At 45.5% G+C, this 144,179-nt stretch overlaps 5 protein-coding genes, 3 long non-coding RNA genes, 1 other non-coding gene and 2 pseudogenes across 11 annotated transcripts in view; 6 read left to right on the forward strand and 5 right to left on the reverse strand.

The window, feature by feature from the left end:
- Window positions 1-1,540, forward strand: part of LOC133896464 (protein HOTHEAD-like) — a 4,743-nt gene extending 3,203 nt beyond the window's left edge. The window contains exons 4-6 of the mRNA XM_062337072.1: window positions 1-67; window positions 623-1,194; window positions 1,288-1,540. The exon at window positions 1-67 is cut by the window's left edge and continues 322 nt beyond it. Coding sequence (XP_062193056.1) covers window positions 1-67; window positions 623-1,194; window positions 1,288-1,342 — 694 coding nt within the window. The 3' untranslated portion in view covers window positions 1,343-1,540. The remainder of the gene's footprint in view (window positions 68-622; window positions 1,195-1,287) is intronic.
- An 11,109-nt stretch (window positions 1,541-12,649) lies between these two features.
- Window positions 12,650-13,620, reverse strand: LOC133895790 (uncharacterized). Its single transcript, XR_009905652.1, has 2 exons — window positions 13,157-13,620; window positions 12,650-12,859 (listed from the first exon to the last, which is right to left on the reverse strand). It is a non-coding gene; the product is annotated as an uncharacterized LOC133895790 (long non-coding RNA).
- Window positions 13,621-15,429: 1,809 nt separating this feature from the next.
- Window positions 15,430-17,056, forward strand: LOC133894875 (salt tolerance receptor-like cytoplasmic kinase 1; annotated as a pseudogene).
- A 3,639-nt stretch (window positions 17,057-20,695) lies between these two features.
- Window positions 20,696-23,154, reverse strand: LOC133895764 (uncharacterized). The gene is made up of 4 exons (XR_009905648.1): window positions 23,115-23,154; window positions 22,947-23,034; window positions 21,752-21,859; window positions 20,696-21,114 (listed from the first exon to the last, which is right to left on the reverse strand). It is a non-coding gene; the product is annotated as an uncharacterized LOC133895764 (long non-coding RNA).
- Window positions 23,155-27,254: 4,100 nt separating this feature from the next.
- On the forward strand, window positions 27,255-87,757 carry LOC133895110 (beta-fructofuranosidase, insoluble isoenzyme 2-like; annotated as a pseudogene).
- LOC133894746 (uncharacterized) lies at window positions 29,101-30,664 on the forward strand. Its single transcript, XR_009905513.1, has 2 exons — window positions 29,101-29,552; window positions 30,217-30,664. It is a non-coding gene; the product is annotated as an uncharacterized LOC133894746 (long non-coding RNA).
- LOC133896512 (receptor-like protein 36) lies at window positions 34,691-38,000 on the reverse strand. Its single transcript, XM_062337142.1, is given in 3 exon segments — window positions 34,691-35,753; window positions 35,756-37,715; window positions 37,718-38,000. Coding segments are annotated over 3 exon segments (3,048 nt in total). The 5' UTR covers window positions 37,871-38,000; the 3' UTR covers window positions 34,691-34,818.
- A 3,923-nt stretch (window positions 87,758-91,680) lies between the features above and the next one.
- LOC133894862 (uncharacterized) lies at window positions 91,681-92,816 on the reverse strand. The gene has a single exon (XM_062335044.1). The coding sequence runs from the start codon at window positions 92,645-92,647 to the stop codon at window positions 91,823-91,825; it is 825 nt and encodes a 274-aa protein (XP_062191028.1). The 5' UTR covers window positions 92,648-92,816; the 3' UTR covers window positions 91,681-91,822.
- A 9,857-nt stretch (window positions 92,817-102,673) lies between these two features.
- On the forward strand, window positions 102,674-108,396 carry LOC133895111 (uncharacterized). Its single transcript, XM_062335300.1, has 6 exons — window positions 102,674-102,826; window positions 102,917-103,160; window positions 103,383-103,642; window positions 104,731-104,887; window positions 105,294-105,389; window positions 108,344-108,396. The coding sequence occupies exons 1-6, from the start codon at window positions 102,674-102,676 to the stop codon at window positions 108,394-108,396; spliced, it is 963 nt and encodes a 320-aa protein (XP_062191284.1).
- Window positions 108,397-127,829: 19,433 nt separating this feature from the next.
- Window positions 127,830-132,423, forward strand: LOC133896048 (pentatricopeptide repeat-containing protein At5g12100, mitochondrial-like). 3 transcript variants are annotated; one of them, XM_062336565.1, is made up of 3 exons: window positions 127,830-129,720; window positions 131,630-131,848; window positions 131,932-132,423. In XM_062336565.1, exons 1-2 carry the CDS (start codon window positions 127,904-127,906, stop codon window positions 131,721-131,723), a joined length of 1,911 nt encoding a protein of 636 aa, XP_062192549.1. In that variant the 5' UTR covers window positions 127,830-127,903; the 3' UTR covers window positions 131,724-131,848; window positions 131,932-132,423. The 3 variants fall into 3 exon arrangements, with proteins under 3 accessions (XP_062192549.1, XP_062192548.1, XP_062192547.1); XM_062336564.1 differs by lacking the exon at window positions 131,932-132,423 and having other exon boundaries at window positions 127,830-129,968; window positions 131,630-131,766; XM_062336563.1 differs by lacking the exon at window positions 131,932-132,423 and having other exon boundaries at window positions 127,830-130,793; window positions 131,630-131,727.
- Window positions 132,424-132,730: 307 nt separating this feature from the next.
- Window positions 132,731-132,801, reverse strand: TRNAG-GCC (transfer RNA glycine (anticodon GCC)). The gene has a single exon. It is a non-coding gene; the product is annotated as a tRNA-Gly (tRNA).
- Between the last annotated feature and the right edge of the window lie 11,378 nt (window positions 132,802-144,179).

Consider the following 144,179-nt stretch of genomic DNA (forward strand, 5'->3'; position numbering starts at 1 on the left):
AGCCAGCAGTGGTTTTGGCCAGTCAGATGATAGCATCAATTGCCACCACGGGATCATGTCCGCTGAGGTTTGGCATATTTTTTAATTTTCTTTTACTACATATTGTTATGTAACTTTCTACTTCTTTACCAGCATCCTGATGCATCACACTAAATATTTTGGGCAGAAACAACACCCTACAGTATCAATCTTAAAAAAACATGCTCTCTATATTGTCTTGCTGAGAGCCAACTTCCCAACTTTTTGAAAGCTGTTGTTCCTTAAGCTTAAGTTTATGGGTGGTCATTGCTCAAGATAAATATATAAGAGGAACCAAGAATCTAGTTATGTACATGGAAAATATATTATTCAGCAAACAGAAAATAACTTACAATGATATACTTCCCAGTTGTTAGCATATTGAGTGTATCATTATATAGTTTCAGAAATTACCTGTTATCAATGTTCTAGAATAGAGTTTATCTTTTCTAATCATTTATAGGCAGTAAGATTGTAAGAAACAGAACGAAACTTTCTCAAATTAATAAAAAAAATAAACGCTTTAGCATATGTCCACTTCCCCCTTTTAAGAAGCATCATTGCTTTCATGCTTCCTAATGAAAATTTTGTAATTTCAATGCAGATTGGGCAGCTGTCGACAGTTCCACCAAAGCAAAGAAGCTTAGATGCAGTCCGAAAGTATGTACATAACAAACAAAACCTACCGAAAGAAGTATTCCACGGAGGTTTCATTCTCGAGAAGATTGATGGCCCACTGTCTACTGGCAATCTAGTACTTGCAGACACTGATATCAACAGCAACCCCAAGGTCACATTCAACTACTTCCAACATCCGCAAGATCTCAGGCGGTGTGTCTATGGGATCAAGACCATCGAGAGCATACTTAAGACAAACCTTTTCTCTAACCTTACTGCCAATGGTGTTGGATATTCAGTGGAAAAGCTACTCAATATGAGTGTAACAGCCAACATAAACTTGATACCGAAGCACACGAATGACACCACATCCTTGGAGCAGTTTTGCAGGGACACAGTAACCACCATCTGGCATTACCATGGTGGATGCCATGTGGGCAAAGTGGTCGATCAACAGTACCGGGTGATTGGCATCTCAGGCCTCCGTGTGGTTGACGGGTCAACCTTATTTAGGTCACCAGGAACAAACCCGCAAGCCACAGTCCTGATGATGGGCAGGTACAGAACAAAAAAATATATATAGTTCTCTTCTATAATCAAACAAATTATGACTTCATGGGCTGATATTCCTTTGTTGTATTTGATGCTCAGATACATGGGGGTGAAGATTCTAAGGGAAAGATTAGGACGAGCAGCTGGAGTATAACAGATTCATGGACCTTATCCACTTCATCGTGTAAGAATGTGACTTAGGAGAGAAGTACATAATGATATAGTGAATCTTATAAGCAATTCATCACGAATAACCAAAGAAAGAAAAGCTAGGAGTTCCATTTGCACTCTTATTGTTCGTGTCGAAGAATATGGTATATTGAAATTATGTGTTGGCTCCACGTTTATACCACTCTTCCTTCATTGGATCTTAAGAACGCTCCTATGACTATGTTCCATATTTCGGACAAGATAGTTTTTTTTTCTTTTCTCGAATACGCAGGAAGCTGCGTATCTGTGTATTAAGAAAGATTAAAGATATAGAGTCTTACACGGTGACCTTGGACAGGTCATGGAATAGCAACATTGTAGCCCTGCGGCTTTACATATGTGCTATTACGAAACGAGGGAACAACCTGAAAACAAGGAACTGCTAAGGTCACAGAACCGAGCCTCACTGACGCAACCTCTCTAAAAGAACAGACAGGTTCTTCGCCCCTGCGGCGCACCATCGTTCTGCATCCTCCCATGTGTAAGCAACTAAAGAGTCTGTAGAGATGTTGTGACGATTGAATATGATGTCATTGCGGGACAACCAAATGCGCCAACAAGTTAGCAATAAGAGGGAATCCAAGCCCTTACGGAGATCGCCCTCGAAGGTCAAGTCACCAATCGAGAAGAACGAATCCATCTACTGGAACTTGGACGCCAAGGATGCGCCACCAAACCTCGCATGCCAAAGTGCAATGCAGTAGGAGGTGATCAGTTGTCTCCGGGAGCTGTGAGCAGTGTGTGCATGAGTCGTTTGGTTGGAGGCCATGTCGCTTCCTTCTCGCCGCGGTCCAGAGGCGACCGTGGAGGTCGAGCCAAGTAAAGAACTTCACTTTCATTAGCGCCCAAGCTTTCCACAGCAATCGAGCACCACCAAACCAGACCAACCCTTAAAACATGACGTGGTAGGCAGATTTGGCTGAGTATTCCCCAGAAGAACTCAAACGCCAGATGACTCGATCAGGCGCATCAATCAGGTTAATGGATCCCAGCTGCGACCAAAGTTGTAAGTACTAGACGATCGCGGCAATGGAGAGCGGCCCAGTAATGTCCCGAACCCAAGTATGATTAAGAATGGCGTCCTTTACCTATCTAGTCTTGAGACGTGATTAAGCGACGCATCGGAAGAGATCCGGCGCCATCAAGCGAATATAACAGCCTTCCAGCCAAGCGTCAGTCCAGAAAAATGTTGATCCCCCATTGCCAATTTCGAACCTTGTGGAAGCTTCAAAGAGAGCCACGACGTCGCGCTCATGATTGAGTGGTAGGCCTGACCACGACTTGGAGGGGCCCGAGCGCTGCCACCATAGCCACCGGAGGCGCAGGGCGATGCCTGCGATCTGCAAGTCTGTTATGCCAAGACCTCCGAACGCCAACGGTCGGCACACCTTTTGCCAGGCAAGAGCACAACGGCCCCTGGACGACACCTTGTTTCCGGCCCAAAGAAAGGTCTTCAGAAGTTTGTCTATTTGTTTGATCACCCACGAAGGAACGACAATAGACATGAGAGTGTGCAAAGGAGTCGAGGACATCACTGCTTTGACCAATGTGGCACGGCCAGGTTTGGAGATGAGCTTGGCCTGCCAAATAGGTAGTTTAGCAGTGACCCTATCCACGAGAGGCTGAAGGTGGCTTCTGCGCAGACACTCGGTCGTGAGTGAAACTCTGAGATATTGGATGGGGATGGGGAAGGAAGACAACCCACAAGGAAGATTCTCACTGATAACGTAGAGGTCTTGTTCTGAACAACATATAGGAACTGCCGCGCACTTGCTTAAGTTCGTTCTCAGTCCCGATGCTTTGCTGAAGAAGTGAAGAATATCCAGGTGGGCTCCGATGTTGCGAGAAGATGGCGACATGAAGATCACAGCGTTGTCGGCGTACAATGAGCAGTGATGTACAATTGAACCATGGCATGTGGACTCGAGAGTGTCTGCTGCTCTGGCCTTAGTCAGCAACCGGTCGAGAATGTCCATCACCATCACGAAGAGTAACTTTATCTTTTCTAAGGGGATTGTTTGCAAAGTGGGGATGTTCTATTAGGGTTTTAGCCTTTTCTTTATATATATATATATATATATATATATAGGAAAACTAGTATGTACTCCTGGGTGTATGTACTCCCACCTCTCATATACCACTTTTACACGTGTGTTATACTTCTTTATCACTTTAAATATACTTCATTAGTAATTATAAGATACTACAATACAAATCCCACGAAAATTTTTATGAAATTCCATGATTTTTATCATAATTTGCGTATATACTTCTTTTATGTATAAAAAAGAGTATATAGCAAAAATGAAAGGCTAACATTGAATTTTTTTTCATACAACTCATATTGGAGTATCTTAGAATTAGTATTAGAGTATACTAAAAATGATAAAAGAGTATAAAGTGTTTGTTTAGGTGGTATATTGCATGTGGGAGTACATACTCCTAGGAGTATAGAATATGTGTCCTATATATATATATATATATATATATATATATATATATATATATATAATAAAGAAAAGGTGGTGAAGCTGCTTTCAAGGACAAATCCCAACCTAACCTGCAAAAGTAGACACAAGATTAACCCAAAGTACACATTGATGTACCTCTGAGAAGCACAAATTTTTCAGCAAGAGCCTAAAAGTTCAAAGCATTACTAAGTCATAAACACGTTCGACAAGAGTTTATTTATCCCAGGCTACCAGCTGAAACATTTTCTGTGCTATCCAGAGATAAGAGATAAAAAATTTGGCATGGTGTAAAATATTCCTGTAGCCAATATTGTTTCGTGAAACTGATGCAAAATTTCAAAAGAACCAATACTATTTTAATCCTATACTAAAATACTTGGACCTGATGCCAAAGCATATCTATTCAGCTTAATTCCCTCAAAATTAGTTGGTAATGGTGACCAATCTAGAACAATAACAATTTGCAGATTGTTGGCACGTAAATTTATTTCCTTCGACAAGATACTGTATGATTTTTACCTTCTTGAGTTCTGACCAGCTGGCTCGGCATTACTCTAATTTCAACCAACAGCATCGGCTATCCCCCACTCACTTCCACCAGCTATGACTCGACAACCTTGGTAAGAGAAGTATGGCAGGGCAACACAATACATAGCAAAAACAAATCAAGTCAAATAAACAACTCTTAGAAATTTAACCATTGGCCAGTACTCGAAGGAAATGAATAGGAGATATCTTTTTATGCAAAACTAAAATATTTTATGGCCACATGACCACATCACTTTGATCTTAAATTATACATTCACACAGAAATGACTCAAAGCAGTTATAAGACTTGAAAATCAGGCTGAAAAGCTACATTTCAACAATGCTACATTTCACAATAAGGATAGGAGAAGGTGGTGGAAACAAAAAAAAAAAAATGGGTATATTTCTGTTGATCTCTCCATCATAGAACCAACAGACATATGGAGAAGGCGACGCTCGGATGAGGCGTTTCTCTTGGCTTCTGGCGATCCGCATTGCGCGCCAGCATCGCTTGATTGTCAAGCGTGAAATTGCGTATGATGGAAAGAAGGAGGAGGATGAGAGTCATGGTTGTGCACGGGTTCATCTACAACGTGCGATACTGGCTAGGGTTTTTCGTTCATCGGTTCCGACGGATCAGGTTCAAGGGGGTCTCTATTGTGTTGGATCTACACCGGCGGAGATACCTTCACCGTCTGCATCTCATGCTACCTCTGATGCGGTGAGGGCAGGGTCTACTTTGGCTCTCATGACTGCGGCTGACCTCTTGATTCCGATGGATGGTCCGGCGCGTCATGTGGTGAAGGCATTGGACAATATCATCGCATCTGTGGTGCCGCGGCAATCAACGTGCATGCGGCTGAAACCTTGGATAGGACCTTCACCGAAGCCGAGGATCTCTCCTCGACGTTCTCTTGGAAATGTGATTCTGTCCCACCATTGGGTACGAGGAGATCATCTCATCAACAACTCTGGCGGTAGGTCGACGCCGGCAGATCAGCAATTCAGGCGATTTCAAATTTCAAATATCGATGATGGAGATGGGCCGCCTAGGGGGCCGCTGGGCTGAATGGACTACCCTCTGCTTGGGCCAGGCGCTACCCAGGTTTGTCCACATTACGGGCTAGACTTTGGCATCGTCCGAACCCTAGCTGGTCAGGTATGGTGACTGGTGATCACCGTTCGTTCATTCGTGCACTCTGTGACGGAGACATGGCCAGCGGTGGCCCAATTGGAGGCGAAGCTGGAGAAAGCAGGGGTTGCGCTGGCTTTGGCAGAGACAGTTGAGGAAGTGGCGACGCTCGAGGTGGACATGGCAATCGTGATGTAGTATGTGGAAACGGGGGCGGCAGATCAAGACCCCCTCGCTTCTTCTTCCCCTATGGGCGTGAGTGCAACGAGGGCCGGTGGGAGAACCGATAGGGTGGTGGCGATCGTGGCCATGGGGATCGTGCCAATGCACCGCCTCCGCCCCAGGCGCCGTCAAACAATAACGGTGCCACCAATGTCAAGGCGAAACAAGGACTGGACTGCAACCATGACAAAGCGGGCAGTGATGGCCACAACAATTCTGGTCATGGCCGCAAGCGGACTATGGAGAAGAGTGATGATTCTGGAGTCAAAAAAGATCAAAACAATAAGGGTAAGAAACAAATCGTCCTATGCTGTCAGATATGCGAGGAGGAACATTTCGCTCATCAATGCCCTCTTTTGCATGCTCCCAAGCCAACATCGACCTTTTGCGATTTTGCAAATGATGGTCTTGATTTTTTTTTTTCAAATCCCACATGATGGTACAGCAAAAAGTCAAAAGAATGAAGCTACGACAGCCCTGATCCGTATCAAGGAAGGTAATATTTTGGCTGGTTTGATTAAAACCGAATTGGCACGGCTGATCCTTGTCAAATGGACGTGGAACGTTGAAGAGCATGGTAATAGGGCATATATTGTTCCTTTCCCTTGCCATGTTGAGTTGCAGGGTATGGTGGCTATCAAGGAAATCAGGACTAACAATGAGGAGGGGGTGATGATAATTGAGGAATGGAATCAGACAATAGAACCATACCAATATTTACAACATGTTTGGGTCAATGTGTATGGATTTCAACATTATGCGGAAACCAGAGGACAAGAATAATGATAAGTATGATCCACGCTGGCCTTGTTTATTCAATGTTATAATTGAAACAATGGATCTACGAGAGATTGTAATGACAGGATGCAATATACATAGGCAAATGACCTTGATCCTCCAACCTATGAAAAACTCGATAGGATACTCATGAGTAATGAATGGGAAGCTAAATATCCAAATGTCGCAGTTGAGGCAATGGACAGGGCAAGATCAGACCATACTCCGCTATTGCTCAATATAGGTGCTCCCCTCCAGTCAGGAAAACAACCTCCCTTCAAATTTGAGATGGGCTGGCTAATTCGAGATGGTTTCTTTGAGTTGGTTGCTAATATTTGGCAAAGTGAACATCGGGGATTCAATGCGATTGAAAAATATCAAAATAAAATCAGATCCCTTAGACAATATTTGAGGGGTTGGACCAAACATACCGTTGGCATTCTGAAGAAAGAAAAGAAACAATTGACTAATAAATCGATGAGCTCGACAAAAATGCGGAAATAAATCCACTAACACCAAATGAGGTAGCCTTTAAGCATTACCTCAATGAGAGGCTTGCACATTTACCACGAGAAGAAGAGCTAAAATGGTCCCAGTGTGCCAAGGTGAAGGAGCTGCTAGAGGGTGATAATAATACTAAATATTTCCAATTAATAGCCAATGGTAAAAACCAAAAATAGCAGTTATACAAATTAGAGGATGAGAACGAAAACTATATTAGGGAAGCTAATCTCAAAAAGTATATCACTAAATATTACAGGGGGTTACTTGGCAAGTCGAAGCATAATAATTTTGCAATGGACGAGTCATACATAAATGATATACCTCAAGTAAGTGATGAAGAAAATGATATCCTTACAACACCTTTTAATGAAGAAGAGGTGAGGTATGCGATATTTCAGATGGAGCATAATAAGGCTCCTGACCCTAATGGTTTCCCGGCTAAATTTTATCAGGTATTTTGGGAAGGGATCAAGGGTGACCTCATGGCATTATTCTCTGATTTTCACCAGGGGCAATTAGCTATATATAGCCTTAATTTTGGGGTTATAACTCTTATAAAAAAAAAGGAGGCGTTGAGAATCCAAGAGTATCGTCTCATATGCCTGTTAAATGCCAACTTTAAGATTTTCACCAAAGTGGGCACTAATAGGATAGGTACCGTTGCGGATAAGGTAATAAAGCCTACACAAACTGCCTTTATGCCAGGACATAACATTATGGAGGATGTAATAATCTTACATGAAACCATCCATGAATTACATAAGAAGAAACAAAATGACGTGATCTTGAAAATTGATTTTGAGAAAGCCTATGATAAAGTAAAATGGTCATTCCTTCAACAAACTTTATGAATAAAAAGATTCTCCACACAATGCTGCAAATGGATTCAAAGCTTTGTGTCGGGAGGACATGTAGGAATTAAGGTCAATTGATGAGGTTGGCCCCTACTTTCAAACATACAAAGGACTAAGACAATGTGACCCTCTATCATCCATCCTTTTTAATATTATAGCAGATATGTTTACAATATTAATATCCAGAGAAAAAAGTGATGGACAAATAAAAGGAGTGGTTCCACATTTGGTAGATGATGGTCTGTCTATTCTGTAATATACGGATGACACCATTATTTTCATGGACCATAATTTAGAACAGGCTAAGAATATGAAACTTATCCTATATGTGTTTGAGTAATTCTCAGGGTTGAAAATAAACTTCCATAAAAGTGAGTTATTCTATTATGAAGAGGAAAAGGAATGCAAAGACCAATATACACATTTATTTGGGTGCAATACTAAACCATATCCTTTTAAATACCTTGACATTCCTATGCATCACCGAAAATTGAGAAATAGTGATTGGAAGGGTGTTGAAAAAAGATTTGAATGGAAGTTGAGCAGTTGGAAAGGGAAGATGATGTCAACTGGAGGCCGGTTAGTGCTTCTTAATTTGGTCCTCAGCAATCTACCCATTTTCATGATGGCTTTCTTCGTGATCCCATGTGGAGTCCTAAAAAGGCTGGATTATCTGCGATCTAGGTTCTTCTGGCAAGGGGATAACCACAACAAAAAATATAGGCTAGCACGTTGGGATACTCTTTGCCAAACCCAGAGACCAAGGGGGTTTGGGAATTACCAACCTTTCGGTAAAAAATATCTGTCTCCTAAGCAAATGGCTCTTTAAGCTGCTTAATGAGGATGGGGTTTGGCAACAATTGCTCATGAATAAATATCTTGGCTCCAAAGCTCACTCAAGTCGATAGACAACCAAGAGATTCATACTTCTGGTCTGGTCTTATAAAGGTTAAAAATGACTTCATCAAATGGGAGTCTTTTCAAGTACAAAAAGGGAGAGAAACTCGGTTTTGGAATGATATTTGGCTGGAAAAATGTCCATTGAGCCAAACTTTTCCCTTTATATAAGGTGGTGAGACATAAATAAGCCACAGTCGCAGAAGTTATGAGAAGCATACCTCTTAATTTATCTTTCCGTAGATCAATCATAGGGAACAAGCTAAATGAATGGTAACAATTGATGTTGCAACTTGTTCATTTTCAGCTCTGTTTATAGAGACATTTACAAATGGGATCTTGATAAGAAGGGACAGTTCCCAGTCCAGTCGATATACAAACAAATGCTAAACCACCCTACCACTAACCCAAACAAGTGACTTTGGAAACTAGAGCTCTCGTTAAAGATAAAAAAAATTCTTATGGTACATAGGATGTGAGGTTATTTTGACTAAAGATAACCTGACCAAAAGAAACTGGAAGAACAGCCTCAAGTGTTTATTTTGTAATCATAACGAAATATCCAGCATATTTTTTTTGAATGTTCCTTTGCTAAAACAATCTGGTATATAGTCAGAATAGCCTTAGGAATTGTGAAACCGAGGAAAATCTCACATATGTTAGGTTCTTGGTTACGGGTTTTAGGAGCCAAGAGAAAGAAAAGAATTTTAGTTGGGATAATAGCTATTTTTTGGATTATTTAGCTTTGTCGTAATGATATAGTGTTTCGTAAAAAAAAAACAAATATGTCTTTTATACATGTACTTTTTAGAGGTATTTACTGGCTAAGGTTCTGAAGACTACTACACAGGAAGGACCAAAGGGAAGACTTTTTGAAGGCATGTCATGCTTTGAAGGTGGTAGCAATGGAGCTCTTCACCAAACACGGGTGACTATGTAGTTATAGACTACAAGCGCCTTGATTTTTTAATTATGTTTATCATGTTTCCTCCCAATATGATGTTGGTTATATATGCCGAAATGTTGTAATAATTAACTGTAGGTTGTATACATCTTATGATGCAAAAAGCCAGATGCTTTTATCATTTTCTAAAAATCACAGAACCAACACAATATTGCAATCTAAGTAAGGCCCTGTTTGTTTACTGCTTCTGCTTCGCCAGAAGCCAGAAGTCAGAATAAACGGGATTCTGGAGAAGTGGTTTTTGGAAAAGTTAGAAGCCTGCTTCTGAGGAAAATAAACTAAAGCTGATAAGCTCGCTGAGATACGCTTTTCTGAGAAGTTATGTGCTGAGAAGCCAAAAATTTATTATAAAAACCAACAACCTATTTCAAAAAATAGCTTTTCAAACAAACCAAAAATACAGCTTTTCAGAAAAACTCAAAAACAAAAACACAAACAAACACAACCTAAGTCTGACAAAAGCCGTTGTCTGTGGGTCCCACCAAAACTTCCTGCGAAGATTATGTCTTAGCAACCACCCCTTCCTCGGAAAGAGACACAGATGGTCCCCAAGTCGTTCCGTCAGGACCATCCATGAGGGCGATTCAAACAGCAGCCAATTCTCCTCGGATCTCGTCAGTTTTTTTCGCACTGCTTCGCCTTCCTTGCCAATTCTCTTTGGATCTCGTCAGATTTTTCGTACTGCTTCACCTTGGTTGCTGAAGTCCTCTCTTCAATCTTCTGCAGTACACGCTCCTCGGTGATGTAAGCTCATCTCAGTGCTTTTTCCCGCAGCTGTTGCAGAGCCTGAAAACACAAGCTCGTTAGTGGCGTAAAGCGGACAATTCATATTAGTGAAAGGCACCTTGTGAAGAGAGCAGATTAACTACAGAAAAGTGTCGGAATTGGACTGAATTAGCTGGTCCACAATCTAAATTACTTCTAAAAAAGTTCTAAGCTGTGATTGCATTCCCTACTTAAAGCTTGTATTCCCGTAAATAGCCGCGGGGGCAACTTTGGCTCGGCGACCAGGTCACCGGCTGTGCTCTTCGTCGCAGCTGCCTAGGTGCTCCTCCTCTCGTCGTCGGCGCTGTCGGCACTTGCGTCCGACAGATCTACGGCATCTGCAGGGGCTCCGGCTTGTTTCTGCCTGCAGGTCTGGGTGTTCGGGGGCGTCTCGTTGTCGGTGGCCGTCGTGCTGTCCGTCTACTGGTCGGCTAGCTCGGCCGCATGCTTCGGCTCGATGGTGGCAGCAACTGTGGCCAGGGGGCTTCAGGGCGCCGCTGCTCTGTCGTCTGGCTGGCTGGTCTTTCGGCTGGCCTAGCCACAGTGGTGGCAGGCTCTATGGTCGGTTGTCTCGGCCGGTCTGACCGCCACTCTGTTGCCCCCTAACCCTCCTGAGTTGTCTCGCCCTGGCGACTAGGGGCCGCTAGTGGAGAGGCCGACTTCACCTCTCATCGCCGACCACTGCCCATTGCTCCTCCCCCGAGCTTCCTCCTTTTGGCCCGTGGTTTTCCTCGGTGCAATGTTTTGGTGGTCGTGTGGTGGGAGCTTGATGCCTTCTGTGCTCTCGCGTGGCCAGGGCCTCTTCGCCATCGCCTGCTTTGCGCCCTGGGGGGACCAACGTCACTGTCCATCGTGTGGGCCGGCTTTGCCGATGTCCTGGCGGTCGCTCTACCCACCCCCTCTGCCTAGGCTGCTCCCGGCTTCTCCCCTCCTTCACAGGGGCACCTGATGGGGCTGCGGGTTCTCCAGCTCTGGGATGATGTTAGGGTGGTGCGGCTTCATGGTCTGCTTCGGGCCGGGCATGGTCTTGATTGGTTTTTGCCTTGTGCTGTCCAGGGGTGGAGGAGTCGCGGGCGAAAGCCTTGCATGGTTGCGCGCCGGTGCCCATGATGTTGGCGTCCTGAAAGGCGTCATTGGAGCGACTCCTCCCATCCCTTGCGGCTTCTCCGGGTGAAAACCTTGACCGGTCTCCGAGCGAGTGATGGCGGCGTCTTCATCTCTCCCTTCCTTAAGGCGTCACTTCGGATGGCCACCGCGCTCTTCGGTGTCTGCCTGTTTCTTCTGTAGGTTGACCTCTACGTCCTCGTTCCACGACGACTCTTCATTCTATTTGGCGCTTCACGACAGAGACTTGGTCCAATGCATGCTCCTCTGAAGTGACGCGCTGCCGACTTGCATGACAGAGTGGTGCGGCATGGGAGCTGGACTCCGCCGACTGAGTTTGTGAAGGGGCAATGAAGTGCGGTGTGGGAGTAGGGCTCCGCCGACTGAGAGAGATGCGACGTGGGAGCAGGGCTCCGTCGATAGAGTTTGTGAGGATTCTATTGTCCGATCGGCTAGTGCGTGAGTTGAGTTGGATTGGTCCTGTCTGTTGTCTGTTTATGTTGTTTGATGTGAGCGTTGTCTGTCGTGATGAGGTCGTATTATTGTCTTGAGGTTCCTGTACCGGTTTTTCTCTCTGAAACTATGTATCTGTTTAGAGTTTTGAGCCGGTTTTCTTTAAAAACTGAGCTCGAGCTCCAGCTCGTCGGGTTCTTTAAAAAACAAAATAGGTAAGAAATATCTTCTCTATCTCTGTCTCTTCTCTATCTCTACTAATATAACGTGAGAGTTTAGTCTGCCACCCCGCGTTTCGCCCCTCCCCGGGGTCCGCGTTCCGCTCCAATCCATTCCGGCAAATCTCGTTCCGCTCCCCCGTCGGTTCCGCTTCGTTCTCATGCGGTTCTCTCCCGATCCAGCTCTCCCCTCCTGTTCCCTATCTATTGACCTCACCCTCTGTAACACCCCAGGGACCAAAACAAGCCCGGAAGGTCACTTAGACCAACCTACAAATCTGCCAAAAGCTAAGGAAAAATTTCGGCAGTACCTCCCCTGAAAGTGGAGATATAACAGGCAACAACAAACCAGACAGAACATATATAGAATATCACACTAGCAAAAAAATAAGATCCTAGCAAACGAGGTACAAGCCTCGACCAAACCACTGAACCACCATCAAACTCACTATATACATTACAGGGCAAAAGACAATATCTGACAGGGCATCAATTTTAGCCCCAAAAAAAAGGGAACGCACAGGCGACGTGTAGCTACCCATCCCGCAAGCGTTTGACACCTCAAAAGGAACCTGGAAAGAAAGCACGGGTGAGATTCAAAAATCTCAGCAAGTGAAAGGTACTTTAACAAAAAGCTATTTAGCCACAATTGAATGTGCTAACAATTCTAAATAGAAACTAGTAATGAAACAGACCGCCAACACTAGGAGAAACAATTATGACTAAGCAAGTCCAACGATAACATTAAACATTTTAACATTCGGTTGGTATATAAGCCTTCAGAGCCGCATATATATCTATATACAAGCTAACTAAAGGAAATAAGATTTGATGCGAATGATTCATTGAATTTCATAAGAAGACATAACCATGCACATGACATGCTCTCCTCACCCTTACCCCTCCTCGGGTAACGTAAGGGTGTGCACCGTACCCCTCCTCGGGTGACATACGGTACTGTACCGGTACGGTCGCGGCCAGAAGACGACGACAAACTTTCAATGCATGAGATGTATATGTATGACGTGCTTCAAGCATAACCAACATAACTCCCGAAAAATGCTTGAGACTTAAAAAAACATTGCATAAAACAATAATGAACAACTGCAGAATGGCATATCGTACTTACTGCACTTCATAAATCAATCATCGAGTAAACTTCTGGAAAAGTAAACAACATAGTAACCAGCTCATAATCAGTTATTCAGATCAGATGAATGCATTGTAATTAAAGAATGTAGGCAACCCAATAATAGGTTAAAGCGTAGTCATACAATACATTCACTTGCCTTTACCGATGATGAAGCCGGGCGCCAGTCGTGATGTGAGGTCACACCACCTGAACAAACACACCATTAGCACAACGACGCCGCAACGACGAAATAAAAGAGGATGCACGTTAATACGCCAAAACCCAGCGTTCAACAACCGAAGGCTTCAAAGATATTTACCAACTAGCTTGCTAGACACCGAGTAAGACCCCCCCCCTCTAGCTTAGACAAAGAGCGAAGAATAAGCCACAACGTATGGCTAAACCTCGGCGGACACCGACTCCAAATAGCCAAAAACACCTAAACCAATTACCGAAAAAGAATAACATCCACGCCATCGGTACACCTATATTTCGGAAAACTAAACAGAAAACTGTATCACATTAAATGATACACTATTTCCAATTCAGAGTCGAGCCAAAAATTCTCACTAATTAGACTTCGCTCCAATGAACGAAAATAATACTTCGACTCGGATGTCGTATCTTCGAACCAATAATGATTATCAAAATGAATCAGACTATTGATCACATAAAATGATACGACACGAATTGCTTGATTTGATTTAATTCAACCACAAATGTCCAGAAAATTACCGAGAATTCGCCTTCGAAAGATTGACGACGAATCCTACGAAATTCCAAAATTTCCACCTTTTTCCTCTTTTTTTTCTTTTTTTTTTCTTTTCTCCTTCCTTTTTTTTTCTTCTCTTTTCTTTTCTCTCTCTTCCTTTCTTCCTTTCTTCTTCCTGGCTCCTTTGCTCGGCGCTAGCTGCTGCTTGCTCGGTCGGCTGGTGCTGCTGGCCTGCTCTCCGGCTAGGCCACACAGAGAGAGGGAGAGCGACAGCCGGCTCGGCGCGATGGCGGGCGGTGGCGCTGCACAGCGGCGCGCGTGTAGCAGCAGCAGCACGGCGAGCACGGCGCGGCGGCGGTGCTGTGCGGCGCAGCAGGCGGCAGCAGGGGCGCGGCGGCCGGCGGCGACCAATGGCGCTGCGTCGGCAGGAGAGAGAGAGAGACGCGAGAGAGAGAAGCACGAGAGAATGCGAGCGCTGAAGAGTCTGGATGGATCGGGTTGAGGACCGATCCATCCAGTACTTATCTCTTTTTTTTTATTTTTTATTTAGAAAAACGAACGGTCTAAATTTATTGGACTCGCTACGGGTCTCAAAGTGCCCGGAACGGACATATGAATAGCAAAATGGGTTCGTCTCGATGAGATGAACGCAACCGCGGTCTCCGATCGACCATACGAGCAACGGATCAAAAAGTCAATATTTGGTCAACTCTCTCTCTTTTTTCCCTCAAAAAATTCAGTATTACATTCTCCCCCCCCCCCTAAAGGAATTCGTCCCTGAATTCTGCCGCTTCCATGGCAACTAAGGAATAGAGGTAAAATATTTCAAAACTTATGACTCGCCAATCTCAAAGAGCTCAGGGTACTCCTTACGCATTTGTTCTTCAAGTTCCCAAGTTGCTTCTTGTTCTGATTGATTTGTCCAAAGGACTCTCACAAACTTGATAGTTCTCCTTCTCATGACTCGCTCTGAGGAATCCAGAATACATACTAGGTGGCACTTTACGGTCAGATCTTTTTCTATCGTGATTGATTCAATATCAATTTTATGCTCAGGGTCTCTCAGATATTTTCTTAGCATAGAAACATGGAAGACATTATGTACTGCACTCATTGAGTCTGATAATTCAAGACGGTACGCCAAATTGCCTACTCGGGCTATGATTAGAAATGGATCAATGTATCTCGGGTTAAACTTCCCAGAGATACCAAAACGTACAACACTTTTGGTTGACGACACTCTGAGAAGAGCATATTCACCAACTGAAAATTCTAGGTCTCAAACACGGATACCTCCCCTCCCGTTCCCTATCCCTCCGACCCCGCGCAGTCGTCGTCTCTGCCCCCACCCCCTTCTCCTGAGCTGGCGACGACTCTCCCCTCCCCTACAAGTCCGACGTGCCCCTCCACCCTACTCGCCTGCGCCGCCGCACCCTCGCCTTGTGCCACCTCCGTTTGGAGAGGTGTCGGGAGGAGAGGGAAGCGGCGCCTCGAAGAGGAGGACAGTGGGTTGGTAGCATGTACTTTCATGAAGAAGGTGGGTCGTGGGAGTGCAGAGGTACATATTCTTCTGCTGCAGGTGCGGTGCCAATGCGGCGGCCGGCAACCGGGAGGGCGATGAGGAAACGGACTACTCCAGTGCCGGGGTGCTCGAGGAGAAGGTTGAGAAGAGGGGTGAAGCCGGGCCGCGGTGGCTATCGTTGGCGTAGGTGGAGGCGATGACAGCCGGGTTCACCTCGGCTGTGGTCGGCGAGGGCAGATTCAGCACCGTGTAGCTCGCGCGCCTCTTCGGCGCGCTCGCTGCAGTCAAGGTCCATCGCAACAGCGAGCGCCTCCACTGCGTCCGCCACCCGCACATCGTCCGCCTTCTCGCCTTCTGCAACCGGCAAGGTGGGTGCTCTGCTCTATTCTGCTTTGTTGCATTTGCGTCCGGCATTTGCGCAAGCAGATTGTACTGGTGCGTGTCATGCTGAAAGGTTGTGGTTTTGGTCGATGCAGAGGAAGGCGTGCTGGTGCTGGAGTTCGCGGCGAACGGGAACCAGCACGAGCGGCTCCACGGCGGGGGAAAGGCTGCGGGGACGATGCCGTGGACGCGGCGGGTGTCGGTGGCGCTGCAGGTGGCGTGGGCGCTCGAGTGCCTGCACGACCGGTGAGAGCCGTAGGTGGTGCACGGCGACGTGAAGGCCTCGAATGTGCTCCTGGACGTGTCAGTATCCACCAAGCTCTGCGACTTTGGGTCGGCGCGGATGGGGTTCTCCGCCGCCGTCCAGCTGAGGTCGTCCACGCACACCATGCTCGGGTCCCCGGGCTACGTCGACCCGCACTACATTCGCTCTGGCGTCGTCACCAAGAAAAGCGACGTGTACAGCTTCGGTGTCCTGCTCCTCGAGCTCCTCACCGGCATGGAGGCCTTCTGCGCCGAGGAGGGCTGCCTCCTGACCCCCGTCCTCAAGCCGCAGCTCAGGGCCAGCACCCCATGCGACGGGCGCGGGTTGGTCGACGAGAGGCTGGGCACCGCCTACGTCGTCGCGGTGGCCGCATCCTGCGTCGGTGAGAAGCCCAACCTCCAGCCGTCCATGGCCGATGTGGTGCGCACCCTCGAGCAGAGCGCGCACACCTCCATCTCTATACTCCATGCCGAGAAGTTGCCAAGTTGGTCTTCGTCAGAATCGGATACTGGAGCGTGATGGAACTCTCCTTCGCCGCTGGAGAGCCAGACATCTTGTCTCCTGCTGGTTCAGACTTGTCTGCTGCTGTTGGAAGTGGCATAGATGTTGATACATTTTGCATATATGTTTTGTCCTCTAGAAATCAAGCAAAGACTTGCAACTGGTATGAATTCCTCTACTTGATGCTGTTAACTGCAAGTGTAATTCGCAGTTTGCAGAAGCCACACTTGAATGCAGATTACACAGTTGTAGTTTCTGTTTGGCCTTCTTAATTTGACACTGCGCCACTTGAGTGGAAAACAACTGACCTATTATCTTGAGGCCCAGATACGCGAGAATCTGGTGCTGCTCCGGTCATCGCAAAGATTCATTAGTCAGGGACCCTCTACCAGTTCGTACAACATGAGATTCAGTTTAGTGGCTATTTTTTGGGCAAAGTTTAGTGTTATGATCCTTAGTTTATTTTGACTCAATTATATCATGTGCTGCAGTACACTTAACTAGATACATCTATAATGAAGGTTTAATGAGCCTTGCGACCATTGGGATGTGAATTTGACCCAACGCAAGAAGTTAAGTAAATGTAGGGATCCACTATGACATAGAGCTTCACTTATAACGTCGTCTGAAGAAGATAAATTTGGTTAACAAACATGATCATTGAGCTTACCCAGTACATTGACAGCTGAAAAAAAGAATGCAAGGTGATCAGACCTCTCAGTTTGTTTTAAAATGTCATATGATGCTGCTCATTGCTTGATGAATGATGGGGCTGGGTATAGACACCCTGCAGTTGTTTGGTTAAATGCCCAAACAAAATAGTGACAGTGAAGAAATGTATCTTTTATGCAGCACATTGTTTTCATAAGAAGGAGTCATCTGTCTTCATCATGTCACTTGCCTGTATATTAGTTTGTCACACTGACACTAAGATACATAGTGGATTCTGGGTGGTCAATCCTCATAATGTGAGTTGATATTTGCATCTTGGGGCAGAAGACGGGGTCAGGAGGTAGCAGCAGCGGATCCGCATCCTCAGAGTGCTACAGTAAATCGTGATTGTATGAACAGTAAACACAGTTTATTACTGTAGCGAAAATACTGTTGAAAAAGTGCATTATAGCAGTACTGTATCACTGAAATCCTGACCGTCCATTCGTGATCCGACGGACGAGAAAATACGAACTTGTGATTTACTTTAGAGGATGCGAATCCGGCAGCAGCAACCCTTCACCATCACAGTAAATAGGCTTTCCTTCCCAGTTTTTTTTTAGGAGTATATTAGGTTGCGAGGAGTTTAACGGTGTAGAATTCAATTCCCCAAATAGAGCCTGCCTTGGATAAGTTATCAAAACTAGCCTTTTTATGTGATACCCTTTGAACATTGTCAGATATGATCATGTATTTACCTCTGGCCAGTTTCAGTTTATTGAGGAATTGTTTTTAGTGTAATAGTATTTGTTACTTACACGCTCGATACAATTAGTGTACGAGCAATTGTTACTATTGAATTCAGGTTCTGAGAACACAACATGAACTGAGCTTCGGTTTACAATTTTATCGATCAATTCCTTGATTTGTAGGGTGAAGCTGTTTGAAATCCACTGTGGATTATGTATGTGTCATTTGAGATGATGACTTATGGTTCCTCTGGTATGGTTGCTAGCTGCTGCAGCAATTCTTAGTTTCTTGGCATTGAAAAATTGAATAGAATTTTTCTTCAGCTGAGTTGTTGCAGGTCATGTTCTGATTAGTGGTCTTACTGATATATGTTATGAAGCTTGCACTTTGTTTCATCTGTAATGAAGCTTTTAATAAATGATAAATTATAACATGTGTAACCAGACACTGGATGAACTGAAATATGGATATTGTGAGATATCCAGCCTTGAAATATGTGGTGTTAATGATGCTTCATTTTTTTTCAAGTTTCTATAGATAGTTGCAAATGTCACTTTTGTATGGATTCAGCTAAACGACTGTTCTGAGAATCAGTGGAGCTTCTCGTAGGCGACATGCGACGGCCCGACGAGCTGCAAGCCTGCAACAGCAGCAGCGGCGGCAACAGCTCCAGCCACGCACGCAAGCACACCTTCCAAGCGCTCCATTGCTCGGCTCGCACAGGGGTAGCAAGTGGCAACGCAAGAACAGGTAGACAGAGCTGAAGAAAGGATGCGAAGAAGCAGAGGAGACGGTAGAGGTGCCCAATGCCCAACCTCTGCGCGTGCGCGGCAGTTTGGATGTTTTCCGTTCATGGCTGAGCAGGGCTGGTGTTTGGCGCGGGTTCTCCCATACCATGGCTGCTAGCTGTGCATTTAGAGCCTGCTTGTTTGGGTGCATATGACTAACCAGGCTCGTAGGATGCAAAATCCTGGTGTTTGATGGTCTGTACCACCTCTAGAGTCTTGTTTGATTGATGTAAAATCACTGTGTGAGTCTGACTCTTAGGAAATGAATTTCAATTATATTTCTCCATAGTCAGGCTCACGAGATACAGATCTGACTCAGCTAATAATAGTATTAGTATATAATTAGTGGGTATTAATTTATATTAGTACATTTTAAATTGGATTAGGTTTTAATAGGATAAATTAGAGTGTATTTATGCAAAATAAATATCATGTTAATACTTAATTTTTTATTTTAAATTCATACAACATATACTTATATAAACAACAAAATATAATCTCTTCTTAGTCGGACTAAATAGGTACAGCAATCAAACACCATCTCTTCGAACATACGAGCAACCAAACACCCCCTTATTTTCTCTAGCTGCCAAAGTTCGTCACAGAGTTTGCCATCTTGCTAAACTCCCCCCCCCCCCCCGTGCATGCTAATCGCATAAAAAATATCAGTAGCCAAATCCCTAAACGTTCTGACCTAAATGGAGATAGAAACTTTAACAAAGGTGAATGGCAGCTTTTCATATTTTGAATACAATCGTTTATTCCTATATAATTCATCAGTTATAATTAATTTAAAAAATCTCCACCGTACAAAATTAGACCCGTTTTTATTTCTAAAATAATATCAATCACCCTTTAATTTATTACCATAAACGCCTCGTTCCATCCCGCACGTCTCCTTCCTCCTTCGGTCCTTCCATCCCGACTTGATTAAACGCCTCCTTCCATCCCGCACGCGCCCTGCTCCGCCTCCCTCGACGCACGTTGATGCCCTGGTCTGCCACCACCGCGCCCTGCTCAGCCTCCCTCGACGCACGCCGACCAGTGTCGTCAGCCGTCGGATCGAAGGACGAGTGAATATATAGCGTCCGATTGTTCTCCTCCTCTCTCGGTCGTCTTCTCTGCTCTCCCTGCGCCGCTCCTCTCCTCAGGTCGCCGCCGCCGTGCACCTGCAGGCTCGCATCCAGTCGCCGTGAGCGCCTGCTGCTGCCATGTAGTGCTTTACGTCCACCGCGCGCAGCAAGGATTCGAGGACGATGGCGCGGTGAACCGACCGGGCTACCCCTAATCCGGTGCCCGGTGTGCAAGGCGGACAAGGTGGTTGAGCTGACCGCTGAAACCCCGGCAAATTACGGGAAGAAATTCAAGTGCCCTCTTAACCAGCCTGCAATGAGTGTTGTCCCCAATGTTCTATTCGTGGTCAGGTTCTTTAATTTCTGAATTTTTTTCGTTTCAATTACATGTTGCAGGTGCAAACCCTAGCTCGCAGGCGAGTCGCAACGAGTCTAGGAACCGAGCCCCCTCCAGCGACTGCTCAGTTCTGGTTAGCGCTGGTTAGCCGGTGAAGGAGCAAGGGCAATTTGGTGTATTCTGAAAGGCATGCGGATTGAGCAAGTGAGGTAGAGCGAGTGGGGGCGGCTCAAGTCCGCCATCTTCGACAGGGAGGAGAAAAATGTGTGAATCCCTCTTTACATTTCTCTTTACCTCTGACCAGTAAGGTGTCAATGTGTTGCAACAGTATTCTTGTTTAAGCCCATTTGTACTGTTACAATAGCATGCTAAAAGATTTCTGCTTTGGAAAAGCTCAACATACAAGGTGAGCACATAGGCTGATGATCATTCACCCTACCCCATTGATCCCTTCTGAGATTCGTGCAGCTTTCATACAAGTATTTGTACCCCTTGTATTTCCCACACGACGGTGAATACATCGCCTGGACAGCGTCATCTTCATCAACCTCACAGATGCCTAGATGCCCGTGGGCGCTCTGGAAGAGCTGCCTATCATGGAGTCCACCACCATATCCTGAGTCTAGCGCCCGCAAGTGGAGTATTACCCCACCGCCGCCCGCAACTAGACACCCCGCCATCGCGTCATGGATGTGCAAAATCTCAATTTGATTTCCTAGACAGATGCAAGATCCAACAGACAAATTAAGTAAAAGATGGTCATAATATGCAAACATTAAAGTAAAAGATTCAAAATTGTGCTTACTGAATAAACATTGATTGCTCAGACATTAATTTAGACCACATTGTGCTTACTGAATAAACATTAATTTTAATAAATCCAACCAATTATGCTTGCTCCATCATATTACAGTTACACTTTGTAATTATATTCACTAATGGCATCATCTGAACATCGGAACAAATCCAAAATAGAGCTGATTTCAGTTGCCAACATGGCAATACCTATAGGTCAGAGGCTTTTCGTAGTTTAATCAATTTTGAACTATTTTGATGTCAAAAGAAGCAGTGCAATCATAGTCTCTCTGCTTTATTTTACTTGCTGTATTGGACCTTAACATGATCTACATTACACACCTTTAACTGCTAACTTTTCGACATATGCGTTAGCAGAACAAGTTAAAATATAATGATACGGAATTTATTATGATGAAAAGGTCTTAGTCGATTCATCGCATGTGATCAACGAAGATACTTTTAAGCATAACATCCTATAACAACACAAAAAAGGGAACAAAGGGTGTCTGATGTCAATGATAGGAATAAAATGAACAGAGGAACAGATTTCTCACTTGTCTCGTGGAGGTCTTCACAACAACACATTTTCCTTTCCTTTGTGAGTCTAAATCAATGTTAGCACCATCCTCTTCAGCTTCATCCTCTGGGTTCATTTCCAAAATCTAAAATAGTCGAGTGAAGTAGAAAGTAGAAACCACATGAGCCGATCATACACAAAATATACAAAATAGAAATCTACATGAACATTTTGTCAAATGCCAAAGCATAGAGAAATCGCAAATTCTGGAAATAACATAAATCACACTGTCGATGTAACACATAAGATTACCAAGTCCACAATAAGTCGATGCACATAAGATTACCAAGTCCACAATAAGTCGATGAAGAAAGCACGCCTAGGCACGATCAAATGCACTACCACTGAACAAGCATTTTTTAGCACTAGCAGCATGACAATAACACATACAAAACATGTATATGCTTCCTACACGAAAAAATGGTTCAACTCCTGTTGGACAGCAACAATTACAAACTGTCCCAACAACAAATAAGACCCTCGGGCTCAGAAGTGAGGAATGGACCAAAACAACCTGTATCACCATAAACTAAAACCAAAATTCCTAACTTCTCTTCCTTTGATGCCAGCCCAAAATCAAATTTAAGCCCCTGTCCTAAACCCCAAATGATGTTCTGACCAAAACAGAACATCAACCTTTTTAATTCCGTATCTATTTTTATACAGCTCCAAAAGCTAAAAACAAGACCAGTATGAACATCTGTACAAAAATTTCCCACAACGCATTAGTTATGAAGATATTTTAATTAGGCCATTATGAGACCCAAAAAAAATTCAGAATACCAAAACTGCTACCAAATTCAGACTGAACATTCTAGACATTATCCCTTTCTGATATCAGATCTCCCAAACCATTCAACCAAAAAGAAATCGAGTCCTAGTACTCAATAGAAAGATAGTTAAATTACCTACTAGTATTTAGTACATCATATCCCCCAAAAAAATTCGTACTTAAAGAACCCTAAAAACGATCGGATGTATCCTGCGCGAAGCCTGAAAACTGCATCCAGACCCCCAACGACCACCAGATTGACAATGCTCTGTTCTGAAAATACAGCAGCTTTTCCCCCAATGATTATCTCATGTTTTCCAACGGGATTTATCCCTAAACGCCAGCCTAAAGCAACCTTACACGACAGAACTCAAAGGGAAAAGAATATTTGGTTCCATACCTAACACAAACGATGAGATTGCAAGCCTATTCTTCCTCTCCTTTGCCGTGTGCACCTGCCTACTTGTCTCCTTGTCTGCAGCGGCGATCTGCAGCCAACAACACAATGCGTAGGGACCATCAACACCTCCTTTTCTTTTGCCATGATCTGGAAGGAGGCCAAACGCACCTACGCAATAGGCACAGCCGCACCGAGATCAACAGCCAGGCAGCAGCGTGAGGGCAAAATGGTTCAGGTGGAGTAGATCATAAGGTCTATTTGACAAAAGTTTTCAGAGTAGTTTCTGAACTGTATTCAGGGGAGCTCTGTCAAACAGCAGCTTTCAACTTTTAGCTTCCTGAGTAAAATCTGTAAGAGTGATTCTCTAAAATAAACTAGAAGCTGAGAAGCTGAAAAAAGCAGCTTCACCTGATTTACTTTCCGCACAGAATCATTTCCTCTATATATTTTATTTTAGATAATCACTTTCGGCCACAGAATTATTTTCTCCAAAAAATCACTCCCCGTAGAGAATTTGGATCAGAGAGAGCTCTAACAAACAGACCCTAAGACCATCTCAAGGGATTCTGTTCGCAGTTCTCGTTCCCTTCACGATGAGAACGAGACCGCGAAGGGAACAAAATCGGCGCTCCAACAGCTTCCTGTTGGGGGCTTACGCGAAGCGACAGAGGAGAGAGGTTCCCAGGGACGTGGGAATCTCTCTCCTTTCCCTTCGCGAGCTCCTGCGCGCACGGGTGCTGAGGGAGACGAGTTGCAGGAGCAAGGGGAGTGTGCCTTCATCGCGGAATGACAGGAGGAGGTCCGAGAACGCTGCGAGGTTCTGGAGCACGCCGTCCGCAGCTGCCTGGGTCGCTGGCGTGCCAGTACCGCACGAACTGAGGAGCAGCACCACGCATGTGTAGGGAGATACGACGAGCAGGATGAGGAGCACGAAGGCGCCGTGGTGGATGAGGTAGCGGCAGTTGAGGAAGATGAAGAGCGTGGTGAGGTGGTGCGCGATGAAGAGGTAGTCCCCGAGCAGGAAGGTGAGGTAGTGGAGCAGGTCCATGGCCGGACGCACTGCAATGACGAGCCACAGCGGGCCCGTCCTCGTCCCTCGTTGCGACATCAAAATTGAATATTTTGATATGTGTCACACCAAATCCTTTAGTTCGACAAAATTTGTGTCACACGAGCAGGGGGAGGGGAGCCACAGCTAAGAGTAGTCAAGGAGATGTATAGGAAGGAGAGGAAGCTAAGGAATCGCAGCGGGGTTCACCGTATTGCGTGAATTTTGTCGGTGGAGCTGTGGGTGCTGGTTGTGGGCCGCGAGGAAGATGAGCCTTGGCGAGGCTTTTCTGGTGGGGAAACGAGCGAAGAAGCTAGGGAATCGGCACATGTGGTCATGGCGGAGATTCCCCAAGCTCCAGTAGCTGGACGACGTCGGAGGAGGTCGGGCGGCCGTGGATTTGCTCATCTCCGCGAGGTGTGTGACGAGGTGAGAACGAAATAGTGAAAACACATTGTGTTGTTTTACGATTTTAAGTTGACAAAGCGTATTGTATGTGTCGTGACAGTTATACAGAAATGATAGAATATTGAAAGTTTGTTGGGAAAGGGAATGAGAAGAAAATGCTGTTAGAGTGTAGGAACCTAAAGGGATTGAGTCTGAGAAGGGAATCCCTCTGGGAAGGGATTTTGGGCTGGGAAGGGAACAAAATGAAGGGAAATAGTTAGGGATGGTCTAAGTCTGGGATGGAAGAGCATCACAGGATTGGGAAGGAGAGGAGATAGGCGCAACCCAGGGAGGAGAGGATAAGAGTCAGGTTTCATAATAGATAGATTTTTTTGTTAGGGAAGTTAGATAATTGAAGATCTCACCAATTTAGGTTAGATCTAATTTTTGCCAATCCGAATTTTTTTAGCTACAAGGAAAAATATATGGAACATTATACTTTTCATGGTAATACATTATAATTTCTGGTTGTTGTCATTCTTGTGTCCGCACCATTGATCAGGGTTTGGGTTCAGGATTACGGTTATCTAGGCCTTCCGTGTCATGCCCCCCGGTGGCGACGATGGCAGACACAAGCAAAGACACTAGCGTGGCGACAAGAGCTAAAGTTGGCATGAAGGAGTAGTTCTGAGTGGGTGGTGTGAGTTGGATTAACTGTGTGGGCCCAAGTGGTTAGGGAGTGTTTGCAGTGATGTTATAAACCGTGTGGTCCAGACACTATGATGATTACAAAAATAGAAAGCAAAAAGGTATTCTACCTAGCTTGCTCTCTTCTTCCTCTCCAAGTTGCTCCTCTCTCCCTTCCCGATTCTTTTGCTATTCCCGTGATTCCATTGCCAGATCCCTCCTCGCTGGCATTCTCTCGGTTCACACGGTAAATCCCATGGGGTAGGTGGAGATTGCGTAGGTGATCACCGTAAATCTGTTACCTAGGGTTCGTCTTGCTTGGAGTAGCGGTCACCATGGCACCACCGAAGCACTGTGTGTTGCTGCATCAGATTGTCGCAGAGATGGATGCATTTGAGCAGCATGTGCGAGGACCATTATATCATTCGAGTCCCGTTTGATGGAGAAATTGGCAGCGCTGGATGCCAAGGTGGATGGTGTCGATGAACTGAAGATGAGGATGGTTGACCTCAATGCTCTCCATCAGCAAGCTTCAGTAGGAGCAGGTGGACACAAATCGCACCACGCATGGCAAGGTGCCCCCGAACCTGACCATCCCACTGAAGGACAACATCATGGGTGACCAACCACTTCCTCCATTGCCACCACAACAACCACCTCGCCCGTCCTTCAATCCACGACCGCAGGTATTTCTTCCAGATACACCTCACCAGCTGGTTGATTATGTGGGTAGCAGTACTGGTAGTGGCGATGCACATTTTGCAGACAGTCCGAGAAAGAGGTGGATGCCCAAGATGGAATTTCCCAAATTTGATGGCACAAATGTTCATAGGGAAATCATGGTTGAACTTCTGATGTTGAGGCAAACTGGAACTGTAGAAGATTATAAGAAAAGATTTGAGCAGTTGGTGTACACTGTCAAATTGTATGATAGGACAATGAGTGAAACAATGCTGGTGACACAATTCATTTTAGGCCTGAAGGATGATTTGAGATCAGCTGTTGAGATTCAACTGCCTGCTACACTGACCAAAGCTCAGTTACTGGCTACTGTACAGGAAGCCATCTTGGATAGAACCATATAATTGGTGCACAAACCTCACGAGGGTCCTCGCTGGTGGTTAGTTTATGTTGGAACACGAATCCTGCAACAACGCGTCTGGCAATCTTGCCTGGACCCTCGCCTGCCTTCAGCGCGCCCGGCAATCTTGCATGGATGCTCACCTGCCTTCTTTGCGCCACCTCTTGCCTAAACAACCTGGCACTTGATTAGGCAATGTACAACTGTAGATTACATATTATTTTCATTGTAAATCTCCTGTAATCTCGTTGTATTTTTGTGTATAAATCACACCGCAGAATGAACACAAGGTTCATCATGTGTTTTCTCCAATCCGTGTTCACGCTTTCAGTTTAGTAAGAGTCACTTCTCAGTAGGCCTCTCTCTCTTACATATGCCAATGATTCTCGTCAACGATTCGGCTAAAGCCTAATCGCAGATCACAAAAATTGTACAAATGATGCGAGTACCAGTGGCACAAGACAATATGTATCTTAACATGAGGATTAGACAGGTTCGGGTCCCGAGAGACCGAGTAATAACACGAGGATTAGACAGGTAACAAGTGTGTGTGATGATATCCTTGATGCCAGCCCTTAGTTAAACTAAACAGGACGAAACAGCAAAGAACTATAAGCCTGCACTACTACAGAACAGGTTAAAAGTAGTACTCTATCACTGCCGGTTTAATAGTAACCGTGACAGAAAGTGTATCAGTGCCGGTTCTTAATCTCTCGCGTGCGAACAATGAGTGAGGCGTTAGGAACCGACACTAATAGTAACTATTAGTGCCGGTTCATGCTAAAACCAACACTGATACTTCAATACCGGTTTCAACCATAAACCGACACTGAAAGGACTATCAGTGCCGGTTCGTAATTGGTACCGGCACTAAGTCTGGGCCCAAAATTTTTGTGAACTGCAATTTTGGCTCATGTCTCGGTCCTCACGTCTGGCTCAGAGCTCAGCTTTATCTCTTCTCGATCTATCTCTCCCTTATCTCTTTCCTCTACCACAAACGTACCTCTCTCTCCCTTATCTCTTCTGATCCCGACGAACAGCAAGCGCAGCGTAGTCTGCTCCCGACGAACAGCAAGCGCAGTGTAGTCTGCTCCCGACGAACAGCATGGCGCTCTTGGAGGGCGCTTGCCAGCAGCAGCTCGCCAGTGGCAGCCATGAGTACCAGACCTCGTCACCAGACGTGCCCGTCGGGTCCACCTCCATCGGCGTCGAGGAGAGCACCTCCGTTGCAGTTCATCTCTAACAACGCCTGGTGCTCCGGCACAGCGGATGGCGCTGAGGAGAGCACCTCCTGCATTGCCCTGGCTAGCTGATGAGAAGCAGGGTCTCTCTCTGAGCGGCGACCGAGCGGGAGCGTCGATCGAGCGGGATTTTTTTTGATTTTGGGGTTTTGTTTTGATTTTTGGGCTGCAATGTCTCTTGCTTGTGTAAGTGGAGCTCGGTGTGGTGGGTTTGAGCTCGACAGGGAAGAAGGGGGCACAAAGAGGCACGGAGGAGGGCGGCGAGGAAGAAGGGGAGCTCGGTGGTGGCAGTAGTGCCGACGGCGGAGCGGCGGTGGCAGTGGCGGTGGGGGAGCGGCATTTGAGTCGGCTCAATTTCGAGCCGATTCGGATATATACCGCTCCTGCCACCAACCATTTTCTCTTTTTTCTATTTCTAAAAAGCCGCTCTAATGAGGTGTTTTGATATAGTGCCGTCTAAGTTGTCAACCATGGGCTAGCATAGCTCCATAGTAGTACCATATATCGATTCGTGTTATGATCATTAACTGGGAACAAATTGAAGTTAGACACTAAACAGCTGGGTCTTAGAAGAACTTTCGATTTTATAAAACTGTAGCTCCGTTGTACTGCAAGGGATGGTACCATCTCTTCTACCAGTAATCAAGGGCGCCGTATGGGGCAACATCGTGTGGGCGCACTCGTCTCCCGCGACCTCATCAACTGGGTGGCGCTGGAGCCGACGATCGAGCCCAGCATCCCCTCCGACAAGTACAGCTAGCTGCTGGTCGGGCTCGGCGACGACGATGCCCGACGGCAGCGCACGCCCGTGATCATGTACACGGGCATCGACCAGCGCCCGAACGTCAACTACCAGGTCCAGAACGTGGCCTTCCCCAAGAACAAGTCCGACCCGCTGCTCCGGGAGTGGGTCAAGCCCGCGCACAACCCGGTCATCGTGCCCGAGGGCGGCATTAACGCCACGCGGATCCGGGACCCGACCACCGAGTGGCGCGTGGACGGCCTCTGGCGACTGCTCATCGGCAGCGTGACCAGCGGCACCCGGGGCGTGGCGTACGTGTACCGGAGCCGCGCGCGACTTGCGGTGGACGCTGGTGTGGCGGCCACTGCACTCGGCGCTCACTGGCATGCATGTGGGAGTGCCCGGACTTCTACCCGGTCGCGGAGGACGGGTCGGTATCGACAGTCCGTGTCCGGCCCGTGTGTCAAGTACGTGCTCAAGAACAGCCTCGACCTGCGCCGGTACGACTACTGCACCGTCGGCGCGTACGAACGGAAGGCCGAGCGGTTCGTGGCCGACGACCCCGCCGGTGACGAGCACCACTTACGGCAACTTCTACGCGTCCAAGGCGTTCTACGACCCGGCGAAAGCGGCGCCGGATCCTCTGGGGGCTGGGCCAGGCCGCCGACGTCGCCAAGGGGTGGGGTACGTACCTACATGCATGCGTACGTGTTGTCGTCTTTAGATCGATTGTCCATATGCATGCACATGCTCGTGCTTGTTAGTCAAATCACAGGACTTTGACGACATATTTTTTTTTTTAGTGACGATCTTGATTAACTTTGTGTATGTGTCTTGTTATTTGTGAATGATATTAGGCTATTCCAAGGGCTGTTTGGCTCGACCCAGCGGGAAGCAGCTGTTGCAGTGGCAGATCGAGGAGGTCGAGGCGGTCAGGGGCAAGTCGGTCCATCAAGAACAGGCGGAGAACATGTTGAGGTGACGCTACAGACGGCACAGGTTGTCGTCCTGCATTGTGGCATTGAAGCAGCACCTCCTTGGTCAAAAGGTCTTACGTACCTTGATAATAACTAGGTAAGATTAATTTGTTGCACCTATCCCTCCAATTAAATAGGAAAAATGCAATCCTGGTGGCTCTTTTCAAGCTTCGGCCCCAACCAAAAATGCATAATGTCATGACTTTGATTGACCAAGTTATAAATTAGTTAAGCATTGGTTTAACTAAGCAGCCTAGGTAGGTAAAAGCCGCTTCCTGATAACAATTTTATTGCAGCATGCAGCAATGGGAGATCTAAGGGTTGTGGGTTTAAAGGGAAGAGGGTCTTGTCTTTTGAAACGGGAGAGCGTCTCGGCAATTTGACCTTTGAGTGAGCGGTTACGTTTGGGACCTAGTGGTGGCTGCTGGCACACATGTATTGAGGTCTAGCTAAAACTCCCTTTAAAAATAAAGATTTTCCTATGGTATATAGGCCGTGGGGTTATTTTGACCAAAGATAATTTGGCAAAAAGAAAGTGGGAGGGTAGTCTTAAGTGCTGCTTTTGTAATCACAATGAAAGCATACAACACCTCTTTTTGGAATGTCCCATAGCTAATACCATTTGGCGCATTGTCACAGCAGCCTTGGGAATAAAAAGACCAAGGAACATATCTCATATTGTGGGCAATTGGCTACAGGGGTTGGGATGAAAGTTAAAGAAAAGAATTTTGGTCGGGGTTGCCGCTATTTTTTGAGCTATTTGGCTTTGTCGCAATGATATCGTGTTTAATAAAAAAACAAATATGTCATTCATGCAGGCTATATTCAGGGGAACCTATTGGCTAAGGTTCTGGAGATTACTACAAATGGAGGACCAAAAGGAAGATGTTTTGAATGTGTGCTACACTCTGGAGGTGGTGGCAATAGACATCTTTGCAAAGCATAGGTGACGTTGTAGCTATAGAATACATGCATGACATAATTTATCATGCTTTGCTCTCGATTTGTTACGGGCTACTAGCCAAAACTTTGTAATAATGATGTAGGCTGTATGCATCCAAGATGCAAAAAGCCGGAACGAATTCCATTTTCTAAAAATATATTGAGGTCTAGCTGCAGCCGTTGATGCTCCCAGCAAGGGAATCTTGTCCATCAGTCCATCCATCTATGTGTTTGTCCGAAACGGTGTAGTTGGTACGGTGGCTAGAGCAAGTCGAACATGAATTGAACTGCCCGAACTCGTGCTACAAATGCACTGGTGAGCTAAGATACTTGTAGAATAAGGTACCTGAATGATTGCCACTTGGTAAAATTCTAATGGTTCTGTCATGGTGTCTCGTGGTAACCACAAGAACGAAGCTAAAGAAGAGTGAAAGAGCTCTCTTACTGTATCAAGTTGTATTAATTGTTTAGTCGTGTTGTTTAGTGAGGCTAAATGCCAGCTCTTATGTATTTTTTTAGTTTGGAGTTGTGTATATACGGAGGTCTTGTAATCAAGTAGCTCGCATTAGGTGTTAGCTAGCTTGGGACCGAGCTTAGTTATACTCTGGCTTGATACAGTTCCAACATGTGTATGTATAGCTCGCGATTCTACAGCTGCTTTGGTTTAATGGAATATCTTATTTACCTTAAAAAAATAGTGACCAAAATGTTGACTTCTTTTTAAAAAAATAATTAGTCACCCATGAGCCGTATACTTCTTAGTAGAGAGTGCTTGGATTGTAGTTTTGGCTTTGATGTATGCTCTTCAATTACTTTATTGTAAGCTATAAGTTAATCGTTGATATTGTAGTGACCTCAAGTGGGTTTTTTTCCCTACATATGCCCTAGACCCTTTTCCTACTCCCACACCAATGACCGGCGCCGTGGGACTAGTACACGCAGAACGGCAGTCAACAGGATTCAAGCTCCACCCTTTAAGGGTTACATGGGCTGTCATGCTTGAGCCTTGGCCCGATGTACCCTGGGATCAAAGCTCCATCCGGGAAACTTCATCAGTGACTTAATATGAGCAGGAAAGGCACAACAGAAGCCCAGTGCCTCCGGCTCTAGTGTAGGAATGAACAATGCTTGTGTGTCCATGGGTATGTTGTAGCCGGTTGCTCACATTCTAGGGGTGTTGTGGGTACGGTTCGTGTGGTCAGCCAAGTTTCGGCGTCAGCAGCATCAGCCTGCGCGTCTCAATCAACAGAGGTCGCCGGTGGAGTATCCTTGCTAGGTCCAAACAAGTCGGCAGCTGGAGCGTAGAGGTTCATCGAGCTAGTTGGCGGCGGCACATTCTCTAGGCCCACCGACACATGGGAGCGCCCCACCGCCTCTAGAGTGCCGAGGGCAGCTGTGACAACTTTGTGGATAGTTGGCACCCATACATCATAGCTTTCTTTCGTTGGTGATAGGGATGAAAACGGAAGCGGTAATTTTTGGAATTCCAGATGCTGTTTTCAATTTTTTCCGACCGTTTTAGCCGGTAACGGTAATTCCCGAAAACGAAAACGAAAATGATAAAATTATATGAAAACAATTTAGGCATCTTCTGATCATTTTTTAGTTCTTCCGTTTTTTGGGCGGTAATTATCGGCGAAAATTTCTGTTTTTGCCCCGACCCATGGCCCAATAGGCCTCCACCTCCCACTCCCAGGCCCCAGGCTCTACAGCCGCATTGCCTAAACCCTAGAGGCGCTGCCCGCCAACGCTGCCCGCTAGCTCCGCTCGCCGAACGCGACATGAGGAATCGGCGGATTGCCTCCCTCGAACCTCGGTGCCTCCAAGTAGGCGCCTCCACGCGTCCATTGCCAGCCTCAAGACCTCGATAAGGCGAGTCGGCGACACCCTTCTAGACTTCCTCCTCCACCCCACCCCAGCCAAACGACGCAATGAGCCGGAAAGGCAGCGATGCCCTTCCTCGGTTCCTCCTCGTGTGGCGGCGGCGGAGGGCTACGCCTTGCCCTCATGTCGCACTGTGCACAGGAGCCTTGGGCAGCAACGCACCCTGCCCTCACCTCGCATGAAATGACGAAGATCGCAATCAGAAACGTAGATAAGACATCAATAATAGTATCGTAGTAGTTTTGCAACTTCACCTCCTTCAGTTGCAAGTCCTGTCCTGCCCTGCTCTGTTCCGTGATCTTTCTGTTTTTCTTGTCTGATCACTGATCATCTCCGTAACTTCTGTTCAGCCTTTTGTGCACTTACAGGGATCGGCAGTGACATGATAACGCCAATAGAAGAGTGCGTGCATTCATGCATGGCGACGAGCCTGCTCTTCAGCAACACGTTTATTTTGACGTGCAGAGTAGTGACAACTACGGCGGCTTCGTCACCGGCCTCCGCCACAGGCTGGGCAATTCAAGGCCACTACATAAGAAACCAGAGACACGGCACTTCTCCCGCTCCCTACCCGCGACAGCGCGTGGTGGGAGCTCACCCGCGGCTTCATCCCGGGCGCCACGTATACCTATGGGACCTGCTTGGTGATACGAAGATGGACAGGCTGGTTGGCGTCGCCCTACACTAGCTAGGTCGCAGCAGATAACAGAAGCCGCAAGCGCCAGGCCCGAACACGTCTATATGGGTGTAAGCACAGTGGAGGAGGCTGCCGGCGACCGTGGAAATCTTGATGCTCGTGCGCCGAGGTGCCGGTGGGATGAGAGCTAGCTTGGCGACAATGTTTTGCTTCGCTAGCTTGGAGCACGTAGGTTGCTGGTTGAGCTAGCGAAAAAACTAGTAAATATCTGAGAACACAAGATGAGAAGTGCCCTTTATTGATAATGATGAGTAATTTATGGGAATGTTGATTTGAGGCTTTCGATTTGCATAACATATTTCAATTATACTTGATTATGTTCATGGCTAACCGGAGGGGGTGATGGAGTGGAAATTGAGGATAGCGGAGAAACATGTTTCTTGGCTCATGAAGTGTAGGTGTATGGATGCGACATGGCGATCAACGGCAAGACGGTGAAGGGCAAGTGGAAGCTTGGCGCTGACGGACCGTGCGAGACTGGGTGCAGCCATAGGCAATCCACATCACTCATATGGAGGGCGCAATAAGACATAGTGTGAAGAGAAGGTGATGAAGACCAAGTCAAGGCAGAAAGACGATGGCAAGTCAAGAAACAGCTCGGTGGCGGGAGCGCAAAGGCTTGAAGGTGTCAAAGGCCATGGCGGAGGTCGGACACGCATCGACATCGAAGAGCTTGCTTAGAGGCTACGCGAGTGGAGAGGAATCATACTTTGAGAAGCGTGCAAGATGGTTTCTCGGTTTCTCCTCAAAACCAGGGGTAGAGTCGGAGGACGTGTGGCACCATCGCAAAGCTTGCGTGGAAACAAAGCGAATTCGTGAAGGTGTCTGGTCCATCCGATGGATAACAAAAAACTTGGACCATTTTACCCCTCAGGGGTGTGTATCCTGTATTAGACTTAAGGGGCAGTTTGGTAAATGTCCATTCGCCTATAAATAAGGGAGTTGGCTGGTTGCAAACCACCTCTCCAAGACTATTTTCTATTTTGCTAATTGCTAGGCTTGGTTAGGGCTTCAAGAGAGAGATTAGAATTAATTGATCTAGACTTGATCTCATCATGAGTGGAAGGATGATGGGTGGCTTCCAAGTCTTTTATCCATGAATCTTGCTAGATCTTAGTTCAATTCCTCAGTTGTTTTGTAAATTTGTGCTGCTTTTGTGTCCCTTCTAGTCTCTTGTTCTTGAAGTTTTGGTGAATCTTTCGTTCTTCATTTTGGCAGCGATTTTGGGTGAATTTGTTGGGACAAAATGTTGCTAGGACATATGTGAGAACATCTAGGGTGATCCCATATCAATTCCCTCACACAAGCGCCTTGGATTTGATTTTCCCAAAAGTTTCCCCCTCTTCATGTTCTTGGTCAAATCTGTGAAATCGTGGGTGAAATCTTGATCTTTTTGAGGAGATCTTTTGGGCAATGATTCACCATGTACGTGCGAAGCTATGGCTAAAATTTCGTTGGATTTGGACCACGTTTGATTGGATTTCAAGTTTGGATTTTGGATTCTCGAGCTGCAGTTTTCTAGGAATTTGTACACATCGGAACTTCTGATCTCCTAAATCGGAACTTCCGGTGAACTCTTTCTCTTGTGCTGTTCTTTCGATTCTAGAAATTTGAATTCATCGGAGTTTCCGATTTGAAAATCGAAACTTCCGATTAATTCAGCATTTCCATCCTGAGGCTTCAAATTTTGAGATTTTTGGATATTCCGATTGATCGGAACTTCCGGTGTTAACATCGGAACTTTTGATAAACAGCGTCATCAGAACTTCTGATGAACAGTGTTTTCAGCACTGAATTTCTTCAACTCATCATAACTTTCGATGTTCATTGTGAGTGTAGTTTTGTGATGTTTCGGCTGTGTTTTGTGTTGCTCTTTGTTGTGATTCGTTCTTGAAGTGCGTATGGTGCAAATTGATATAGGCCTGGTTCTTCTTGAAGAATTTTAAGGGCTCCTATTCATCCCTTCTAGTCGCCGTTCCAGTTCTTCACTATTATGTAAATCTGCTGGTTTAGTGCACCACATTTCAAACAGACTTTTTTGCTAGCATTTATAAATGAATTAACACAGAACATTACAGCTGCATCAGCAACGACAGCTTATAAGACAGCTCTGATTACGGCGTGATCCGCAATCAGGAAATTTTTATTTCATTTTGATACATAATTATGAGTGCTTCCCAGCCTTTCTAAGACTGTTTCCTGATGGGGATTTCCCATCCCACAACAATTGCAATTGCAAACCCAATTCCAAATCCCAGTCCAGCAAAGAGGAACAGTACGATGTCTACAGATTTCTTCTTGGAATGATGTGACGACACTGTTGGTGTTGTTGTGTTGATGCACTCTTTTGACAATGGTGGGCCGCACAAACCATCATTTCCAAGAAATGAACTGTTTAAGAATGTCATGAAATGAAGTGATTCTGGTATGCTTCCCACCAGCTTGTTGTTGGACAGGTTCAATGTTGCGAGGGAGTCCAATGATGCTAGCTCGTGTGGGATCTCGCCAGAAAGCTCGTTAGAGGACAGGTCCAAAGCCTCTAGCTGTGTCAAATGACCGAGCTGAGATGGAATCGGCCCTATGAAGGAGTTATGTGACATGTTGAGCACGTCTATCAAAACAAGTTCCCCAATAGCTGCAGGGATGCTTCCCTGGAATGCATTATCTGACACATCAAAGGATGCTAGGATCCTTAATGTCTTTTCAAATGTGATCTCTGACCCTTTATATGTGAGTTTAGTGTCAGCTCGATATAGTGCTCCTTCATAACCATATTCCATCACCAATGTCTCATTACTATTAACTTTGACCATCATGTTCAACAATTTCGAAAACCATTCTTCTGTCAGTGTGCCTGAGAAGTTGTTGGAGGCTAGATCCAAAATCCGTACACTGGGGAATCCGCAAGTGGTTTTGTCTTTAGCACCAGAAGGTGTCACAGGTCCAAAGAACCTGTTGTGGTTTAGGATGAGAACTTGAAGTCTAGGAAGTGTACCCATCCAGCATGGAAAAGAGTCACTAATCTCATTGTTTGCTATATGAAGGACCTCCAAGCTTTTGCAAGCAGCTAGATATCTAGGCAACTGCCCTTCAATCCTATTGCCACTTATGTCTAGCAACTCGGGAGCTCTCCATGAAGTTGATTTTCTTTTAGATCTAAAATTTTCAATGTATTGGTATCCTTCATTAGGCAACAGGGGATTGAACCATTGAAGTTATTGTAAGAGAGGTCAAGAATTTGAAGATTCATACAGAAAGATGTCGGAATATTCCCCGAAAGGTTGTTTCTAGAGGCCTTGAAATGGTAAGTGTCATCAAGTTGAGTAGAAAAGTCAGGTGGCATGGATGAGAACATGTTGCTAGAATAATCAAGCAGTTCTCCAGAATATTGGGGTAGGAGTATTGGCCCCTCAAACATGTTAAAACTGAGATCCAGATTTACTGAAAAAATAGGAAGGAACGTGTCATAGCCAACACTAGTAAATTTATTGTGTGAAAGATTTAGAAAGAAAAGGCCACTGTATGAGTCTGACCATTTTTCCCATAACCACCGGGGTATGGCCCCATGCATTTGGTTATTTGAAAGGTCAAGCCCAATGTTGTCATTTAGATGCTTTAAAATGCTAGGGAATTTAGTGATGCTACATGACGCCAACTGTAAGTAGCTTATGCTGGGGAAGGATACCATTGAAGAGTTATCTAGTCCCTCTATTACAACTATCTTGTTATATGAGAGGTCTAAGTGGAATAGGTTTGGTAGTCTCCATAACGAGTTAAGTTCCACCGTCCCAGTGAAATTGTTTGAACCAAGGACTAGTTCTTGTAACTGTGTCATATTTAAGATATGTGGAGGTATCTCCCCTGAAGCTTTGCATTTCATGACTGCTAATGTTTTTAGTTTGATCAAATGACCTATGGAAGATGGTATTGGTCCGTATAAGCCACAATGAGAAAGTTGAAGGACCTCCAAGGAAGTTAAGTTTGAGATCCATGATGGTATAGGTCCTACTAGATCTAAACCAGATAACTTCAATGTGTTCAAGGATTTGAGCTCCCCAATTGACGAGGGCAGATTTCCAAAAAAACCGGGTGCATCAAGGCCTAGCTTCTTCAAAGATTTGACTTTACCGATGGAACTTGGTATTGTACCAGATAAGTTGGTCTCACCAACAAGCAAATTCTGTAGACAACTATCAGCTGAGATATTTGGGAGGCTACCGGAGATTTTAGGATTATGGCGAAGATCGATAGTCACTAATTTCTTGAGTTCAAAGATCATAGGAGAGACCCATCCTTCAAGGCGATTATAGCTAAGTTGGAGAACATTTAAGAAGGAATAGTTGGCAAAGAAATCTGGAACTGGACCAGTCAAAAAATTATATTGTAGATCAATCGCAGATAATGAGTGCAAAGCAGAGAGCGATCCACAGATTTGGCCAGATTGTAGGCAAAATGGCATGCTAAGGACACGGAGATTTGGAGTGTACATGGATAAAGCATCGCACCACTCTGCCGATTGGGACAGGTCGACAGAACCAAGATGGAGCTCCCTCAAACTACCTAGATTTGCAACGAAGGACGTAAAGTTTGGCATTGTTAGCCCCCCCTTGTCAATATCTATGTAACTCGTCTTTGCACCAAAAGTATAACCAACACCGGGTATCTCAGTAAGTTCAAGAGAAACGGAAAGGTCGAGAGAGAACAAATCCGTGAGACGACCTATGCCATGAGGAACTTGACCTACAAAGTTGGTGTTGGAGAGGTCGAGACTGGTGAGCTTGGTCAATTGCTCAAACCCGATGGACGGGAGTTCGGACATATTGAAATTGTTCCAGCTAAGGTTGAGATACCTGAGGGAGGTTAGATCGAAAAGCGCAGGGTCGAGACCTGTGCTCTCCAAGCCCCAATTCCCCAAGTCGAGGGAAGTCAAGAGACCGTTGGCGTCACCACAGTGCACACCCACCCAGCCACAGCAGTCCGTGCCGACCTTCCATGATCGGAACGCCGTGATGGACTTGTTGGTGGCGGCGAACGACCGTTTGAGCCGGAGCAACGCCATCTCCTGGTCGGGCTGGCATGGGACCCACGCACCCACGCCGTGGTAACAGTTTGGTTGCTGGTGAGCAGCGCATCAGCCGACGAAGGGAGGAGCGAGCACACCACAGCTGCGAGGTGGATTTGAATGAGTAGATGCAACACTAGCAGCCGTTGCCCGTGATGGGCCACGGTGGTGGCCATATCGGCAGCTAGCTTTGTCTGGCTAAGACTTGCCGCAAGCTAAAATGAGCTGCTTCTACTTTTGATGTGGGGAGATCCTTACCATGCCTTGGTTTATATACACAGTGGCAGTTGGGCAACTGATTCCCGTCCTCACGCACGTAATGACGTAAGAGACGCAATCCCCTTCAGCGCCGGACTAACAGTGTTGTGTAGTTAATTTGCTATCATTGTTTAAGGCCGCATTGCTTGGTTCGATCACTCAACCTCATTAATACAACACGAGTATTCAGCCAGTTTTCTTCCAGATTCTTTTAACGGAGATTCGAGACACGTATCTACACTGGTTTCGTAAAAAAAAATCTACACTGGATTCCGATTGCCGACACATGGGTAAAGTCTGATTTTTCATCCATTCCATCACCTAGCTAGTCAACTCTAAAGCTAGGACTTTGGCCAGGCCATTTTTCTAGGGCATAGCTCGTGTGCTAAAAGGAAATATAGCCATACATGTTAATCTAGATTCTACATTAGGTATTAGCGATATGAACAATTTTTAAATTAGAGTTGTATTTCCATAGTTTTGTTGTCTATATAAAATTAATCTGGACAGTTATAATTTGGACCTATAGAATCTAATGGTGGAGATTTTTTTTCTTCTTTTTACCTGATTAATGTGGTAAATTTTAGGCTCTGAAAGCGAAGGAGCATGCATGCTACTTTTAACTTGGTTTTACTAAGATAATAATAGATAATAGATAGATTGTGACCGGTTGAATTCTGCCCGTCCATGACCGCGGTGACACTAACTAACTCGAGCGTTCCACAACCAGGATCGACGTTATCATGCATGGGCCATGCAACTTAATTGGCCCATCAAGAATTGCAGGCACAGGGTTCCCTGATGCGTACGCAACAGTGAAACGTACGTACAGGGGCCCTTCATCGATCCGAGACCATTTGAGTAACTGAGCAATAATCGTGCAAGCACCATACAAATCCCCGACCGGGAGTCATACACCACCGGCTCATCCATCGGCGCTGTTATCAGCCAGGTCAGTCAATGATAGCAGCCTGCCGCCGTAAGATCGAGTTTACCGCGCGGTCACTGGCCAACAAGTCGTCGGTGATCCATACATACGTCTCCTGGTCACCATTCTACCGCGCCGGGGTTATTGGGTAAGAACAACCCGATCAGCATGAAAGAAAATTAACGTGTGGTGGCCTTGCTGCGGACATCGTTACCACGCACGGCCGAACGGCCGGTGACCGTCACTACGTACCTATTATGGGTCGTTGTTAAAGACTCTGATGATCCTTTTAGCTTAGCTAGTCCATATCTATAGGTCCATATCTCTCGAAAACCACTTTCTGACTTCTAGGCTTCGGAGTAACCACCTCTCGAAGCTCTGACTCCCGAAGTATTCATCTTCCGTAGCCATACCTCCCGAAGCCTCTATATTCTGGAGTCATGCCTCCCGAAGCCTCCATCTCTCGAAGCCATGCCTCCCCCCGGAGCCCCCGTCTCTAGGGCTCAAACAGGCTTTCCAAAGACTACGGGGTAAGCCATCGGGCCTCAAGAAAGATCTATCAGAAGAGGAACGCCGGTCATCATTTGTCTGCAAGGAAGTGACCGACATTAAGTACCTAGGCTAGTGGGCACCGTCCTGACACCCCAGTACAATAGAGATTATCCTGACACCCCTGACAGTGCGACGCCGGGCCGCAATTGGCGACTAGCTCACCCCTTTGAGTACAGGTACCACAATAGTTACCATAGTAGATATTTATCTTCTATCTAGGGTAAAAAGTAGTTATACAGGATAATACCATGTAACTCGGCCAGATCCTGAATATTTTGCACAGAGCGATAACTTGTACGCTAAGCTACGCACAACCCTATAAATAAGGGGCTATGGCCATCTAAGGAGAGGGGAAGAAAAAACATACAGAATACAGAGGTGCACAAACACAAAGTCAGGCTGTGATACTCCCCTCAGAAGGATCTATTTTTCTACTATCAATACATTTGTGGTATACCTTCCTCTCAAACTTTATTTGCAAGCTTGAGTCTCCTCCTTAGAAGAAACTCTCGCCGTACTTGCTGGGGTAAGACGATCTCTTGCACCAACAGCGCGCCGTCCGTGGGGGCTCGAGTACAGAAGTGCTAAGAGAGGTAGGATGCCACCCAAGAAAAAGACCACCAAGGCCGCGGCGATGACAGCTGACCCCCCGGTCACCCTGTGTGATAGTCCAAGCGACTAGGGGCAAGCCACGCTGATGACAACCCCGAACCAGGGGGAACGAGGGCCTTACGATCACCACCGACCCAGCCATGACCATAGCTGCAGCCGGCACCGAGGGCTCCTACCCCAGAGACCCAGCAGCAACAGCAGCAGCAGGGCGAGGTCCCCGCTGCACCCCTAGGGGCCACGGCCGACGCCACCGCCGAAAACACCATTCCACCCGAGCGTCAATCACGCCTGGCGACACTCCTAACCCATATGGAGGAACTACAAACGGCCCTGCGGGTCAAGCAACAGGCTACCCGCACGACCACCGCCGCCCTCGTGATGACCGACATTGTTCCAATCCAAGCTCTACAGGCTGATGAACTCTTCGACGCCAAGGCCCTGCACGTTCGGCCTCTGGAGCCACGGACGACTCTAACCTGCAGGCTGACCTGCAGAGGACGCCCTTTCCAAAGGGCTTTCGGACCCCAAAGCTACCTAAGTTCAAGGGTGATTCAGATCTTGATGAGTTCGTCTGGTCCTACGCCCTCGCCATAGAAGCTAGCGGGGGTGGACCGGCCACCATGGCTAATGCGTTCCTCTCGTCTTGGAAGGGGTGGCCATACGCTGGTTCTAGGCACTAGACCCTAGCGTTATTCATGTCTGATCCCAACTCTGAGACCTATTCCGCAGCAACTTCTAGGGCACCTTCGTCAAGCCAGTAACCTCCAGAAGCCTGTTCATTATCAGACAGGAGCCAGATGAAATCCTCCGGGATTACTTCCGAAGGTTCTCCTAGACAAAGGCCCAGATTAGGGGCATATCGGACTCTTCGATCATCGATGTCTCGACCCAGGGCCTGACCGAATGCCCCCTATACGATCGGTTGAACTGATGTCCTATACGCATAGTGAAAGCCCTCATGAGAAAATTCGAAGAATATGCGCACGCAGAGGAGGAAAAACTCTGCCGAAGGCGCTTGCGAGCTACTAAGGCTTCCCGTGTCAACCCCGAGAAGTCACACTCATAGGCGGGATGTCACACGCCCCCAGCGAAGAGGGGCTTCGAGGAGGCTCATACCTCCGGGTCCCAAAGGAGGCGGTAGCAGCAATGTCGAAACATCAACAACATCAGCCCCAGCCATGAGGCTCCAAACCAAAACCACCCTAGTGGACGCGGCCGAGGACGCCCCGGAGGCATCCCGGAGCGAGGGCACACTTTGAACCGGTGTTCCGAGGAGGAATCCTAGTGCACTCTACACAGCACAGGACGAGGACACAACACCTACAACTGGCGGACCCTCACTACCTTCTGAGAAGGATACCTCAGGAGGCAGGCAGCCTTCACCTCAACCGAGGGGGCTACCAAGCAGCGGTCCAAAGATCGCAGGCTACCAACGAGCCGACAGGTTGATCATCTGGCCTTGCAGAACCCTCCACAGCTAGCCTTACCTTCTTCGCCCTGATCATCAACAAAGCGATACCACGACAAAGGGGCACGGGGCAAACAGATCATCCTCATTATAACTGGCAGAGGGAGCTTCGACTGCACTTCGAAACAATAGCGGCAAGACTACGCACGCGGGGTGCACCACATCAGAGCAACCAACATCCATTAACAGGCCCCTGAATGGACCGACGCCCCGTGACATTCACCATCGACTACTTCGAGGGGGTGAAAGTTCCCCACTCTGATGCCCTGGTCATCTCAGCCAACATTGCCGAAGTCGAGGTCTGGAGAATACTGGTCAACGGAGGTAGCTTGGCTGACCTCCTATTCATACATGCCTTCCACCAGCTCCGAATCACGCAGAGCCGGCTCTCACCAGTCCACAGACCCCTCCAGGGGTTCAATGGGCTTCCCCTCGATGCCCTAGGCCAGATAGAACTCCCAATCATCTTCCGCGAAGGCCCCGCAACACGAACAAAAGTAATCACCTTCGATGTTGTGGACATGCTTTACACCTACAATGCCATTCTGGGATCAGGAACCCTGAACAAATTCGGAGCCGTACCCCTTCACAATTACCTCTGCTTGAAGATGCCTGGACCCCAGGGACTGATAACCATCCATTGCGACCAAGACCTGGCTAGGTGCATCGAGTACGGGAACCTTGCTCCACTCCCCGGTCGCCACATCCATGCAGTAACCCAGGAGGGCTCCAAGGACCCTCTGTCGGCATATCTCGGGCACCGCGGCCCTTCGAGGCCACAACCAAAGGGAGACATAAAGCGTGTCCCCATACATCTAGACCAACCTGATCGAGCCTTCCAAATAGGGGTAGACCTCACCTCCGAGTAGGAAGCCCAGCTTCTGGATGTCCTATAGGGTAACATCGACACATTCGTATGGTCCCTGCAGGACCTCCCAGGAGTCGACCATTGCATTATCGAACACTCTATCCAGGTCGACCCGAATGCCTAACCTGTACACCAAGGGCTTCGCAAACTCTCCCCAGAGTGGACAGAGGCCGCAAAAGAGGAGGTCTAGAAGCTACTAAAGGTCAGTGTTATCCGAGAGGTAATCCAATCCGATTGGCTCTCCAACATTGTCCTGGTCAAGAACCCAACGAAAAGTGGTGTATGTGCATCGATTTCACATCGCTAAACAAAGTGTGCTCTCGGGACCTGTACCCCCTTCCTCGTATCGACCAGCTAGTAGATTCCACTGCCGGCTGTGAGCTGCTAAGATTCCTAGACACCTACTCCGGGTACCACCAGGTGTGGATGGCGATAAAGGATGAGAACAAGACCAGCTTCATTACACCCTTTGAGGTATACTGCTACGTTCGGATGCCTTTCGGTCTTCGAAATTCTAGGGCCACCTTCTCTCGCCTAGTGCACAAGGTACTGCAACAACAACTGGGCTGTAATGTCGAAGCCTACGTGGACGTTTTCGTGGTAAAAAGTTGGCTCAAAACCAACCACGTCGTCAACCTGCAAGAAACATTTGATAGCCTCCAGGCTGCATGCATACGGCTGAACTCGGAGAAGTGCGTATTCGGCGCCAAGGCAGGAAAGATGCTGGGATATCTCGTCTCCCGGAGAGACATCGAGGCCGACCCTGGCAAGATTCGTGCCATCCCAGCACTACTTTCTTGCCTATGACATTATTGTCCCAACCTCTTACCCACTTGGTGACATGTTTCACAACCGGGAGGTGACAGGACGCATCGGCAAATGGGCAGTAGAGCTAGCCCCCTTTGTGGTAAGGTTTGTGGCCCGCACCGCTATCAAATCCCAAATCTTGGCAGACTTTACCACCGAATGGACTCTGGCACCCACCGAACCCACCACTACCCCTCCCCAAGGCATCTGGACTATCTACACCGACGGAGCATATGGCTCCATGGGCGCCGGAGCTGCTAGGGTCCTCATCTCCCCCACATGCTAGCAGGTCCAGTTCGCTGCTCATTTGGATTTCAAGGCAACTAACAACATAGCTAAATACGAAGCCATCCTCTTGGGCCTCCGGAAGGCCCGAGCTTTGGGGGCAGCCAGAGTCATCATCCGGATCGACTCTCAGATCATCACCGGCCATGTCGATAAAAGCTTCCAAATTCGACATCCGGACATGGCAAGATACCTTGAAGCCATTCGCAAAGCAGAAGCACACTTCCGCGGCATATCAATACGCAACATACCACGAACAAACAACGACCAGGCAGACGCCCTAGCAAAAGCTACCGCCATAGGAAAAGACCCACCGTTGGGCACCTTCCTCGAGACTCTACACGAGCCGACTGCTAAACTCTTGACAAGGTGGCCGCCACCATCCTCCCTATCGAGATCACCGACTGGAGAGCTCCCCTCTTATCCTTCCTCAGTGGAACAGAAGAGCCGGAAGACCCGATTGCACTCCGCCTCATTCTGCATCGCGCCAGGGGCTACCATCTCATAGAAGACGCCCTTTACAAAACAGTTGTTTGCGCTCCCCTCCTTCGCAGCATCACCAGACAAGAAGGGGCCAACCTCATCCAGGAGATACATGTGGGCCGTTGCGGCAACCATTTGGCGCCTTGTGCCCTAGCCAGCAAGGCTATCCACCAAGGGCTCCACTGTCCTAAAATCATGTCCGATGCAGAAGACCCCGTCTGCACCTACCAAGGATGCCAATGGATGAGACGATGAAGCCACCGACCCCCGGCTCCCCTACAACCAATCGCTCCCGTCTGGCCCCTGGCTCGTTGGGGCATGGACCTCATCGGACCATTCCCCCGTGCCAAAGGCAACCTTCAGTACGCGTGGTAGCATTGAAGTACTTCTCCAAATGGATCGAGGCCGAATCCCTCACGATGATCACATTGAACAATGTCCAGAAATTATTTTAGAAAAACATAATCTACCACTTCGGCGTCCCACGATATCTCACGGTCGACAACGGCACACAATTCGATTCCGGACCTTTCAGACAATTCTGCGAGACCTCGGCATCGAATTATGCTTTGCTGCAGTTCGACATCCTCAGTCCAACGGGGCCGTCGAACGGGCCAACAACAACATTCTGTTCGGCTTAAACCGCTGACTCGTCGGCCTAGCTCGAGGCCTGGGGGTCGAGGAACTCCCCAAGGCTTTACGGTCCCTCCGCACCACTGTCACGCGAGCCACAGGGTTCACCCCTTTCCGCCTCCTATATGGCGACAAAGCCATGCCCCCCACCGAGGTCAACGGATGCTCGCTCAGGGTGCAGCTTCCACAAACTACCGGAGAAAGAGAACTCTCCCTCGATCTCACCGAAGGATCGTGGCTCCGTGCCGTCCAGAACCTCGATCACTACATCGCGAAAACCAAGGCCTGATATGATCCTAAGGTTGCGCCACGAAGCTTCGAACCCGGCGACCTAGTACTTCGACGTGCCCTGGCTTCGGGGAAACTGCACAACAAATGGGAAGGCTCATACCTAGTCCTTAGGTCTAACAGGCCTGGCTCCTACCGCCTAACCGACACAGAACGAACCCCCTCCAACATAGTTGGAACGCGAAGACCCTCCAGCTTCTTGAAGGCTTAAGCCTCTGTGCTAGATATGCATATATCCCTCCGCCATCTTTAAGGTCTAGCTAACCTACGTGGTGGAGAGGCAAATATCGCTCTGGCACCTTGAAGGCATTGCCTCCGTGCCGAACAGGCATAAGACCCTCCGTCATCTTTAAGGCTTTGCTAACCTACGTGGTGGAGGGATAACCTCCCTGGCATCTTAAAGGCCTAGCCTCCGTGCCAAAAAGGATTCATACAAAGTATTGACCCTCCAGCACCTTGAAGACTAAAAGTCTATGTGCTAGAATCATCTCACCCCTACAGTATCTTCCCTGCTAACACCTAACGCTACGCAGTACCCCTCGAATCTCGCACCCCACAGCCACTAACAAATCGCAAAATGCGAAGGGGCTGAGATAGGGGGCACTTGCGAAGTGTTGATACAATAACAAAGCATTGATGCGATAAATTATAAAAACACCAAAAAAAAACAAAGCTAACACAACGCAAGTTTATTCATACACGGCATACAAAGAGTTTGCATTCAGCTAACCGTTGTACATCGAATCTATGCCTAGCAAACTTGCTAAACTGTTACGCCTCCCTGTAACACTACGGGAGGACGAGGACGCTCGATCGCCACGCCTCTTAGAAATACCACGAGACCTGGAGGATTAAACCCGGTAACTACGCACAGGGGGTTGACTTAAATCCCCTCCAAGGAGGGAACCACCGCCTAAGGCGGAAACCCCTCGGCCTTGGGAAGATGAAGGATCCGCTGGGAAGGGATATGAGTTGAAGGCTGAGAAACCTAGCTCGTCCTCCTCCTGCTCTTCCGGTGGGGACTCCGTAGCCTGCACCTCCTCCACCTTCACCTCGACCACGATAGGCTCAAGGATTTCCGAAGGCACCCTTACATCAAAATCTCGGGGGAGGACAAAGTGTTGTAAGAAGCGTGAACTGGTAACCTCCCGGGCTGTTTGAGTTGCACACCAGTCGTCCTTTGCAACAAAACATACATTTAGGGTAGACACAAGGGGGTCCTTCGGCTCGACCTTGACCATGGCGGCCACCTTCGGATCCACGCGCCCCTCGGAATCATGGGGCATAACAAAGTGACTCTGCACGTGGACAGACAGAGTGGCCCCAGACGCTTCGGACACACTCAATCCCTCCTCGGAGGCACCATTCCAGATACGAGCGAGGCCCCCTCCGGCTTTAGGCCGCCACACCTATACACGCAGATCAAACTCCAATTAGCCTCAAAGGCACGAACACTCCAGAACAACACAGGCGAACCACAAGAAGGCAGACATGACTCCATTTAGAAAAGAAAAAAGCCCAAATACATAAAGCAAAAGGGGTAGTCAACATACTAAGACTTTGACCCCCTTAGAAAAGAAAGAAAGCAAAAAACAGACAGCATGCGACAGAGCTACACCTCCGGGACATCCACACATGAAGACTACTCCTGCGGAGCAACGTCGTGAAGCGAGAGGCCTCCAGAGGGCCGCGACGTGCCTGCAGGCTCCGGATGAAGGTCCGGACCTCCTGACGAAGAACCCGGACGAAGACCTCCGGGGGCACCTGGAGTCACCTGACCTGCCATGTAGCGCAACGTTACCCTCCGGTCGTGCCTCGCCCACAAGTTATGATGGAAGTTCTCTAGAGCTGTGCGAATCTCCATCGAAGGTGCCTCGAGCCAAAAACCCTCGATCACGGAATCTGGCACCTGCTGCTCCAATACGTCGAGAGGACCAATCACCGCTTGGTGCAGTAGGGTCAGCTGGAACGCCTCGGCCACACGTGCGCTGGACTCGCGTATGTCTCCGCAGCTCTAACCATGACCTTCGCGGCAGACAAAAGCCAGAAGAGCGGCATCACCGACACCTCCAAGTCGGAAGGTAGTGGCGGACACTGGCCCCAAGGACTCTCAGGGTGTCGAGGTGATTCGGGCAACCTCTGACGCAAGTGCAGCTAGCCGCTGGCACTCCGAGTGCAGTGCTCCCTCCGATGCCTGAGCCTCCTTCAGCTCTCGCCACACCTCGCCCACGTGGCTTGAAGGGTCTCAACATCACCTTCGGTCGACACCCGGGCCGCATTGGCTACATCGGTGAACTCCCTTGCCTCTCGAAGGTCTTCGACAACCTTCTGTGCCTTAGCCTCCGTGCGCTCCTGCTTCAAAACCTCCTCCCGCCAGAGACCCTCCTCACACTCACGGAGCAACATCTCCTCCTGAAGATGACCCTCTGAAGACTCCACCTACTTTCGGGCCTCCTCCAAGGCTTGACGAAGGCTGTCAACCTCATCACGTGCCGCGGGCCCACGGCAAAGGCCTGGCACCCCCATCTCCCAGTACCCTCGTCAAAATTACTTCCTACGAGGCAAAACAGAAGAAAGAAAAGGACAAAATAAGCTACTCAGGACTAGACATCGGACCCGGTAAATCATGACTAGACCATTGACCTGCAGGGTCGCCGCTACCAGACATTTCTCCACTTCCTCCAAAGGATGCTAGGCCAACGATCGCTTGACCTCTCCACTCTGGAGAAGAGAGGAGGCCACGACAAAGGCCCTTGACGCCTCCGGGCGCTGCACGAAGTCATCCAAAATCAATACCCCAAGGCCGGGGCCCCCCTCAGACGTCGCGGGGGAGCCCTAGTGGAGGGCACAGTGCCCCAGCACTGGCCGTCAGGGCCAAGTCACCAGCCGGCTCGACGCTCCATGGAGACGAGGCCACGTCCCCCAAGGCGGCCTTCGGGGATACCTCCGGAGGAGATCCTGACCCCTGTTGGGGCTCCAAAGCCTCCGAGGGAGGAGTTGAAGACACATCCACCTCGGCGGTCACTGCGAAATACCAAGAAACACAAGGTCAAGATCCCGGTACACGACCCAAACAAGATATAGCTAACAAAGTAATAATTCCTCACCAAGTCCCTCAAACCCTCTCATAGAAGGGCCTGTAACGTCATTGATGTCCGAACCGGCGAACCCAAAATCATAGTCCATGGAGGCCACACCTCCTCTCCGGCTCTGGCCACGACCGGTAATGTTCTGAGGGGCCAGGCCCTTTCTCCCGTCTCCATCTCCCAGAGCCATGCCTCCCGAAGCCTCCATCTCTCGAAGACATGCCTCCCCCCGGAGCCCCCATCTCTGGGGCTCAGGAAGACTTCCCAAAGACTACAGGGTAAGCCATCGGACCTCAAGAAAGATCTACCAGATGAGGAACGCTGGTCATCCTTTGCCTGCAAGGAAGTGACCAACATTCTTATCTTGAGGCCTCTCTTCGAGTATCCATACCTCATTGCGGGTGAAGTTGTTAAGTTCTTCTTGCATTGCCAATACCCAATCCGGATCCTTGAGAGCCTCATCTATATGTGTGGGTTCTGAACAAGAGACAAACGAGTAATGTTCACAAAACGAAGCACACTGACGAGAACGAGTTTGTACTCCCCTAGATGGACTCCCAATGATCAAGTCAATCGGGTGATCTTTGGAAATATGTGTATGCTTCACTTGTGGTTGTTGAGGTGTATTTTGTGGTGATCCAACATCTTGAGCTTGCGCTTGAGCTTCCTCTTGAGAGATATGGACGTCATGTGATGGAAGTGGTTGATCATCTTTGTCTTCATCTTTATCAACTTGGGGTGCCATTGAGGTGTGTGGTATTGAAGTAGAGGGTACATCTCCATCATCCTCCTTAGGCTTGATATCCCCAATTGCCATATTCTTCATTGCATCTCTCAAGGGTTCATCACCTACAATATCACAAGAAATAACTTCTCCTTGGGAGCCATTAGATTCATCAAACTCCACATCACAAGTTTCTTCAACAAAACCGGTGGCGTTGTTGAATACTCGATATGCTTTGGAGTTTGATGCATAGCCAACAAGAAAACCAATATCACAACATTTTTCAAACTTGCCTAGGCGTTCCTTTTTTTTGTAGATAAAACACTTACATCCGAACACCCAGAAGTAGGAGACATTGGGTTTTCTCCCAATGAGAAGCTCGTATGGCGTCTTTTTCAATAGTCGATGGAGGTAGACTCGGTTAGAAGCATGGCACGCCGTATTGATTGCTTCCGCCCAAAACTTCTCTGGGGTACCATACTCATCTAACATTGCTCTTGCAAGTGTAATCAAGGTCTTGTTCTTCCTTTCCACTACGCCATTTTGCTGAGGTGTGTAGGTTGATGAAAACTCATGTTTGATGCCTCTTTCTTCACAAAAGTCTTCAATTTGAGTGTTCTTGAACTCTGTCCCATTGTCACTTCGGATCTTCACAAGTGTGGACTCAAACTCATTTTGAGCCCTCTTTGCGAACTTCTTGAAGATTTCAACGGTCTTTCCTTTGTCATCTAAAAAGAAAGTTCAAGTATATCTTGTATAATCATCAACAATGACAAGATAATATAAATTACCACCAAGACTTTTGTAGGTAGTCGGTCCGAAGAGGTCCATGTGTAGAAGTTCCAAGGATCTTGACGTAGACATCATAGACTTGTATGGATGAGGACTTGCAACTTGTTTTCCGGCTTGACACGCACTACACAACTTGTCCTTCTCGAAAACCACATCCTTCACACCAACCACCTTCCCATTTTTGAATACCTTCTTGAGTTGGCTCATCCCAATGTGTGCAAGCCGACGATGCCAAAGCCAACCCATAGATGTCTTGGTGAAGAGGCATGTAGTCAAGCTAGCTTCATTAGAGGAAAAATCCACAAGATAGATATGCCCATGTCTAAATCCCTTGAATATTAGGTCATTATGCTTCTTACTCGTTATGATAACATCAACATCACTAAACAAGCATGTGAAACCCAAATCACATAGTTGAGCTACGGAGAGTAGATTAAAGCTAAGTGATTCTACTAAAAGAACATTGTAAATAGAGAGATCTTTTGAGATAGCCACCTTACCCAAACCTACCACATTTGCCTTAGAGTTATCACCAAAAGTGACTTTATCATGATTATCCACTTCATCTTCTAGAGAGGTGAACATCATTACATTGCCGGTCATATGTTGTGTACATCCGCTATCAAGCACCCAATGTTTTCCACCTGCTTTGTAGTTCACCTACACACATGTGATCAAGCCTTTTGTTTAGGTACCCAACCAAGTTTGGTACCTTTCATGTGAGATACAAGAGATATAGGCATCCAAAGTTGCCTAGGAAGTTTGCCCTTAGCTTGAGTTCCAATGAATTTTGCCATAATTTTACCATTTTTAAGCTTATGCAATAGAAAATGATGATCATTAAATGTGGACTTGTATTTGGAAGGCAAAATAGGGAGAGTTTTGGTAGGAATTGGACACTCCCTTGTGTGGTGTCCGGTGACTTGACAATGTTGGCAATATGAACCAATTTCCTTGATGAAACAATTCTTGATCTCCGGTGTCTTTATGACCCTTTTTACCGGGTTGGGGAAGCATCCTAGTCCTTTCTTGTTGTAGTACAAAGCATTCTTCATGAGGATTTCCTTGTGCTTGTACTCCCCCTTAGTCAACCGGGCCACACAAGATTTGAGACTTGTAATTTCACTTTCAAGCTCTTGCTCCCTTGCATGGTTAGTCTTAGATGATGATGTAATATCACATGATATATCAAGAAGATCATCACAAAAAGTAGATGCATTGACCTTAACTACATCATTATCAACCAAATCATTCAAGCTACGATCAATGGCATCATAGGCATACTCAAGTTCTTGATGTTTGTATATTAGGCCATCATGCTCAAGTTTTAGCTTAGATAGATCATTAGGAGAAAGACCATTATCATCACTACTATCATCTTCCTCAGTACTCACCTTATTGTTACCTTTTGCCATGAGGCACATAGGTGGTGGAGGTAGAGGTGGATCATCATTGATGATTGCAAGACCCGCGAAGTTGTTGTCATCATTATCACTTGAGTCATCACTTGAGCTCTCACCGGAGACCCATTCACCAACAATGTAAGCTTTACGTCCTCCACCTCTTTTGTTAAAGAGCTTCTTCTTCTTCTTATCTTGATCATTCTTCTTGTACTTGTCCTCATCCTCACTTGCATCAAGCTTCTTGGACTTGTTCTTGTTTCTCTTGTCAGGATGAGGGCAATCATATGATATATGACCAAGATTACCATAATTGTAGCACTTCTTCTTGTCTCCACCACCGAACTTGTCAAATTTCTTCGGACGAAATTTGTTCTTCTTGGGATCATAGTTGTAGCCCTTCTTTTGAAACTTAGAGATCATCCTTGTGGTTCTTCTCATGAGAAGAGCAAGCTCGGTGTCGGAGTCATTATCATCATCTTCATCATTATCGTCATCTTCATCACTTTCACTTGATGATGACGGAAGCTTGATCTTCTTCTTCTTGTTGTCGACCATCTTTGCTTTGAGAGCAAGGTTTTTCTTGGATGAAGACTCATGATCTCCGAACAAGAACATTTCATGCGCACATATCTTTCCAACGGCATCGGTGATGGTCATGTCATTGATGTCTCTTTCATGAAGAAGAGAGATAACAATATTGTATTGTGGCTTGGGAAGTACCATCAAGATCCTACGAATAATATCTCCATCGGACAATTGAGTGAGTTCAAGAGAATTGATTTCTTCCACAAGCATGTTCATACGAGAATACATATTATTGCATAATTCATTTGGAAGCATCTTGAATTGATTTAGAACATTCATAAGCACATGATATCTTTCTTCACGAATTCTCCTAGATCCCTCATGAATTTCACAAAGAGCGACCCAAATGTCATGAGCGAATTCCTTACTTCTAACTCTAGAGAAAACTTCTTCACTAATTCCTTCAAATATAGCATTCTTAGCCTTAGCATTCCACCTAACTTCTTGTTCGGTAAAAGGTTGTTCAAACCCAACGGAGGTTGCTTGCCAACATTCGGGGGAAATAGCCTCTAGATAGCTCGCCATGCGAACTTTCCAATATGCAAAGTTCTTTCTCTCGAACCTTGGCACGCCACTTCCGCTCCCCGGGGCCATTTCTCTAGGATTTTAAGCCTATCAAGATAACGTGGCTCTGATACCAATTGAAAGGATCGAATAGCCCAAGAGGGGGGGGTGACTTGGGATATTAATTAAAACTTCTACCGCTTTAGCAAATAAAACTAAAAGGAAATGCGACTAAGGGATTTAACTAGAACTAGATAGCTAATCAAGCAAGAATTAACTAAGAAAGATAATCACTAAGAAGAACTTGCAATAATAACAAAACTCAAAATAAGATGCAAGAAAGTAAGGAGTTGGAGAAGACAACACCGATTTTTTCCCGAGCTTTCGAGAAGTTGGCACTTCCCCCTAGTCCTCGTTGGAGCATCCACCAAGGATGTCGCTCCCCCTTGAGTCACCAAGGCTCAAGTGCTCTCTCTTGATTACCCCTTCTCCATCTCCGGATTGACGGGTATCAAACCAAGTACATCCTCCTTCTCCCGGGGCTCCCACAATTCCTCCAAGAGCTCACCGAGAAATCCTTCGATCACCAAGACCGTCTAGGTGTTGCCAACCACCAAGAGTAACAAGCCTCAAGCTTCGCTTGACAAAGACAAAGCCTAGACAACAACTAGATGCACACTTGCTACTCTTCAAGCACTCAAAGAAGTCCTTAATCCTCAACTAAGAACTTGGAATGGACACAAGTGCTCTCTCTCTCTCTTGCTTTTAAATGACACACCAAGTGTATGAGCTGCTACAGAGTCGCAAGAGCCACTGTTGAAACCAACTGAGTGGGTATTTATAGCCTAGAGATAAAAAATTAGCCGTTGGCTAACCACTCTCATTTTTCTGTAATCACCGGATAATCCGCTGGATATATCCTTAAGATCACCGGATAATCCGGTGGGTTCAAACCCAGAGCTAGCTGTCACTAGCCGTTGCACGGCAACATTTTTCCGGTGATAAACTCCGGTGAACAACAGTCACCACCGGATAATCCGGTGAGTACAACTCACCCGACCCTTTAAATTTCAGAACAATCTGCAAGAAATACTCCGGTGATTTTTTGCTCTCACCGGATAATCCGGTGAGTTCAATTTGTCTGAGTTTCTTCACAACATTTCTCCGGTGGTCTGCCAGCTAAGTCACCGGATAGTCCGGTGACTGTAATTTTCCACTGTGGCCCGAAGCAATGCTCTCTGCAAGAAATAGTCCGGTGTTCATATTATGCAGCATCGGATAATCCGGTGAATACAAAGTTGTTTTTCTCCCAAAATTTTCTCTGCTGGAAAAGCTCCGGTGGTCACCGGACTTCCATCACCGGATAATCCGGTGTAACACTTCTGAAATTTTTCATATAATTCGGATGCCTCAATTAGTGTTTATCCGGTGAGTATTAAACATCCATCAGAGGATAATCCGGTGAATAATTTTTTTGTGAGCTCGTCCAATTCAATTCTCTTTGAGCTCTAATTCCTTGACAGCTTCACCATGGACTTGTATGCTCTACCTAGTGCTAGAATTTAACAAGTGTGCATCATCTATGTCCAGACTCACTAAGTCAAGCTACTACTTTTAGCCCCCCTTTATAGTACGGTCAAAAGACTAAAAGAAAAGAAGCCCTATACTACTCTAAGTATCCTCCATCTCCTTTGTGACACTTAGAACTAGAAGAACCTTAGTCTTAAAGCATATGTCCTTTGATTGTCCATATAAGCACTTTAGGGACCAAGATTACCCAAATGTCATTGTATACTGAATTTTTTTTTTGATTCCCTTCAAAACAAATTGTTAGTCACAGTAATATGGTTGTCATTAATCACCGAAACACTTACCACTTACCTAGGGGCCTAGATGCTACAGCGAGGAAGCCATGAGCTGGTCAGACCGCCACTCCGTGGCCTGCAGGCGTCGCCTCATCTGCACCAACTCCTCCCCAATGGCCGCCTGCTCTTGTCATATCCTCTGCACCTCCTTGAGCAGGGCCTCCTTCCTCTCCTCCTCCCCATCCTGTTGATCCTCTCCATTGCATTACTACTCATCGGTAGCGGAGCAACAGGTGCATCTGGCCGTGCTAGAACGACTCGTGCACGAACTCCCACCAGTACGGGTGCACCTTCTGGAAGCCTGGACAAGATACCGATCAAACAAAACAGGCATTGGCCTGGATGGGAAGAGAGAGGAAGAGAGAGGGTGGGAAGAGAGAGGAAGAGAGATGAAGAGAGGGCGTTGGTATGGATGGCTCCGTCCGACGCTCCCCTCCAGTGCTACTGGCTGGCCTCGCATCATGGAGGATTTGGACGAGGACAGAGAGGACGAGTGTAGTTATCGAGTGAGGTCTGTACGAGTGAGGTTGAGGATAACAAAGAGATAAGAGAGAGAGAAAGAGTGAAGTTCTAGCCGGACGCAAGGGAACCAGCCAAAATGGGAGTTAATTAAAATTTCGGGTCCAGAGCTAAGTATTTGTGCCGGTTCTTTTTGACAATCGGCACTGATACTATTAGTGCTAGTTTGTGTGAACAACCGACACTAATAATGTTTATCAGTTCTGGTCCTTAGCATCTTTCTCATTTTTCATGCACGGGAGATTAAGACCGACACTGATACACTTTCTGTCACAGTCACGGTTGAACCGACACTGATGTCATAGTACTTTTGACCTGTTCTGTAGTAGTGTGTTGCCCCGTTGTTAACATGTGTTACCTCTTACCTGTCACATACCTACCGCGTCATACTCCCCGACGGTGTCTTCCTGGACACGGTAACAAAGCACCTGTGCAACTTCTTCCAAGCCCTACTCTCTGCTTCTCTGTAACGGGCACGCAAGGGCTGATGGGCTGTAGGGCTCCTGAATCGAGGCTCCTGGGTGGCTCTAACATTTTGGTGACCTGGGACAACTAAAAATAGGGGCCTCTAACGCCAGCCACTAGGACGCGTGATGCCGCCTGCGAGTCAATGGTGGTGGCGGCTTGGGGCAGGAGATGATATTGAGACAGTGGCAGATCCAGATGGGTGGCACGGTGGGCCGTGGACCACTCTAAGGATTTGCACCAACCTAGCCATGTAGGTGTGCAAGCTTCTTTAAGGAAAATTTCAAATTTAATTATGTTGGCATGTTAAATTATGTTAAGTTGGACCACCCTTGTTTAAAATTCTGGATCCACCACTGGATTGAGATCCACGCCGGGCATGACGCGTGACGGTAGGTAGGAGAGATTGACACGCTCCAGCAGGGGGGATTGGGAATCAGAAGCAGGGATTGGGAGAACAAGAAGAACAGAAGAGGCGAGGGAAGATAGATTCAGATAGAGGGGGTCTGTTAGGAGTTTACATCTCAGTTGCCTTCCACTCGCCTCACACACATGCCTAAATAGTCCGGCTCAAGTCCAGCTCAAACAACACAATGTCCAGCTCACATAGCCCACTCGGATAACTTTTTAGCTACTGATGGTCAAAGTTAAATTTTTTTGACTTAGGACAAACCTAAATAGACTTATATCTAGAAATAGAGCGAGTATATTTTAATGTAAGTTTGATGAGTATCCCTAGTGTATATTTCTTGACGTAAATTTGACTTAGGATAACAGTTACTGGGCCTGCTTGCTCGTCCTTGGAGCTCCCGCCCTGCAATGACCTTCTGGGCTTGGACACTAGAAGTGGAGACTGTTACATTCCCCCCTTCTTGGGAACCAGCTTGTCCCCAAGCTGGCGATGACGGATGCTGGTAGCACAACTCCGCCTCACTCTCCCAGGTGGCCATCGACGCCGGCAGCCCGTACCATTGCACAAGCACATGATCCGCCGTCTTGCCTCCCGTGCGGAACAGACGGTTGAAGGGATCGGTGACGTCCTATGGGTGGGGGTGAATGAGGACACTTAGAACTATTTTGGCTCTAAAAACAGCACAAAATAAACCTATATCAATTTATATCTAAATGTGCTCAACGTTTATCTAGTGTGTCTACTCTACGGATCAAAGCGCTTACAACCTACCTAAGAAGGTAAATTGCAAGTAAGTAAATGTGGAAACGTAAATAAGGTAGAAAAAGCAAACTCAGCACAAGGATTTTTTTTTCTATGGTATCGATGGTATGAATACCACCACTAGTCCACATTGGAGCTCCACAAAATATATGCTCCTTAGTCGGCACCCGGTCATGGCCTTTGAGCCACTAAGTCATAAAGACAAGATCTCCACTCGGATGAGCCACCAAGCCACCAAGGCAAAGTCTCACCACTAGCCTCTCTTCCAGTTCCTCGTCGCCGTGATCACTTCGAAGCTTGAGCCACCAAGGTAAGGGTCTCCGTGTCCCCGTACACGTGTCTTGCTGCCGTTCCACACCAAGTCGGAGGGTCAACAAGCTTGCCGACGAGTCATCAAGACTCCAAGGTGCCAGCGTACCAAGAAGTACACTGTTGGATCACTACTTGATCCACTCTCTAGGCAGCAATCACCTAGCAACACACTCTCTAGGCCTATAAGCACTAATAACATATTTTCTAGACAAACATGTTAGTCTCATTGACTATGTTGTCATTAATCACCAAAATCACAATCATGACCTAATAGGGCCATTTTCGCTACAATGTCCCTATTTTTTATGATTGATGACAACACAACCAAAGCAATAAGCAAATGATACCAATTGAGATCTACATGAATTCAAGAAGTTTTCAAAACCATACCTTTCTGCTTGGATATATGTTCTTACAACTTTATCCCCCTTATGTTGTGGCTCCCCCTTTCTCCTATTGCCACTATCTCCCTTGATTAATCTAAGCAAGAGCTTCTCCCCCTTTGTTAATCTTCATGTGCCTTGCACTTGTAACAGTCTCTCCACATTGTTTATCTTGAATTGCTTGCTTTGGTCGTCAAACTTTGTCCCCTTTGTCAATAATCTCACAAAAAAGACTATTTGCGCATGTTGAACTCAAAGGAAGAACATTATAGCACATGGGAGAGAGCTTCATATATCATGATCCAATTGAAAACATACCAATTGAATGGATATCATTACAAATATATGATACCAATTGAAGGCTATGAAACCAAATGTAAGCTATGAAAGCACAAGGATCATAATTTATAAAATTCACATAATATAGTCTAAACTCCCCATATATTTGTGCATACATATGATGAGAATAAAATATATGCATAGCTAGATAATTATGATAAGATAGGAAATTTAAGCTATATTATGCATGGAGGTATCTTAAATAAATAAAAGAATTTACAATGATAATACTTGAAGCGTTTAAGTATTACATACCTCCAGAGACATGTTGATTGCTCTATGAGACTACAAAAGATATAACCTGCAACACATGTTAGTCTTAAAATCACAAACTATAGGATATACTCCCCCTAAATGTGTGCATACAAATGTTGAATACTTGTGAGATATATGCACTTATTATTGATAATAATGGGGATTTATCCTATACATTGGATCATAGCACATAAAATATACCAAATGAAAAACTAGTGCCATGTAAAGGACCTACAACTAATAAACCATGTAGGTTGCTCATGGGTTAGAGATAAACACAAGCAATCTACCATATAAAAACCTACATTAGGCATTGCAATAAATTGAAATAAGCACATGCAATCCTAGATGAGTTAAAATGAGAATAATTAAGAGGCTTTTTTTTTATATAGCTCATTTACCTTAAATACCTTTAGATGGGATTTGAGTATGTTATGATTATGATCTTCATCAATGCACTCATCTTCTACACTTGGCTTCTTTACTTAAATCTTCACTTTATCTTGAAAGCCAAGCCTCCAAATCCTCATAACCGCCTAGGGCTTCAAGTTTTCTTTGGAACTCAAACTGATTGAGGCCCATTCATGTTGGTGATGACTTCATTAGGCACCCAAATGGGTTGGTTCCACCCTCAATCCTTTATCCCAATCATGTGTGCAACCACCTTGCCATTATTCTTCTTCTTGATCTTGTAGTGGTTGCTTTTGATCTTGTTCTTATAGTTGAGCTTGGTGCAGAGGTTGAAGGTCTTGTTGGTGAAGTTCGCCATCTTCTTCTTCTCATTGGTCTCCTTCTTGACTTGCTTGCATTGGAAGGACTTGTAGCCTTCTTGATGGCATTTGAAGCATGTCACGGTTGACCCCTCCGCAAGCTTCTTCACCATGAACATACAGTTATCTTGAGTTGGTTGGATATTTCCTTTGCCCTTTAAACTCGCCAAGTACTTCTTGAGCTTTTCCACTTTTTGCTTGAGCTCATCATTTTCTTGTGCAATGAGGATGTTAGATGATTCTACAACAACATTCTCAACACAAATCTCATTGCAAATGGGTGAGTTAGATAAATCGATTAAATCATCACAAGAAGTGGAAGCATCTACCTTAGGATTGTAGTTGAAAAGATAGATAGATTGCTTCAAATGGACCTTAGTTTGAGATTCAATACACTCAAATTTATCCTTAAACTTTTCATGCTCCTTATTTAGCAAATCAAATTTGCACAATAATTGTTCATAATTAGAAACAAAGATAGCATGAATATCATTAAGTGTATTGAATTTCTTAATCTCTTTAGATTGTTTCTTAAGGGTTATTTATTGTTCATTGATCAAATGAAGGAGTTCATCATAGGAAGGAGAATCCTTATCGGATTCATCATCACTTATATTGCTATCCATACCTTTGACCAATGTATCTAATTATCTCTCCTTATTTGTGATGTAAAGTTTCATCCCTTCCTCGGTGACTCTAAACATCCAACCCTCGAGCATGCAAATAACAAGACGAATTTTCCTATGTGAGAAATTTATGCTATCGAAAAGTGGAGCACTATGTGAATCCATCCCAACCCCGGACGTCACAACTCACTAAGTGGTGAAGCCTAACCGATCACAATGAGACTACGGCTCAAATGTCGCTTGAATTGGTGAAACCTTGTGAAAGGTATGAAGCTCTAACATAAATTGAAGAGCTAGATGTAAGCCTTTGCTCTGATATCAATTGAAGGGATCGGTAACGTTCTAAGAGGGGGGTGAATTAGGACACTTAGAACTATTTCGGCTCCAAAAACAACGCAAGATAAAAATATATCAATTTCTATCTAAATATGCTCTAGGATTAAATAGTGTGTTTACTCTACCGATCAAAGCGCTTGCAACCTATCTAAGAACGTAAATTGTAAGTAAGTCAACATGGAAACATAAATAAGGTAGAGAGAGCAAACTCAGCACAAGAATTTTTTTCATGGTATCAATGGCATGAATGCCACTCCTAGTCCACGTTGGAGCTCCACAAAGGATGCTCCCGGTCGACACCCGGTCATGGCCTGTGAGCCACCAAATCACAAAGACAATGCCTCCACCCGGATGAGCCACCAAGCCACTAAGGCAAGATCTCACCACTAGCCTCTCTTCTGGTTTCTCACCGCCGTGATCACTTCGGAGCTTGAACCACCAAGGCAAGGGTCTCTGCTTCCCCGTACACGTGTCTTGCTGTAGCATCTAAGCCCCTAGGTAGGAGGTAAGTGTTTCGATGATTAATGACAACCATATCATTGTGACTAATGCGTATGTTTTGAAGGGTAAAAAATTCTTTAATCTATAATGATTGAATGATTTTCTTGATCCCTCATGAAATTCTATTGATCGATCAAAGGACTTTTACGTTAAGATTAAGAACCTTCTAGTTCTAAGTGTCACAGGGTGATGAAGGACACTTGGATTAGTTATAGGTCATTTCTTTGTTTTTTGACCGTATTATAAAGAGAGGCTAAGTGTTGTAGCTTGACCTAGTTGATTCCAAGAAATAGTTGGATGCACACTTGCAAAAATCTAGCACTAGGTAGCTCAAATAAATCCATGTGAGAGAAGTCGAGAAGTTAGAACTCAAAGTCGATTGAATTAGATGAGTTCCAAGAAGATTGCTCTCACCGGATTGTCAGGTGTCAGAGGGATTTTTACTCACCGGACTATCTTTCGTTTATGAGAAAACATCAACTTGAACTCACCGGATTATCCGATGATGGAAGGAACTACACCGGAGCATTTAACAGAAGAATCAGTTTTTAAGAGAAAAGTGAAGTTATACGCGCCGGATTGTCCGGTGATCTGAAGGGTTCAAACACTGGACTATTTAACAAAAGCTCGGTACTTTTGGAGAAAATCAGAGTTGAACTGACCAGATTGTCCGGTGTCTTAAAAGAATCATTACCGGACCATTTAACAGAAGCTTCGTATTTTCGATGAAATAGAATATAACTTACCGGACTATCCAGTGATGCTATATGGAAGAACACCGAAGCATTTTGCAACGGCTACTAACAACTGTCAAATCAGCAATCTGAAAAAGTTAACTCACCGGATTGTTCGATGTTAACTAAGACGTGTACACCAGATCATCCAGTGTTCACAGAAAAAGTGAGTGGTTGGCAACAGCTAGATTTAGACCTCTAGCCTATATATACCTCCTCATTTGGTTTCATTCTTCTCTCTTGCAACCCAGAAGCATTCATATACATCGTGTGTCATCTAAATGCAAGGGGAGCACTTGAAGCGATTTGCAAGTTCTTAATTGAAGATTAAGGACTCTATTAGTGCTCCAAGAGTAGTGAGTGTGCATCTAGCTATTGTTTTAGGCTTGATTGGGATCAAGTGAACCAATTAGCTTGTTACTCTTGGTTGTTGGCAACACCTAGCCGGTCGTGAAGATTGAAGGTGTCCTCGGTGAGCTCTTGGAAGTCTTGTGGGAACCCGGAAAACTCGTGTACTTGGTTTGATGCTCGCCAATCCGAAGATGGAGAAGTGGCAATCACTAGTGAGCACTTGAGTCTCGGTGACTTAAGGGGAGCGACAAGCTTGTGTGGATGCTCCAACGAGAATTAGTGGAGAGTGCCAACTCTTCGATACCTCGGGAAAAATTCGGTATCCTCTTCCCTACTCTTATTAGATTCCGCATTTAGCTTCTAGCATTTCCTTTATGCAAGTTTTAATTCCGCTCTTTACTTATGTTTTATATGCTTGCATATGTGTTCTTCTAGCTTGCTATATCGTCTAGTTGTTTTCTATACTAAGATTGCTTATTATTCTAGAAATCGATATTTGGTTTAGTTTTAATTTTAGTGCTCTATTCACCCCCCTAGGGCCATTAGATCCTTACACTTGCCGCTGCTCCACACCAAGTCGGAGGGTCAACAAACTTGCCGGCGAGTCACCAAGACTCTAAGGTGCTGGCGTACCAAGAGGTATACTGTTGGATCACTGCTTGATCCACTCTCTAGGCAGCAATCACCTAGCAACACTCTCTCTAGCCCTATAAGCACTAATCACTCTCTAATGTGTGCTTAATCGCTTTAGATGATCACTTTAAGCACTTTAGTGGCTTGGATGTCTTCTCAGGTGTGTATAAACTTTTCTAGACTCCAGCACGCTCAAATGACTAAGTAGATGGGTATTTATAGCCTCAAACCCACGCACTAGCCGTTAACCTAATGGCTCTGAAAAGTTGTTAACACCGGATAACCCGATAAGAACAGTAGTACTAATACCGGATCATCTGGTGAGTACACTCTCACAAACTAGCTGTTGGAACCCCCACTCAAGCCTCTGTGAACAACGAACACTCCGATATATATTTCTTCTTCATCACCAGACTTTCCAGTAAGTATACCCTTAGGCATCCAAGCCAACTGCTTCTCTGAGTAAAGCTCCGGTGTATTCATCCGGTGCACATCACTTCATCACTGGAACCCCCACTCAAGCCTCTATGAACACCGGATACTTTGTTGTATACTTCTTCTTCATCACCAGACTTTCTGGTGAGTATACCCTTAGCCATCCAAGCCAACTGCTTCTCTGAGTAAAGCTCCGGTGTATTCATCTGGTGCACATCACTTCATCACTAGACTATCCGATGCCTTGAACTTCATTCTTCAACACTTGGTACCCTCTCTGTGTAAATTAGTTCGGTGTTAAGCCTCCGGTGTTTACAAAACATACACCGGACCTTCCGGTGTGTTGAACTTTAATTTTCAACGTCTGCAACCTTCTCTGGTAGAAATACTCCGGTGTGCATCCTTCTCTGAGCACCAGACCATCCAGTGGGTTTAACTTCTTCTACTCTGCTGCAAAGCTCATCGGATAATGAATAGTGCCAAATACCGAACTATCCGATGAGTTTATCTTCATTTTCCAGCACTTGAATTCTTCTCTGCATGAATTAGTCCGGTAAGCATATTTGCTTATCATCGGACCATCTAGTGAGGTCTTCAGCCCTTTGTCCCCCTTTATCAGAAATGCTCCAATGAGTTCAACACAGTGAACACCGGATCATCCGGTGAGACAAATCTTCCTGAGACTTCTCTAATTCACTCGAACTTTGTCCTATCTTCAGTGGCTTCTTCATGTATTGCATCCATGAGACCTACTAACATATATTTTTGACAAACATGTTAATCTCATTGACTATATTGTTATTAATCATCAAAATCACAATGATAACATAATAGGACCATTTTCACTACAGCGGTGTTAGAGAATCTTCTCAAGTTCCTTGACGATGTCCTCATCAGTGCGTACTAGAAGTTTCGACTGAACCTCCATGGATGGAGGCACAGCCTTCTTGAGAAGCAACACATGGAACACCGGGTGAACTTGGCTTGACTCTGGTAATGCCAGTTTGTATGCCACCATCCCAATGCACTGCATCGGGTCCATAATATCTAAAGGACAGTTTGTGATTAGCCCTGTCAGCAATCGAAGTCTGAAGGTAAGGTTACAATTTCAGTCACCCAGCTCGAAGGAGCGCTCATATCGGTGTTTGTCAGCTTGATGCTTCAACCGTTGACGAGCCCGCTCAAGGTGCTGACGCAAAAGATTGGTTTTGAGCTTCCGTCCTCTAGCCAGACTGCTAAATCAGGCACTGAAGAAGCTACCATATCGGTCAGACCAAAGTGCCGAGGAGCATGTCCATACAAGGCTTCGAACGGTGAGCACTCGAGTGTGGAATGCATAGATGTATTATACGAGAACTCGGCAAGAGAAAGCCAATTCACCCATTTGGTCGAACAAGAGTGCAGAAAACAACACAAATACGCCTCCAAACACTGGTTGACGCGCTCTGTTTGACCGTTCGATTGCGGTGGTAGGCGGGGCTCATGCACAGCTGTCCCGATAGCCGGAACAGTTCGCACCACAGCGTGCTGGTGAAAATTCGATCACGATCAGAGATGAGTGACTGTGGCATACCGTGCAATTTGTAGACATGGTGGAGGTAGAGCTGAGCCACTTGCAGCGCCGTGAAGGGATGAGCCAAGGCGATGAAGTGCGCATAGCGCATCAGCTTGTCCACCACTACGAAAATGCAATTGAAGCCTGCTGAGCGTGGTAACCCTTCGATAAAGTCAATTGAGACCACCTGCCAAACTTCTTCAGGTACCGCTAAGGGTTGAAGTAGCCCAGGATAACAGACATGCTCAGATTTGGATTACAAGCACACGGAACAAGCAACCATAAAAGCACAAATTTGTTTCTTTATGCCCGACCAAGCGAACAAGCGGCGGATGCGAGTATAAGTCACCTAGAACCTGGAGTGACCTCCCACCGCGCTGCTGTGTAGAGGCCACATGATGGCTTGCTGCACTTCTACATTGGCACCCACCCAGATGTGCCCATTGTAGCGTAGCACGTCGTCTTGCAGTTTGAATTGCTGAACAGAGGAATTAGAGACACTCAATTTTGCCAAAATGTCCTATGTGACAGAGTCAATAGCATATCCCCTTTGAATATCTTCCAGCCAGGCCGACACACACGATGAAATGGCATACAAATTGCAGACCGACACTCCTAAGCAACAAGATAGCACATCTACGGCTTTGTTCTCCATTCCTTTCTTGTAAACCACCAGGAATTGCAACCCCAACAGTTTCGTTATGATCTTTTGTTGCCGCGGAGTGACCAAGCGTTGATCGTCAATATGCACCAGACTCCGCTGATCGATTCGAATCACAAATTCGCTGCCCTGCAGATACTGTCGCTAGTGATCGATAGCCATCAGAATAGCCAATCCTTCCTTTTCATAGGCTGGCAGTCCCTGATTCCGCAGACCCAACGCCTTGCTGAGGAACGCGATAAGGTGATCACCCTGCATCAAAACAGCCCCAATTCCCTTCTCAGAGGCATCTGTTTCAATAACGAACTATTTTGCAAAATCAGGAAGCGCGAGTACAGGGGCCGAGACGAACGCCTGCTTCGGAACTGTGAAGGACTCCTCATGTGCTTGCGTCCAGATGAAAGGGGTGTTCTTCCGCAGCAATTCCATCAGGGGTTGACTGATAACGCCAAAATGCCGAATGAACTTGCGGTAATATCCCGCCAGTCCAGGAAGCCACGGATTTCTCTGGTATTAGCAGGCGTGGGCAACCGAACCACAGCTTGGACGTTCTTCTCATTCATGCCCACACCCTTCGAGCTAATGACATGTCCCAGAAATAATAAACGGTCCTTGGCGAATGCACATTTCGACCGCTTGATCTTCAATTTGTTGTCAGACAAGATCTGGAAGACATTTCTCAGCACTTGCTCATGATCTGTCAGTGTATTGCTGTATACGAGTATGTCATCAATGGAAACGAGCACCCCGCGATGGAGCGGTGGTGCCAGAATTCGATTCATCACGCTCTGGAAGGTTGCCGGTGCTCCGGTCAGGCCATAAGCCATTACACGGAACTCATAGTGTCTGTGATGCGTTTTAAATGATGTCTTCGCTTCATCCTCCGGCGCATTCGGATTTGGTGATAACCCGAGCGCATATCCAAGCTGGCGAACCAAGTTGCTCCGGCCAATTCGTCTAGGAGCTCATCAATTGGCGGCAGCGGATAACGGTTCTTCACAGTGATAGAGTTCAATCTGCGGTAATCCACGCAAAAGCTCCACATACCATCCTTCTTGCGCACCAAAAGAATCGGTGATGCAAATGGACTGGTGCTATGCTGAATTACACCTTGCTCTAACATCTCAGCCACTTGTTTCTCGATTCCTGTCTTCTGGAATGGGTTGTATCGATAAGGCTTCAAGTTGACTGGAGCAGCACTCGGCACAAGAGGAATGGAATGATCATAGGGTCGTTGAGGCAGCAATCCCTTCGGTTCAGCAAATAGGTGCTCAAATTCCTGCACCAGGGCAGCAATCTGAGCTGGTATCTCTGATGCTGGCTCTTGGAAGTCCAAAAATCCCAATTGCACAACACTATCGACGGCATTGACGCTCAGCAAGGAATGGAACTCTTCTGCTGAAATCATCAGACACTGAGCTCTATTGGGCAGCACACCTTGCAGTGGTATCCACTTCTTTTGGTGTTGGAAAAACAGTGTTCGGAGACCCCAGTGCACCTGCATCGGGCTATGGCGCTCAAGCCAGTCCATGCCCAAAATCATATCGAAACACCCCAAGGCAGCACCTTCAAGTCCGTAGCAAATGAATTTCCCTTAACCCACCATTCACAATTCTTGATTTCCCGGACACAATTCATGGTTCCTCCATCAGCAATTCTGACTTGTACTGGCGCAAGAGACTTAACCACTCCGTTCAACTTGGAAGCAAAATGCTCACTGACCAAACTATGGGAGCTCCCAGAATCTATCAGAATCAACACACTGTGCTTCTGAACCATACCTTGCAAACGAATGGTTCGGGGACCTTCTACTCCACTGACAGCGGCCAAGGACAGAAGCGTGAGATCTGCTTCAAGAGTGCTTGACTTGGTGTCGTCTTGCAATTCTGCATCACCGACTGGCCCTTGCAAGAAATCCAGAAGTTCCTCAACAACATGTAGTTGGACTGTTTCTTCGACCTCAGCATGTTCCTTCGACCATTTCTCGCCGCACTTGCGACAGAGTCTGCGAGCGCGACGATATGCCCAGAGACTGGCCAACTTGTCGTCAGGACCGGTACGCGTTCCCTCGGCGCCTCGACGTCCCTCAGGCTTGCCGGGACTCACTGGAGCGTTATACCCCGGAGGAGGTGGAAGAGGTAGAGCACCACGACGCAACCCCAGCGGCTGGTCATAGCGCCGGTGCTCCTTCCTCCTATGCCCTTCGACGACTTCTTCCTGCAGACATGCAAGGGAGACAGCAGAATCCAACTCCATAGGACGATGCAGAATGACACCTGCCCGAATTTCATCCTTCAGTCCATCCAGGAATTGGGTGATGAAGAATTCGGGTTCCCATGATGCATGGTAAGCCATAAGATTATGCATCAACTCATTGAATTTCTCAGCGTACTGCGTGACACTACCCATCTGTTTGAGTTGGGTGAACTGACGCAGCACCTGTTGGAACTCGCCCTTACCAAATTTTGCTAGAATGGCTCCCATAAATTCCTCCCAATTTGGCATATTGCGTCCTTGGGTTGAACTGGAACCACAACGCTGCACTACCAATCAGATTCATAGTGGCTATTCCTACCCAATGTTCAGATTGAACTCGAAAAACCAGGAAATATGCCTCACATTTCAATTTCCAAACTCTTGGTCCCCTCCCCCCATCGAACTGCGGAAAATCCATCCGAGCAGGATTGATCCAGTGCTGCCCACCCAAAGATGCACTACTCCTATCATGCTGGAAACCCAAGTGAAACTTATATTTGGGGGTGGAACACGTACCCTTGGCCGGGGTCGCAATCGGGAAAAAAATTTCCCCAATCGCCTTCCCCCGGTGAACTGTTTCATTACAATCGCCATCAGGCGTAGGAAAATTGTCGACGTGTTCCAGCCACGGAACATCCTCCTTTTTCAAACCTGACACCGCCAGAGGTGGCAGCGACGGAGGTGGTGGTCTCAGCATGAGTCGGCAGATCCACCGTGTTCACGGCGAGCACGGGATTCTTGGCGATCAGAGAAACTTGCTGACGAAGCTCACCGACGTCCTCCTTCAGCATCACCTGCGCCGACTCCGCCTCCGGCTTCCACGCCTTCAACTCCTTCACCGTCTCCAGAATCTCTCGATCTGAATCTTGCACGCCTTGAAGCGCCTTAGTGAACTCACTCAATTGTTGATCCATCTAATCCACCTTCATCTGGTCCCTTGTTCGGTACTGCGGCCGCTTCAAGTACTCCGGCGGCTCCAGATCGATAGGCTCTGGTACCACTTGACACGCTCCAGCAAGAATCGGATTGAGAATCGGAGGCAGGGATCCGGAGAACAGGAAGAACAGCAGAGGCGAGGGAAGATAGATTCAGATGGAGGGAGTCTGTTAGGAGTTTACATCTCAGTTAACTTCCACTCGCCTCACACACACGCCTAAAATAGTCCAACTCGAGTCCAGCTCACACAACGCAATGTCCAGCTCACACAGCCCACTCAGCCCGTGGATAACAGTTACTGGGCCTCCTTGCTCGCCCTTGGCGCTCCCGGCCCGTAGTGACCTTCTGGCCTTGGACACCAGGAGACCGTGATAGAGATAGGGATGTTAATGGGACCCGATCCCCGATTTCCTGCAGGAAATTCCCCTATTAGGGAACGAGGATGGAGAGATCTCGTCACCCGCGGGGATATAAATGGTATAAATTATATCCCCGTCGGGTCTAGCGGGGACGGGTATGGAAAAGCATTCCCCATCCTTGTTTTCCTGCGGGACCTGTTTCGGCCCAGCGGTGGTGGACCAGGCGTGCGCGACCGGCCCAGGTGGGAGCCAGATGCGCACCCCAGCCAGGCACGGTCTGGCGCCGTGGCATGGTGCGGGTCGGCCCAGTGGGTGTCCTCGGCCCAGTGGGCTGCCTCAGCTCAGGTGGGCGGGGACGGGTTCCCCGTCGGGTCTCCATTCCCCACGCGGGGACGAAGATGGAGAGAAAATAGTCCCCGCGAGCGGAGGCGGAGACGGGAACGGGAAATTTTCCTTCGTACGGGAATGGGGATGGGGAGCCATTCCCCGACGGAGAATTCTCCATAGACATCCCTAGACAGAGATCAGACTTCAGAGACCAGGCGTCAATCGTTTGACGCGTGATGGCAGGCTGTAGGCAGCTGATGCAGTAGACTGACGGTTGAGTTTTTTTTATTTTTATATTTTCTAACATTAATATTTAAATAAAGAGATCTCTCATAGAAAAATTACAAGAATAAACATCTACCGTCCTCTGATAGATGATTATGCTGAGGACGGTAAGGAGTCTGACGCGCCATGCAGTGGCTAACAGCTCTCTTATATGGCCGTGTAAACAGTATTTCGTATAAATCACTATTTACAGTAATATTTTTCCCCTCCCATCTTTTTATACAAAACTGTAATTTTCTGTTGCTCCAAAAATACTAAAACTTTTTTACGTATTTCATAATTCATGTGCAACCCATTTTAGTTAGATTCATCTAAAAATCATGTGTAAAATTTAAACTAAAATTATCAAAAAAGACTACTTTTATAACTTTTAATAATTGTTGGGGCCTCAAATAAATTTCTAAAAATCTAGAAAAAATTCACTAATATTCATATTATGTGATGGCCTAATTTCTAAAATTATTTCCAGCTCTATTATTTCTAGCTCTTCGGTGGGTCTCTGAGAGGGCGGTAAGGATCTAACCGCTCTATCATAGAACGGTAGGCGTCTATTTCTACAATTCTTTCTATCAGAGATCTATTCATTTAAATATTAATATTAAAAAACATAAAAAAAAAAACTCCTGACAGTTCACGATCGTACACAGCAGTCCTGCTCGTGGCTGACAGAAGGAACAGCCCACCAAAGGAACCGCACACAACACACAGCAGGCCTGCTCGCAGGAACCAGGGCCAGGTAGGACCGAATCACCGAAGAAGCCCACCGAAGGAGCCTTCCTAGCTGCTACTTTGGGCCAGGAAAAATCGAATTTTTACCAGGCCGCATGTACATATACAGACATGGGGAGGGCCCTGCATTTTGGGGGCCCGGGCGCCCCGCTCGCCCCAATGTCAGGGCCGGCCCTAAAGGCAGAGAACATTGACACCTTTTACAATAGGATTAGGCAAACACTCGGACTCCACATGTTGGCATAGTTGTCAACCATGGGCAAGCATAGCTCCATAGTACTAGTACCATAGATATCGATTTGTGTTATTATCATTAACTGGGAGTAAATTGAAGTTAAACACTAAACAGCTGGGTCTTAGAAAAACTTTCGTTTTGACAGAACTGCAGCTCCGTTGTACTAAAGGGATGGTACCATCTCTTCTACCAGTAACACCCAAGGGCGCCGTATGGGGCAACATCGTGTGGGCGCACTCGGTGTCCCGCGACCTCACATCAACTAGGTGGCGTTGGAGTCGGTGATCGAGCCCAGCATCCCCTCTGACAAGTACAGCTGCTGGTCGGGCTCGGCGACGACGATGTACACGGGCATCGACCACCCGAACGTCAACTACCAGGTCCAGAACGTGGCCCCTAAACGTGGCCTTCCCCAAGAACAAGTCCGACCCGCTGCTCCGGGAGTGGTCAAGCCCGCGCACAACCCTGTCATCGTGCCTGAGGGCGGCATCAACACGACGTAGATCCGAGACCCGACCACCGAGTGACGCGTGGACGGCCTCTGGCGTCTGCTCATCGCAGCGTGACCAGCGGCACCCGGGGCGTGGCATACATGTACCGGAGCCGTGACTACAAGCGGTGGACGCTGGTTGTGGCGGCCACTGCACTCGGCATTCACTGGCATGTGGGAGTGCCCGGACTTCTACCCGGTCGCAGAGGATGACAGACGGGTCGGTCTTGACACATTACTATAGAAATGACCTAGTGAGATGGTCATGTACAGATAGTTCTGTGGAGTCATATGTGCAAAGATTATCATAGACGGCTCTAAAGAATAACCGTCTGTAATAATAACGAGACCTCCGGAAGTAGTGGGACGTTTCTATATAGGAACCGTCTGTATTAATATTACAGAAGGCTCATCTTTCGAGCCATCTATAATATTAATACACACGACATGTATTTGGAGCCGTCTGTAATTAAACAAATATCACAGACGATTCCAAATACGAGCTGTCGAAGATTAGTTGTTGACAATATGTCCTTAGATTGATTGAGTATATTCGAGAGCAGGGATCCATCACGAGACGTGACACACGACGTATACAAGTTCGGGTCCCCGATTAGAGTAATATCCTACGTCCTGTGTTGGTGTAGTTGTTGTATATTGATGATCTCGAGTACAATCAAGGTGGCTATCATATTACAAAGAGTAGATCGAATCTAGTCTAGCCTAAAGCTAAAGTCCCCGTGTTTGTCCTGCTATCCTCTTCAAAAGTCTTCTCGGAAAAAAGGGCTCCCCTAGGGTCTGGGTCCCCGCCTTATATAGGGGTGATGTACTGACTCCTATCCAGTCATAATCGATAGGGAGTTCTCTTCCTTGATGTCCAAGTAGATGAATTTGTTCTTGGCATTAGCCGTCTCGAGTTGAGTAACCAATCGAGACCTTGCTAGTATATACCTCTTGGATTTCAGGAGTATCAGATACCGCATATTCGGTTCCGTGATATTCGGAGTTGCTGAATATGTGCACGGCGTACACTATCTGTATATGGTATACTCCTTACGCGTATATACCCTATAGTTAGATATTCGACAGTAGCCCCCTAACTCTACTCAGGAGGAAAGGTTTCCATAAGTACCCACTTGAGTACCGCCAATATTAAGCTTGGTCGAGAAAAGTGGGTCAGGACTATAGTGGAAAGAATTGAGCAGAGATGGATCCTTCCTCAAGTATTGAGTGGAAGCTCAGTCGGGTCGAGTACCCTGATGCTAACCGCACTCGAGACTCGAAGAAAATACTAAAAAAAACTCAACTAATGAACACCCGACTCCGAGTAGAGTTAAAAAAACCTTTCAAAATTTGAAAATGATGGGTATTGTAGCATTTAATGTAGGCAGATGGGTGTACAGAGATTCGCACGTCGTCATCGTAACTCTTTTTATGCCGATCGAAGCACCAAAGAGACGGGAGTAGTTGAAGAGATGGTAAGTTTTTGTTTATTTACCCCCACAAGCCGGAACTGTAGCAGTCATTCCTTGCCGTTGTCATCAGCAAGCCCCCCATCTTTGTCTGCCCTAGCGTGCACCACCACCAAAGGAAATTTAGATCCATGGATTCTGATTCTGTTCTGAAGACCTCGGCTTCCTGTATGCTGGAGAAGCGATCCGACGTAGAAGCCACCGACGCCTCACCTGATCAACACGACGAAGCAAGGTTCTTGATCGAGGCATAGACAACCCCGTCGATGCAAGAGTCGCGGCTGGCGGAACTTGAAGCAGAAAGAGTGGTGCCCTAACGGAGTTTTGTTGAATGGAGGCTGACATCTGGTGAGAGATTCCCTTCCTGCAGAATCGAGCATGAGTTCATAGTTTTCGAGTCGTTCTTCCGTTGCAGATTCAACATTCCTCCCTCTAAATTTCTCCTCAATGTGCTTGATTGGTACCAAATTGAACTTCACAACTTGAACCCCAACTCCGTCACCATGCTTAGCGTTTTTATCCATCTTTGTGAAGCCTTCCTTAGCATCAAACCAAGTTTAAATATTTTCCAATACTTTTATAAAATGAAGAGGATTACGGAGAATAAATGTGTTGGGGGATGTGGTTTCCAATTGAGGAGTGGAAGGAAGAATTCCTATATCTTAGTTCCCCTGATCTCCTCCTGGTCGAAGGATTGGAAAATACTTTGGTTTTATGTCTCCAATCCCGACCCAGTTGGTTCTCCTTTGGTGTATAGAGGCCTTTTTCCTATCCAAAGTCCATCTTGGATGAAAGAACACCACGAGTCCGACCACACCACCTATTACGCCAACAAAATTAGCATGTTGAAATAGTTTGGTTTAACCGGGTGGTATGTGACCAAAAACTTCATTAGCAAGAGATTGAGCCCCATGAAGGCTCGGACGCGCTTGGCTTGGGAATACAGTGGAAATGAGGATAGCTCTAGGGACGCGGCCGGATGTAAGGCTTGGCTACCACTTTGCTGTTTTTGCCATTACATTCAAGCTTTGTCGAATAACTTTTCTTCTCTTTTTCAGCTCGTCCTGCACAAGATGTCACTGCTTTGCTAAACAAACTCTTCTTTGCCAAAGCACTGGATTGTGGCATTTTTCCCTACTCCTCTATGAATCCTCGACCGGAGGTGGGGATTCTTTTAACAGAGAGGTAGGACCGATCATTGTCTATTTGATCTGATTTATCTGTATGATCACAGGCTCTAGTCTTCCATCATGAGCACGTCCGCACGAGTGAGGTTTTTTATCTCGACGACACTTCCTCCACTGACGCTGTCGATAAGGGGAAAAATAAGCCAATGAGGAGGTTGAGGGGTCTCTTCGATCAAAGAGATCATCCGTGTCCCTTAACCCGCTGTATGACCTGAACCCCCTCAAGCGCAAACGAAGAAGCCCACTGGTACGGAAATGGAATTCTCCGGTATCTTCTTATTACTTTACCTTTCAGACTATTGAGTAAATACTTGACAGTGTTCGATTTGAATGGGTGGCATTTTGTCAGGGAACGACGAGCATACCCCCTCAATCACCTCCTCGAGTAACCGTCACACCCGATGACTCGGCAGAAAAGGTAACTCTTATCGAGTTATCGATTTTCTCCTAGTCATTCTGCTAACGAAAAATCTACGTGGGTGGTTTTTTTAGGGGACATCTGGTGCATCCTCGCAATCACCACCTCTAAAGACCGCTGCGCTCGATGACTCGATCAAAGAGGTGATTCCTACCGAATCATCGATCTGTAATTGGTCATTCTTTCACTCGATAGACTCAGGGTAATAAATTTTTATCATCTGGTCCTTTATAGGCTGCAGATACCTTGGCTTTACATGGCCCATGGGTCCCTTTTCCGTCGGCTCCGCTTGACGGTCAAAGAACGAAGAAAGTGACCACCAAAAGGCCAAAGTCAAGCATCATTTCGAACTTCCTGATTGCAAAGGGGTTTGACTGGAATCACCATTTCGACTAGCAGTTTTTCTTTTCTTCCTCCCTTGCTATGTTGATTACAGACTGTCAAAGGAGGCGAAAGATTAGACCAGCAATCCGTTGTCGAATCCTCCTATTGACTCAGCCCCATCTCTTCAAATTGGAGATCTTGCCACAATCATACCTGAGGGGGATTCAGAGCTTAAAAAGGTCGAGGACTCGACATCGGTCCCAACTGATGACCCTTGGGCAGTGATAGAAGTTCTCCTCCAGGCAGCGGGTGCTCAGATAGCCACCATCAGAAGCAGCCATGCTGATTACCAGGCAAAGTTTGAAGCCAAGAAGGAGAAGATCAAACGTGAGTCTATCCCCGATCACTAGTACATGGTCCGATTATTGGGCGACTAATTACTTTCCTATCTACGTTTTCAGTCCTCAAGTCCTCTTTAAATAGCAAGGAAACACTCCTTTCTAATGCGATGAAGACTCTTGACAACAACCTCAAGTATCAGGAAAAGCTCAAGAACCAAGTCAAGACCGTGAGAGCTGAAAAGAAAACCATGCAGACCGAATGGGATGCTACCATCGCTCAATGGGACGTGGCAGTCTTGGCACTTCAAGAGCTGAAGGAGCAGAAGCTCAACTGTATGACTCAATCAGCCTCTGTGAGCGCCGCTACATTGCTCGGTATCCTCAAGAGTTACAACCCCGCACTTGACACCTCGGTAGTGATAGTCGAGTTTAACTGTACCACTGATGAAGCATCAGAACTTGTTCACAACGTCCAACCTGTAATCCTGGCCTTCGTTGAGTCGTTGGAGCTCGGCTTGCCTGATGATGACAGTGAGGGGAGTCCCTCAAGCTGATGGTCCATTTGGCTCAAAAACACTTGAAACTTGTCTTATGGTCTAGGAATGTCTGTAAAAGTAATATCATTTTGTCTGTCTAATATGCTACTGCCTACTATTCCCTTGCCGATGAAATAGAGTTAGCATAAGTAGATGCAATAATTGTTAAGTATGTGCTGCAACCATTCTCGAGACTTATACGATTGTACATCAGTCAGTACCTGAAATCTTAACTAGATAAACCATTAGATGCACGGCTCTCGAGTGAATACTCGAGAAAACCACAATAGTATGGGACAAAGACTAGTACAAAATTAGAGAAAGAAAGAGCATATCAAATTTTCTGCAAACATTCACCAGTTTGCACATTTGATCACCATACGAACATAAACTCGATAGAGAGCACGCACAAGACAGACTAAGACATCAGAACCCTTTCGGCTGTTAGGCGTGAGATGTCTGACAATCTCGGTGTCGTTATGCCTTACGAGGTGTACTTGTCTGTCATCGACTCAATACATGCCTCCATTGATTCTATTCATCGTGATCGACGCAAGGCTAGATAAAATTTTGCAAAAAATATGCGATCATAAAAGAATATGGTATTATTACGTAGCCCTCAACTCTATGGTCGAGGAAGAAATTAATCGATCGGAGAGTATAAAAGGACATACCTGTATCATTGCTGGTGTGTAGTGTTATAGCCCTCAACTATTTACTCGATGACGGAGTTGAGCGAAAAGTAAAGCCATAGCATCAAAAGTACGCGATGTCGCCCCCGACTCTCTATTTGATGTGATAATCAATACAGAGGGTAGAGCATATGCATCAATATATACCTGACGTGGCCCCTGTCTTTTCGCTTGACGACTGGATTCGAGTGTAAAGTGGAGCATAAGTATTTACACAACGTGGCTTTTAGTTCTTTGAAGCATCAAAATAATATGATGTAGCCCCTAGCTCTCTACTCGGTAAATGAATCGAGTGGAGAGTAGAGCATAAGCATCAAAAAACAAGCACGATGTAGCCCTCGGTTCTCTGGTCGATGTGATAATCAAGACAAAGAAAAGAGTGTAAGCATCGACACATTGCTATCAACCATGTGATCGCGAGCACCAGCCCCCGAGCCCACGGCTAGTACTTCGGTTATCAAGTGAACTCAAACAGGCGGGTAGGTGAGCATTAAAAACCCACTCCTGCTCATGCTCGTTTTTACTGCGACCTTTGATTTGACACGTAACAATGACCGTGCATCCCTCTTTGCTGAGATTGGACAAGTCTTAACCACTCACTGATGCCTCGGCTTCTATCAGCCATGCTTATGCAGTCGAGGTGGCCTCGTTATCATGCCCAATGCTACGAGATCTTGACCGTTCCGTTTCCACAGTTTGACCCATTCTGGCCGCTATAAATAGAGACATACATCATCACCTGTTCTCTCTCACCTCCTTCCTCTTTCTCTGCGTCCTTGCCTAGTAGAACTCGTAGAGCCTAAAGTCCATGGCCTCCACTCCACCGTCATCTCTCAGGCCAAGTCTAGAAAATGAAGGAATAGGATATCTTACCCCAAGGCCCCTTTCCGTAGTTCCTTCCGGTGTCATCATCATTTCGTCTGATGAGGAGGAAGCGAGTGATGAACTTAAGAGGGTACGAAGTAGTGTATTTACCAGAGGTCGTCATCCGTTCACCCAGCACCTTCGACGTTTCCTCGACGCCGCCTCTACAAGACGAGTGGCTGATGGTTCGACGCAGCGGGCTCCATAGGAGGCGGGTGCTGATGATCTGGGCGTAATTATCGACCAGGCCACTTATGAGGTTTTTGGCGTTGAAGCGCCCGAGCCCCCGGTGGCTAAGAGAACACAATCGTCTCCCCCGTTGATAGCCACCGGGTTGTCAAATCCCACGGTTTTAGCCTGTAGAGCCTTATCCTGCTGCATTTAATGCGACGGGACGGAATGGTGCCTTTCTGCACCGTCCCCGTCTTCTTGCCTCTCTGCACCGTCCTTGTCCACTTGCCTCTGCGCGCCGTCCCCATCCACTTGCCTCTGCGCCGTTCCCGTCCACTTGCCTCTGTGCACCGTCCCTGTCTACTTGCCTCTCTGCGCCATCTCCGTCCACTTGCCCTGCCGGATGGCTGACAACATCTCATCTGTTGTGCAGCGCTGCACCGGCCTGTAGAGTCTCACTCCGTAGCCTTTAATTCTACGGGATGGGACAACGTCCTCCTGCAGTGCCCATGACCTTATCCGTCAGGGCCAGTGCCTGGTGAAGAAAAATGTTCGGGCAAGTGTCCAATCCAGTCCCGCGACCAGGGGGGCTGGTTGTGGGTTTTTGTGAAGGTGTAGCGAGATTGGTCGCTGGAGGCTTTGCACTGGTCGGGGTAGCTCATCGACCGATTAGATTTTTTAGGAGATGTTCCCCTGGCTGTTTGCACCCTTCGTGGGGCCTGTTAGCCGGGGTACCCCTTTACTTGATACACCGACAGTAGCCCCCAAGCTCCCTCGTGATCGCGGTTCAGCCTGATTCTACCACCTGGGTCCCAGGCCAAACGTAGTTCGCCTTAGGAGTGGTTATTGACGTCATCCATCCTCAAAGTTCAACTTTTGAGTTTGAAATCACGGGGGGAGGTTTCAAGTGCCCTGGGAGAGAAGAAAGGGGGAGGCATATTTATCGCCAATGGACCTGAAGGACTCTTGGCTCCTTCTGCGTGCCCCCTCGGGTTTTGACCGGTTTGAATGCTATGTTTATTGGGATGCCGCTGTAGTCTTTTTCATGGAGGGGTGTTTGAGGGTCCTTCGAGTCCTCCTTTTGCATTCTTTCCTTCCTTCAAGATCTTTTGCACCCAGAGTCTAGTTTCTTCATCCCGTCTCGTGCTCAGCTCCATAGTGTAGACAGACCCTAAGGTCATGGCGCGCTCCCCTCCCTTCTCACCAGAGAGGTTGACGATTTTGGATGAACCGGCGAAGGGGGATTTACTTCCCACCCAGGATCCGCCTACCTCGGTGCTTCCGAACGAATCTTTTGTTGTGGTCGTGATCGCAAGATCGGAGCTGATACCTACCCGAATGGTGCTCGCGACCGGCAAGCTTACACCGTTCCATAGAAAGCAGTCCTCTCCAGGGCAATCCCGCTCTCCTACCTGGGCGGACCCCCTAGTTGATGTCATCGACATTTTCGATGATGAGGAGGGGATTGACTGGAACCTTCTGGAGAAGGAGATCAATGAAGAGGAAGAGTTAGAGAAGTGGAAGGGAGGTCTTCGGGGTGCGCTGGAGCTGGTCAAGAGCTCCAGCAGGGCCTTTGCGTCGGTCGTGCATCCTGGCCCTTACGCTAGTCACCGTCCGATCCCCGGAGTGGTGAGCTACCGTCCCACGGAGGAGTATAAGAGGTTCCTTGACTCGTTCAGGGACAGATAGAGGCAAGTGTCCGGTGGGCTTTATACGTCAACCTCGCGCTAGTCACTACAATGAGGGAGGATAGGGCAGGTAAGTATTGGAATAGCTAGCCCGAGTGGGTGTAACCAGTCGGCTTGTAACCCCTCCTCCTCATGAATAGAATTCGCTAGGGTCATACAGTGTTCATCTTCATTCCAGCCCCTCCCTGACCCTTGTGATGGTCGGAGAATAAAAAACAGAGTTTCGCAGTTTTTCGGATGGATTGGCCAGGACCACTGCTTGGATTTTTTGGGAAAAAACTTTCCCAGTGTCGATGCGGAGGATTGCCTCTGCTTGTCCCGTCCTGCTCGCTAGTGGGGCTTTTGGCGGGTAGAACGGCCATAGCTCGATAAGTCCATCAGTGGCGACCAGCGCTCGACCCGAGTGAGGACTCATGGCCTGGTCGTCGTATTTTTCAGCCGCCCCCACCCCTGCTATCGCGTGAGCATACGGGATGGGGCTTCGCCCTGCTCGGGAGTCTATGGCCGCTTTGTTGTTTGTCGCACTGGTCACCAGGTTTGGTAGTAGTGGTCAAGCGTGGTCGGGCGTTGTGGTCGGAGGACCAATTTGCAGGGAGTCAGTTTTTGGTCGGGAGGTCCTGCAAAACAAGGAGTTTGGTTTTTTTAATTTGAGAACTTACATGTCATATTCCACGCTCGTCCGGAAGGTCCTACAAAATAGAGAAAACAGGCCTATTTTTGAGCGACCCTACACATAGAACTTGCGCAACAGGGCAATGTTCCAGGAGTTGTGTAATTCACAGCCGTCCTCCATGGCTAACTTGACCGTACCAGGTCGGGTGACATCGACCACCTTGTAGGGTCCCTCCCATTTGGGGGAGAGTTTATTCCGACCGGCCTTATTCTAAATTTGCCTAAGGACGAGGTCGCCTACGACCAGTGTTCGTTGTCGTACCCTTCGGTCGTGGTAGCGTCTGAGGCTCTGCTGATACCGGGCAGCTCGACTCAAAGAACAATCGTTGAACTCTTCAATCAGGTTTATGTCATCCTCTCGTCGTGCCACTTGGTCGTTGTCCGAGTAGTTGCTGACTTGGGGTGACTGGAGGGCAATTTTGAAGGGGAGCATGGCTTCCGCGCCAAAGACCAAGAAGAAAGGGGTTTCTGTCATGGCCCGGCGGGGGGTCATCCATAGCAACCAGAGTACTGTGGGGAGTTCGTCCACCCAATGTCTTGAATAGCTTTAAGCCGATCAAAAACTTGGGTTTTGATCCCTTATAGTATCATCCCATTTGCCCTCTCGACTTGTCCATTGCTTTGGGGGTTATCCACAGATGCATAACAAACATTGGTCATGATTTCCTCGCAGTAGTCTTGGAAAGCACTACTGGCGAATTGAGTTCCGTTGTCCATGATTATGCGGTTTGGACTGCCAAACTACACTACCAGCTCCCGTATGAACTTAATCGCTACTGCGGTGGTGATCTTCCTGACGGGCTCGGCCTAAATCCACTTAGTGAACTTGTCGATTGCCACGAACAGGAACTCAAAACCGCATGGGGCTTTAGGGAATGGTCCCACGATATCGAGCCCCCAAACAGCGAATGGCCAAGAGAGTGGTATGGTTTGCAGTGCCTGGGCTGGTAGGTTGGTATTTCGGCCGTGGTACTGACACGACTCGCACCGTTTCACTAGCTCGCAGGCATTCTGGAGAGTAGTGGGCCAATAAAATCCTTACCAAAACGCTTTTCCGACCAGAGTGCGGTATGAAGCGTGGCTACCACATATGCCTCCATGGATATCAGAGAGCACTGTGCTCCCCTCTTCCTGAGTGATGCATTTCAGTAAGAGGTCATTGCTCCCTCGACGGTAGAGGCGTCCCTCTACCAGGGAGTATCTGTGGGCTTACCGCGAGATCTTTTCTGTTAATGCATCATCGTCAGGGACTGCTCAGTTCTGAAAGTAGTCCAAGATCTGATCCATCCAGGTCATACCCGAACCAAGCAGGGCAACCATATGATGGTCGCCCGAGGTCGATGGCACCAAAGGAGGCGTTGCCTCCAAAGGTGTTGCCTTGGGTGCTCCATTTTCGAGCGGAGCATCCCCATCACCTTGGTTTGAAACCGCGGTGGATGGTCATGAGAGTCTTTCTTCAAAGACTCCGACTGGGACAGATTCTCAAGAAGAAGCTAGACGGGCCAGCTCATCGGCTAGGAAGTTGTCCTTCCGAGGGACGTGCTTGACCTCAAAGCCGATGAAGCGTCGCTCTAGTTTTCTCACTTCGGCGAGGTACGACGCCATTGTCGGGTCAGAGCACTGAAACTCCTTTTGCACCTAGTTTACAACTAGTAGCGAGTCCCCTAATAATCGTTTAATCCCCAATGTGGAGGCTGCTCGCATTCCGAACAAGAGGCCCTCATATTTAGCACTGTTATTAGTGGCTAGAAAATATAATTGAACGACGTACCTGAGTATGTCACCAGTGGGTGAGGTCAGAACCACCCCAGCTCTAGCTCCCTTTAGCGTGAACGACCCGTCAAAATGTAAGGTCCAGTGCTCGTTCGCCTCTGGTCGCTGCACCTGCTCGGGCTCAAAGCACAACCACTCGGCTACGAAATCGGCCAGCGCCTGGGACTCGATAGAAGTTCGGGGAACGAATTGAAGGTCAAATCCCCCGAGCTCTACTGCCCACTTCGCTATTCTCCCTGTTGCATCTCTATTATGGAGAATTTCCCTAATTGGGAACGAGGAGATCACCTTGATTTTGTGAGCTTGGAAGTAATGTCTGAGCTTGCGAGAGGCTATCATGATGGCGTACAGCAGTTTCTGAGCCTGTGGGTATCGAGCCTTGGCGTCGTGTAAGACCTCGCTGATGTAGTATACTGGTCGCTGGAGGCCCTCTCGCTCAGCGATCAGGACCGCGCTTGCGACCTGTGGTGTCGCGGCAACATAGAGCAAGAGCTCCTTGTTGGGCCGAGGTGCGGTTAGTACGGGAGGGGTGGAGAGGTACCTTTTGAGTTCTTGGAATGTTGTTTCCACCTCCGGTGTCCACAGGAAGTGGTCATTTTTCTTCAGGAGTTTGAAGAGTGTAGTCCCTTTTCCCCTAGCCTTGAGATGAACCTGCTCAGAGCAGCAATGCATCCCTTTAGTTTATGAACTTCCTTTAACCTCGTCGGCGGCTACATCTAGTCGATGGCTCTGATCTTGTCAGGGTTTGCCTCAATCCTCTGATGACATACGAGGAACCCCAGTAGCTTTCCGGACGGAACCCCGAACATACATTTCTCCGGGTTTAGCTTCATACGGTAGTTCCGGAGATTATCAAATGTTTCTTAGAGATCGGTGACCAGGTCTATCGGTGTAAAGAATAGTAGGGTTCCCTCGTGGTCAAATCCACTTTGGTAAGATATCGGCAGGTGTTGCGTATCACGTTTTGTCCTGAACCATGGCCGCCCCGCGCGACCAGCCTATAACCATGCAACCAGGCTCTCTGACTAGACTTCACGACCAGTCCCCAGGTGGCATGAGCAAACCTGCCTTTTCACTCGAGCATTTCCCTTCCCCAGGTCCTCTTTCAGGTCGTCCAAAACATAGCCGGCGCAGAGCTACCGTGTCCCGTCCTGTAGCATTAAAAGCTACGGGATGGCCTGACGGGCGTGGCAGGAGGTCTTTTTGCAGGTGCGTAGGCGACGCATGGGACGGGACAAGGCAGTCCAGGCGACCAGGATGATGCAGGCAGTGGAGCGATGGGACAGGCTCTGTAGCACCGTAGAGCAAATGGATACGTCTGCTCTTAGTAATGATGGACCTAGGTGGGAAGCTCTAGCTAGGTCTGAGTCTATGTCTTAACTCAAATGTAAATCCTCTCTCCCTCTAATATATAAAGGGAGGAGTACCAGGCTTGTAAGGTATAGAGAAAAAGGGAGGCCTAGAAGCAAAAGAGGCCTAGAGGTGAAAGAGATCGAGAAGAAGGCTGATCAAGAACATCATCTGTATCTCACTTAGATAACAAGAAGAACAATACACAGGATGTAGGGCTATTACCCTGAGGGGGGCCTGAACCTGGATAAACCCTGGTGTTCTTGTGCCACACACAGACACCCGGATTCAACATACCCTTCCCGAACAAAGATCACACACCCATCGTCCGATGCACTCCGGAATCATTGTCAGGGATTTATCCTCGACATTTGGCACGCAAGGTAGGGGGGCGTGTTTTTGAGGTGTTCTTCGTTGGGTACGACCCAAACGGAGCCAATATGTCCCAAGCTCAGGACATCGGATCAGGATCCGAGGGCTCTGGGAGGCTGCTGAGGCATCCATGCTCCCGGCGCCAAGGAGAGCTCACGGACCGCAAGCTCTGGGGGAATGGGTTCCTTCGGTGGCAGCCCCACCCGGAGGATCACTCACCACGTAAGGATTGCCACCCCCAGCCCCGTGACGTGAACCAAAACCATCGGGCATGTATGATTCAATCTGACAAAAGAATATCAGGGAACTAACTCGCTACTAGGTGAAACCCCATCGCCAAGGGGTCTTCAGTGCTCGGACAGGACGATGGCAACATACCTCTCTGAAGTGAAAAAGCTAGAGCAATGCTCCATCGCCTGGGAAGTTACACACGTCTCTCACAAGGATTTCTTCTCTGGCCGATGGGCTGGCCCATCTAGCCTCTTCTTGCAAACCTGTCCTGGTCGGAGTCTGTGAGAAAAATACTCACACGACCACCTACTGTGGTCTCGGGCCGAAGCGGATGGGATGCTCCGCTTAGAAATGGAACACCAGAGGCAATACCTTCAGAGGCAATGCCTCCCTCGGTGCCGTCGACCTTATGTGGACACTATGTGGACGCCCTGCTCAATTCAGGTACGACCTGGATGGATCAGATCTCGGACTACCTTCAGAATCAAGCAACCCTTGACGATGATGTGTCAGCAAAAAAGGTCAGACGGACTAACCGCGAGAATCCTCCTTTGTAGAGGGACGCCTCTACCACCAAGGGAGCAACGACCCTTTACTGAAGTACATCGCTCATGATAGGGGGAGCACAGCGCTCCCTAACACCCTCGAAGGCAAACGTGGAGGTCGGATCTCCCACCGCCCTTCAGGGTGCTCGCGAGCAGGTGAAAAGGTGTGAGTCGCGCTAGCACACGACCGGAATACCTACCTACCAGCCTGAACACTGCAAACCATACCACTCTCTCGGCTTATCGCTGTCTGGGGGCTGGACGTCGTGGGACAGTTCTCTAAAGCCCCAAGCAGCCATAAATTCTTAACCTCAGGCACGGCCATGACCACCGCATGCGGAACTAGTCGCAGGTCACTAACGACCCTCCAGTTTCCCGACCTCGCGCAGCTGGGTTGACCGGGGTGGTCGGCCGCCGATCATACAACTCACGGAATGCCAGCTCTACGTATGAGGCTGCTTGGAGACAAGCCTGTTTGACTATTTTGCAGGACCTTCCGGATGAGCGTGAACATGACTTGCAAGTTTTTCCAAATTAAAATAATCAAACCCTTTCTATGCAGGACTCCAGGGACAAACGCGGTTTCCCGCCACATTCCGAGATTTGTTAGCCCGCTCACTCGTGTTGACAGGATGAGATCCGAAACTAACCCACTCGCGTGATGACAGGGTAAAGGCGTCGGAGGGTTAACAACCACATTGCCGCAAGTCCTAAATCGGGTCTAGCGCTGGTCGCCACCAAAAGGCTTGTCGTGCTAAGGGTCTCCCTCAGCATCAGGAATGTTGCTCGCAAGCAGCTTAATGCGATCCTTCCTGAGCGGAGTAGGCACTCCAAAGACTATTCGTCATCCAAACACGAAGAAAAACCACATAAGGGCCAAATGCCCATCATTACAAAACCCAGGGGTTGGTTCCAGATAAGACTACGACATGAGGGGGTTGAACCAGACGGTCCACAGACAGGAACGAACGGCATACAAAAATGAATCATCCCGGGCGAGTTCCTCCGCGGTCATCCGAGTACCTTCAAAGCGGGCGCCGGCTGCCAGCAAGAGATCCAGATCGGGGAAGTGGCCGCTGACGCAGGCAAGGGCCAGGCAGCGGCCAAAGACTCCGACCTCGAAAAGATGGTCTCCGACGGTCTCGCGAATTAGGTGGAGAAGAAAGGGAGGCCTAGAAGTGAAAGAGGCCTAGAGGTGAAAGAGGTCGAGAAGAAGGCTGATCAAGAACATCATCTGTATCTCACTTAGATCACAAGAAGAAGAATACATAGGATGTAAGGCTATTACCCTGAGGGGGGCCTGAACCTGGATAAACCCCAGTGTTCTTGCGTCACACACACACACAGCCGGATCCAACATACCCTTCCCGAACAAAGATCACGCACCCATCATCCGATGCACCGTGGAATCATTGTCAGGGATTTACCCTCGACAAGGTTCGTCTTGATCTGACTCTTGACGGCCACATCGTCCATGTATTCTCCGACCACGGGACATATTCCGTCGCAGGCCTGGTTGTGACCCATGGTGACCGCAACCCTCACCGAACCTCGTGACAGGTGCGGTGTATGCCGACGTGGTCTGGCGCCAAGCGGTTTCTGCCAGGATGGCGAGATCACGTAGCCAAGGTGCCACCGGCGAGCCTTCCGGTACGGGCACCGACGGGTGGCTGAGGAGAACCTGTAGGGTCTGGAGGTTCTGCGCTGGCGTCATGGTCTCATAGTCGAGATGCTGGGCGTGGAGCGGTGATAGGTCGTGAGGTGGGGAGCCCCCAGGGTTGGGGCGGCATGATAGCCTAGGTGAAGATGCCATCGTAGCAAATGCCCTGTGTAGGGGCTCCTCGGGACGGTGCTGGGAATGTTAGGACTGTCTTGAAGCTCCTGCCTGTTCAGGGCCAGGCTGGTTTCCCTTTGGGCGCAAAACCGGGAGTTCACCGCCAGCGTTTGAGGCATGGGGCCCTCCAGCGCCCTCTGTGGAATGGGCCACCATGCAGACCTCGCGTAGGGTCTCGGAGCTCCCTGATTCTGGCTTGGTGTCCCATGCTTGGAGTACACCTGGTTTGTCCGGATGGTACCCCATGACGAATACGTCGTGGCGGCCGGGGTCCTCGGAATGGGACTCCGGAGTTGCTGTGGATTCGACCATGGGTAGCCTGATCAAATTTTTTCAAACTTGCTGAAACGACGAAAACGCGCCCCCTACCTCGCGCTCCAAATGTCGAGGATAAATCCCTGACAATGATTCCGAGGTATGTCGGACGGTGGGTGCATGAATGGCGTTTCAGGGAGTGAGTGTGTCTATGTGTGTAGGTGAAGGATTCGGGGACACCGGGGGTTATACAGGTTCGGGTCTCCCGGAGGATAACAACCCTACGTCATATGTTATAGTAGATCTCACTTGGTTACAATGGTGTTCTAGCAGTTTGTCAGAATTGATCTATCTTGGTTACAACGGGGTCCTCATCCCTTTATATAGTAGGGAGATGGAGAACTAACATGCCTCTTCTACACAGAAGACCTATGGTTATTCTAATATCTAACTCAAATCATCATTACGGAGTAGCAGGCATGCAACTTGCTCTGACAGCTTTGTAAATCGTGCTACTGCGCGTCGTCTTTGCTTAGCCCATAGAGCCTTATCCTGCTGCATTTAATACGACAAGACGGAATGGTGCCCTTCTGCATTGTCCCCGTCTGCTTGCCTCTCCGCGCCATCCCCGTCCACTTGCCTCTGCGCGCCGTCCCATCCACTTGCCTCTGTGCCGTTCCCATCCACTTGCCTCTGCGTGCCATCCCCGTCCACTTGCCTCTGCACGGTTCCTGTCCACTTGCCTCTCTGCGCCATCTCCGTCCACTTGCCCTGTCGGATGGCTGACAACATCTCATCTGTCGTGCGGCGCTGCGCCGGTCTATAGAGTCTCACTCCGTAGCCTTTAATGCTACGGGATGGGACAACGTCCCCCTGCACAGCCCACGACCTTATCCGTCGGAGCTAGTGCCTGGTGAAGAGAAACGTCTGGGCAAGTGTCCAATCCAGTCCCACGACCAGGCGGGCTGGTTGTGGGTTTGTGTGAAGGTGCAGCGAGATTGTTCGCTGGAGGCTTTGCACTAGTCGGGGTAGCTAATCGACCGATTAGATTTTTCAGGAATTGTTCCCCTGGCTGTTTGCACCTTTCGTGGGGCCTGTTAGCTAGGGTACCCCTTTACTTGATACACCGACAAGCAGAAGTTGGTCATTTCAATATATTAAAAATGCTTACATCTTGCAGTCTAATGATGTATTATACTTTTATAGCTAATGATATAGAAAATGAAGAAAATGAACTCATTACTTCCTTTTAATTTATGTGCTGAAGTTAATTTATTGGTTTATATATTGTCAAGTATGGGGTTGACTCAAGAATGAAGAATGAAGAATGCTTTGCAAATGTTGTGAGACTTTGTAATATTGACATTTTACTTCTGTTTACACTACTACAAAATTATTTTTAGAGGCGGGTGATAACTCGTTTTTACAGGCGTTTAGTGCATCCGCCTGTGATCGAAGGCCTGTAGAAATAAATGATTTTCACAGGCGCAAAAGTGATCGCCTGTGGAAATCTATTATCACAGGCGGTTCACTTAAGGAACCGCTTGTGAAAATAGATTTTCACAGGCGATTCCTTAAGCGGACCGCCTGTGAAAATTGATTTCCATAGGCGGTTTCTTAAGCGGACCGCCTGTGATAATCGGTTACTCAATCGATATTTTTTGAACCGAAAAAAAGCAAAAAAAAAAAAATTTGGACCGACCAGGAACCCCACGCGGTCACGAAGTCACAAGTCACGTGTTTTTTCGCACGAAATACGCGCGCTACGCGGTTTTTGGCACTCGAACTCGAAACCTGTCGGGTCGCGCGATCCCTCTCCACCATCACACCAGAGAACGACAACTGAACATTGAGCATATGTAATTCTTTTAATATCTGCAATCCGAAACTTTAAATGATTATTTGGGCATCTAAATGACCTCAAATTAAAAACTTTTCAACTACAAAATTGTAGATCTCGTCGAGGGCTACAATTTTCATATAAAAACTTTATCCTCATCCGACTTCGTATGAAAAAGTTATTAATTTTTGAAAATAAGCTGTCACCTATTTCCACAGGCGATTCCTTAAGCGGATCGCCTGTAAAAATATGGTCATTTTTACAGGCGGTTCAAGGAACCGCTGTAAAAATATGTGATAATTTATCTTAAAAATTCATAATTTTTTCATATGAGGTCGGATGAGGATAAAGTTTATATGAAAATTGTAGTCCTTGATGAGATCTACAACTTTGTAGTTGAAAAGTTTTTCATTTGAAGTCATTTAGATGCCCAAATAATTATTTGAAACTTAAAACGATTATTTAGATATCTAAATGACTTCAAATAGAAAAACTTTCAACTACAAAGTTGTAGATCTCATCGAGAGCCACAATTTTCATATAGATTTTTTTCCTCATCCGACTTCATATACAAAAGTTATGAATTTTTTAATGGACGTTCTATTGTGTTTATCGAGTTTGAATGTAAATGACCTGTTGTTTGTATGATATGTTGTTGATAAGTCAGTTTACATTCAGAAATATACGAATTTAGTACTGTATATATGATAGTACAGACGATTCTAAACCTACAACCGTCTGTATAAATCACAGCAGACAACTTCTGTTCCTATATCACAGACGGCACAAAACTGGAGCCGTCTGTACTGTACCATAGTACAAATGGCTCGTTATTGCAACCGTCTATATTGTTATAATATCACAGACGGTTTGTTATTGGACCCGTCTATACTATTACTATATCACAAATGGTTCAAAACTTCGAGCCGTCTACGATATTCCATAGTACAGATAGCTCACGATTGGAATCGTCTATACAAATCTTTTATATAAACGATTCAAAATCTATCTGTACAAATTAGATTTATACAGAGCTTTTCATAGATAATTTAAAAAAGATCCCTATAAAGGTTGAAACTGTCCGTACAAATGTTTTCGGTAGTAGTGACAGTCCGTGTCCGGCCCGCGTGTCAAGTACTTGCTCAAGAACAGCCTCGACCTGCGCCGATAGGCCCGGTACGACTACTACACCGTCGGCGCGTACGAACGGAAGGCCAAGCGGTTCGCGCCCGACGACCCCTGCCGATGACGAGCACCACTTGCGGTACGACTACGGCAACTTGTACGCGTCAAAGACGTTCTACGACCCAGCGAAGCGGCGCCGGATCCTCTGAGGGCTGGGGCTGGGCCAGGCCGCCGATCGACGTCGCCAAGGGGTGGGGTACGTACCTACATGCATGCATGTTGTCGTCTTTAGATCTATTGTGCATATGCATGTACGACCACATGCTCGTGCTTGTTAGTCAAATCACTGCACTGGACTTTGATGACATATTTTTTTTGAGTGATGATCTTGATTAACTTTGTGTATGTGTCTTGTTATTTGTGAATGATATTAGGCGATTCCAAGGACTGTTTGGCTCGATCCCAGCGGGACGCAGCTGTTGCAGTGGCCGATCGAGGAGGTCGAAGCGCTCAGAGGCAAGTCGGTCCATCAAGAACAGATTAATCAAGCCAGGAGAAGATGTTGAGGTGACGGGGCTACAGACGGCACAGCTTGGCGTTGTGCAAAATTGCTCGCCTTATCTGATCTGCAACCAGAAGCATGTTATCGATCCTGGATCGCTATCTTATCCGCCAGTGCTCTGCAGAAACAAGTTGATCGTCCCTGCATGCGTCCAACTAACCTCGATGAGCACCTGGGCTGGAGGAGAGGACCGTGGCCGCGGTGTTCTCCCGGGTGTCCAGGGCCGCAGGCAATAAGAAGGTGCTCATGTGCACCGACCCCACCAAGTGCAACAAGCCATGAGATCGCATTTTGTCTGTTCTCTTGCAAACAAGAGAGCATGCATGGGCTTTAATTTGGCTAATGTCCAGCTACGCATCCTGAAATATTGCACTGACCATGCATGGGTTTCCTCTTCTAATGTCCAACTACGCATCCTGAAATATTGCACTGACCATGCATGGGTTTCTTCTTTGTGTTCCTCGATCGGACTACAGGCCATCTCTCAACCCAAACTTGTACGCGGTGGCGAAGCCACATGCAGCCTGTGATGTCAAGCGACATGACAGGATTTCGGTGTCCAACAGACCAACGCTATTCTAGCTATATGTATATTAAAGTTGAACACACACATACTAGTACTTGACCTCACTGGCCCATTTGTCATTCGCTCTGTGAAACTTTTTATTGGTGAAAAACTGGTATAGAAAGCAGATCAGGCCTGCCCATCCCCACGAGGCCATGGCCCCACACATACTACTGTAGTACTGCCGGAAAACTAGTTGAGCCGAAGAAGCGTACATTTTTTCTTCTAATATTTCTTTTGGTGAAGCTAATTTTACCGGTCGCGACGGCGACAGTTGAGAGAGCATTTTCTGTAATAAAATATAAAAGTCTGATTTGTGCAATAAAATAGATGATAAATTTTTGTATCATTATCTGATTATCTATGTTAAAACTGATATATTCTAGTCTATTATCGATGCTATTATGCATACCTTCAAGATATGCATAAGCACGAAGGGCTGCTATCAAAAAGACATTGTAATAAAGTATGTTCTTTTGTATTTGTATGTAATCTGGCTACATGCATGTTTCATTTATGAAGCATGACAACACAGGATTTGTACGATCCCACGTTTGCATGTTTTGTGGATACAGACATATCAAAACGGGAATATATCACGCCAACGAGCTGGATTGGGACGCTCGGTGGGAGCGGCCGGGTCGGGCGTTCGACGCTCGGCTCTGGCACTCGCACCAGCTCGTTGGTGGGGTGTTTGTAGCGTGCCCCGTCCGTCTATATGTGTTCGGGTTTTGAACGAAATGGAAAATACCCCAGAGAGATATACCCTTGCAAAAAGAAATTAATGGAAACGCAAAAATAGTAGAAAATACCTAGTTTGCGTTGTGCGTGTTTGTACTTTTAAAAAAGGGGAAGATATATCACTGAGAAGCTTGGTGCGTATGCTAGCTATTACAAGTCAACAATCTTTCATGTAACAAGTTAATGTGGCGATTCTTTTCTCTCTTTTTTTTTGTCTTACTTGTTTGCACGTCAATCTTCCGTGCAGTTCGATTGGTCGGTTGTTGAGAGCTTTGGAGCCGGGGGCAAAGACATGCATCCTCTCCAGTTTTGGAGCTTTAACAGCGGGAAGGCGGACGTCAAGGTGTCGCACCTGACAGCGTGGGAGATGAAGAAACCACTCATGACGGCGCTTGATATCTTAGGAGCTTTGTATAGTCAGGTTCACATTTTATCAGCGAGCGTCGTGTAGACAAATTGCCCTTATTTCTTTGAAATGTTCCACGTTTCGTATTTAGAATTGATGGTTGCCGTAGTGAATCGTATGTGTGCTTCATTGTACTTACAATGATTTCGGTTGCAGTTTGTGCGAGTGAGAAGGTGCCAATTGTTATGCCACTACGAATAATTAATAAAGATTTATACGTGTTCTGGGCGCGCATTGGTGATAAAATGATGCTAATATATAATTTGATCTCTCATTACAGGTTGCTGATTACTGAATGCCAGCTAGCTATCTTACATACCGTACGTGCATTTTCGACAAAAAAAAATGCGTCAATGGTTTCATGCTAATGACCAATATATGTATGATCATCCTTTTCCTTGTGGCACTAAAACAGTCCCTCCTTTGTCAAAAGTTCTTACCTTGATATTAGCTAGGTAAGATTAATTGGCTGCACCTATCCCTCCAATTAAATAGGAAAAATGCAATTCTGTTGGTTCTTTTCAAACTTTGGCCCCAACAAAATAATGCATAATATCATGGCTTTGATTGACCAAGTTATAAATTAGTTAAGCATTGGTTTAACTAAGCAACCTAGGTAGGTAAAAGCCACATCCTGATGACAATTTTATTGCAGCATGCAGCAATGGGAGATCTAAGGGTTGTTGGTTGGGTCTTGTCTTTTGAAACGGGAGAGCGTCTCGGCAATTTGACCTTTTGGGTGTGCAGCCCATTGCTTGGAGCTAGGGACGCCAATGGTTATTTAATGGGTATCTAACTATCCACTCTAGGTCATAAAATAAGTTTCCACTATAGCTAAGAAAGTAAATAAGAAAATAATCTAGCAATTATCTGGAGTAGCATTTTTAGTTCAAAAGAGTGAGTTTTGGGTCCACCAAAAAAAAAATGAAACTCACATCTCTACTTGGAGAGCAAGCCTCCACCGCTACAGATGGGGTCCAAGGACAGAGGACGTGCACTGCCGCCCAGTGAGGGAAAGGGAGTGAGTGGTTACGTTTGGGACCTAGTGAGTGGTTACGTTTGGTTAAGTGTTCTCGATTGAACTGCCCGAACTCGTTGTACAAATGCACTGGTTAGCTAAGATACTTGTAGAATAAGGCACCTGAATGATTGCCACTTGGTAAAATTCTAATTGTTCTGTCATGGTGTCTCGTGGTAGCCAAAAAGCTAAAGAAGAGTGAGAGCTCTCTTATTGTATCAAGTTGTATTAATTGTTTAGTCATGTTGTTCAGCTAGGCTAAATGCCAGCTCCTATGCATTTTTTTTAGTTTGGAGTTGTGTATATACCGAGGTCTTTTAATCAAGCTAACCTAAAACCCTCTTATAATCTATCTTGAGATCAATACAAAAATATATGACATATGGTTATTATCCTCCGAGAGATCCGAATCTGTATAAACCTTTGTCTCCTGACGTTTGATTTGGCACGTTGAAGCATCATCTATTTTTCATCACGTATTCGTAAGATTGACGGTTCATCGATCGTCGGCACCCCTTTTCCTACTCCCGCATCAGTGACTGGCACCGTGGGACTAGGACACACAGAACGGCAGTCAACAGGATTCAAGCTCCACCCTGCAGGGGTTCCACGGCTGTCGTGCTTGAGCCTCGGCCTGGTGTACCCTAGGATCCAACCTCCACCCGGTAAACTTCATCAGTGACTTAACAGGACCAGGGGAGGCGCAACAGAAGCCCAGTGCCTCCGGCTCTAGTGTAGGAATGGACAGTGCTGGCTTGTCGAGGGGGTATGCTGCAGCCGGCTGCCCACATTCTGGGGGTGTCGTGGGTGCGGTTCGTGTGGCCAGCCGAGTTTCGGGCCTTTCGGCATCAGCCTGCGCGCCGCAGTCAACAGAGGTCGCCGATGGAGTATCCTTGCTATGCCCAAACAGGTCGGCGGCTGGAGCGTAGAGGTTCGTCGAGCTAGTTGGCGGCGGCACATTCTCTAGGCCCACCGACACATGGTAGCGCCCCACCGCCTCTAGAGTGCCAAGGGCAGCTGTCACAACTTTGTGGATAGTTGCCACCCCACACGTCGAAGCTTTCGTTGGCGAGATTTCCGTTGCCGGTACCATTGTCATGTGATGTGTTAGCTATTTTGTTCTCAGTGTGTCAGCGGTTTTTTTCCATGGACAACTACAGCGGCAGACGTGTGATTTTGAGCTAGACGAACAGAATGTTCTCACTAAAAAATGCTGTAATCCAGTCCAAAACTGTGTTTCTGAATCGTTCCCAACAAACAAATCAATACTCACTCTACAGACTACATAAACAGACAAGACTAATTGAACCACCAGAGCCTGCCGTGAGGAGCTCGACGGCTACCGCGCCGCCGTTGGTGTGCTCGCGCGGGGGCCGACGGCGTGGGTGTGGCTGAGGATGGAGTTGAGGGGCTGCAGCTTGAGCTCCTCCCGGAACTGCCGGATGAACAGGTCCGCTCTCGCGTTCAATTCCGCCTTCCCATTCAGCACCTCCTCTGCTTCCCGCTGGCGCGCGCGCGTGCGCCGCTGAGTTGCCTTCGCCGGCTCCCCCTTCCTTGGCCTAGCCGCAGCAGTGGTAGCCTCGGCGGTAGCGACAGAGGCAGAAGCTGGTGGCGACGGTGTCTGCTGCGGACGACGCTGCTGGGCTAGCGCGTAGGCCTGATCCATGCTGATGGACGTATCCTGCTGCTCCTCTGCATCCGCGTCCTCCTCCTCGCTCTCTGATGACGACGCCGACGCCGCGTCGTCCTCAGCTAGTGCCGTTGCAGCAGGCATCCCACTTTCTTTGTCCACCCCTGGCGTCGGCCTTGGCGTCTCTGGGGCCAGCGTGCACACCTGAGTGACCCGAGATGCTGGCGCCTCCTCTGCATCTCGCCAGCAGTAGTAGTAGTCGTCCGAGTCCGAGACATCAGCACCGCCGACGAGCGGCGCCCCCGTGATGCCGCCGGCAGCGGGTTGGACGGAGAAGATGGAGAAGGACCGGAGCCGATCAAGGACCATGGACGACGCGCTGCGGCAGAGCTTCCGCCTGGACGGCGCATGGCCATTCTGCCCCCAGGACATGACGGCGATGGCGCAGACGACGGCGTTGAAGAAGATGAACCACGCCGCGGTGGGGCTGAACCACGGCGACAGCGGCCACCACGATATCGCTACTACCGCCATCCCAAGTCCCAACCCGATTGATCAACCACCTCCCTCTGCCTGCTGATCTGCGTCAGGTGAGTCGCGCTTGATCCATTGGGTAGTGCGTGCTCGTTGTGTATATGCACACGGGGCCTGGACGATGGGATCTGATGAACTGTATGTATTGCATTGACAGCTTCCTGCGGCTGTCAATGACAGCAAAGAAGATGCAGTAGGAACACTCGGAATAGGTAAGCCGCGTATCATCCACCGCCATGGTTGTCTCAAAAAGCAGGGCTTTGCTTGTTTTGCATGTGCGGCTGCTGCTTTGAATGTAAGAACTAATTAATTAAGCCACAGTGACCAGCTAGAAGATTCGGCCAGGTATTAGTGCTGCCGTTTATTTTATGTGTAATTAGTAAAATGTCCGTACATTATAGCACTTTATAATTTTTTTCTGTTTTTTTTGTTAGAAGAGGAAGAGGAAGAGCAAGAGGAAGGATGTGTTTTTTTGTTAGAAGAGAAAGAGGGAGGAGAGGAACCATGACGAAACTAGTGTTTCATATTAATAGAGACTTGCGTGTCCGCTTTCTTGGCATTTCTCAGGCTCAGTTGCCACATCGCAGGAAACTACCTATATACGCACACACGGTTAACGCAGCACCCGTCTTTTTTTTTTTCAGAAGAAGGACATCATACTGCTGCTGTTGGTTTGACGCATCAGATCCTACCTTCCCGTTGTTTTATTTCCATGGACTCATGGACCATGTGAAAGCGATATATGAAGAATTCATGGCCGTGTCCGTGTGGCGGCGAAATAATCAACCTCCTGCTGGTGCAGCTCATCAGGAGCTGGAGAGCCCGATCCATTAGCGCGCACCGTTTGAACACTGCTGCGGTATTGTTCTGGTAGGTAAACCGTATGGGACTAGCGGAGGACATCTGCAAGACAGAAAACAAACATCAACGGCAGCAGATATATCGATTCTCACTAGCAGAGAACTGAGACAAGATTGAATGCGTGCCAACCCATCTTTCACATACCAATGTGCAAGTGAATGAATCAGGGTGCCGTCTAGGGATGAAAATGAAAAGGGTAAAACTCGAATTTCGGAGATGTTTGAACTTTTATGAGCGGAGAAGCTGAAAATGGTATTTTGAAAAGATGGAAATGAAAATGATAAAATTATGCGGAAACAATTTACGCTACTTCCGATGTTATCAAGTTTTTTCGTTGTTTAGGCCGGTAATTTCGAGCAGTAATTCTCTAAAAAAAATTACCACGGTCCAACAGTCTACAAAACAAGCCAACAGACGTCCGACGGGCCTCCCGACTCTTGTGTGTTGTATCCCAGGCCGTGACCCGTTCGACTCCTATGTGATATGTCCGACTCGTGTTAATTTGTACCGCATATTTTTCCAGTTTCTGATTGACGAAAGCTAAAAGAAATTCTACTGGTGGGTTGGCTAGGGATGTACTTTTGGCTCTTTTGTCCTAGCACTAGTGAGAGAAGATATGCTGTATAAAATCTTCTATTCATGAGAACATGACGACATGTCGTGGTTTAGTTTAATTTTTCACCTCCTTCTCCAGCCCGGTCCTTATTTATCTCTGTAATTTTTCTGTGTTGTGTGCTTGCCTCCTCTTGCTCATGGTACATTGCTCCTCCTGGTGGCCCGGCAAAAGAAAAAAATTATCAAGGTGCAACAGGGGTTTGTTCTTCAATTAACTCCGTAATGCTGATCGACATGCCCAAGTGTCTGACCTTGATCTATTGTTGTGTTTGATAGATTGAGCAGAGGAAGCTAGCTAACGTGAGTGTTTGGTATTTCCTCCTACTTATAATGAATTGTGAAAAAAACTTGATTGTTTTTCTCCGTTTGAATTATCGATTTCTGATTGATACCGTATGTTTTTATTCTGATGACACCGTTTTTGGTGTTCTCTTATTATCGACATTATATTCTTTTCTGGCATTATTATTATCGATTTTACTTTCAAACGAAAATATAAAATTAAAAGTGATTTAGGTCCTATTTGATCGTTTTCGAACCCTTCTCGTCTCTAGTGCGGTGTGCTCGTCTGTGATAAAATAAAAACAGCTTCACCGACCGGCGCAGTCAACCAGTTCCACAGTCGGCATCACATACCAATTATTCAACCTGGCAACCTGTTGGCAGCGAGGCAAGAAATGCCGGAAAACAAAAATGCATGATGTTTTGGACAAGTTTTCAATTAATCATATATATATATATATATATATATATATATAAGCATATTTGGTACTTCCGGAGTATGTACTTCTACATACGTATCTCACTAAGTAGGTATTTTTTTTTTAGTGATTTGCACATATTTTTTTAGTGTATTACATTTTATGTACAAATATAAAGGTATTATCAAAATCTAATATAATTAATGGATTTCTTTTCTATTTTTTTATATAGTTCATATTGAAATATCTTAGAATGAGTATATAAGTATACTTATAATGATAAAGGAGTATATCTAATTTATTTATATAGTATATCATAGTAGAAGTATGTACAACTGAAGTACATACTAGTTTTCATATATATATAAAAGCATGAAATGATACAACCAGATATTTAGCCACAAGCACGTGGACCATTACTCTATTTGTTAGTAGAAAACATGGACGTACCTTACAAAAAAAAGAACAGAAATGAAGGGAGTAACATTTTTTTTACCAAATCGTGCACATAGTAGCTGGACAAACAAAATGTTCTTAACAGCTATATCCAAAATACCAAAACTGTGGGTACTAATCCAAAGAACCTGTGCGTTCTCGATCCTTGTTATCAAACAAATCAGACGAGACTAACTAGACCATCAGAGCTGACACGGCGGGCACGCCGGCTACCGCGCCGCTGGTGTAACGGCGTGGGAACCGAGCCCGTGGGTGTGGCTGAGGATGGAGTTGAGTCGCTGCAGCTTGAGCTCCTCCCGGAACTGCCGGATGAACAGGTCCGCCCGCGCGTTCAACTCCGCCTTCCCATTTAGCACCTCCTCTGCATCCCGCCCGCACGCGCGCGCGCGACGCTTAGTGGCCTTCGCCGGCTCCTTCTTCCGCGGCCTCGACGATGCAGTAGTGGCCTGGGTAGCCGCGATGGCAGCAGCTGCTGGTACTGACGGTGACTGCTGTGAACAACGCTGCTGGGCCAGCGCGTACGCCTCATCTAAGCTCATGGACTTCTCCTGCTCCTCTGCCTTCGCCTTGTTCCCCTCAGTCGCCGGCTCCGGCGCGGTCTCCGCGTCGTCCTCAGCTGCTGCCTTTGGAACAATCGCGCTCGGCGGCGCAGTGCACGCCGCTGTCGCAACAGGAGCGCTAGTGCACCCTGCCGTCCCACTTTCCCAGGCCACCCGTGGCCACGGTTTCGGCGGCTCGGGCGCGTCCTCTGACTCTCGCGGGCCGTAGTAGTATTCGGAGACAGCCCCATCGAGCTCGAGCGTCGGCGCTGTGACGCCGGCGCCGTACCCGGGGGCGGGGTGGGCAGAGAAGATGGTGAAAGACCGGAGCCGATCCAGTACCATGGACGACGCGCTGCGGCAGAGCCTCCGCCTGGACGGCGCATGGCCGCCCTGCCCCCAGGACATGACGGCGATGGCGCCGACAATGGCGTTGAAGAAGATGAACCACGCCGCGGTGGGGCTGAGCCACGGCGCCAGCGGCCACCAGGGCAAGCACTCCATTGCCATCAGAATCCGACCAGCCAGCTAGCTCCCGCCCTGATCTGCCTCTGCGCGCCTCTCCTATGGCTTCTCTGCTCTGCTCGGCAAAGCGTTGGGTGAGCTGTGCACGTATATATGATACAAAAGAAGGAAAAAAAAAAGGGAAAATAATCGAAGTGAGAACGCTGGGAACAGGTTAGCCGCGTACATCCGCCGCGATGCATTGCTTTGCCTTTGCAACCGTTGATGCATTGCTTTGCCAAAGGCGGCAGCAACCAGCGAGAAGATTCGGCACCGCTGCTTTCTTTACCTCCCTCCAACTCCGACACGCGCGTTCTGGTTCAGGTGCTGCTTTGTCCGCATGTTCCACGGGTTCTTCAGTTACCAGGATGCTGCGCGCACGCAGTTACCATCAGCCGTCTCCTCCTCCTCCTCCTCTGTGTATCTTACGGAACGTCGTCTTTGTTCAGATCTTCTCTCCCCTTTGATCAGAGCTTTTGTTTATGCTCTTCTTATTTTACTAGTACTCATCGAGATCTGGCTCGCTAGCATAAGGCTTGAACAGTATTATTAAGGTGGGTGGGTGGTCGGTGGGGGACTAGCAGAGTACATCTGCAGGGCACAAGTAGCTACTATACGGCATCAATTCCGGCCTAATCCATCTAAAAAAACACATGCCTGGAAACAAATACACTTGATGTAACTAAGGACATGGTACTTTAGGAGACAATGAAATTGTTGTAAACGATTTCACCTGCAGATTGAAAGAATGTAAACGAGTCACCAGTTTGGGGCTAGGGGCTCGAAAATACCATCATAACTGGGAAAAAAGAAAATTTGCACCACTTACGTAGTGATTCAGAGATATAGTCATCAGGCAATTCCAAGCAGGGATTTCAATTTTATTTTACATTTTTTCGTTTACCGTCAAAAGATCGAAATTCATGAAATTTCGGTCATTTTTTATCCTCTGCTTTATAGATCTCACATGTCAGTGAAATAAAATTTCGGAATTAGATATTTCATCCCCTCCGAAATTCCGTGAATTTGGGCGAAATTTTAATCCCCGATTCCAAGTGACTCCAATTTCAAATATATTAATTAAACATATTATTTTTTCTAGCTGCTCTCAAAACCCAACACGTATTGACGTATACTGAAGTTTTATTGTCGTTTTTTTCTCAGCTCGTTTCTTCATCCATACATACATATATTTTGTGCTGTGCGTGATTAGTGTTAGCTATTGGTTGTCGTTAGGAAAACGTGAGCAATTGTTTAGTCCTGGTGATAAGCGCCTCGTGGATGCCGAGGCCACACAACTAGTGTTTCCTGGTGCTCCTTTAATTCTTTCTCTTCTTTCTTTCGGGCGCCTTTCGGTGCAGAATGTAGCACTGCAAAGAATTAAGTTCTCCACTTAGTCCTTCCCTTTTTTTTCTTTACAGAAAGGCTAAGGTTATTCTTTACATATACTAACGGATCATCCTTAATTGGTGCAGCACGGCTAATAGCCAAAGTGATGATACTATTTTTTAGCCTCCTAGCACCAGAACCAACAGAGGCATGCCTTGAGTTGATGACGGATAACTACACCTCATAAGACATAACGACACTGAGATTGTTAGACATCTCATGCCTAATGGTCACAAAAGGGTTATGTAAGTCCTAGTTTGTCTCGTGTGTGTTCTCTATGTTGTTTATGTTCATATGGTGATTAAATGCGCAAGTTGGTGAAAGTTGCAGATAATTCGATATGCTCTTTCTTTCTCTAATTCTGTACTAGTTTTTCTTACTCTTTTGGCTCCTTCGAGTGATTACTCGAGGGACATGCATCTAATGTCTTGTTTAGTTGAGTTTTCAGGTATGAACGGACATACATTCATTCAGTCTCGAGGATGACCATAGCATGTGTTAATCAGTTTTGCATCTACTTATGCTAACTTTATTTCTTCGATAAGGGAATAGTAGGCAGTAGCATATTAGACAAAGCAAAATAATAGTAGTGTTCACAGACATCCCAAAAATATGAATCAGATTCAAGTGTTTCAAGTCTTGCATCACGGACCATTAGCTAAGGACTGCTCTCACTTTCTCTGTCAGATAGGCTAAGCCCTAGAGACTCGACGAAGGCAGGGATCAATGGTTCAATGTTTTTCATAATTTCTACTGCATTCTCTGCAGAGCATCCAAAACCCATCATCACCACCGAGGTGTCAAGGTTGGGACGTAACTCTTGAGGAGACCAAGCATAGTTTTGACACTTATAGTTGCCGACTGGCCCATATGGCCAAAAGTCTGCTCATTCAGCTCTTGAAGGGTCGTGGCCGCAACGTCTCGATCATCTTCAACTTTCTTCAAAGCCTCGACCACATTATCCCGATTGGTGACTGTGGTGTCTCAATCAGTCTCCACCTTCTACAAAGCATCAGCCATGGTTTTTCGGTCGATTCTGGCCTGCTTCAGGTCACCTTGGAGCTTCTCCAAATACTTATCTTTATTCTTAAGGGTCTTTGAGTACTCATTAATGAGGGCATCTTTGTCCCTTAAAATGGACTTGAGAACTGAAAAGGAAAGATAGGGATCAGTTAACGAATCATTGGTAAACGAATCATTTACTGGCGATCAAGGCAAGAACTAACGCTCAATTCTTTCCAAGATTGTAGCAAGTTTTGCATCCTTTTCCATCTGGCAGTTCCTATGGTTGACTTCTGAATACCGAGCCTTGATAGCACCCATCTGGGCACTCGCAGCTTTGAAGAGGTCCTCCAGTGCCGCCAAAGGGTCTTCCGTTGAGGTCGAGGCCAGCGCCTCAGCTTTGTTGGTTTGCTAGCTTGACTTAGAGACATCCGATGAGGATTTCTCTACTTGGGGAGACGATGGTGGAGTAACTACGGAGTCCAAAGCCGGGTCGACGACCGGGTCACTTGTGATTTGCTCCTTTGATTTATCCAGAAGTGATAAACTGCAATGAACAGGATCAAGACTGGAATGAAAGACTACCGAACAGGGCAAAAACTCAAATCTAACCTTTTGTTGACTGGGATAAGCAAATTGACTTTCGATTTCTGTTTCTTGGTCACTCTCTTCCTCAATATACCGGTGGGAGGGTTCGGTGCCGTTGAAGGGATGGTCAAGAGATCTGATGAAGCCAACGCATCTGCAGCATGTAAAGAGTCAGTCAACAATAGTTTATTTTCCTGATCTTATTGAGTGAATCTATAAAAAGAATGACCAATTAAAGGGCGATGACTCGATAGGAGTTGCCTCTTTGATCGAGTCATCAGTTGTGGCGGTCTCTCGAGGTGGCAATTGCAAGGATTCTCCAGACGTCCCCTGAAAAAGGCCACCCACGCAGACTTGTTGTCAGTAGAACGGCCAGAAGAAGAATGATAACTCAAAATGAGTTACCTTTTCAGCTGAGTGGCTTGGCATAGCGGTTAGTTGAAGAGGTGATTGAGGGGGCACACTCGTCGTTCCCTGAAAAAGTCACCCATTCAAACCGAGTGTCGATAGTTATTTGCTTGATAATCAGGAAAGCAGAATAATAAGTGGTTCCAGTACCAGAGGGCTTCTCCACTTGCGCTTGAGGGGTTTCGGGTTATATAGAGGATTGAGCGATGAGGTCGATCTCTTTGGTCGAAGAGACCCCTCGGCCTCTTGATTGACTGACTTCTTCCCCTTATCGCTAGCATTGGAGGAAGTGCTGTGAAGATCAAGGACCTCGCCGGTGAGGATGTGCTCATGGTGGAAGACTGGAGGCTGTAGACAGAAAGATGAATCAGCTCAAATAAGTGATAATCAGAGCTGCCTTCTTATCTAAAGAATTCCCACCTCTGGGCGAGGATTCACAAGGGAGTAGGGCAGAATGCTACTTTCTGAAGCTTTGTTAGAAAAAAGCTTGTTCAATCGGACGGTAAGCTCATGCGAGGATAGAGCTGAAACAGAAAATATGAGTTATTCAAAGAAAAAAAGGCCTTGACTCAAAATCTTAAACTCCTTATCCTTTTTGTAATGAAACTTGACATGTAAAACCAACCGGCATGTAATTAAACTCCTTATCCTTGTTGTAATGAAACTTGACATGTATGCGGTGTATATATACTATGACGAGACTTGATGTTTTATAACTTAAATTTATAAGTGCTTGTGTATATATGTTGCGATGAAACTTGACGTCTCGTGAATTAAATTTAAATGTGTGTGTCTATAAATATTTCGTATACTATTGTTTTCAAATATTGGTGGCAACCCACATGTTTTGAAAAGGACGGGAAACACCTATCAGTGCCGATTGGATCCACGAACCGAAACTGATAGTGATTTTCAGTGCCGATTCCAAACCCGGTACAGATGGTCACTGACCATCAGTGCCGATTCATCAGTGTCGGTTCAAAACCCGCTACTGATGGTGATTTTGAATCGACACTGATGAGGGTTTCTGCAGTAGTGAGCGCTCAGGTGATTTTGGAATACCCTAAATATTTTACTAAAATTAATCAGGGGCAAAGGACAGCATTGTTTGGAAATAGTCGATTGTCCTCCTCCCATTACTCTTCCTTCTGAAGGTGCTTATTGCACGCAGCCGTGGTGCGGAGGCAGAGAGAGGTGAACCGAGGTGGAGGAGGAAGGCCGGACGACCCCTAGGAAGTCGTCGATGATGTTGTGGATGCTCATCATCGGCCCGGTTGGTTAGCGTTCCTTGGCGATCTTTCTCCTGCACTGGCTCTCTCTATCCCCATGACAAACCGGATGTGAGATCATGTGATGAATCATTGGCTGTTGTAGTAAAATTGGCAAAGGAAAAATGTTAATTCTTAAATTCGCAATATGATGTTGCTTAATATGCTTTTGGTAGCATAACATGATTTGTGTTTTTTATATGTGCAATATAATTGTGTGAGTGGTGTTGTACGGATTAACGTGAGTCAAGTTTGTGAAACTTGTGCTCGAAGTTTGTTGTTGGTTTTTTGTTCATGTGCAGGTGTGTCCTGAGGCAGAACGTGGTCGGTGACAGGGACTGAGACTAGGTTCCGGGAGAAACTGAAGTCAAGGCAGTCAGGAGGTCACACGGGACGTTCAGGCTAGGAATACTACACGTGAAGTTGTAGTCACTGGTCGTGGTCACTGGATGTGGTCACTGGTCGTGATCACTAGTCATGGTCACTGGTTGTGGTCACTGGTCGTAGTCGGGCTACGGTCCAACTAGATGAAGATGTGGTCATTCGAGTACATGACATGGTGAGGCTGCGGTCCGACTAGATGAAGATGTGGTCGAATGATGTGGTCATTCGAGTACATGGCATGGTGGGGCTGCATTCCGACCAGATGTGTGTGTGACATGTGGAAGTCACATAGTCCTATTCCATAAAGAGTCAAGGTCGAGTCGGGGAAGGACGCGGGCTGGTTTGGATTTGGTTATGGAAAGGATGTTAGTTATTTTGAAGTTCATGTCCTGTTGGGATACGACTAGGAAAAGGACTAAGCCTGGTATTGGGCCTAGTAGTATAAATACGAAATAGTTGTGGCTCATGAAAAGATAACAATAGAGAGAACAACCTAGAGGAGAACCTAGAGTTTGCATTTAGGGTTTGGGATTTCATGGAAATCCTTGTAAGGGTGCTGTGTGTGCATCTTGTAAACTCATCTACATAATAAAGATCATATTCAGTAAGATGATGAGTTGAAATTTTGATCTTGATCATCGTTCTTCATTCGTGTTTCACCGTCACTTTCGGATTTAGTGGATCTTCTACTCCATCATGGTAATACTTGATTGAATCCATCCAAAGACATCCTAGAGCATCTTGGTAAGTCTTTGAAAGTTTTGATTGGTTGGAAACTCGTAATTCTTGATTAATAATAGATTAGGGTTTAATCAATTACGTTTCGCGTCACTATGTATAATAGTCTGTTTGCGAATTTCATATATTTAGATCTACACATCCAATTGAACTGATTCTTGTCGCGTTGGTTGCATATTGATGTCTAGTATCTACAGTTAAGATTTGAGGCAAATCCAACAGATGGATCTTTCTGTAGGTCGATTTTAGTGATGTAAGACTAATCTGTCCAGAACTTTGAAAATTAGGTTTTTAGCTTCTGAACAATCAGTCACCCCCCCCCTCTAATTGACGTCGTTTAAAAGTTATCGATCCTACAATTGGTATCAGAGCCTTGTTGCTTATCTATATTAATCTAACTCACTAATGGCGTCAGATAGATATTCCACAAAACCTTGTGTTTTAGATGGTGTTGATTTTCAGTTTTGGAAGGTGAAGATGGAGGCGTACATATAAGCGCGTGGCTTTGCAATATGGGAGAAGGTCTTTAAGCCATATGTAGTTCCCGAGAACGATGCAGTGACGGCGCAGAACATGCCGGCCATCAAGGCAAATAGCAAGGCGAAAAACTTGATCATCCAAGGCTTGAGAATGATCGACTTCGACCGTGTTGTGCATCTCAAATCAGCGTATGAGGTATGGAAAACACTTTGTGATTACCATGAAGGTTCATCTACTATTAAAGAGGTACTTCAGGATTTGTATAAGAAAGAGTACATGCATTTTGTGATGAAGCCCTATAAATCTCTTGATGAATTATTTGCGTGTTTTAATAAGATCCTTAGGAATTTGCATGCTGTTAATGTTACATATTCAGATGCTGAGAATGCACGTCAATTATTAGGAGCTTTAGACATGTCGGTTTGGGAGATGAAGGTGACATCTATTAGAGAATCTCCTATCGTGAGCACACTGACATTGGATATTCTCTACTCTAAATTGAAAACACATGAACTAGATATCTTTGCTAGAAAGAATGCAAATAAATCTATTGCTTTAATTTCTCAACCTAGCATATCTCGTATTGAATCTTCTTCATCAAGTTTTTCCTTATCATCTATATCTTCACTAACCGATGATCAGCTTGAACTAATCCTTGACGAAGATTTGGCACTTCTCCCTACTCATTTTTATAAAGCTTTGCAAAATGTTTGGATGAAAAACAGAGGAAGTGGAGGTCCTCAAAGATGCTTTGAATGTGGTGATCTCAACCATATTCATCCGAACTGTCCTAAACTTGCAGGCAAAGCATCAAAGGAGGAGATGGAGAAAAAGAAGCATCCATTTGGTGATAAGAAGAAGAAGAATTTTCTCAACCGGAAGGTTGTGCATCAAGTTCTTTTGGTGCTTAAACAAATCAACTTGAGCAATGTTGATTCCGAGAGCAGCGATGATGACACAACATCCAAAGACCAGATGATACGTGACTTGACGGTGTCGTGTCTCACAGTGAGTAGCAAAGAAAGCATTAGCGAGGATGAGCTTGACATCGACAATAGTGAGGTACTTCCTACTTATGATGATTTATTTAATATACAGTTCATCTTGGTACTCTCTTAGAGAAACGTAATAAGAAAATTAAGAAACATGCAAGACTTAATTATAAAATTACAAGACTTAAAATCTTGATTCCCGATGATGATACTTGCAAGTAATGTGATTTAATCTATTCTGAATTTGCCTTTCTTAGAGATGTTCATGCTTCTACTCTTGAGAAGTTTAGTGCTGAAATTGCTAAAAATGAGAAACTTATGTTAAATAGCAAATAAGTTAAAGATGCTAGTTGTTCGACTTCTCATTTTCTTGATATGACTGATTGCTCTAAATGCTTTATTCTTGAATCTAAGTTGCATGATGTTAATGCTAGAGTTTCTCAAATTGCTAGTGACATGATTACATATGAGGCTCTCTCATGCTCTAATTGTCATAATAAAAAGAAATCCATGAATGTTACTTGTGCTAATTGTGTCTCTCATGAAACAAGTTGATTATTTGAAAGGGACGTTAGAACGCTTTTCTAGTGGAAAGAAAAATCTAAACATGATTTTGGATCAGTCCAAGGTTAGCACACACAAGAAGGCTTTAGGTTTTGATCCTTATGTTCATTCTAAGACACAAGCTCTCATTGTTGTTAGAACAATTGATAATGGCAAGTTTGAAACTTGAGATGAACCTAAAAGATTGTTTTTAAGTCTGCTGGAATTTTATCTTCTACCATGAATGTAAATGTTGCTTCTTCTAAATTTGAACATCGTGTTAAATGCACTTGCACTCATTGGGGTAAAGATGGACATCTAGTTGAGTTTTATTTTAGACTAGCTAGATAACAAAAGAAAGAAAGATTTAATGCTCAATCTAATTTGAGAAAGACATGTCTTATTCCTCGTGAGGTTGTGACTCCTCATTTTATGCATCGGGTGAAATAGTCATCACTTTTTACTGTTAGAAACACGAGAAAAGGTAATATTAATTCTGTTCATAATAATACTCGTGTTGTGCCTACTTTTAGTTGAGTGTCTCAGTACTAGATTCCTAAATATTTTATTACTAGCCTCAATACTAAGGTCTCAACACGTGCTATGAATTTGTAGGTTCATAGGGCAAGAAACGAGAACATTTGGCTAGTTGATTCTAGATGCTCACGTCATATGTCTGGCAATAAGAATTGGTTCCCCTCCCTTGTACAAGCATCTTGTGCTAAAAGTGTTACATTTGGAGATGCATCTTCTTCTATTGTTGTTGCAAAAGGTACAATATAGGTAAATGACAAGATCATGTTTAAAGATGTTGCTCTTGTTTGGAACTTGAAATTTAATATGTTGTCTGTATCACAAATGATTGATGGAGATCTTGAAGTATGTTTTAAGAAAAATGAATGTAAAGTGTTAGATGCTTCAGGTGATCTAGTTTTTTTGGATTACACATTTTGGAAGAGTTTTTAAAGCTAATTTTGATGCATCACCTTCTTCTGAGCTTAGATCTCTTGTTGCTAATAGTTCTAAAGATTTATTATTTTAGCATCATATACTTGGTCATGTTGGTCTTGATCATCTTACTCGTGTTAGTGATTTAGATCTTATACGTGGTTTGCCTAAGCTTAAGAGTGATAGCAATTTAGTATGCTTTTCGTGTAGACATGGTAAAATTATTGCAGGTTCCTATCCACCCATTATCATGATCATGACAAATGCTTCAGGTCAGTTGTTACACCTTGATATTGTTGGTCCTTCAAGAGTTCAATCTTTTGGAGGTAAGTGGTATGTCCTAGTGATTGTTGATGATTTCTCTAGATATTTTTGGGTATTTTTTATGACATCTAAAGGTGAAGCTTTTGGTCATTTTAGAAGTCTTGTTCTTAGGCTTCTTGTTGATCATCTAGGATCGTTGAGAACGATTAGAAGTGATAATGGAACTAAGTTTAAAAATTCTTCTTTTGATATGTTTTGTGCTGAAAAAGGTTTAGATCATCAATGTTCTTCACATAGAGTACCTCAGCAGAATGATGTAATTGAGAGGAAGAATAGAACTTTGGTTGAGATGGCTAGGACCATGCTAGATAAATTTCATACTGCTAGGAAATTTTGGGCTGAAGCTATTTCTACTACATGCTATGTTTCAAATCATGTTTACTTGAGATCTATGTTAGATAAGACATCATATAAGCTGTGCTTAGGTCATAGGCCTAGTGTATCCCACTTCAGAGTTTTTGGTTGCAAATGTTTAGTGCTGAAATCTTAACTTGGATAAATTTGAATCTAGATCAATTGATGGTATTTTTCTTTGTTATCCCACTCATACTCGTGGCTATCATGTACTTATTTTGGAGACTAACAAACTAGTAAAAACATGCAACATTTCTTTTGATGAGGCTAGTTCTGCCACTAGTCTAAACAATACAGGTACATACGCAGATTCAAGGGGAGTCTAAAAGCATTTTTCTAGATGAAGATGATGAAGACGAGGATGAAGCTGTAGTTCCTATGACACAATTAACTATAGATGTTCTGCTACCAGTGACTACTTCGGCTACAGTTGGTCATCTGCAAGCTACTTCCTCATCTGTACATGGCGAAGGAGAAGAAGAAATCACTTCAGGAGTTAATGATCCTTCGCACATTCAGCTGAGACATCCACCTAAACAGATGATAGGTGATCTATATGAGCGAGTTACAAGGACTAGGTTTATTGATCCTAACTCTCATACTCATTCAGCTTTTGTTGCTTCCTTTGAACCAAAAAATATATCACATGCATTAACTGATGAATCTTGGATCAATGCATGCATGAAGAACTTGAAAATTTTTAGCACAACAAAGTCTAAAAGCTTGTACCACCACCTCAGGATCATTCTATAGTTGGAACTAGATGGGTTTTTAAAAATAAACAGAGTGAGGATGGTGTTGTTGTTAGAAACAAAGCTAGGCTTGTAGCTCAGGGTTTTTCTCAGGTGGAGGGCTTAGATTTTGAAGAAACATTTGCTCCTATTGCTAGATTAGAAACCATTAGAGTTTTTTTAGTTTTTGCTGCATTTAAAGGTTTTAGATTATATCAAAAGGATGTTAAAAGTGCTTTTCTTAATGGCTACATAGATGAGGAGGTTTATGTGAGGCAACCACCTGGTTTTGAAAATCCCAAGTATCCAGACCATATTTTCAGGTTGTCCAAAGCTTTTTATGGTTTAAAACAAACTCCTAGAGCATGGTATAATAGGTTGAAAACATTGTTACTTAAAAAGGTTTTCAAATGGAAAAAGTAGACAAGACGTTGTTTGTGCTCAAGCATACTAATGATCAACTATTCGTTCAGATTTATATTGATGATATTATCTTTTGTGTGACGTCTCATGTTTTGGCATCAGAATTTTCAGAAACAATGAGTGGAGAATTTGAGATGAGTATGATGGGTGAACTCACATATTTCTTGGGACTTCAAGTGAAACAAACCTAGGAAGGGGTCTTTGTTCATCAAAGTAAGTACACAACATACTTGCTACATCATTTTGAGATGGAAAACAGTAAGCCAATCATGACACCAATGGGCACAACAACAACGCTTGATCCGAATGAAGATGGTGAAACAATTGATCAAAAAGAGTATAGAAGCATGATCGGATCACTTTTGTACATCATTGCTTCGAGGCCAGACATACAATTTGTTGTGTGTTTGTACGCTCATTTTCAAGCTTCCTCATGTGCTTCACATCGTCAAGCTGTCAAAAAAATACTCAGGTATCTTCACAGCTCTCGAGATTTTGGTATATGGTTTTCTGCTTACTCATGCATTAGTTTAAGGGCATATTCTGATGCTGATTTTAGAGGTTGTAGAATTGATAGGAAAAGTACATACGGTATATATCAATTTCTGGGTAATTCTCTTATTGCTTGGGTATCTAGAAACAATCATCTGTTGCACAATCTACTGTTGAAGCTGAGTATGTAGCTGCTGCTAGCTGTTGTTCATAAATTTTATGGGTTGTTGCTACACTTAGAGATTATGGCATTTCCTTAGAGAAGGTTCCTATTTTCTGTGATAGCACCAGCGTGATTAGCATAGCTAAGAATCTCGTGCAGCGTTCTAGAACTAAGCATATTGATATTCATTTCCACTTTCTGAGGGATCATGTTGAAAAGGGAAGTGTTGAGCTTCACCGTGTGGATACTGAACATCAATTGGCAGATATTTTTACAATACCTTTGAATTCTTCTCGTTTTGCTCATCTTCGGAGAGAACTTGGTATTATTCATCCAACAGGGTTGTTTTGAAGGGGAGCAATTTATTTCTTTGTACATTAGTTGTATTACTTTTATTTTTTATGCTTTCTTTTGTGTTTCAACACTTGAAAAAAAATAGTAAAAAGGTAATGAGCATTCTACTTTATACATGTATGACATTTGAAGCCATGTTATGCTACAAGGTTTTTGCACTTTCATATCTATACGTGTAATTGTGTAGTTTTTGCCATGACTTTTTAATCGGAATGAAAACTCGAAGTAAATCTTGTAATGGTCAAACTTTCTTGATTGCTTTGACCTTTTCTAAAAATGCTAAATATGAAGTATCAAAGTTATGTGACAAATGTTGAGTTATAGTTGATAAATGAAAGGTCAAGAAAATATGCATTGTCACACTTTGATAGGAACTTGGAAGAAGTTGTGTATGACCGAAACCATTGATCTTAAGCTTCTTATTTTCTTTTTGACATAGGTTTGGCATGGTTGAAAAGTAAAGCTGATTGTGCATATAATTTCTTGCAATGATTTTTATCTTATATGCTTTCAAGAAATCAATCAGTTCTTTCAAGCACAATAAAGTGTTAAAGTTTCAATGTTTTATGAGATTGAAGTAGTTGAGATTGGGAGACCATGCCTTGTAATAAATTATTAATCGTACTTAATGTGTTATGCTTACACTACATTTTTACATGTGTAAACGAGTTGGCACAATTATTCTTGATAGCATGACTTGGTCGAATATTTGTTTCATATGTGGATGATTTATGATGCTCATTATAAAAAAATGATAAAAAAAACAAAAGAGAGATTTTTTTTTAATTGTTGATGATCTCATTGTCAAAGGGGGAGTGATTGTGACATTGTGTCTTTTGTCAAAGGAGGAGATTTCCTATTTTTCTTCTTTTTATTCCTTTTAGGGGAGTATTTTGTTCTTGAAGAAAGGGGGAGTTTTCTTGCTCATTTTAATTTAACTTTGTTTCTTTGCTTTTTACAAAACTTGAAGTTGTCAACTTTTGGTTCACATAGAGGTGTTGCCAATGTTTTCATCAAGGGGGAGATTGTGAGATCATGTGATGAACCATTGATTGTTTTAGTGAAATTGGCAAAGGCAAAATATTATTCGTAAATTCACAATATGATGTTGCTTGATATGCTTCTGGTAGCATAACATGATATGTGTTTTTTATATGTGCAACATACTCGTGTGAGAGGTGTTGTACGGATTGACATAAGTCAAGTTTGTGAAACTTGTGCTTGGAGTTCGTTGTTGATTTTTTGTTCAGGTGTAGGTGTGTCCTGAGGCGGAACATGGTCGGTGATAGGGATTGGGACTAGGTTCAGGGAGGAACTGAGGTCAAGACAGTCAAGAGGTCACGCGGGATGTTCGAGCTAGGGAACACTGCACGTGAAGTCGTGGTCACTGGTCGTGGTCGGCCTTCGGTCCGACTAGATGAAGATGTGGTTAGACGATGTGGTCGTTCGAGTACATGGCATGGTGGGGATGCGGTCCGACTAGATGAAGATGTGGTCAGACAATGTGTTCGTTCGAGTACATGGCATGGTGGGGCTGCGGTCTGACCAGATGTGTGTGTGACACGTAGAAGTCACATAGTCCTGTTCCATAAAGAGTTGAGGTCGAGTCGGGGAAGGACGTGGGCCGGATTGGATTCAGTTATGGAAAGGACGTTGGTTATTTGGAAGTTCGTGTCCTGTTGGGATACGATTAGGAAAAGGACTAGGCCTAGTGTTGGGTCTGATAGTATAAATACGAAGGGGTTGTGGCTCATGAAAAGATAACAACAGAGAGAACAACCCAAAGGAGAACTTATAGTTTGCATCTAGGGTTTTGGTATTTTGTAAAAATCCTTGTAAGGGTGTTGTGTATGCGCCTTGTAAACTCATTTACATAATAAAGATCATATTCGGTAAGATGATGAGTTGAAATTTTGATCTTGATCGTCGTTCTTCGTTCATGTTTCGCCGCCACTTTCGGATTTCCTGGATCTTCTACTCCATCATGGTAAGACTTGATTGAATCCATCCAAAGTCATCCTAGAGCATCTTGGTAAGTCTCTGAAAGTTTTGATTGGTTGAAAAATCATAAATTTTTATTAATAACGGATTAGGGTTTAATCAATTCGCGTCACTGTGTAGAACAGTCTGTTTGTGAATTTCATATCTTTAGATGTACACATCCAATTGAACTTATTCTTGTCGCGTTGGTTGCGTATTGATGTCTAGTATCTACAATTAAGATTTGAGGGCAATCCAACAGATAGATCTTTTTTAGGTCAATTTTAGTCACGTAAGACCAATCTATCCATAACTTCAAAAATTAGGTTTTTAGCTTCCTCACAATCATTCACCCCTCTGATTAACGTCTTTTAAGAGTCATCGATCCAACACTAAGTCGGTATGGATTTCCGTAATCGACAAGTTCGATTCGGTTAACCGAGCAAATTGAACAGGTTAGGAGAAACGGACGAAATTGTGTACTTTCCAAACCTGACTACCGGGCAGCCATCAGGCTTCCTTGTCGGTCAGTAATCTGCTCCGCATTGGGCATAAGCCATAAGCTAATTCCTTTCCTTTTATTTATCTGAGACCAATCCGTACGTGAGACATGTATATGTCACGTTCGTCAATTGATCAAGCACTCAATCAACACAAGAACACCCCAATCACACTGATCAATCCGACCAAATGTGTATATCAAATTCGAATGAGTTCACGAGTACAGTGGGGAGGATACAAATTGAAGAGGAAGAAAGTCTAGAGCAGTTATGTAGCTAGAGATTGGGGAGAGGAGATTCAGAGCAGCAGGGGGAGGGAATGGAGAGAACTCAGAGGGGGGAGCGGTGCTTGAGGAGGAAGATGAGTCTGTCCCGAATATCTGTTCTGGTTTGTTCTCCTAGTGATCCCACTCTTACACGCTCCTTGTCTCTCAGCCCAGTAGGCCTTTGATCCACAAGCCCAGCCTGTCTTCTGGCCCATAGCCCAGTCCATGACATTCCTCCTCCCTTGAGACTCAGCTTGCCCTCAGGCCTATAGAGCGGTGAACTTGCGAGGCCTCTGACTTCGGGGATTCCAGCTGGATGCGACATCTTCTCGTCCAATTCTCCACCATGCTTCTGCTGCGGATAGCCATGGCCCGGATATCACCCATAAGCACTGTACGCCCTCTTTGTATGTGCTTCCCTCTATCAAACACATCTGAGATCACCGAGTAGAGGGCCTCCTCTTCTTCTGTCTTCTGGCCGCCAGTGAAGGTGACTGCAATTCCTTTCAGAGCAACTGGCAGTTGTGGGAAATATTTCACTTGGAGGTTGTAGAGCCGAATTTCTCCTTCAGATGGCCAATAATGAGCAAACTTATCTTCTGACATGGAAAGAGGGGGCTATGCAGGAATGCATATATATTGCAAGACTCTTTCTACTGGCATGATCTTGTTCTCCAACTTGTACCAGCTCCAGATAGCCCATGTTTGCAGCATGTTCAGGTTAAGCCCATATGTAACAGCAAAGCCAAATGGTTGCTCCCTCATTCTTGGTACTCCATCAAGCACACAAGTTGCATTTCCACAAGCACTCATCATCTTAAATGAAACCCAAACAGAAAGGCTCACCTCATAGTTCTCAGTGATGCTAGAACAGTCACCACCAAATTGCTTGCTGCTTGAAACCTCTCCACCATATATCTTCACTTCAGTAATTAGCTCTCCAAACTCCATGTTCTCACATGTTGTACCACCTCTGGCATTGTCCTCAACATGCGGTTCTCCATTTTCCTTATCCCTGTTCAGTTGTGTCTTACAGCCATTTCCATGAACAGCTCCCATGAAACCACACGGCATAGCATCCAAAAGTCCTTGCAGTGGCTTGCCAGGAGTAGGAACACCGTCCCCAGTGGCTAATTGGTTTCCAGCCCTTTCCGTCAATCTTCAAATATTTCAGTAGGATAGTTGATCTTGGGTGTGATATAGTCTAGGAATTTATGGCGATGAGCTTCTCAGTCTAGCACTTGAGTTGCATATATCCCCCTTTTCTTGCACTCTAAACTGTGAAATACTCCCATCCCAAGTTTCAATGTTTGTGTCTTCCATTGCCTCTTGCAACAATATCACCTTGCCGGAAGAGAAGGGCCCACGGAGAAGCAACCTTGTTCCTTTGCTATAACTGTCCATATGCAGTAGCATTGCCTTCAGTCGCATCAGAGTATTGTCACTGGCCTTCTTCAACTCCTTTAGAACAACCTGATTCAAGTGCAGGATGTAATAATCTCCAGACTCACACGTGACCATTGTTCCAAGCTTGATTTCCATACCTTTGATAGCAACCACCTGAACAACATCTTTCAATAAGACATCTAGCTTATCCCCAAGAATGTCCATGTGCCTTAGATCACAAACTCGCAGCCCATTTCGAGTTACCTTGCTGGAGTAACAAGGTCCAATGCCTCTCTTCGATCTCATTTCGAGCCCATAACAAGGACGTGGCACTGCACCTCCTCGATCTCGTCCAGCGCTTTCTGACCGAGCTGCGCGCCGAAGCACATGTACGCGAGCAGCTCGAACATAGCGCGCCGCAGGAACGGTCTGACTGTGACGGCCTCCGAGTCCGAGGAGCCCTGTTGTCAGCGCGCCGCGCAGAGGATGGTGACGAGGGCGTCGCACGCCCACCGCCTCACCAGTGCGAAGAAGCCGATGCGCAGCGCCACGGCGGTGAGGTTGCGGCACACAAGCGGTTCCGGCTTGCTTTGGCACTGGCATAGTAGCCCGGTGGCGTTCTCAGAGGTCCTCTGGAAGGAGCGGAAGGTGTCAGACACGCGTTCTTGCAGCGGAGGCCACCGAGCAGGTTGCGTGAGTGCGGGCGGTGACGGCGATGCCAGTGATTCGTTGATGAGCTCCGAAGCGATCCAGACGCGCGGGAGCTCTCGGAGGTGGCAGGCGCATTTCGTCGAGAACTTGGCTGACGCCGGTTGTAGCTAGAGCAGCAGGAGCGCCGGGTTGACGAGCTCGATGAAGGCGACCTCGTCATCGAGGTCGAGGTCCTCGCCCATGACTATCGGCTTGATGAGCTCGATGTCGGCAGCGTCGAGGGCCCACCGCATGAGCTGGATCAGATCGGAGACGTCGCCGGGGCTGAAGTCATGGAGTGCGTGGTCGAAGTCGGCATGGTGGTGATCGAAGCATTCCATCAAACGGGAAGAGGGCATCGGCTCGAGGTCGTGCTCGACGTGGCAACCGAAGTGGTCGCAGCTGCCGCGCGCGTCGCAGAGGAAGTAGGAATGGTGGAAGTCGCTCTGCCTGGAGACGTAGAGGTCGGTGCGGTCGGCGATGAGGGAGACCTCGGTGCAGTCCTGGCTAGCGAAGAGGAGGAAGACGCCGGAGGAGTCAAAGGCGACACCGCAGGGGTAGTTGTCGACGATGGCAGGCGAAGACTTGTTGCAGCGCGCGATGGTGGAGCTGATGGCGCAGGCAACAACACCAGTGTTGATAGCGGCAGGTGCAGGCGCGATGGAGTTGGATGCAGATGCGGCGGCATCACGAGCGGTGTCAATCTGCGGCTCAGGCTCCCTTTTCTCCACCTTCGGCTTCACGGACTCGGCAGCTCGCAGCGCTATCGTCAGCTTATCCATGGCCTCACTCAACCGATCCAAAATGCGACCCCACTCGCCAAGCTTCTCCATCAAGGCAGCTCATGCATCTTCAATTACCTTCTCGTGAACACTAGGATCAAACAGTTCTCATACCAATTATCACGTTGATCAATTGATCAAGCACTCCATCAACATAAGAACACCCCACTCACACTGATCAATCCAACCAAATGTGTATAGCAAGCTCGAATGAGTTCACGAGTACCGTGGAGAGTGTCACGTCCGGTTTTTTTTAAATAACTAGGTACATTCCACGTAAATGCTAAGATCAGTTTCATTATATATGCGATGATATAATAAGTGATATATAGTTCTATATCGAAAAAACAACTTTATTAAAAAGGTTACCAAAGTTTTTAAACAACAGCGGAAGATCAAGAGGATATTCCAATAAAAACTTCAGAGCACACCACAGGCAATCGATTAGGAACAACGCGACCCGGAACGCTCCGTCTTCGTATAGCCTTCAGCTTCCTTAATCACCACATAGACTTCTCTCACTGAGCAGTATTTATTATTGAAAATAGCAAGTGTGAGTACATATCGTACTCCGTAAGTGTAGGAAAGTATGATATGAGAGCTTAAGTTAAGAAAAGGTTAGACATTGTTTTACTGCACTAAACAATCTTAACTTATAACTCCAAGAAACAGGCATCCTAATTACTAAGTGTGAAGACACAACTTAAACAAGAGGAACAACTCATCGGATTCCATCTGACTACCAAACTCACCAGATATTCCATATCCAACTACCAAACTCACCAGATAATTCCATTACCTAGCTACCTGACCATCCATACCAAAACCCTGAACCCAACTAATCAAGAAGAAGTCTAAGCCACTCTTGACTATGAGCACGACTGATCGATCAGTTTTATACTCTGCAAAGTTTACACACTTTACCCACGAGTCGTGATTTCATCACCCGCATTACCATGTGAGTCTCTATGTTGTCGTGCTGATCAAACACTTGTACACTTCTTATGGTGTGCTGCCAGGAGATCGCTACAAAGGCCGTTACAAAGCTCTCGTCGATCCGTAGGCACCCACTGAGATTTCACCGCTAACAGACGATTCTGTCGCTACAGAAGCTCCCTCTTTTGCCACTCAACCGTCCACTAGTGCCCACAAAACTGGAGGGGTGGCTAATTAATTGGTCAGGTCGTACCCATATAAGCCTCGTAGTTGCGCTGTTCAGCCAGGTTACAAACTTCAAAAACCGATCCTTAGGATCCCAAGTAGATACTACCACCAACCCACAGTGCATACCCACACCATCATCATGTCACCTCCTGCTCAGAATCCCTATATTCCATGTTCCTACAAAGATTACCCAAACCAGTTCGTGTTGCATAGACCATGAAACAAATTCACATTTAAACCACCTGACTTGATAGCATGACTAAGCATTTCTACCCTTGACACCCAAACTGCAACACAGGTGACAAGGATAATCTGGAAAGTACTAGTAAATCATAAACTTGGGATTCATATTGACAAGCATGCAACTAAAGTAAAAGACACACTTTCCTACAATGGGATCGATGTGATCAAGGACACTTGCCTGGATGCTCCTCAGTGATCTTCGAAATCATGATCTTGAAGTCTCTCGAACTGTTCCGGAATGTTATCGACTAACCGCGGGAACTTCCGACAAACAACACAAAGAAAACACTAAGAAGAGCCTACAAACAGTAGCAAATCGCTATAAAAAGCCTACTAACAGAAAGTACTCGCTACTACGATCGTGTGAGCACAAGAATCGCCTAAAATGGAGCTCATATGAAAAAGTTATTAAGGCAGGGGCTATTTGGGAAAAACAGAAAAATCTAGTGGCTTATTTGTAATATTTGGAGACCTATATGCAAATAAATAAAACTATGAGGGGCTAAAGTAAAATAACAGGGGCTGAAAGGGGATTTTTTTAAACCAAAAAGTCTAGGGACCTAACTGCAAAATTACCTATTTAAAAGAATTAGCATATTAATTTTTATTTAGAAAACCTAATTATGATGTCAGCATGAAGTCAGCATGCTGACGTGGCTATTAACTGGCTCGGCTCGACTGATGTGGCCCGACATGTGGAAGGCACGTGGTGCTGACGTGGCTCTCATAAGCTAACTGGGTTAAAGAGGACACGTGGCGCGATCCTATTGACTAGCGAAGGGGTATCTCACCTTTTAATCCTGGTCGTTGCTCTACAATCGGATGGTGGAGGGCAAGCTTCCTCGGCTCCGGCTTGGAACGGTGATGGCGGTGGGTCTCCACGGCGGCGCACGGCGCTACAGTGGTCGGGAGGCGACGATGAGTGACGGAGCATGACCAGGTGCTGACGGCGAGTCCGTTTGACAAGTCGCGCGCGCGTCGGGGAAGACCAGAGAGGCTCAGCTACGACGGGCTTCAACTGCAGATGTCCAGTGGCCTCTGGAACTCGAACGCGGTGACGAAACTTGATGGAAGAGAACATCGATGAGCGGACGGTGAACACGGACATGAGGTCGGACGGCATCGGCGAAGTGTGGAGAGGCACGACGACGATAAGGGTGCTTGACGGAGGTTCGGCGACGACACAGGAGCCCTCTGGTGGGGGAAATCCGATGAAGTTTTGGGGCTTAAGCGCGGTGAGACGAGAGGAGCCTCGGCCGGGGGTTGATTCGGATTTTATAGCCGGGGAGGGCAGTTGCGGGATTCACGGATGCGGTTGAGGGCGACGGCGATCTCGGGCGACCGTTGCGGTGCTGCGCCGAGCGCGAGAGCAGTTGCGGAGACGGGCATCCCAGAGAGGATACAAATTGAAGAAGAAGAGAGTCTAGGGCAGAGATGTAGCTAGAGACTGGGGAGAGGAGATTCAGAGTAGCATGGAGAGGGAATGGAGAGGAGAACTCAAAGGGGGAGCGATGCTTGAGGAGGAAAACGAGTCTGTTCTGGATATCTGTTCTTCTATGGTTTGTTCTCCTGGTGATCCCACTCCTATGCGCTCCTTGCCTCTCAACCTAGTAGGCCTTCGGTCCACAAGCCCAGCCCATCTTCTGGCCCATAGCCCAGTTCGTGATAGTATAACACCTTATTGTTATCTCTATCTTTACTACAAAAATATATAGTGGTTCTCTCACCCTCCTATGTCCTGCCTCCACGTCCTGTCCTCTCCCACGTTGTGCCCTCGCTGCCAACAGGTGGGCCTCATGCGTCGCTGCCTCTCCCTCTCCCCGCCCCCTGCAGCTCGCTCCCCAAATCACACAATCGCAACTTCCCTCTCCTCCTGCCTTGCCAACTACCCTTTGCACCTGCACGTCGCCTCCACAAATCACAGGCTCCACCTTCTCTGCAATCCTGTCGCACAATCATAGATGGAGCTCTCCAACGCCGGCCTGTCGAACCTCACCCAATTGAACCGACCACGAGCTTGAGGTGCTATGGTGCTCTACCAGTTCACCGCCGTCCTAGTCCTCCACCACGGTGCCACCGCTCCGGTCCTCTACCACTTTGTTGTCGTCCCGGTGCACCGTCACCACCGTGTCGCCGCCCCGATCGTCCACTAGTGCGCCACCGTCTGGTTCGCCGGTACAGCCCTGTCTTCGGCTTCAACCAACGCTGTGAGGATGTCATGCCTCCCCCTTCTCCTCTGTCCTCTCCCACTCCACGCCCATGAGCCATGTCTTCCTATACGCCTCCCCAAAGGTTCTTCTTGCCCATTGGACATTGTTGCCCCTTTGCTCATACCCCTCTGGGCACTCAACATGGTTGCTTGCAAGGTGTTCAGATTTTGTTAGCAATAATTGATCATGTTTTACTTTCAGGTATTCCTCCTTCATTTGTATCTCCTACACGTAGAACCTTTGATTGATATTGGAACTCACCATCAAGAACCACAACATTTGAAGGAAGTGAACAGGAGGAGATTCACACCTAGCATCACAACCCAAGAGGTGCACATCCCTTCTCTATCCCCTCTATTTTTTCCTTTTTGTGTGAAGCTTGTATCAGAATTGTTGTTTTTTTAAGTTCATTTGCTTCTTCAACTGAACCGAGCAATTTTTTGTCTTTTACTTTGTCGTTGGTAAATTAGATGTAGCTTGTTGCACTGAATACATGACTTCAGTTTCCTAATATTAGCTTACCTTGTTGAGTTCAGTGTATGATTTACCACAAATTTGTTTTGGATGTAATAACTGACATAGATTGATGTTGTTTCAGTTAACATACATACATGCCCTTGATTGGATTTTTGGAATTGTTGTCTTCTGATCAAGTTTATGGTGTACGGAACCTGCTGTAAGTAAAGTGCTAGTGCGTTGCCTGACATAATGAACTTGGATGGCACTTTACTGCACTGAAAACATCTTTTCTGAATGCCCGATATAGAATAGAAACTAGAGTAGTGTTGGTTCAAAAAAAAGCTATCAACGCATATTGCAAAAATAAAAGCTACATAAAATAAATATTCTTTTAGATGGGACTGAGCAGTTGATCAAAGACTACCTGCAATTAATTTCCTTTTTTGGGGTTTTTATATTATATTAGTGCTCTCTTTTGGCTTGTTCTTCACATCCCTCTATGAAGTTAGAAGAGCAAGTCACATCCATTTGTCCTATAATTTTTTTTATGTAGAACTAATTAAGGATAAAAAGAAGAAATAACTTAGCAAGGAGAGTGGGACGTCGTAGCAACCATTGATAGATGTTCCCTGATTCCCATATTGCTACTGATCCCACAAAGGAGAATACATGTCATTGACATTTGCTCCATTGCTTGACTATCTTTGAGGTTGGGACATTGCACCTGTGCATATTCACACATATTCTTCAGCTTCATCCGACATGTGTGTTCTCACATGTTTTTCACTGTTAGCTTGTAGAGGGGATCCTATTTGCCATTTACATCACTGTCCATCACAATTGAGGTGAGAGTTATGTAGTTTCTCATGCGTGTTTCTCATTTCCACTATTTGTCCTGACTTCCGTTAATCTTGATGCGAAGAAATTTTATCTCACCTCTCTTCCTTATGTATTTCTCATTGAGACCTGGTATTGGTGTGTAATTTATTATTTTAATTCCCTTGCATCATCTACTCATAAGGTAAGCAAAGAGAGATCGTCAAAACGTGCAACGGGCATTGCGCCGCGAACCCTATGTAAGGAGTCTGTTGCCATGGTAAATCTTTCGCAGCAAGATTACTATGAATGGGGAATTGGTCGTTTTCGAGGAGAGGAGTGGTGTATCATAGTTTGATTGTGCGGAAGATGACCCCATAACTTCTTCGTAATATACGTTGAACTTACTGCTGTTTGGATGTGTGATGTTGTTTTGCTGGTTGGTTGTATGGTCTTATTTTGCATTAGTTTCACCTAATTAATTATATTATCTTATGATTTTTTTTATTCATGTTGCAACCCACGAGATTTAACTAGTCATCAACATAAACAATGAATCGCACTTGAGCACCTTGAAGTTTGACATGCCGATGCAGCCTCCCGGCCGCCTTGTCAGCGCAGCGCTGCCATTGTTGAGGTAGGATCCACTTACGTAAAAACAGCCGTTGATGTCCGGTGGTGGAGGGATTCTTTTGTAGCGTCGTGTCAAAGGCTCGCAGACGACCACCAACATGCCTGGGAAGCCAAAGAGATCATGTTGGTTGCAGACCCCGGCGTCCCAAGCCTGAGGTTTGTCGATCATGCCAGGGAGGAAGTGGAGGGAGAAGTGGCGGGCATCAATGGCAGGGGCCATGGATGACGATGGGACAAATGACAGGCTGCCGCTGGCTCTGGTTCTTGGTTTAATAAGAAAAGGAAGCAAGGGGGAGTCGTCGTTGAAGTAGTAGCCCGCGACGGTGGGCGCGTGGAGGGAGCGGAAGCGGCGGAGAATGCTGGTGGGCTCGTGCGGATTAGATGGCGGAGGAGGTTGCTGCAACCCCTGATTGAAGGAGGCCCACCTGCGGCTCGAAATTGCTGCATCCAATTCTGATCAGTTTTGATCGATTTTCTATTATTCGTGTCGCGATTACTCCTGGTCACTCGTTCGGACTGCAGAGCAACAACTAATTAGGCGCAAGAAACTGAGGGACGGAGAGAGACCGCAACAGGCTGCTGCTGCTCATCGATCAATGGCGGCGGAGTACTGTCGGCGTGGCTCAGCCCCTGCACAGCGTGGTTCCTCTTCTTCAACGTCCTCGTCGGCTCCATCGCTATCACATCCCGTGGCCAGCAGGGCAGCGGCGTGGCGTCCAGGAGATGGCTCTGCCGCAGCGCGTCGTCCATGGTCCTCGATCAGCTCCGGTCTTTCACCATGTTCTCCATTCACCCCACGGTGCCGCCTCCACGACTCGATGATCACATCCAGGAAAGCTACCACACGCCCCTAGACGCAGAGGAGCGCCCGGAGAGCAGGGTTGCGCCTAAGCTTCCCATGCCGACCCGACGACCACGGGTGGGCGCAAATCGTGCGAAAAGTAGAATGCTCAACTTCTCTCCCACCTCGCCGCCGCCGCCGTCTCCTCCCTCCCTCCCTCCCCTTCTGCGGCCTGCTCCTGCACGAGTTCCTCTCACTTGGCCGCCACGGCGAATCACGGCAGAACTGCGGAGTCCTCCGTCGTTGCCAGGACACGGACCGACAACAAGGCCACATCAGGCATGAGTCCGGGCCGCTCGCATGTCAGCGATGATGTCTCTGCGCTCCACAGGCTCTCTCACGACATGTTCAACGCGAGTGCTGCGTTGTAGCCGCGAGATCGGGACATGGAATGCCATTGTGTGCAATGCGCTAGGCGCCAGCTTCTTTCATGGCTGTGTCACGCTCGCCGGATGGAGGAGACATTGTGTAAACTCTGAACTCGTTGTGCTGTTTGTGGAGGAAGATCGACGTTGTCTGAACTCTGAACTTGTTGAGCAGCTGGCTTGCAAAGGTCTTGGTGTCTGAGGCTCTGAGCTTTGTCAGGGAGCAAAGGTCTTTTTTTTCAGCCTGCTACCGGCAATGTATTGTCCATGGCCTTTTTTAGTCGAGGAAATCTGGCATGTAAGAGGCAGTGGAATGTGTAGAAAGACATTGCCGCATCTTGGAGCTGTAAAATTTTAACCTCGCTAGTATGTCTTTTCTTTCCTTTTGTAATCGCTCTCAGAATTTTTAATAGCCGCCATGTCTTCGGGCTGAAAGCCGCGGAACCTTGTTTTCTTCCGCTTCTTAACTAAAGGCAGCGCTCTGTATATGTGTAACTCTGAAACAACCCTCTTTCCGATTTTCTATGACATTGTGTAGTTTCTTATGCTCATGTCTGTCTTTAGGCAAATACTCTGTCTAAAGCAATGGAAATAGTTCAACATTCTGTATGTAAGCATTTTTCTTTAGACAGATTACTCTAGGTGTTGATGACCTTTTATTTTGCCTTTGCGAATCTAGGGTCAAGGAACTGGGAACATATTCTTATCTATAGTTTGAAGTCTTGAGTTGGATATGACTTTTGGGGTCGAGTAAGGATTGGATGAATTTTTATTCGGCTGAATTTGGATTTTCACATAGCTTGTACTGGTAGATATTGATGACCTTTTCTCATCATAGTGAGTCATACGTAACGCGTAATTGCTGATTTCACCTGAAGAAACATGGCATAATATGTTTTAAATTTTCTAACTAATTACAAATTCTGCAATAAAATATACATTGCCTATTGAATCAAACTCGAACAAGAATAATTGGGGTAGATTAACATCTTGTGCCGATAAATAACCTAACCAATATTCGCATACTTTGTTTCCAAATTTCTAAAAAAAATTTAAGATTATTGAATAGCTACACCAGTAGAATAAATTTAAAATCTATTTTCTTAATCAATCAATCAATAAAAGTTATAATTTTGTGTGCATTGCATGCTGAGTTTTGTTAGGAGCCAGGTAAATACATTAGGGTTCTTTTTCTTTTTTCTTTCTCTTTGATGTTTTGAATAAAAAAGATTTTGAAAAGGCTTTTACAAAACTCAGTAGTGAATAAGTTAAGGATCTTAATGGTTGAAATTCAAAGTTTTTGAATTCATCATCTATTCAATCCTTGATCATACCTGATCTTTCTCCAGTTCAATTCAAATCTTATCCAAATCATTGTTTAAAGCTAATATCCTCTTTCTCAAATTCTACCCAAATTCAAATTCAAATACCTTATCTACTCCTATTCTTGTTCAACCTCAATTTTTTGTTTCTCTTAAATTCACTCTGAACTCAATTCAAATTCAAACCTTATTCAAATTTCTCTACAAAAGTTTCTTTTCTAAACCCTAGATATACCTAAAGTGTCTTTAGGCTCAATCTTTCTCAAGTCCAAACCCTTAGCCAAGTCTTTTAGATGGTCCAACAAAGGATCCACGAAATCTGTAAATTTTTGTAAGTTCTGGACAGCCTCATCTTCGCAAGACGTTTCGGAGTTCAAAACGGTGTCAAATGCAAATCTTGACAATACCAAAGTTGTAGGTCTCGTCGAGAGCTTCGATTTGAATCTATGGAAGTCCTCTTTTTAATAATGGAGCTAGGAGTTATAACCCCCGAAATTAGTGCTGCGCAGATAAGTCTGAGTTCAAACAGTTTATCTTGTGGTGCATTTTTGGAAATAAAGATGACGTCTTCAGAAGTTCCAATGACTACCAAAGTTGTAGATCTTTTCGAGTACTACAATTTAGAGTCAAGAAATGTTGATGGAGATATCATCCTCGGAATAGAGAGCTGCGAAAAAGTAAACCGTAACAGACTCCGATTCGTGTTCGGCTTGGACTCCACCTCAACCAGCCGCTCCTAGCCCTATAAATATGAGTTGCACGCCCTCTTCTACCCCTATTCCACGCCCCCAAGCCCTAGAAGTTGCTGCTGCCATGTCCGTGCGTCGCCGGAGTGTCACCGTTCATCGGAATCGCCGCCGCCGTCGCCCGTGATAAGCTACGTCGTCTTCTCCGCGAATCCTCCTTCCTCGACCATCAAATCAAGGTGATGACCCCTTCTTCTACTCTCTTACTACTGTTTTAGCATCATACTAAGTCCCTAGCCAAGCCCTAGTGTAATACCAATTTATTTTGAGAAAAAAAGAAGAGAGAGTTGACCAAATATTGACTTTGTGATCCGTGGCTCGTATGGACGATCGGAGACCGTGGTTGCGTTCATCTCGCCGAGACGAACCCATTTTGCTATTCATATGTCCGTTCCGGGAACTTTGAGACCCGTAGCGAGCCCAATCAATTTAGACCGTTCGTGGTTTTAAAAATTTAAAAAAAATAAAAAAAGAGGGATAAGTACTGGATGAATCGGTCCTCAACCCGATCCATCTAGACTCTTCATGTCGTGTGTGCCGTCTCTCTCTCTCTCGAACTCTCTCTCTCTCCCGCGCCGCCGAGCTCCTGTGCCCGCCGGCCGCCGTGCTCCGATCACCGCCGCTGCGCCTCCGCTCGCCGTCGCCGCCGGCCGACCGCCTGCTCCGGCCGCTGTGCGCCGTGCCAACTACGTCGCCGCGCCCCTGCTGCGTCGCCGTGCGTGCGCGTCCGCCGGCCGCCGCTGCTGCCGCCGGCCACCGTCGGCCCCGCAGCCGGCGCTTCCCTCTCTCTCCCTCGGTGTGTCGCCGAAGCACCCAGTCGGCCAAGCCACCCAACGACGCAGAGCAGAGAAGCAAGGAAGAAAGGGAAAAGGAAGAAAGAAAAAAAAAAGAGAGGAGAAAAGAAAGAAAAAAAAAGAAGAAAAAAAAGGAAAAGTTGGAAATTTCGGATTTTCGTCGGATTCGTCGTCAATCCTTCGAAGGCGATTTTTCGGTAACTTTTGGACGATTGTGGTTTGATTTAAATAAAATCAATCAATTCCTGTCGTATTATTTCATGTGATCAATAGTCTGTTTCGTTTCGATAATTGTTATTGATTCGAAGATACGATATCCGAGTCGAAGTATTCTTTTCGTTCATCGGAGCAAAGTCTAATTAGTGAGAGCTTTGGTTCGACTCTGAATTGGAAATAGTGTATCATTTCTTGTGATACAGTTTTCTGTATAGTTTTCCGAAATATAGGCGTACCGATGGCGTTGACGTTATTCTTTTTCGGGAATTGGCTTAGGTGCTTTTGGCGTATTAGCGTGTGTCCTCTTCTTTTTCGTCGTTGTGGCATCTTTGTATTAATGGTGTGTTTGTTCAGGTGGTGCGACCTCACGTCACGACTAGTGCCCGGCTTCATCGTCGGTAAAGGCAAGTGATTGTAGTGAATGGCTACGCTTTAACCTCTTATTGGATTGTCTACATTCCTTAATTACAATGCATTCATCTAATCTGAATAACTGATTATGAGATGGTTACTATGTTGTTTATGTTTCCAGAAGTTTACTCGATGATTGATTTATGAAGTGCAGTAAGCACGATATGCCATTATGCAGTTGTTCATTATTATTTTATGTAATGTTTTATTTCGAAGTCTCAAGCATATTCCGGGAGTTATGATAGTTATACTTGAAGCACGGCATACATATACATCTCATGCATTGGAAGTTTGTCGTCGTCTTCTGGCCGCGACCGTACCGGTACAGTACCGTATGTTACCCGAGGAGGGGTAAGGGTGAGGAGAGCATGTCATGTGCATGGTTATGTCTTCTTATGAAATTCAATGGGTTATTCGCATCAAATCTTATTTCCTTTAATTAGCTTGTATATAGATATATATGCGGCTCTGAAGGCTTATACCAACCGAATGTTAAATGATTAATGTTATTGTTGGACTTACTTAGTCATAATTGTTTCTCCTAGTGTTGGCGGTCTGTTTCATTACTAGTTTCTATTTAGAATTGTTAGCACATTTATCTGTGGCTAATAGCTTTTGCAAAATACCTTTCACTTGCTGAGATTTTCGAATCTCACCCGTGCTTTCTTTCCAGGTTCCTTTTGAGGTGTCAATCGCTTGCGGGATGGGTGGCTACACGTCGCCTGCACGTTTACCTTCTCTCTTGGGCTAAACTTGATGCCCTGTTAGATATTGTCTTTTGCCCTGTAATGTATATAATGAGTTTGATGGTGGTTCAGTTGTTTGGTCGAGGCTTGTGCCTCGTTGATAGGATCTTTGTTTTGCTAGTGTGATATTCTATATCTGTTCTGTCTGGTGTTGTTGCCTGTTATACCTCCACTTTTAGGGGAGGTGCTGCTGAAATTTTCCCTCAGCTTTCGACAGATTTTGTAGGTTGGCCTAAGTGACCCTCCAGGCTTGTTTTGGTCCCTGGGGTGTTACACCTAGCCCCGGCCAAAGCCCGATCTACAGTGCCACGGTCGTCACTGTCGCGGACAGCCACGAGACAGTCGCGCTGTAGCCGATTGGCATCGACGTTCCCAACCGATCAGATGTCAAATCACCAAGCCCTTTCACCGGTGCATGTCCCATTATGTTCCCCATGTCCTCACCAACTAGGTCGGCTAGTAGAGCAGCCAAACCACCGCAATCAAGGTTGACATACCCGTTGTCCAGTTTCTGGACGCGTTCTGCGCGCGCACCGGATTTGCATTCGCGTTCCCTGTCAATCCGAAAGCCTTATGGATGCACCAACCATGTCACGGCATGTCCCATAAAGTATTCTATGTGACCCTAGGAGCCCATCCACATTTGTGCAGCGACACGACCAGGATGCTATTGCCAACCACAGCACGTCACAGCCATCACCCGTCTCATCTTTGTTGATCGTTCTTCCTCTCTGTGGATGATCTACCAAAACCCATACCATAGAATTGTGTTCCCGGGATATATGAACATCTCTATTCAAACAATTTCTCAAATTTCATAGACAATCTCCTGGAACGCGAGTATCTTCATTCCTGCATCTGTGCGCGGTCACCACCAAACATAACAGCAGTCAACGCTGTTTTGCCGCTACCTCGGATGACCCCTTCCAAAACCAACCATACCGCTGAGTTAGTCTTTCCGCGTTCTACACTATGATTCCCTCGTTTCACTGAAACACCACTGAAGCCGACATCGATGTTTGTGACCACGTGCCCGATCGCCATCTCCAATGAAACCCGAACCACCACCACTACATAGAGTCACAGTAGTATCTTTAACCTAGAAGCGTAACCTTTAGCCTTTTTGATCCATCATAGGTAATCGAGACTAGATTTCCGCGTATCCCTTCTTTAATCTAAGATGGTACTTGCATAACATGCCAAGTCAACGCCACATCATTCTCCTTAGCCTAGTCAGCAAAGTTTGGTTTGCTTACACTTCTTGAATCTTACGCAATAATGTTATCAAGCCTGACACAATGATTGTGCAATAAAGCCTTTCCCATTGGAAGATAGTTCCGAAAAATCAACATTTTCTTATCAGTCTAATCCATCTCTCAAAAGCTCATTTTCTTTTCATCTCAACTTCGATTACCTAAATATTTCTAAAATCATCCATATCCAATAATAGTGTTTTAAAGTGTTTTGATGATGTTTGGTATGTTGTTCTTAGTGTTTTTCTTTGTGTTGTTTGTTGGTAGTTCTCGCGATTAGTCGATAACATTCCGGAGCAATTCGAGGGACTTCAAGACCAAGATTTCGACAACACTAAGCAGCATTGGGTAAAAGGAAAATATCCTTGATCATCTTGAACCTATGTTTTTAAACTGTTTTATTTTACAAAATTGCATGCAATGTCTGTCAATATGATAGGTAGTCACATATGTTAGGGTTTTCCCTAGATTTTTTCTTATCATCCCTTGGAACCTAGATGGTTTATGGTTAGGTATTCTTGTTGAATAGATTGCTTAGCCATGCTTTTGGGATATTGGGAAGTGTCATATACATGTTCAGTAGATAGATGCAATGGTGATGATGAACTTGTTAGTAACATGGAACCCTAGAACTTGGGTAAGAAGTTGGTTTGACTATGGTGGTTTATGTGGTGGTTTTGTGGATACGTTCTAAGAAATTTGTTGGTTTGATAATGGTGGTGGGTTTGTGGATACGTTCCAAGCAGAGATGTTATGTTTTGTTGTTATTTTCCAGTTGGATAGTCTTTGCCCAAGTGTCACATACAAGGACCAGTTCGTGGAGCGACAACCCAAGAAATATCGTACCAAACACGAGGCCGATATGGGTAAGGCTTAGCATATCAATTAGACACCCGGCTGGCATTCGTTGGAGTACCAGAACCTAATTGATGGACCATGCTTCGTAGTGATTCTCCTAGCGCCACACCATTGGCGTGTGTTAAGTGTTTCGCGAACACGGCAACATGAAAATCACGACTCGTGGCTAAAAGTTGAATAACCTCTGCAGAGTATAAAACTGTTATAATAGTCGTGCCCGCGGTTATGTGAGACTTGGATCCTCACATGATTAGTGGATTGTGATTAGATGGTTGTGGTTATGGTTCTGGTACAGGGAGTACTAGATGGTTGTGGTTATGGTTATGGTACAGAGACTACTAGATGGTTGTGCTTTTGGTTATAGTACATGGAGTACTAGACGGTTATGGTATGCAAGGTAGGAAACCTTGTATGCTGGATATTGGACTGTATATGTTACATTCACTTAATAATTGTTTAATACTTTTGACTCCAATTATCTTTTCATTACTCGTATTTATGCAAATATACCATGTGTTAGCTTATTCTTGATATAAGTTTGCATATCATTATCTTTCCCACACTTGCCGAGCGCGTCATGTGCTCATACTTGCTATTTTCTCAATACCATGCGACATGTATGCTGCTACTCAGTGAGTGAAGATGTTGAAGACTATCAAGACGAGGTTGTGACGTTCTAGGTGCGTGTCTCCCGGTCGGTTGCTTACGGTGTTGTTGGGCACCAGTGCTTCTGTTCTGTCAGATATCTTCATAGAAGACAATATATGTTAATTGCTATAAGAGTTTAATGTTTATTCTATATAAGTATTGCTTTTGTTATTTCACCTATGACGTTTTTATATGTGTTGAATATCCTGGGCACATATAAGCCCATCTGATTTTGTCTGTTAAAACCAGGTGTGACAATCAATCATTAAGGAAAAATATAAAACATATTTGCAAGCTATTGGATGAAATTTTGGACAGTTTGTATATCCGTTTTGAAGACCTATACTCAGTGAAGGGTTTCGGTAGGAGTTACCGATGATCTCTGGTAGCATGATTCCTAATGGTCGCCGGTATATGGTTTGGTAAGGTTTGAACAAATTTAGATATTTTTGTGATTTCTTGCTGAGTTTTCGTCAAATTTCTGTGAAATTCCATCCAAAATTTGAAATTACTTTCAAATGCATTTGGCTGAAAACCAGCCAGCAAATGTGCCATAGTGGTCCTAATTTTGAACCGGCCCAAGCAACCAACCACTGCAAAACCCTCGTATACCCTCGACACACCTGCCCTCAAACTATGGCGAAAAGGAGCAGCAGGGAGTAGCTCCCAAATGTCTCGCCTCCTCCCGCGCCGCCACTTCTCCTCCTCTCCCCCAGCCGCCGCCTCCCTCGGTGAGCTCGCCTCCCTCCTCGCCGCCGGGCGCTTCCACCGCTCCGTGGACCTCGCCAAGTCCTTCCTCTCCTCCCATCCCCCCGGCTCTTCCGCTGCTGAGCTCTACCGCGCCCTCGCCGCCACCCCCGCCGCCACTACCGACACCCAGGACGACCCGCGGCCCCATGCCTTCCTCTGCGATGCCGCCTCCGCCCTCGTAGTCGCCTCCGCGCGCCTCCGCCTCCCCGACGGCGCGCTCCACCTGCTCTCCCTTCTCGCCGGCGCGGGGGCCAACGCCGGCGTGCGCGCGCCGCTGCCTTCGCTCTCGTCATGCAACCTTCTCCTGGAGTCCCTACTCTCCCTCAGCCGCCACGCCGACGCGCGCGCCGCGTTCGATCTCCTCGTGGCCTCCGGGGCGCGCCCGGACACCTTCGCGTGGAACAAGGCCGTTCAGGCGTGCGTCGCCGCGGGCGACCTCGACGAGGCCGTCGGCATGCTGCGCCGGATGGGCCGCGACGGCGCGCCGCCCCCCGACGCGTTCTCGTACAACGTGGTCATCGCTGGGCTGTGGAGGGCTGGGAAGGGCAGCGACGCCCTGCAGATGTTCGATGAAATGACGGAGCGGGGCGTCGTGCCGAATCGGATCACCTACAACACAATGATTGATGGGCACGTCAAGGGTGGGGACTTGGAGGCTGGTTTCAGGCTGCGGGATCGTATGCTGCGTGATGGGCCAAGGCCGAATGTGATCACGTACAATGTGCTCCTGTCAGGGCTGTGCCGTGCCGGAAGGATGGGCGATACAAGAACCTTGTTGAATGAGATGGCATCACAAAGCATGTTGCCAGATGGTTTTACATATAGCATTTTGTTTGATGGTCTCTCAAGAACTGGAGACTCATGGATCATGCTTTCCTTGTTTGGAGAGTCTTTGAAGAAGGGTGTCATGATTGAGGCTTACACTTGCAGTATCTTCCTGAATGGTCTATGCAAAGATGGTAAGGTTGCAAAGGCAGAACAGGTATTGGAGATGTTGGTACACACAGGACTGGTCCCAACAAGAGTTATCTACAATACTCTAATCAATGGTTATTGTCAGAATCAGGACCTTCAAGGGGCCTTCTCCATCTTTGAGCAGATGAAATCACGTCACATTAGGCCAGATCACATCACTTATAATGCACTAATAAATGGTTTGTGTAAGGCGGAAATGATCACCAAAGCAGAGGATTTGGTGATGGAGATGGAGAAGGGCGGAGTGGACCCAAGTGTGGAAACTTTCAATACACTGATTGACGCTTATGGCAGGGCTGGGCAACTCGAGAAATGTCTCATTGTTCTATCTGATATGCAAGAGAAGGGGATAAAGTCAAATGTTGTCTCTTTTGGTTCAGTTGTCAATGCTTTCTGCAAGAACGGAAAGATCCCGGAAGCTGTAGCTATCTTGGATGATATGTCACATAAAGATGTTTTACCAAATGCACAGGTGTACAACTCTATCATAGATGCTTATGTAGAGTCTGGTGCCACTGAGCAGGCTTTTGTTCTAGCTGAGAAGATGAAGAGTTGTGGGGTATCTGCAAGTATAGTTACCTACAACTTGCTTTTGAAAGGCCTTTGCAAAAACTCACGGATGGCTGAAGCTGAAGAATTGATTTACAGCTTAAGAAAACATGGACTGACACCAGATGTTGTCAGCTATAATACTCTAATATCAGCATGCTGCAACATGGGTAATACTGATAGAGCTTTGGAGCTTCACCAAGAAATGCACAGGTATGGCATTAAACCTACACTGAGAACATACCATATGCTTCTCAGTGCATTGGGTGGTGCAGGGAGAGTACATGAGATGGAAAGTCTCTATCAGCAAATGTTGCACAAGAATGTTGCGCCTACTGGTACCATATATGGTATCATGGTCGATACCTACGTGAGATGTGGGAATGAATCTAAGGTAGAAGCTCTGAAGAAGGAAATGTCAGAAAAAGGAATAACCATTGATGACACAGAAAGAACTAACTGTAAGCTGGATAGGAGTATAGCAATTCCAATTTGATTGCATTGTTTCGAAATGAACATGCAGGACTGCCTTGTATTAATAGAGAGAAAGGAGTTTCAGAGTTAAGAGTTTAATTGTACAGAGACAAAAAGAAAATGGCAATATGGGGTTGTAGAAGATGCTAGCAGCTAAGTGCTAGTATAGGTTGCACTGAACTTTTTGCTCCTGCCAAGACTCAGTTCATTACTTTGTTCTTTGATCTTCGCTAGCTGTTTGGTTGGGCTAGTTAGAAATACCAGGCGGATTAGAGCGCCTATGCCGCGCTTGTTTTTTTGTTGCACAGAGCATGACAAAAGAAGGCCGAAAAAATTGAGTTCACTAATTTTGGACATCTCAATATTTATATTTAACACATTCATTTAATTATAAAGAAAACAATAGTACTTTCATGCATGCACATATTTTTAGTATCTAGACGACAATAATACGAACCTAACAAAATTTGTTTAATATTTTTTGAGTTTTAGATATTTTTCTTTACATTTTAGATTATTTTAGCTGATTTATCAATATAACTAATATTCATTTCGACACTTTTCTAGAATTTCCCGAAAATGAAAATTATATTATACGTATATGTATTTGTATATATATGTACACATGTGGGACCCACATAAACAGTACCTATAGTGGCTTGACCCCTGGTTGGTCTCCGATTCTTGGCCCTTTAATATATGTAATAGATTCCTCTGGTTTTGGAAAACATGGATGCCCTTTAATCTTCGCTACAAGGATGACAGCGGACACTATTTTGAATTTTTTGTCACTGTTGCTCAAGGACAGAGTGGTACAGTGATTGCTCCCCCCCCCCCCCCCTACCTTAGTGTAGTTCTCTAAATTTACTGTATAATTTATGTATGGAATTCGTGGAAATTCATGTTGCCACTGACTTATTTATTAGTGCCTCTTTTGTTTGCTATACTCATGAGAAATGATGTTTCCTTTACTGATGAAGTGTGCGAACACTTTTTAGATTGATTACTAGTTGACATTGTATTTGATCTAGTATAGCTGTTAACTTGTGAAACCGAACAGTGCAACAAGAAGACAACTTGCTAATAATCGCCATCACTATTGTTGGTTTCAGACTTCCCACTGTGACGTAGTTTATTGGTGATGGGAGCACTACAACTATCATGTAGTGAAAGCGAATGGTCCAAAAGTGCTAGGTGTTAAAACTGATTTTACTTTAAGGCTGCTGGTTGCCCTTTTGCTGGCTAAACAATTATACTAGTATCCATTTAATTTCTCCACTGATATTCCACATATCTATTATGTATTTATGATGTAAGTGTGTTCATGCCTTTTAATGCACACTCAAAACTATTCTTTTGCTATCATTTGGTGGTATGGTATTTACTTATGCTCGACTTATTTGTTTGGATCCTTGCAGTGTACCTCGAAAATTAGGAGTAGCAATTTTGGATGACTGTTGCCATATCATACTTACATTTCGCAATGCTGTGTTTTGTGAATGTACATATGCAGTGTATTATAGTTAGATTCCATATTTCTTATCACATCTCTACGTATGTGTATATGATCTATTGGTCTACAGTAAAATTATCTGTTTATTATCCTGAAACCTGATAACTATTTGTAATAACTTTACTCAAATTGCAGGAGCATTTTTTTAGGGAAATACAGTAGGGGAAGCACCTACTGTGGTATATATTTATGTGTAAGAGGTCAAAAGAACAGGGAACAGAGAAAATAAAAACGTGCACAATACCAGAGAAGTCTGATGCTGAAGCCAGCCAAGAGAGGAGACCAAATCAGGCTAGAGAGCTAATCCAAGAAGAAGAAGGTCTAAGGGAACCATTTGACTCTATACAAATGAAGGTTAACTTCATATACAAGCTTTTCTCCACCCTTGGAAGGATGGTCTGATATGCTGAAAACTGAGACCATTTCTTTGCTTCCAGATCTGCCAAGCTGCAAGTGAGGATCTCCATGAAGAAGGGAAGCTGGGAGTCTGCTCTAGCCTTGATCAGCATTGTGGAGAACTGCAAGGAGTGACCCCAGGAGATTCCCAGTGAAGACCAACACCTGACAGTGAAGGCACACCCAAAGAAGAGACGAAATGCAGTCTCTTCCACATTTGAGAAGCACAGGACAGAGTTACAGTTGTTACCACTGGCTGTGTAGTTCTTCTCAGTAGATTTGTTGTATTTAGTTTGTTCATCAGAAGAAACCAGGCGAAAACTTTTATCTTCTTGCAGCGCTTAGATTTCCATATCAAAGAAAAAGGAGTTGGAGGTGTAATTGTACTGAAAGGAATGACATAGAATTTTCTTGAGGGATAATGATGAGGACCCGAGCAATAGTGCCATGCATCTGTTTGCACTTGTTGCTCTTGAATTTGCTGGATCTTTCTTTATAAATCTTGGTGCTCTTGGAAAGTCTACTCAGAAAGGGTATGTAAAAGTGATTCTGAATTGCCGAGTCTTGCATATAAGCTGTGAATTTCGGTAAGCCTAAACGGATAGCTGGGACTTTGACTCCATGAGAGCCATCAGTTCAGAATATGCCATTACTTTTGAACAATAGGTTGATAGCGAGTTTACCAGCATTGTGTAGCACTCTGGCCCATTTAAGAATACCTCGAAACTTAAAAGCCTATATATCTCTGGATATGTACTGAAAGCAGCTACTGGTAACACTGAGGGGAAAGAGGTTGACGGTAACAGAACAAAAATAGAAAAAATTCAAAGCTTTCGCAAATGCACCAGCCGGGAATCGAACCCGGGTCTGTACCGTGGCAGGGTACTATTCTACCACTAGACCACTGGTGCAACTGTGCTTAAGCTTAATCCCTATTTTATTTTTATATATGGAAACGGTAAAACAGTGTTCTTTAGCATAGAGTGCCACTTCTCCATCGATGTGTTAACATATGTTTCCTTGTTTCTTTTGCCTTCAGAATTTATACCAATACAGTTTCAGGATTTTGTGCTACATGCTCATCGTATGAGTGAAGGGATGATTTCATATGAGAGTTTGGGTGCATAAGCTGATATATGCCTCTGAACAAAGATTCAGTTATATGAACCTCGTTGCTAGAAAAAACAGATGAACCTAATTTTGACAGTTCAGTGTGTATAGTAACTGTATATCTATAGAAAGTGCAAGGGATCGAGATCACAACTTTTTACATGAAGAGCCAGTTTGTTTTGCTGTTTGCGCCTCTCAACTTTAGCGCAAACACATTTGGCGATTTTTTTAGGCTACTACGAGTCTACCACTTGATATGCAGAGCAGTTTCATAGAATCAATTCAACACAGATACTTTGGAGCTACAGAACCAAAATTTAAGTTATCCTATACCAGTTTTTTGTATGAACCATGTGTTGCGGCCATCCTTCTTCTGGGGCACGCGGTGACCTTTTTGGGCGCCAAACAAGCCAGGAAACTTCATCCAGAAAAAGCAGTCCAGAGAATCACCCAACCTATCATTGGTCATGGGCATGGCTAAGAGTTCTCTGATAACGACGGCTACATGCCCTACCGGACTAACATCCTCTCAAGTCCTGATCAGTCGCCACCACCGGCAGGCAGGCGATGCTCCAAAATTTCAAATTCCTTTCCAAAAGAGTGGCTCTATTTTTATGCTTCATGGATCATCGTCGCTTGTCAAAAGCTTGCTAGTGGCGTTTCCTACTTCATTGATCGATGTATCAAGATCGAATTGAAACGCTGCAATAATCTTGACCAATTAATCACATATTCAAACCAAGGAATAATAATGTGTGATATCGATATCGGTCGCACGCATCCAAACAAGGCTAAGAAAAATGGGTAGGCAGTATTCCGGGACCTTGAAGTTAGACAAATCATCACCCTGATTCTTGGAACTGCTCTTCTTTTGGGTGCCGTTTTTAATTTGTTGATGTTTCTCAAATTCAAATTAACGGTTGGAGTATACATATCAGGCACTAATAAAGGCTTCACACACATTTAAACATGCGATCAACGTACAAAGCAAAACCTAGACCTAGATGTGTATTAAATCACAATGATAAATCTGAAAGGTTCTAGAAAAAGGCATTCCAATCCTTAGCAAACATGACAATGATTTTTGTGTCAATAATTGCAAGGAATATGTTCCATTTTGGGTAGTAGGTCTCTGTTCCCAGCTCAGTCCCACACTCCACACACAGCGTCATCGCCATTCACCAACGTTCTCATATTCCATCGGCTATCCATCCTTGCTTTCCCGCTTAGCTAGCTACATATACATGCATGCAAAGGTCGCAAAACTAGCTAGCTAGCTAGCTTGTCCTTATAGTGTGGTTTGTACTGCAGCAATATATATGGTTGATGATAGAGGTTGATATATAGCAGCTAAAAATTTGCAACATTAGCCTGATTTAACTGGTTCTCAAATGATCGTGCGTTGACAAAACAAATCGAAGTCACCAAAATATATTTTGTAACACCATGTTTGTAAGTTAGGAATATCGTATAATTAATCCTGCGGCGCATGCACGGGAGTTATCCTTTCCCACAAAATCACAGTGAAACTCCAATGAAAGTCACGTGTCTGTTTTGTTCGATTCAAAAAGAATTTCCTGTGTTTCAGACAGTTGGCTTTTATGCACTTTGCTATATATAAGATAAATGCGTTGCGAATTTTGACCTACACAAGCAGTTTTAGCCGTCCGTTGTTATTGGCTCAAATAGCTAGATATATATTAGATATGATAATCTATAGTCAAAAAGATCTTTCAACGTTTTTGCGATGCCATATCTTCTGATTGATACGATTTTGTCTCATGGTGAAGTCCTTAGATGGGAATCTTTTACTTAATTATGTTCAGAGTGTCATGATGTCTGCACATGTCCTTAGTAAGAGCCAATTTTAAGGTGCTCTCGCCAAAAAAGTTAGATTTTTTTTAACTAATTTACCCCATTAACTGACTTATTTTAAGTTTCAAGTGCTAATTTTTTATTTTTCCATTTTTTGTAATATAATAATTTATATCTGTTAATCCCATGACGTCAGAGGGATATTACCTGTTGAATTAGTTCACAATGAACGGTTCACAAGAACTTAGGAGCACCGTATAAAAAATCTGCTTGGTAAAAAAGACGTCCCAGGGAAAGCCTGCAATCATACTTAATACTTTTTTTAACTAAAAATCACATCTCTGTGAATGCCAGTGTCAATTACTTCACAAAGTTAATACTCCTCTAGTCATAACGTTTTGGGTTGTGTGTAGTTAAGCGTTCTAAAATTTGGTTACAAATTATTTTTTATATATTAAGTTTGGATCTTTGAAAATGATATGTGTAGATTCGTCTTAAAAATTACTTTCATAATAATATATTTTTATTATGTTTTATAAACAACAAAAAGTAGTAGTCAAACTTTGTGTTTTGAAGACCGTATCCCAAAATGACATTTATTGATGACTGGAGCGAGTTCATGATCAAATACCCTGAGTTTGTGAATGTTCAATAGCCAATCATGGGATTGCACACAATTTAAAGGAATCAAGCACAATAAAAAACATCACGACTCAAAACATGCATGGACCAGACCAATCCATCCTATTGAACCTCATGCATGGTAGGATTGATTACACTCTAATATGGCAATCAGAGTGGGTGAATGATCGAAGAAACTAAATTCAAAGATTAATTCATCAAAATCAAAAAATAATTTAAACTCAGTATTCCTCTCTGTCGTGAGCTAATCCCTAACAATGTATCTGGGTATACTAGACGATGGGTGCGTGATCAATGTTTCTAGTAGTTGTTGGTGAGTGTGTGTCGAAGGAACTCAAGAACACCAATGTTTATCTAGGTTCAGGTCTTCCGTGGGATAACAATCATACGTCATGTGTATTTTCTTATGAGTTGGATGAACTTATTCAGAGTGTCCTCTTACAATCCCGATCCTCCTCCTTTATATAGCAGGAGGTGAGATGCATATACAAGCAAACCGTGCCAAACACGATGACTGCTCTATACCTAATCAAAATGGCTACTCTTAGGCTATCATTACAGGGAGTGGGCATGCCTAGTCCGCTCTAGTTGTCCTGCACACCCTATACCTAATCAAAATGGTTACTCTTAGGCAATCATTATAGGGAGTGGGCATACCTAGTCCACCCTAATTCGCCAAATGCCGTCACGCTTGGCTGCTAGCCCATCACGATCACCTACCAGGACATCTCATAGCATTAAATGCTATGGGACGGGTCATTCCGTCTCTGCGTTGGTCCATGACTTCGTCCACCGAAAGGGTGTCTAGAGAAGGAAAACACATGAGTGGATGATATTAAATATGATTAGATTGGTTAGGTGTGTACCTGCCCCCGACTAGCAAGGTCTGATCGTGGGGTTTCTATATGCAATTAGGGGACACTAAAAAAAATGGCCTTCTATGACAAAGTCAAAACGTCATTGTAGGTCTAATTTTCGTCATAAAATTCCTTTTGTGACAAAAAATGAGCGTCATGCGAGTCGTCATATATCGACTGTCGCTAAATGTACCTTGTGACGTTTTCTCGCACTTTCGTCACAAAATGTCCAAACTTTTTATGACGATCAATAGGATGTCATAACACACTGACACTTTATGACATCTAATCTGTGTCACAAAATGGTAAGTCAACTTGTCACAAATACCTATAGTAGTCATAAAAAAGTGGGTTCGGATCATGGTTACAGTGGTTTTTGTGACGAAACAATATATGTCATAATACATGTGTACATTTTATGACGCGTCCATATGTCACATAAAATGTCCTATTGCGTCACAAAAGGGCACCAATAACCATAGTTAAGGTATATATATGACAATACTTGTGTTGTTGTAAGAAGTGTTAACATTTTAAGATGGTTGTTCCTGTCACAAATAGTAGCTCTATTTCGTCACTGAATCCTATCCTGGTAAGCATGGATAGTGTGTTTTATGAAAAAAGCTCTCATCACTGATGTTCGTATTTTCGGTGACAATGTGCCTTCTATGACGTGATAGAAAATGGTGCACAAGAAGTATAAATTTATTGCATGATGTTGTCATAGAAGATTTTGAATCAAAGTGAACACAGCACACTGCCATACAGGTTGCAACATTAATAGAGCTCACTGCCATATAGGTTGCAACACCAATCTCACATAATAAACCATAACATTAGGATATGCCTGACATATTGGACTCGATCAGGTACGGTACAATAGAACACAAGTTATAATATGCCAACTACATGGAAAATACTAGTAGCCAAAATAACCAACAAAGCTTAACATGAGATGGCTACAAACACTTGTCCAGATAGGAACATAAGACCTCTAATCACCACACATTGTTTCAACGAAACAGATGCCGAGGCCATAAGCAACATAATATCATGGAGACTTACCCCTAGCCGAACGACAGCGTGTTTGACCCTGAAGCAAAGTATGCAATAGGTTATCAGTCTTTGAAAATTTCTGACTCATCCCCTGCACCTCATCCTGGGTTTTCGAAGTAAATTTTGATTGGCCTCAAGTGTAGCCTGGTGAGCACCTATCTGGTCATGCAAATCTTGTTGTTTGCGGGCAGCTTCCTCTCTTTGTGCTTGTAGTGTTGCCTAAAACTCCTCACGAAGTCTAGTTTTTGAAGTAGAAGAACTAGACCTAGACCTCTTGGAGGGGGGAGCAATGCCCATGTGTGGAAGGAAGTTGGTTGAGTGACTGACCTGGCTGAGAGTGTCAGCAACAATCTGAGAATGAGACTTCGGTTCTTCACCTTCTTCAGGCTCCTTTTCCTTCTCAAAGGTCATCTTGTCCTAAGGAGGAGAAATACAGATGTCAACAAGAGTAGGAAATTCATATCAGCAGTAGCATGCTTGCAATTTAGAAATATGTCATGCAAGAAAAACAATTCTCGAAAATGTTGAGAAAAAACAAAGTTTTATCCAAGGTCAAGGTGCATCACCCAGAGTTGAATATAGTGGAGTACTGTGCCACTTTGTGGTGAATTATGAAGCTTACCTGGTTTACTTACTAAGCTGAATCCCTAGCCAAAAAGAAAAGAAAATTCGGGACTAACCATGCGCAAATGTGTCTAGTTAAATTGAACTTAACTATGAAGAAAATGAACATATTGTCGCATGTATCAAAAGCATCAAAGCTTGTTAGGTTAGAGCTGAGGAATTAGAATGTTCTTCCAAATTTTTAAGAATATACTTTTGTTGTTCCTGTGTCGTACACTCGAACCTATTCTCTGCATCAAACAGAGAGTAGTGCTGATTCTAGGTCTAGTCTTAGCTAATCATGTAATTGTACAAATTATTGATGCAGCAATACAGAAAAAAATCCCTATGTTTCAAATCATTTAGACTTGAGCTCAGCAAGTAACTTACAAAGATGTCAGTTGCTAATGCAATATGACCTTTCTGAGCACTAGTCATACATTCTCCAAAGAATTCTACAGGATCTGGGTCTCGGTCATTGTACTTAGACCTTTGCAAGATAAATGCATTATGAATTACAAAATGATCTGAAAAGACAGGTATAGACATATATGATGGTACTCATACACAGATATGCTTACAAGGGAGTAGCGATGGGCAATATAGGACTGAGATCCTGTTTTTTGGTGAAGCTGGACTTGGCCTCTATTTTCTTTGTTCTTAACACATCTTTCCTGTAATAAATATGCAAAAAGCAGTCTAAATTTAGAATCACTAATGGCAATGTTTATAGTAGATGTTGGCAATGATAGGTGCAAGATCATCTAGCAGGCATTTCATGGAATGATCTAAATGATGATATTGAATGATTCAATAATAAGTGAATTTCCCATAGAATTGAGACTCCAAAGTAAGCATAGTTTCAATCTTGCTTTTATTCGGTGTAAATTAATCTTAGTAACAATAAACAATGAACATTTGCTATGCAGCACTTTTGAACTAATAGAAAGCATAAGGAATATAGTAAAACAAGCAAGCATAATAGATTAATGCGTTAGCCTTTAGGACAATGCCATTATCTTGCTCTTTGCCAACAGGTACAAGAAAAACATATAAACTAAATTGAAGATTTGCAACACATATGCAAAACAAGATGACTGTTGCATGTATGTATCTGAATGTTCGTTTGATACCAATATTCAACCAGCCCGGTCCACTCTTCTTTTTTCATTTTAGGTGGGGGTTCTTGGGCCATCAAGTGTTCTTTTGTGAGTGATGCATTGAAGTACTTCCTTTTAAGCAAATACCACTGCTGCCTTACTCCCCTCTTAATTATATCTGTACATGCATCCTTGCTAGGTCCATCGTGTCTAACCTCAACATCTAGTATTGTCTAATATAACAGATAATACTTATAGTCAGATTTGTCACATATGAAACTTCAAAAGCAGAAAGTACTATGAACAATGAAATAAGTGGCTCACTGCAACTTTTCTTAGTACCCTAGATACAAGTTCCTTGCTATTGCCATCTTTGTAGTCTTTCCATGTTGGATAGATAGGTAGGTTATCTCTAAGGGCAACACCACATTCTGAAGCCAATTTTGCAGCTTGTACTAGAACCTCTGGTCTTGTCTTCCCTTCAGGCACAAGAATTTTCAATTTGCTTCCACTTTTGTTCATCCTCTCTAGCCCATGACCCATGGTCTTCTTACGAACCTCTTTAGACATGGTGGGAGCTGCATATACTGAGAAAAAAAATGTTATGTCTACGGTACATGTTCTAGTCACAAAAGGGAAAAATGTGATTGCATGGATATTGGCACTGTGTACCTGCAGTATCCACTGTAGCACTTCCATGTGAACAATTTTGTGCTGTCTCAAGAGGATCAACATCAAGAAATGCATTTTCTTCACCAGTGTTAGCAACATCAAGCAATGCATTGTCTTCACCAGTGTTTTTCTCAGTGATCTCATTGCTCTGTCAGGAACTCCGTCCTCTCGGTGACTTGTCCGTAAGGATCGACAGGTTCCTTTCGACATCATCTAGAGTGCACAACTCAGGTGCCATGGACCTTGTGCACCTTGCAGGGTTGAGCTGCAATTGGGAGGCATTTGACCTTTTGAACCTTCCAGGGCTGAGTTGCAATTGGGAGGCAACTGACCTTGTGCATCTGGCATTTGGGGTCTGCTGCAATTGGCTAGCAGCCTGCTGCAATTGGCCAACAGTTGACCTTGTTAATCTTGGGGGGCTAGCAGTCTGCTGCAATTGGCCAACAGTTGACCTTATCAATCTTGGGGGGCTAGCCGACACAGGATTTGAGGTGGCCTTTTGCTTCTTTGGTTGAGGTCTATTTCCTGGAGCCATAGGAGTAGTCTGCAAAACACAAGAATATAGAAATTAAACAATGAAATATATGAGTACAGAAACAAGAGAAAACAAATGTGCATGTAGAAGTTATATGTACAAACTAAATGAGGTTGAATGCCCTTATAATGCATGGCTTGACCCTAGCCTATTGTACGAAAGGGTTAGCACCTTAACTTGTACTAATTCTTCTTCCTCAAGGTCAGTGTCATCTTCCTTGCTTTCATTAGCGGAATCGCGGTTGGATCATATTTAGCTTCAGATTCTTCTTCGTCAAGAACAACACTCTTGTTGATGCCAGTGGAGAACAAGCTATTAACATTCTTTGCTGACGTAGGCAGACCAAAAGACTGTAGTACAACTTCATTCTTCTATACGTTCTCCTTCCTTTTCTTCTCGTACGCCGAAAGAGACATTGCTTTAAATATTTTTATGATAGATTGCAGATATATAACAAAAAATGTAGTCAAGACCCCATCACAAGCTTGCTGATGCAATACAACAACACAGAAGTGCCATGGAAAATTTGCAATCAAACAGAATAGCTGATGCAATACAACAACACAGAAGTACCATGGAAAACTTGCAATCAAACAGAATAATGTGAACTAAGATCTACCATCTATGTATACCAACAGACTACTTATACTGACATATTAGATAGGTTTTGCTCAAAAACTTTTGATGAAATAGAGCTTATCACTCGTAATTGGATCACGGGTCACTCGTATTAGGCATCACAAAATCAATGAGTCATTATGCAGAACATGATATATTGGAATGTAGTGTCTTGGCAACCGACATGGTTTTTCTATTAGAAGAGAAAAGAACTCAAAATGCACCAAAGCATCATGCTCTACCAAACTATCAACTAAAAACTTTCCAAAAGGAAAAATATATGTCAGGGTTGAATCACCTGCGGATTTGGGAGGAGGAGGTGTTGTTCTTGGGGGACGGTAGAGAGGAGGGCATGACCATTGCGAATGTCAAGGTGACGCCATCAATATGAAGAGCGGCGGCTTCCGGGTTGACGAAGGCGCAAAAACCGGTGATAGAGCGGAGGGGCGGATGGGTGAGTGGAGGGCATAGGGGAGAGGATGTGGCTGGGTGAGAGCAGTGCAGAGAGTGAGACGGCGGAGGCGGATAAGTAAGAATGGGGATCGATTTTGGGGGAGAGGAGACGGGGGGATTAGGGTGGGAGGGGGTCCACGTTGTCATTGGCAGTGTGTGGTGCGGAAGATGAAAACGATGCGCGGGAGATGAAAACGAGCGCGAGAGTGTGTGGCGTGGAAGAAAAATTGGTTACACTAATAAAATAAATAACAAAAATTGATTTTTAACATAATTGCACTTTCCATGTTTATCGGGTAAACATTATGACCAAGGGGGGTAGAAAAGAACCATCATTTCTGAAATTTTTTGAGATTTGTTCGTTTGAACGATCAGGGTTCACCAATAACTGGTAGGGTTATAAGAATGGGTCATGCTATCTTTCACTCGACTTAAAACGCGCTCATCCATTTTTGAGCTCCTTCGCAGCCAGCACCTCGCAACGCCGACCACCTCCCCAAAGCCCACTTTCGAAATCTAGCAGCACAAAAACCAACCCCAAGCCCCCTTTTGAAGTAGAAAAGAGTGATAAGTTGTCATGGATAAGCGACATTTCAGGTTACATATTATCCATTTCTCGGATGAGATAGATGCATTTCAGAAAAAAGCATTTCTTATTTTCAATTGGTAAAGCACATCCACGATTCATTCCCTCTTTAGAAGGAGACATATCAAGACAAGAATGAGTGGAATTTGATTCCCTAGAAACCTTTGACGAACTAGTTGGTAGAGAGTTAGTAATGAAGGAGATAGGAACTATGAACTTAGGTCTTGATCGTCCACAGAATACAGTTAGTAGGGATGAAAATGGAATGGTAAAATCCCGAACTGTAATCGACATGTTTCTGATCTATACTATCGGTTCCCGACCGTAATCGACATGTTTCCATTCCGATGGTTTCGTTTTCGAAGTTTCCGATATCTTCGATATTGTTATCGTTTCCGACATTATCATTTCCGATTTTGATTCCGAGAAAAATGTGAAAGTGAAAGTGATTTAGGACATTTTCTGATCATTTCTGACCGTTTTTATCCCTAACAGTTAGTTCTGTCACAGAATATAATTAGTTATATCTGGATGCCACAGCGAGACATTCATGATATCCTGGTGAATCTCCTAGGATGGGTGAATCTCAAGACGATATAGTGATGCCGTTTATCCAACTTTGGTTCCAGAGAGCCAAAACTAGACATATGTACTATGACTATAGCCAAAACAATACATGAAGTTATTGAGGGAAGGATCAGATGGTGATCACTAATAGCCGATAAATGGAGCTTCTTGTTTCAAGTCATTGACATAGGTCAACTAGATGCGTCAGACAAAATTTTCACCTATTTACATGAAGTTAGTTATCTGAATTTGAATGCATTTGGAATTTGTGCAAATCATGTCTGACTAATCGGTGGGCCTTCTTAGCATATGGCTGATCTTGTCATTTATCTAAAGTTTTTTTTCCCGTGCATCGTTTGCCCAGTTTCCCCTTTCTCCCGTGCCCCATCCGCCCAGCCATGCACCATCCTCCAGCCCCTCACTGCGTTGACTCTTTTCATGAGGGGAACCGATCTTATCATTTTCTCGTGCACCATATGCCCAATTTCCCCTTTGTCATGTGCGCCGTTTGCCCAGCCGTGCGCTGTCCCCCAGCCGTGCACCGTCCTCCAGGCCCTCCTTGTGCCACCACTTTTCTTCTTCCCCTTTCCCATCTCCCCTGCACCGCTGCTACTGCTATCCATCGTGCGCTCTCCCAGTCATCTGCAGCTGGTGCTCGTGTCCCAGTTCCAGTGATGCGAGGCTCTTCATCAACCATGCACAGCACGAGTTAGAGGGCGCCACCGGAGATGGGTTCGACCATCGAGCTTCCTTTGATCCAGTGCCCAACTTGCAAGAACTACAACGTTATAGAGCTGACATGTACAACCGGTGAGAACAAGGGGAAGATATTCTTCAAGTGCCATGCCAATGACCTTGAAGTGAGTATTGCTCCCAATTTTGTGTTTTTGCTTTAGGGTTCTTCAATTTCTGAAATTGGCATTTGATTTACATATTGTTGATGCCAAACAGATGCCCCTTTTTCAAGTGGGAAGCAACATACAGAACGATTGTGTCAAACAAGGCTAAGCTGGAGGTTGAATCTGCCTCATGTGGAGATGAATTGGTACCTGACCAGCTTGAAGCGATAGGTGGCTTGAAGGAACGAGTGGAAGCATTGGAGAAGGTTATGTTTGAGGTGAAAAACATGACACAGGAAGTGAAGAATGCAGTAACCTATAGTGCATTTGAACTAGGTGGATGGGGAAAAGCTATACTGATCTTGGGTTTGATGAATGCTGTTCTTGTAGTGTTGTCTATCTTAGTGCAACTTCTTAAGTAAATGTCCAGGGATGAACAGTTGAACATATGCAGGATTCTGCACTCTCTCTAATCATCTGTGAGTAGAAGAAGTATTTTTGGTCTCCTAGTTGTAGGCTAGCATTAGAAGTATGCCATATTTCAGTGGTTCTTTCATGTACTCAGTGCACGAAAGCACTTTAGCAGCAATGACAATGTAGTAGTGTGACAAGAAATTGTAACAAGTTCAAATGTGATTCACATATGTATCAAAACAAGGCTCTTTGTCTAATATTATTGAAGCAATGTGATGACAGCAGACCCCTGTTCAGAACTGAATTGTTTCTTTTGCTTGTAATATGCAGCAATGTCAGGACATGTATTGCAATTTTTAGAAACATTGAGAAGTAGAAATAATAACGATCTGAACATAGCCATGTTGTGAATATGCAATTGG

This window comes from Phragmites australis, chromosome 16, assembly GCF_958298935.1.
Source record: "Phragmites australis chromosome 16, lpPhrAust1.1, whole genome shotgun sequence".
NCBI classification, from domain to species: Eukaryota; Viridiplantae; Streptophyta; class Magnoliopsida; order Poales; family Poaceae; genus Phragmites; species Phragmites australis.

Coding starts and splice junctions, on each gene's coding strand:
- LOC133896048 (XM_062336563.1), top strand. CDS start 127,904: ATGTCTCGCCTCCTCCCGCGCCGCCACTTCTCCTCCTCTCCCCCAGCC.
- LOC133894862 (XM_062335044.1), bottom strand. CDS start 92,647: ATGGCGGTAGTAGCGATATCGTGGTGGCCGCTGTCGCCGTGGTTCAGC.
- LOC133895111 (XM_062335300.1), top strand. CDS start 102,674: ATGCCGGCCATCAAGGCAAATAGCAAGGCGAAAAACTTGATCATCCAA. Junction 103,161..103,382: donor TTCTCAACCTAGCATATCTC/GTATTGAATCTT, acceptor CTAAACTTGCAG/GCAAAGCATCAAAGGAGGAG. Junction 104,888..105,293: donor TTCTATTGTTGTTGCAAAAG/GTACAATATAGG, acceptor AAATTATTGCAG/GTTCCTATCCACCCATTATC.